This window comes from Ammospiza nelsoni, chromosome 16 (genome assembly GCF_027579445.1).
Source record: "Ammospiza nelsoni isolate bAmmNel1 chromosome 16, bAmmNel1.pri, whole genome shotgun sequence".
NCBI classification, from domain to species: domain Eukaryota; kingdom Metazoa; phylum Chordata; class Aves; order Passeriformes; family Passerellidae; genus Ammospiza; species Ammospiza nelsoni.
The window spans coordinates 10,253,787-10,397,965 of record NC_080648.1 but is presented as its reverse complement, the minus strand read 5'-3'; the positions used below and the strand labels follow the sequence as shown (position 1 = coordinate 10,397,965).

General features: G+C 42.1%; 1 protein-coding gene across 4 annotated transcripts; it reads left to right on the top strand.

The window, feature by feature from the left end:
* The first annotated feature begins 46,817 nt into the window (after positions 1–46,817).
* On the top strand, positions 46,818–89,732 carry LOC132080278 (core histone macro-H2A.1). Of its 4 annotated transcripts, none has more exons than XM_059483352.1 (9): positions 46,818–46,942; positions 54,553–54,753; positions 67,541–67,647; positions 69,059–69,256; positions 71,051–71,158; positions 77,823–77,913; positions 81,655–81,744; positions 84,832–85,006; positions 89,000–89,732. In XM_059483352.1, exons 2-9 carry the CDS (start codon positions 54,582–54,584, stop codon positions 89,163–89,165), a joined length of 1,107 nt encoding a protein of 368 aa, XP_059339335.1. In that variant the 5' UTR covers positions 46,818–46,942; positions 54,553–54,581; the 3' UTR covers positions 89,166–89,732. The 4 variants fall into 4 exon arrangements, with proteins under 4 accessions (XP_059339335.1, XP_059339333.1, XP_059339334.1 ...); XM_059483350.1 differs by lacking the exon at positions 77,823–77,913 and adding an exon at positions 76,259–76,358; XM_059483351.1 differs by having other exon boundaries at positions 71,048–71,158.
* Positions 89,733–144,179: the final 54,447 nt, after the last annotated feature.

Sequence of the window (144,179 nt, the reverse complement as noted above, 5' to 3'; positions counted from 1 at the left end):
TGTTGTTTCTCTGCTGGCTTTGTTCTCAGATACATCCAAAAAAACCACAGCCAACCTGCATGGTCTAGCCCTGAAATGTTTCATCTCCTGCTCCTTACCTGCAGCTTGGGTTTCACTTAAACACTGCCATGTCCTCCTTTCATATTTTTTTTTCTTGCAGAGGTGTTTTACAGAGATCAATTACAAATTTCATACATTACGAAAAAGATTTATTTGCGCCAGTCATATTGCAGGGCCCACATTTGCAGGGCATTGTTACAAACTCATTATACAAGCTCAGGCTTTGGGAAATCTCTACTTTGTCTCACTTCCAGAAGATGGAGCCAGAAAGCTGGGACTGGTGGCTGTGGTGAGGGAAAGGCACCTTTCTCCTCCTGCCCATGCTCAACCCCTGCTCCTCCTCAAAAGCCACCCTGAGGTGATGCAGGTGGCTCTGAGTGGGAGAGGAGATGCCATGAGGTACCAGGGGGTTGCTGGAAGGAGGCTGATTTTCCTCTTTCCCTCTTTTTCACAGCCCTCTGCACCCTATCAGAGGAAGAACATGCAGCTTGTTAGCAGGATGGGATCAAGAGACACGAGTTTTATTTACAGTCCTGTGGCTGATTTTGTCCAAACTAGAACAAGATTCTGAACTAGTCAGTGTCCCTGTGTTTGCTGAGGGGAGCAAGGGATGCTAAACCTGCCTGTGATGAAAGCAGAGGTGCTGCACAGAGCACACTGCTGTCACAAACTATAACTCTGTGCCAGGTTTTGTCACAGACATCTTTTATGAAAAATCCTTTCCTTAGGATTTTTCTCCTGAGAAGCTGTGAGGCCTCAGGAACAAAATGTAAACATTGATTATCTGCTGCTGTGGAATGCAACAGGTGCATCTGTGATTGGTCTCATGTGGTTGTTTCTAATTAATGGCCAATCACAGTCAGCTGACTCAGACTGTCTGGTCAGTGACAAGATTTTGTTATCATTCCATTATTCTTCTTGCTTGCTAGCCTTCTGATGAAATCCTTCCTTCTATTATTTTAGTATAGTTTTAATATAATATATATCATAAAATACTAAATCAGCCTTCTGAAACATGGAGTCAGATCCTCCTCTCTTCTCTCGTCCTGGGACCCCTGTGAACACCACCACAAGGTTTTGTGCTCTTTTTCCAGCTTATGGCATATCCTGGATCAGAGTGGAGTTTCTGGAAAAGTATTCCTCAAGCACAGTAATCTGATGGATATTTTCAAGGCATTTTGGGTTTTGATTCATAGCACAACTTCAGAATTTGGGGCAGGAAGTGAATGATTTGGATGATGTTTTCATAACAGTTATCACCTATTTTTTTCTGTCTGCAGAGCTATCCAGAGACAGTTTGTCATTTTCAGATGTTTCCATTACAAAGATACCATTTTTTAAAAGTAACCTCTTAGTGAAAGACATCTTATTGCTTTCTTTCCTTAGTGTTTACTAGTTTCATTTTGGCAAGAGGACAGGTCAGACCAGACCAGTGCCAGGAGGATCTTGCAGGAAGATTTCAGTGCTGTCACCTTGGAGGTTGATGAGGCTGAAGAAGGGTCCTGCTGGCTGCTCTGTCCCCTTCTCCTGGGTGCCAGGGTCAGAGAGAATCCCACAGCAGGAGGCACACAGGTCTCACCCTGCTCTGTCCCCCAGGATGCTGCTGTGCCCCAGCAGGTCTGCATCCAGGGCTGAGGGATGCTGATTTGGGTGAGCACCAGTTTGGACATCATCCAGCGTAGAAAAGCAGCAGAATGTTCCAGCTTTCCTTCCTCATGCCAGGTAGATGCCTGCAGTGGGCTGCACCCTTTTTTTGGCTACTGTTCCTTCTAGCACATAACTTCTCCAGATAAATATAGCCTGACTGACAATTTGAAGGCTTTTTTTTTTTTTTGGCTGCAGTACTTTCCTCTTCCCAGTAGCAAGAAACAAGTTGTGTTTTGTTTTGTATATTCAGGTAACAACATTGTTCGAGTGCAGCTGATGATTTATGTCCCTTTCAGCAGCAGGACTCTGGAAAACTACTTGGAAGATATGAACACCAAGCATTTTTTCATTTTCTCATCAGATTTCAATTGTTATGATATATGCCCTCAAGAGACTGTGAGGAGGGGAGAGGGGGGGCAGGGGGAAACCTTTTATGGCATATTGTGATCCATATGGAAAAAATATATATTTCCCACACATCTGATTCAACACAGCATGCACATTTGTAAGGCACATGTGAATGAATGCCAAGAGAAGGGAATTTTTATGAAAGCAGACTGATTACATGGCAAAAAATCTATCGGCTGAAGTTGGATTTATTTACAGCACAGTAAATTGCATGCTCAGAGGGGCTGGTACTGCATTGGTGATCAAGATGTCTGGGGAAATGTTGAGTTATGTTTGATAAAAGCCACCAGGGACAGCATTCCCTGAGCCAAAGAATCCATGTCTTGTGTCACAAGGAAACCAAGTGCTGAATGTATTTGTACCAGTCCCCTGCAGATAAAGTTGGAGAAGGGAAGGAAGAATGGTGTGGGATTAAAATGCTCACCAATGCATTAAATGAGGCTCCAGAGATTTGGGGTCCTGGCCAAGCTATTTTCCTGTTTTCACATCAGCTGGAAGTAAAGAAGCAAAGTGCCTCCTCCACTGGGACTGCAAGAACTGCAAGGGAAGGGGAGGAAGAGATCCCCCATTCTGGGTTTGTGTGCAACCACCTTGGCACCATCCTTCCAGGCCAGAGGTGCTGCCACTGCACAGCTGGACCATGGAGGGTGGAGATGGAGCTGGTGGAGGATATTTCTAGGAAAATGGGTTTCCAGAAACAAACAGGAAAAACTCTGTCTCCTCTTAGTGGGCAAACAACCACTCCTGCCAGTCTTCCTCCTCTATGGAAAGAAAAAGCATCTGAAGGAATAGGAATTTTTCCATTTTCTTTCAGCAACTTCAGGCTATGGGTTTTCAGCATTAGAAGGAGTCTTCTGTAATTCATAGTTGTTCTTTGGCTAGTTTTCTCCTGTATTTCTCATTCTTGTTGTCATCTTCATCTGTGTCCCATTTCCAAGGTGTAAAAAGAGATCCATATTTTATCTCCCCAAGATCAGGGATTATTTTAAAACCCAGTCTTTGTAATTAGGGGATCCCCTTCCAACTGGAGGAAAAGGGATAATGACAAACCTGAAGAAAACATGCTGAACTACTGAGCACCACTGGAGATGCTCAGTGAGCACCACTGGAGATGCTCAGTAGATGGTAAAGATCTTGTTCTCTCAAAGCTCTACATTGTCCCACTGGATTTCTTTCCACTGAAATGATGGGGCAGGTGGATTCCATCATCCTTCTTGGAATGAGCTTTGAAATATTTATTTGCATTGCAAAACAGTGAAAGAAGACATCAGAATCTGGATTAAACGCTCTCAAACCTAACCCTAACCCTAGCAGCAGCTTGACATTGGGGCTCAGGTTCCCCACATGATGAAATCTGAAATGTGTGGGGGCAGCAAGGCTGTGGGCACACCAGAGTGTCTGAGCACACACACACACACACACACACACACACACACACTCACACACACACTCACACAGGCTTTTCTTTAAGCAAAAGCAAACCAGATTGCATTACCCCATAAGATTAGTACTTTATTGAACCTCATTATAGGTTCACGTCCTCCCATAGTCATATCCCACTGTGTTATTTCTGGCACATGCAGCCATCATGATTTAGTATCCTGTGTGAGAAAAATGAAGTCTCTTTCTAAAATATGTTGACTATTATTCCAGATGTGGTAGTTGCCTGAGTTTCTTTTCAAGCAGGTTTTTATGGCTGAGGTTGTTTGAATCAAGCATTATTTATTTATATGTTCAAACTAAAGGAGGGGTGGGAGCAGTTTTTAATGAAAGCTAAAGGAAAGGGATAATAAAGTGAGCTTACTGGAGAAAGAAATATTTACACATAACTTTTGTATGTTCCCCAAGAAAAATAAAACAAGGGTATATTGAAAAGCATGTTTATTATTTGGCATTCTCCTGCAACAGCAAAATCACAGGAAAGAACTGAACTTTAAGTAATTAGAATTTACAGCTAATTAACTGGTTATAGCTAACTGTGTTACTGACAGTAGATCCAGGAGAGGCAATGAGTCATTACAGATTTTTTCAAGGTAAGATCAGAAATTTGGAGATATACATGAGGCAGACAGAGAGGGAGAAAAGACCTGAATTCCCAGCTGCCATACAAAGCTTCCATGTCCTCACCTCCAGGTTTGATTTACTGTGGGCCTTCTGTAAACAGAAGAGTTATTTGCACAGCCAGATCAGGGGCATCAATTAAACATTGAACAAACATGCTGGGGGGAAGAAGCGGGAATAAAGAAGATTAATAAATGAATGTATTGGATGAGAAATATTGAGAAATGAAAGTGGGGATGAAATACACCCAGGGGATGAGGATTTTGCCATGATGCCAGTAGGGGCAGACATGACCTTGGTGTGTGGGACAGGACAGGGCCCATCATTGACACAGCAAAGTGCTCATTGTTGCACTTCTGGGCATAATTGAGCTGTAATTATCGCTGGTAGGGAGAACTCTTTCTCTCAGTAAACTCTCTCTAAATGCTGGTGGAGGAGCAGCCCGTGGGTGGCTCTGGGCAGGAGATGGGATGCAGAGCAGCAGCTCCCCTGACTGCAAATTGAGAGCCTCTTCACATAGCAGTGGGCTGGGATTGGGGTTTCAGGTTACAAAGAATCCCTCTCCAAACAGGCCAAAACTAAATTAATGAAAAAAAAAAAAAAAAGATAAAAAAGAAAAAAAAGGCTGCAAATGCTGATGAAAACTCAGCCAGAAGACAAGCTCACATCAAACTGGGAAAGAAGGATTCAAGTCAAAATTTCCACTGAAGCATCCAAGTGAACCAGCCTCAGGTCTGTTGCCACAGTGATTTTGTCATGTACCTTCCCTCCTGTGTGTCTTGAACAGATCTGGAAACAGAACCAGAAAAACACCAGTGAAAACCCATTTCATGGACTTTCCTCAGCTTCTGGGAAGAACAAAGGCCTGGAACCCACAGTGCATTTCTAACCCTTTTTGGCAGATGGAGCCAGAGCTGAGCACAAAGGTGGGTTGGAATTGTCCCCAAATGTGCTTCCTTACTGCTTTTTGGTTTCTTTAGATTCACCATAAGGAACGAGTTTTTGTATCTGATGATTTTAGTTCGAGCACAAATTACTACAGAACAGATTTTCCTGTGTGGACCTGGCACATGAGATTCCCATTGCCTCCAGTTAATCAGGGATATTTAAGCACACACCATCACCTCTACAACAGGAGCAGCATTGAGGGGAGGGTGTGCAGCTGGATGGGGCCCCTTCTCAGCAGCTGGGTGGGGTGAGTGGAGCTGCAGCCCCTCACCTGCCCATCCACAGCAGGACAGGTCCCCAGCAGGAGCCCCTTGCCACAGGGAGATGTTGGGATGCAGCCCAGCAGCCAGCTCTGCTTCATGCTCCTCTGAGTTTCCATTACAGCTCGTGTGCTGGGACATCTCCTCACCACAAATAAAATCAGGAGTGAGTCTCCTGTCAGTTTATCACTCCCCCTTGAGATCACAAACTCTTCAAACAAAAAGAAAAAAAAAAAATTAAATTCCATATCTGTGCTCACGCCCAGGCTCACTCCCAGTCACTCTGGATCTCCATTCAGTGGGGCTGTCTGCTCCACAGCTCCACAGATGAGAGGTGTAAATCCACGTGTTGGCACACACAGGAGCAGCCTGCCCTCACTGCCATCCCTGTTCCACCAGAGCAGCCCAGGAGATGGAGCACACTGCAGAGTCACACCCTGAGCCTGGAGCTCCTGTTCATCCTCGCCTGGCTCCCATTCCCCTCTGAGCCCCACACAGCACTGGGGTCACCCTGGGCCTTGTCCTGCTCAGCCCAGCCAGAACCTCCCTGCAGGAGTGTCACGGACACATTTTATGAAAAATCCTTTCCTTAGGATTTTTCCTCCTGAGAAGCTGAGAGGCCTCAGGAACAAAATGTAAACAATGGTTATCTGCTGCTGTGGAATGCAACAGGTGCATCTGTGATTGGTCTCATGTGGATGTTTGTAATTAATGGCCAATCACAGTCAGCTGGCTTGGACTCTCTGAGCCACAAACCTTTGTTATCATTCCTTCTTTTTCTATTCTTAGCCAGCCTTCTGATGAAATCCTTTCTTCTATTATTTTAGTACAGTTTGAATATAATATATATCATAAAATACTAAATCAGCCTTCTGAAACATGGAGTCAGATCCTCATCTCTGCCCTCATCCTCAGACCCCCGTGAACACTGTCACAAAGGAGGCACCAAGGAGGGGCAAAACCTTGAGGAGCTGGAAGGCCAATGTTAAATGTTGGGGTTTAATATCTCTGGCCTTTCTTCTTGTATTTCAGCTAAACCCCCTAAGGCTGTCCACACAAAGCTGGGGAATTTTGGAGACACTGAACCCTGAATGTCCACATTTCACCTGGGGCTTGTGATTTTAGATTGCTGCTCCATCACTAAGCCTTAGGGCTGCGAGGTTGAAACTGAGCAGAGAAGTGGGCAGCAAAAACATACAAAATCAATACAAATTCATTCATCTGCTGCTAAGAGACTTTTCTACTTTTAATTAATGACATCAGGTTCTAAATTATCCCTGAATTCAGTGGCAAAATCTGGCTTATTATTAAAGCATCTGAGGGCTGGAAATAGATGTAGAATTCTATTAAATGTAGAATTTGTTCTTGTTAATTAATTCCTCACCCACTTAATTGTCTGCATCAATGATGGTTCATGTGAGTTTAGTTCAGTCTGCACTGGAATGGATGAAGAGCACTCAAGCAGTCACCACAGCATCTCAAGACAGTGGGAACAGGGGCTTCTCAAGCTGCTGTTGCTGTTTCATGCTCCATGCTTTTCTCAAATCCAGAGCAAAACAACCCCCAGGAGAAAAAAAAAAAAAAAAAGCGTTTTGCTGCCTGGCCTTCAAACAAAATAAAATTCAGCCCAGGCTCAATGCAATTCTGATTCATTAGCATCTCTGTGCGAAAGCAACAAGAAAAATGGAAGTCTGAGCAGCATAGTGCATCCCACACAGCAAGGAGAGCCTGTGGGCAGTGAGTGGGTGATGCACAAGGATTTGTGAGGCTGCACAGGGATTTGAGGGGCTGTTCCTGCTGCCCACTGTCAGAACCCAGGACATTTCTCTGGCTGCCCTGGATGGCTCCAGACCCTGGTAGGGGGCTCAGAGACCTTGGCACGGGGTCAAAGACACCTGTGCTTTCCATTTTAGCCCATGGGAACAATTACCAACTTTGTGTGAAGATCTACAAGCCACAAGGGTTCCAATAGAATGTTAGTGAATTTATCACAGGGTGAAAAAGTGGAATTTTGGGGTTTTAGAATGGGGGTTCAAGAGGCAAGATGGAGGAATCTGGGCGTGTCCTGTCTTTCTTCTTCTTCTTCTTCTTGTCCTCCACCTTCTGCTGGGATGGTGGCCCTTTTGGATTGGTTTAGAGTAAAGACAGACTGGCTAACATAGGTGATAGGTATTGGAAGATTATTGCAAATAAAGTACACGTAGTTTTCAGTATAAAAAGTTAAGGGCAGACAGTGTGCCACAACCCAACCCACTGGACAGATCTCAGCAGGTCCAAAAAAGAATGTCAGAGATAAGAGAAAATAAACAACTTTGAAAACCGGAGCTGAGGATCCCCAACTTCTTCGAGTGCAGGGCTGGGAAAAAGAGACTTTTTAATACCTCAGGAGCCATTCCAGCAACCCCAAACCCGAGAGCCCACCAGCTCTGTGCCCCTGCCCTGAGCCCCTGTGTGCCTCCAGGTGGTTGTACCCCAGCACCACTGGTGCATAAGGCACACTTGTATGGATAAAAGGGCTGTGATTGCTTTCGAAACAATGCTGAGGAGAAAGCCAATGACAGGCGTGGCCATAAGAGAAGTGGGCTGGATTGCCACAGTTTTATTTCCCCTTCAGCAGCACAAGCAGCATCCCCAGGTTGAGTCTAAAACCACCAGGATGCTGAGGAGTCTCCCAGGTGGCTCTTGGTGACCTCGGGAGCCTGTGCCTGATTTTGTTTTTATTTATGCCAGACTGACACCACCAGCAATCTGCAACTGGCCTGCACAAGTGAGAAGAGAAATTAGGGGTTTTTTTTTTTGGCAAGCTTTTCAAAAGAGCCACCAGCAGCTCCTCACGTTCTGGCTATTGGCAAAAAAATAAAGGGGATAAGTCTAGAAAATTAAATATATATCTGCTGTTCTAAATCCAGTTGCTGATAGCCAGATGTTAGCTTTAATCTGGGTGTTTCTGCTAGGAGGCAAAGAAGGGCCAGCTGCAGAATAGCTCCAGGGAGGTTAGCTTTCATCCTAAATTGTCAGGAAACTGAGGAAAAAAAAGATGTTATGCAATTGATAGTGTGGATAGGAGGAGTAGACCGAGCTGAGGTAAGGGCATGACATGAGGGATGGTTGTCCAAGGAACAGACCCTGACACTGTCACACCCTCCATTTTTGGCAGCTTCTCATTGCCTCTGCACAACACCCAATGAGGTTTTTTGTGCTGAAGACTCTTTTGAGGGTAAAGAAGGGAGAATTTCACACTCTGGCCATTCCACAGGGACACTGAGGTACCAGTATGAGGTTTAACATTTTTCCAACATTACTCAGCACTCAGGAAAAAAAAAAAGTCAGACAATAGATTTACATCCCTGAATTTCAGTGGATGTGAAGGGTCTAAAATCTCCCTCATGTTTCTTTTTATTGATTGCTCCCAAGATGAAACAATTGCAAGTCTGAACGAATTTATAACTAGCTTGTGAAATAAACCTCACATCTAGCAAAGATATTACATTGAACAGGAAACAAGCCCACAGAAATTCATTATGTTCCCAGAATTAAATGAAAACAATATAGTTTATGGACCAGAGAAGGTAGTTACAGTAAAAAATGAAACGAAAATCCCTGGGCTGTGCACAGACAGCACAGAGGGGCTGGATCCTCGGCAGTGAGGATGTTACAGCTGCCAGTTTTGTGTCAGCACTTCAGCACCACTGATATGGGGTGTGCAGCACAGCACAAAGCACAGGCACACAGCAGCACTGGGAGTGTCCTTTATATCCATCCCTGATTGCAGGGATGGCAGGGATGGAGGAGATGGCAGGGATAGAGGGGATGGAGGGGATGGCAGGGATGGAGGGGATGGAGGGGATGGCAGGGATAGAGGGGATGGAGGGGATGGAGGGGATGGAGGGGATGGAGGGGATGGCAGGGATGGCATGCCAGCAGCACAAGCAGCATCACCCTGAACCAGAGGGCTGCATCCCTCAGCTGCCAGCACCTGGGGGGAAAGGATGAGGTGAGCTGGAGCCTTTTAAGCTGGCAATGAAAGGCAAAAAAAAGGTCTTGATAGGCAGCCTTGCTGTGTTTATTTTTAGCAAGAAGCATTCCTCTCCCAGCCCTCCTGTGGCCGGTGTGGGATTGCTGCAGTGGGGAATGCGTGAGCTGAATTTCCAGCAGTGGAAATCTCCCTGCTCCTGGGCAAACACTGAGCAATAAAAATATATGCCTATCTACGCATGTATCTGTATATTTCTTTTAGGAAAGCCAGCTGACAGCAGCCCCAGCACAGATCTCACTGTCCTGCTGGCATTGTCCTGTGGTGGCTGTGGGTGACAGACACGGCCATGCCACACCTGGGGGGAACAGCAGCCTTTGACCTCACATTTTGTCTCTGGGAATAATTAACTTCTCATTACTGGGGTCAGCCTGAGGAGGTGAGACAAAAGCCAGGACAGCAAAGCTGTATGTCCACACCCAGAGAAAGGCACGTGGGTGTCACCAAGGGGACACAGAACAGGGTCCCTGAAGAAGATGCTCATGTCAGCAGATAGTTCATTTGGTTATGAAAACCAGCTGCACCTTGAAAAGAGAACTAGAGTAAAATGCAACCATCTCACCCATTCACACTGCAGTAGCAAGGAAGATTTTTAAAGGCTGAGTCAGATGAGGAATGCAAATGGAATAAAACCCCAGTGTTGGAAAGCTGGAGACACACAGAGACACAGAGTCATCACAGCCCCAGGGGCAGCCTGGACTGGGGGACTTTTTCCTCAAAATAGGCTCAGCTGAAGCCCTGGGGGTTTATGCAGAACCAGAACACTGTGGAAGTGATAAACAACGTTTCTCCTGCTAAAGCAAAGCCTTATTTCTGGCTGATAACCCAGGTCCTGTTAAACCTTGTTCACTAAGTATTGACCCAACATGAGAAACCCCTGCTTGGTGACCCACAGAGAATAACTGACAGACCGCATTTAAAAAGTCAGGGAGCAGCAAGCCCTGGGCACAAGATGAATCAAGAGCCAGCCTTGCCAGCTCCATGTCCCCTCAGAGAGGAGCCCTGTGAATTCCAGCAGGAACATTGTACACTCCTGGCTTGAGAGGTGTTTGCCATCAGCATGCAGGAGACCCTGCTTCCCTTCCCAGGTCAGCCTCTGCCTAGAATAACAAAATCATTAACTTGGAAGAGACCTCTGAGATCACGGAGTCCAGCCTTTAACCAGCCCTCCCAAGCCCACTCCTAAACCACGGCCCCATGGCCACATCTATGGGATTTTTGAACACAGATCTGTTCCCTGCCTCAGCTCCCCACTGAGAACCACAGCAGAGATGTCAACCCTTTTTGGAATCTGAAAGAGCACAAGAATTGGCCTTTAAGGATTGTCACACACCTGAGAGGCACTTGGCATGTACAATAACTCAAACAAAACCAAAAGCAATGGCTGCAGCTCCAGCTTATTGAAACTGGGGAGAAAAAGCTGTTCTGGGAGCCAGAGTGGCTGGGCAGGCCCAGCAAGCTGATGGAAAGTGTGAACAGACCTGATGGGCTCTTGAGGTCTCCTCCCAGTCCCTGTCTCTCATTCCCTCAGCTCTCCAAACACCCAGCTCCAGGAGAAGGGAGTGGCAGGGTGTTATGGTGTTATGGCAGCTGGGATGGAGCCCCAGCAGAACTCACACCTCAGATACCTTTGAAATGCCCCACGGGCAGCACTGCCTGAAACTCAGCTTAGGAAAATGGAAAGCCACAAACTGGCTTCATAGTCCCAGCAGTGAGGCAAGGAGGAGTGAAATTCCAAAAGCAAGAAAGACAGCTGAAAGAAGGGACACTGCTTTGGGAATTACTGCATGGAAAAAGCAGAGTCAGAGGTGAATTGTGATCCCTTCTGCTCCCAGGCCTGGTAAGCAGAGCTGGGTGGGACAGGGCTTCCCTCCAATCCCACATTTCCAACAATACCCTTTCACCTGTTAGGTTTCACATCTACTGAAATAAGAGATGATGTAACAAATAGCATAATGGAAAGGCTGGCCAGGCTGGCTCCCCTTGGAGAGCTCCAGGAGCTCAGCCCTTGCTGTTCCTTGCCCTCACTGGAAGTTTCCAGAAGCAGCAGCCATGGGCATGGAGAGAGCTCTGGGGGCAGGCAGGGGCTCACCAGGAGCTGCATCCCTTGCATGGGGAGTTGCTGTTGCTGCAAAGGTTGCATCCAAAAGCATCAGCTCCCTAGCTTGGCATAGGAAAAGGTTCTGGCATTACACACCAGGAATGTGGCAGGGCTCTAGAGGAAACCAGATTCCCACTGCTAAACACCCTCCTCTCATCCCTGTAGAAAGCTAGAAAGGAGAATATTAACTTCTTCATGAGCTTTAACACAGAAATATAGTTTGTGAACAGCAAAACTAACAAAGCCTGGCTCTCTCCACTTTTTCTCTGGTGATTGATTTGAAAGGTGAAGCAGGAGCTTCAGCCTTTTCTGGGGCTGATCACACATGGGGACTCCAGAGAATCATCTGGCCAAACTGGTGTTGCAATGTTTCTCACACATTACAAACAGACCTCACAAACTTTTAACATTTCAGTACCTCAGAGCTCTCTTATGGTTTGCTCAATTTGTGTAAAGTTGATCAATAGCTTCACAAGTTACAGGAGGGCAAGAGGAGAGGGCAGGAACAGTGAGGAACACAAGCATTAGGAAACTCACTTCCATGAGAAACCAGAAGCTGCTTGGGGCTGCTCTGTCTTAATTTCCAAATGGCAAAAAGGTTCCACAGCATAATATTTTCCAAAATTATGAGGAATATGGTTTCAGTGCTCCTGGCCAGGTTCAGCTCTGAAGTCATTGGGACTCACAGTGAGTTTGAACTGGGCTCATCCTTAAATATTCCTTCCCTAAGCAGGCACAGAACAGCTCCCCTCACATGCCATGACCCAATTGCCACAGGAGACTGCTGGGTTTTCCAGACTGAAACTCCCTTCACACTGAAATCAACAGCAAAATTCCCATCTGCTCCAGGGAGGGAAAAAGATGGGCCAAAGAAAAACACTTGGGAAAAATCCCACTCCAAGTGTTGGGGTTGTGCCATGCAGCAATGAAAATTACAGACATGCAGAGAAGGTGTCAGACATAAGTGGCTTTCTTAGACAAGATATCATTTATCCACTTGCATACCAAAGTTAAATAAATAACCACAGAATTATCTCATTCCTTAACAGCCTCTTTTCCAGGCCACCAAACCCTCAGACACTGCAGCTCCTGAGGGTCAGATGCCTTCACCACCTGAGCTGAATGAGGCCATTGGGATCAAAAATCACGTCTGCTCCCAGCCAGGGACACAGCACAGCCCCAGCCCATCCCAGGCACAGCATGAGACAAGAGTCCACCACCCCAACCAACCTCATGGGTCCAGAAAAACCACAGAAGAAACCCAGACCATTTCTGCTGATGCTGCTGGATTTTTTAAAATAGTGTGGACACAGAAACCCAGCCTGCCAGGCTTCCCTTTTAATATTCAAACACAGATATTTCAAACTTCACTTTTAATATTCAAACACAGATTTTTTAATATAGTGTGGACACTGAAACTCAGCCTGCCAAGCTTCACTTTTAATATTAAAACACAGATATTTCTATCTATCCCAGATAGAAATATTCATCCCAATTTACAGCTGTTTCCTTTTATTGTTTATCCAGCCCATGTAAGTAGCTCAGATGAAGCCAAACTGAATTTTTGCACATCACCAACTGCTGTGACATCTGTACCAGGCCTGCCTCCTTGCCCTGAGCCTGCTGAGGTCCAGCAGGACACTCACTCCATGGCAGAGCTTTCTGTGCACACCCACAGACTGCTTGAACTGCAATTATTCCTGGGGTGACTTATGTGGTTGAGCTGCTGGGGCCAGCACTGGCAGGAAACACATGTTAGAAATTAGTGTGTGTCTGGTAGTGTCTCCCTTCTCTGTTTCTCCAGGTGGCTGAGCAAAAGTAAGAGCAAGAGCATTTTCTGATGCTGACCCTGGTTAATGTGAGCATAAATACAAGGTTAATACCCAAAGGATGGATGATGAAGGAAAAAGTGAAGAAAAGTAACCAGGATGAGGAGAGCAATTCAAACAATTCCTTGAAAAATATGCACCTTTGGCTTGTATTCTGACAACAAAGGGTGAGGATTACCATGAAATAGGCGAGTAGCATGTGTTATGTTACTCACTCCTCAGGAACTAAACCAGCAATGTACAGAAGATGTTAAATCTGTTAGCAAAACTAACTCAGTGCCTATTTTTACTCAGAGTGCCCCAGCTCCAAGCAGAGTGTGCAGGCCCCTCTGTGGCTTTCTGTGTGGATGGATGATGTTTTCTTGCAGTCTTGCTGTCTTACTGCTCAGCTTATCCTCAGGGGTCTCAAACTCAGCACACACAAAGCATTTGTGGAGCCAAGGGCATCCCAGAGCAGCTCCTGCAGGCTGACACCAAGCACACCTCCAGACATGACCCAGAGGACACAGCTATTGAACACACTGGCTTGGAGAAAGCCACCACTGTCCCTAGGCTGTCTCCAGTGGGAGCAGGCAATGAGGAGTGCAGAGCTGCTGTGATTTTACTGTCAGGACATTGATACAGCCAAAGATCAGTCAAAAGGCCAGGCAGCTTCACAGGAACTGTTTGTCATCTCCATCACTGTATTGTCTTTTTTGTTCCCCAATATCATGCTTAAGTTTTTTAAGGCAAACATATTCAAGAAAAGCACAATCTGTCCCAAAGCCTTAATACATTTTTATAGATACTTCAGGCCAGTTTTGGCTCTCAAATCCATCATGGTAAATTTGGAATGAGCAGACTTGGAAGCCTGAAGACCAAGCCAGCTCCAGCTTCCCTGAGAGCAGATCTGCCCCTCTCTCTGCCCGGTGCAATGGAATAAAACAGGTCAGAACAACATCTTTGATGTTCTCTTTGCAGGCTGGATCTCCTCAGCTGCCCCCCAGTTTGCTTCACGAGCTGTGACCTCCTTCAATCAGCCTGTCAGCTCCGTTTCATGTCCCAGACATGGCAGGCCCTGCAGGACATGAGGAACAGGCAGCACAAGCACCAGGCTGGGCTGCAGAGAAGACTCCAGACCCTGCTGAGAGCTGCTCCCCCTGTTGCAGCAGGACGCCAGGAGGGCTGAAGGCCCACCAAGAGCTGCTCCACAGCCTGTTTGTGGCAGGGACACAATTCAGGGTGGTTCAGGAGTGCTGCTCCGTCTGTGAACAGCCCACAGCATCTGCTCCACTCTGCAGGGCTTCCCACCCAGGCACCAAAGCACTTCTATTTCAATGGACTGAGGGATCAAGATAGGAGAAGAAGCTCTTTCCCATAAAAATGAACATTCCAAAGCCCTCATGGCCAATGCAGGAGATGCTGCATGTGTGCTCATCCCAGCTCCTGATTCACAGAGCTGTGGGCGAGCTTTAGCAAGTGCAATTCTTTTTCCAGGACACAGGCTTTCAGCACAAACAATAGGTGAGGATATGAATACTCCTAACACGGCCTATAAATTCTTGCTGAATGTGCCACAGTGATAGTTAAGGATGAGCTTGGTTGGTTATAGAAACATATTTCAAGTCGCTTCAGCCAAAATGCAATGAAAATTAATGCAATAGATGTTTTCAACCTTCTGTAAGGCAATAGTCTCATCAAACAGGCATTCTGCTCCTCTGTTATCTTTGGAGGGAACAGACTACATAGAAAAAAAGTAAACCTCTGGGGTCGCAATTTCTTTGGGTTTAGGTTTCCTCTGTCCCTTTCAGCCCCTCTGATTCAGCACGGCATCACCTTTTCTGCTTTTAGACTGGGTTTACTCTACTTCCTTCTAACCACATTAGCCTGGGAGCATGAAAGGGAGGGAATTTTAGTCAGAAAAAATCCTATTTAAGGCAAAAGTCCAATCCAAGGCAAGTCTTCTGGTGCCTAGCCAAGCCCTGTGCTGCTCTCCTGGCTATTCTCTCCCTCCTTGCTTCTGATGGACCTGTGTTGCAGCTGCAGCAGCAATCTTTGCATGGTTTGTGAAATGAGCCTTATCAGGTCTTACCAAGTCATCCCACCTCCCCACAATGCATTAAAATATATCACATCACTTATCATCTGTAGCTGTGGACAAAGAGCCTGCCTAACCCCACTCTTCACTCAAAGAAAACCAGACGCACTTGCAGGACCTTCAATTACCCCTTATCCACCTCCTCCTCCTCCCTGCTGCACTCATCCCCGCAGGCCCTGGCAAACAGATGGTCCCTGCAGCTTGCCTGGGAGTTTTTTAAACCTGATGGAGCAAATGAGAGGAAGCACATTGCAGAGAGCAGGGCTGTGATCAGGAGCCCTCTCACTGCTCCCCCAGTCCCCAGGGATTCTGGCCTGAGCCCCTCCAATGTCCTCTGCTGCTATGGGTCCCTGCAGGGAGGAGCTCCCTCTTCCCCTCCCTCTCTTTAGTACCCTGGTCATGAAATGGTTAAGGCTTTGCAAGCTCTGCTCCAGACCTGGAATTTCACCCAGAAACCTAATGGCAGCTGTGCTGACTGCAGAGCTCTGCATGAAATCCAGCTTAAGGAGGGGGCAGCTGCAGGCTGGGAGGGTTCCCTGAGCTGCTCATTCCCCAGGAACTGCAGCATGGACACCTTGGAGACAAAGGACCACACTCACATCCCTGTGACCACACTCACATCCCTGGGGGCTGTGTCCAAGCTGTACCTGCTGCATCCCAGATAATTCACACACTCCTGAGAAGGAAGAAGGCTGAATTCCTCTCCTGCAGATGCCCCAACGAAACATGTTCAGTGTCTTTATTTGTCCAATTATTTATATCATTGGACACATTCACAGTCCTATTTCTTCATGGAATAGCAGGATTTTCCTCTGAGGTTTTGCCTCTAGAACTCATCATGATCATTAGGCAGATCTCCTCTAAAATCATCATCTGCATGTTGCTCACACCCACTGCATGCACAAATGTGGGACCACTGACCAGAGCAATGGGGTAACTCAGGAACAAGCATGGGCAGACATCAGCATCTAACTCATCTTTAAAGACTCTTGGATTAAACATATGCCACAAATATGGACATCTTCAGCTCAGAGTAATGACAAAACTTATAATCAGCTCATAAAGTGGACTTTCATCAGCTTTTCATGTGGCTTTGCTGGATGTGAGACTGATGCAACATGACTTGTTTAGGAGCAGTGCCTCAGGTGCAGCAGTGGTGGTGCAGAAGGAAGAAAAAGGATGGATTTTTTAAAATGTAATTTAAATTTTTAAATGTAAATCTCAGTTTGTTTCAGAATATCAAATATCTCTTACAGATTTATCTTCCTAAAGCAGCTCCCAGAAGAAAGTCCATTTTCAACCCAATGGGCACTGATGTTCCTGTGCTGGGTAATGAACCCTTGATTGCTGTTTTACAGGCCAGGGATGTCTGTGCAAGTGCCTCAACTCTGAGGTCACCACATTCTGCACAGGGACATAAAATATCAGGCGAGCTCTATTTCCTTCCTGGTTCTGTGGTAACAGAAGGGAGAAACAGCAGTGATCTCCCAACCCTCTTTGAACAGAGGGCTCAGATACTGTGCTTTAATGAACTGCTACCACCCTGACTGGAGAGCTGAAGTATTTCAAGACATCTCTCAGCAGCTGCATTGCAAAAGTTAATGATCTGTTCCTTGCAAGAGCACATACAGATTCAGGATGAAGGATACAGAGACAGCCTTCTTGCCTTGTATCTTTTAATATTAACCTTTTCCTGGTATTTGACCTCAGAAATGTGACCAAGGAGAGTCACCAGCATAAAGAGAGAGACTGGGATTGCAGTGAGGTGGTGAACTGCACATTTAAGTAGAATGGATGTAGTTATGGATGTTATCACAAAAGAAGAGTCTTTTTGCTTCAAACCTGCCACTGATTTTCCTCAATCCTAGGCTGGTAGATCAATCCAGCTAAAGAAAGGTGACTAATGTAAAAAAACAAAATTTGTATGTGATAATAAAAGCTAGACTAGCAAGACCTGAACTAGCTTTGTTTCCATGAGTGGACAATGCTACAAACAAAAACAATTTAAAAACTCATTAAGTCTGAGGTGGGAATTTATAAGGAAAGAATTGTTTTAAAACACTTAAGTGTTAACAGACAAAACAGGTCTGTGCTCAAATCTCCTAATTTGCCCACAAGAAAACTTGAATTTGCAGTCAGGAAGTTATTAAGAGAAAAGTTTGTTATATCAAAGGACACCATCTGAGTCAAAGGTACTTGGATACACAAAACACAAGATCATCATCATCAAAAGCTGTTTACCTGATGTACAAGTATTTCAGTTTGCTGAAGCAATTTTGAAGTGTTTATGTAAGAAGAAGAATGGCAGTGAGCTGCTTTGAAATCAGCTCTAAGCAATGAGAACTGAGCACTTGAGCATCTGAGTTGGCAAACAAGGAAACTTCAGGAAACAGAAGCTCAGAGTAGCCAAGGACATTTCTCCATAGAGGGAAAATGAAGTAGCTAGGACAAGAAATGGGAAAGGCTCTTGGGCATGTCTACAAAAACAGCCTCTCCACAGATCTGTGCCCTTGATGACAAGTAACTTTCAAGTACTCTTGCAAGGATCTGAGCAGAGGAATACAGAAAAATGAGAATTTGCTATTGAAATGGTTATGACAAACTGGAGAACTCCTTGGCACAAACCCAGCTCTTCTCAGCAAAGTCTGAAGCACTCCTTTGTTGAGTGGATGAGTCTTTGCAGGAGGCGAAGCTCCAAGCCTACCTAGAAAGGGCAGTTGCCATTGGCATCCCAGTAGATGATCTTGCAGACCCTGATCCAAGGCCTGTTACAGCCATGAAGAAATCCTTCAGGAGACAATAAATCTGATGCTTAAATGACTTGCATTTTCACTGATATTCTGTGGAAAGCTTAGGAATAATAAAATTGTTTAAGGGAGACTTTTATTTTATTGCATGGGGTAAAATGAATGCATGGTGCAATATTTTAAAATTCATCTTTTTAAAATGTCACATTTTAGTCCTTGAGAAAGGCTTGCTTTTCCAGAACCTCACACATGTCACGCAATCCGTTGTGAAACACGATTCATTTTTAAATAGAAAACCCTTTCACTGTCAGATTCACATGGGAAGAATATTTTGTTTCCCTGGATGCAGGGATTCCAGACAAGCACCAATAACCAGAATCCAGAGCACTGAGAGAGCTCTTTCGGTTGGGTGCTCTGGTGAACATTCAACTTTCCAAACCATTCACAGTGACCAAAATCCACCATTCAAGAAAATACATACAAAACACATTCTCTTGAGGTTTGTACCTTGCTGATCAGCCTGGCACAATGATAAGGACATGGTTTAATGCAGAACCAAAAATGTGTCACCCTCCCTGCAGTAATCAGCCATCTCTTATCCCCAGGTCCCATATCTAGCATGTCCTCAGCGATATGGAGATTTTGAGTGAGCCACAACTGTCATACAATCATAGACTCATAAAACAGTTTGGGTTTGAAGGGACCTTCAAAGGTCATCTAGTCCAGGCATCCTGCAAAGAACCTTCAACTGCACCAGGTTTCTCAGAGCATCATCCAAACTGACCTTGAATCCTCCCAGGCATGTGGCATCTGTCACCTCCCTGGGCAACCTGTTCCCTTCTGCCTTGCACCGAACACTGCTGTCAGTATTGGAGATGCTGCAAGAGCTCATCTTAGACGTGGAAGAAGAGGAGAAAAAGGAACATTAAATAAGCATTTATGGCTTCAAGCTGAATCTCCTCCCAGGTGCATGCAGCCAGGGGCTGGGGTTTGCACAGTGTCTCTGAGCAAGGCCTGCCAAAAGGATAAGCAGGGGCTTAGTGCACCTGATCCTGCAAAGTGGCCAGAGCTCAGGTCCCAGTTCTGCAAGGCAGTGAAATGAAGACTTAACTGCAAGCACATGAATAGTCTCTCCCACTTAGCTGAAGCTCTTTTCCAGAACACGTTTAAAATGAGATTGGACAGAAAACCAGAAAAAAAGGAAAAAAATAAATAAACCAAGCTCAATTCCCACAGTAAGTGGGAAACAGAGAAAGAAGACTAATAAACATTTATCATTTCTAAAAGCAGCATTTGCAGTGGCGACTGGCTTGGAGAAAGATCTCATCTAGGTCTGAGCTGACAATGTGCTGTGTTCCCATAGAGTCCCCCAGTGCCTGAGGAACTACAGCTGCTTTTTTTCTGGGGCAGGGAGGAAAAGAGGAAAGAAGAGAGGGGTTTTATTGTGGGGCCAGGGCAGTGGTGGTGTAGGCTTTTACAGGTCAGCAAAAAGAAATATTTCCCAAGTATTGCAAGATTTTTCTGCATGTACTTGGTCCCTGCAAGTTCATGTGCTGCTGTCCTTTGAGCCACTTCCCAGTTGGTTTTGCTCTCAGGAGCACCCTGGAGTCCTCCACACATAAACAGAGCCAGGGCTTCTTCCAAAAGGAGCTGCAGAATTTAATTAACTCTACTCCATGTTTGCAGTCCTGTGATTTCTCTTACCTTTAACATGAACTCACATATGGATTAAAGTGAAATAAACCCTACAATTTGAGTTCAATTCAAAGCTGATTGGAAACATGTATTACCTTTCCTTGACCCGGCAGTGGGAAGGGAAGTTATTACAGTTCTTTAGTGAGTTTGTAAACTCTTTACTGCTGTGGCAGTTTTAATCCTGCTGAGAGAAAATTTGATCTCTACCATAAATTGCTCCCATTTTATTCTAATACTTCACAATCACAGGTTTAGATAGCAAACAAGCATCAAGTTCTTTTGGAATCAACAAGTGAGAGTATTACCAGCATTCTCATGGCATTTTTAGGTTAAACAATAAACAGCTGTAATAATAAGAAATGAATGCTTCAGATCATGCAGGTTCTAATTTGCTGATGCAGAAAAATTTGGAAATTTTGATGGCTTTGTTACACCATGACTCAGAAAAAAGGTGCATGTCTAAACTAAAGAAACTGATCCTGCACTCGCAGATAAAACAGCAGGTCTTCACCATTCTTTGGAAGTTTGTAAACATTTCATGGTCACACAGAAAAAAAAATCACAAATGATAGATGCAAAAATACTGGCAATGCTCTCATGAAACTGTGAGTCTGGTCCAAAGGAGTGCAGAGCAAACCCCCAGCACTCTAATGCTCTGACAAGCCCTAATGGCTGTTTGCATGTCAGTGAAAGGAACCAAACCCCACCCTCGGGCTGAGTGATGGGGCTGATTACACATTATCAAAGCAGAATTGGATTTTCTATCTCTTGAGGTCTTCAGATGAAGGCAGGATGTCTTCCTGGAAGACATGCTTTGGCAAAACAGAAGTTATGAGGTTGCAAACAGAAATGAGCTGGGCAACATTTATTGGCCAGTGATAGATGAGTGGTAGTTCATCTAATGTGCTTCCAGCTTCCAGTGCCATGAATCTCCCAAGAAAAATCCATGAGGAGTCTCACCCAGGAAATCTAAATCAAATCTCTAAGGTCTTTGCTCAAGTTAGGCAAATCAAATACTTTGTACAGGGCTGATGTCTCCTAAGTGTTTGCATTTATGCATTTGCATAGTGATGAGGCACAAATCTCCCGTGCAGTGTAAGGCTCCCAACCTTTCCTTTTCATTTAATGGGATGAGCTGGTTCTGTGTGTTCTGACACAGGACAGAGCTCAGGCAGCTCAGCATGTCACTGTCCCCAGGACAGGAGCTGACACTCTTGGCGTAGAAGAACTGGATATATTTTAGCCACAGAGTGAAATGCCACCTGTGAAGCATTTTTACATAATTCCTTAAAAATAATCCAACAACGAAGGTGCAAGAAGGGGGGAAAAAGATATTTTTCCTCTACTCTTAATTTGCTTGCCAAGTTGGATGCTGTGTAAGCCACCTGGGCACTCAGGCTCTAGGAGAGGCACAGTCCACCAGCAGGATTTTCTATTGCACCTGGGCACCAAATACCCACAGCTTTAGATCCATTTGCCACACTATTAAAACTGAAATATTAAACACTCCAGGGTATTCAGCTGAAAAGTGGGTTTTATTATTCTAAATGAGCTTTAGACTTGCCAGGCAAAAAACCCTCAATAATATTCTTTTTTAATTCAAATAAATTATTTGTTCTACACAGAAGAGTCAACATAATATTATTTACAGGAACATAATCATGCCATCCCTTTTGCTATCTGTTTTTTTGCATGGCACAAGGGTAAAAAAGGAAAAATATTGATGCTGAAATCCAATCAGACAGAAGATGATCCAGTGTAAATGGAGCATAAGGGAAGAACTTTTTGGATTTGTTTTCACTGCTGGCATCTGTTGCTTCTGACACATAAAATTGAAGAGAATGATAATCTGTTTTCATGGGTGAACAAAGAGATAACTGCAAATAGAAATAAAATCAAAACTATGAAAGAATGTCAGTAATGGGTCACACAAAGATGAACCAGCTGACAGTGGCTGCTGCTCAGGCTTCTGAAGAAGAAATGAGGAAGAGGATGAAAACAGTGTGATGATTCTCCCTGTCCTTCCATGCTGGCATGTAAGGACTCCCAAACCTGAGGTTCCAGGTTGGAGCAGCATGTTTGCCACCATCCAGCCCAGCTAAGCTCCAGGACTGCTTCCAGGACCTTGTTACCCTTCTGTTTGCTCAGGAGTGTTTGCCCTGTCATTTCCCTGAGCACTCCCTCCTTTTGTCTGAGGACAGAAAGAACAAACCACTCCTGAGTCAATGTGCCCACATACAGTTCTACCAATCCCTGTGCTTCTGTTTAGCCTCTCTTTTTATGGCAGTGATTGCATATTCCCTGTTCTCTGGATCACTCCCAGTCTGAAATGTCTCCTTTAAGAGGGGTTACCAGCCTCTTAGTGCTGCTTAAGCAGGAGGGGTTCAGCAGCCCCTCCTCACCCACTCCCCTCAGTTTCCCATGCAAGAGGTGATGTGTCTTCCTAAATCCTTTTCTACAAACTTCAGATGACTTCCAGACTGAAGGAGAAATCATTTTCCCTATGAATAGAAGATGTGAGGCTGAAGAGGTGAAATACGCATTTTCTCACAAGCATCCCTGATGCTCCCACACCCTGGACCATGCCAGAGGCTCAGTCCTTGTCCCTTGGCTGTTGTCTTCTCTCTCCAATCCTACTGCAGCCCAGCTGCCCTCTGGCATTGCTGCTGCTGAGGCTGGCTCAGAGCATGGAGCTTGCATGCACTTTCTCCAACATCACTGTAAGCAGCTGACTGCCCTCCCCTCAGCCCCAATTTAATTTTATATCATTAAACAACAAGGTACAGTCCAGAATATCTAAAGCCTTTGAGTGGTCAATGTAACCTACAGCAGCCAAAAGCTCCTGATCCCCAGCCAAAGCAAACTCATTATGTACCAGAGAAACAGCCGTGGCAACACTGTTTTTCTTTCAGTGCTGACTGCACTGGGGATATTATATGAGGAATGTTCAAATGGAATATGATTTTTACTTGGCCTGTAATAATTCTGTGAGGTTTACAATCACTGGGGTCTTGCAGGTCAGGAGTTATTAAATGAAGTTATGAATTTTGCATACCTACCAACACAGGAAACGGGCAGTGACCTCCTACACCACTGAGACACGCTCAGGTCTGTGGGGCCTGATGAGATCCACACGAGGGTAACTGAGAACTTCCCACCATTTATCATCAGTGCTGGCTAAGTGGGGAGCAAATGTGACACCCAGCCACAGTGCCTGGCTCCAAGGGTGCTGGGCAGTGTGACAGCAGGGTGGGGTGAGGATGGGGAGGGGATGGGGATGGGGTAGGGATGGTGATGGGGATGGGGATGGGGATGGGGATGGGGATGGGGATGGGGATGGAGATGGAGATGGGGATGGGGATGGGGATGGGATGGGGATGGGGATGGGGATGGGGATGGGGATGGAGATGGGGATGGGGATGGGGATGGGATGGGGATGGGATGGGGATGGGGATGGGATGGGGATTGGGATGGGGATGGGGATGGGATGGGGATGGGATGGGGATGGGGATGGGGATGGGGATGGGGATGGGATGGGGATGGGGATGGGGATGGGGATGGGGATGGGATGGGGATGGGGATGGGAGCACATCTCTCCCTGCACTGCTCCCTCCCTGCTCCTGGCCTCCCCACTTATAACTAAACATTTCAGCCAGGCTTTCAGCCTTGCTTTTGTTCCCTTTCTGCCTCTACAAACCTTCCAGGGAAGGGCTGTGCTAACAGGCTGGCTGGTGCTGTTCTCAGCACAGGGAGGGAGCAGGGGGGAACACACAGACACCAAACCCCAGAGGTCACCGCACCGATGGGAAGCACAGAACAGGCTTTGTGCAGATTTACCCTGCCAGCTCCCTTCATTCTTGACTTGAAACACTTGCTGATAATCCACTCCTTGACCTCTCCTACACAGGATGCAGTGTCACTATATGGAAGCCATATGGAACAAAGGGATCGCTCTCAATGCACGCTGAGCATAAAAAATAAAAGTTCACAATGGCACTGTCACCACAGCAGCTGGGTCGGCTGTTTGCCAGCGTGCCCTCATGTTGGCAGCTGGAAGCTCGTGTGCCTGGTATGACAAAGCACAGGCTATCAGGCTTCAGTGAGAGGAATTTCTGCCAGAGAATGTGTTTGTACCTCTAACCGAGCTAGCTCCTAAATTTATTGTCCAGATTTTTTTTTTCTCCCCCTTTGAGTAATCATTAAACCTGTGAAATGTTTTCTAGAACATGAGAAACAGATATGAGCCTTGATGGTTCTGTTCCTTTGAAGGAGGATACCTGGTTCCCATTAATAACCTCTATATTAGGGGACGGAGCTATGGACAATTTGCTTTCTAGTGATCACAGATTGGAGTACAAAGCTCAGAAATAATCAGAAAATGCAATGAGTTTCTGCTCCAAATTCATTAAATGTGCATACATATCTCATATCTAAAATTTAGATTTGTGGATAGAATTTAATAAACTTTAAACAACTACCACCAAGATAAATTACCTACTTGTGTTTTGAGAAGAAGAAAGGAAAAAATCAACTAAAAAGCTGAATTACTTTGCAAAGAAACAGTAAGACTCTAACTTTGCTGCCTCAATACAGAAACAAGTACAAGGTTTCAAATAAGCCTTAGAGGGATGGAGCTACAGTAAGGCTTTGACCTTCTTGTTCCATATTTCTTCCGAATCTGTCTCTAACAGCAGAAAAGATGTTCTGGCAGATGCAAAAGCCACCTGATGACCAAATTTGAGCCAAAGTTTCCACATCACTTTTATCAATAAGGTGCTCCTCATCCCCTGCCCTGCATCCCCAGTGCTCCTGGAGCAGATGGCTGGAGCCAGACTACAACCAGCATCTTGTCTCTACCTTCCTCTGCCTTTCAGGAAGGTTTTATTGGAAATCTCATCTGCTCCCATTGGTTTGGTCCCATGCCAGCTCTAAATGAGAAATGGCCCATGTCCCACTTCATTTCCCCTTCACAATTCACGGGGAGTGCTTGGCAGTTTTCAAACCAAGCCCTGATCAAAAAAGCCCAGCACAGGCTAAATCCACAACCCAAAGGAACCCAGTTACTGCAGCACTGTCACCATTGCAGGGAAAGCAAGTTCTGCTTGTTTGCAGTTTCTGTTGCAGAAACCCTTCTGCCCTCACCAGAGAGGAACACACATAATGATCATCTGGATGCCTGATAATGAGAAATTTCTCATCATATGGCAGAGCACAAGGAGTGGTTTCTGCAGCATGACAAGCTAAACCCCTCTCCAGTTTTCGGCCAGGAAGGAGGGGGGTTTGTTTGGAATCAATTATTTAATTATTAGGCTTGAGAGTTCAGTATCCCTTTTGAAAATGATAGAGAAAAATGTGATGGGTTTTAAGATAGAGATTAAGTGACCTTCCTTGCATACATATTCCAACTTGCTACTCTACACTTTTGGGTGGCAAAAAAAAGGAGGGGTAAAATGTGTCTTTTCTTGTATGCTAGCAGCTGACCTCAGAGTAGCCTGAGGTCATTTTAAGCCTACCTCTGCCTTTATTATGTGTGTCATATGCCCCTATTCATCCTTTGTAGTTTAAAGCAAAAATGACCTTTTATAGCTATCTAAAGCGTAATTTTGCTTATGTTCTCCACTCTCACCATTTGTTTCGAGTTAAATATCAAACATATGTGCACCCATTTTTAACCAAAAAATGTTTAATATTAGAGAGCATGCCCTCATATAAGACTGGGAAAGCCTTTTGGGGAAATAAGCCTTTCAAATAAAAAGGCATATTAGTAAATTTTAAAGTGATTTTAACTGTATATTTTCAAGCATTAAAGGAAACAGATCCAGCAAGCCATAAAGTGACAAGTGGGAGGTGGGGAAAGATATACGGTACTAGTTTGAAAGAGAAATTAGACCTGGAACAGGGTGGAAAAATCCACCTACCCTGGAGCTATTTGAATTCACAGGTTGGGAGGTAGGGAAGCTGGAGAGAGGGAGGGAGGGCTGAACACTGGACAGGGGCATCAGCTCCATGCCTCACCCCCAGGCAGGTACAGGTTGCTGACTGTCAGAATCACACCATGGAGAAGAAGAACACCCAGGCTCATTTTATATCTCATGACCAAGAGGCAAACAGCAAAGCTCAGGTTTTTCAAAGCCAGCTCCCAGCTGGAATATTGTGCTGTGGCTCCATGAAGGCATCAATCAGCTCAGTACAAGCTTTGCTCTTGTTCCCCTCCTGACTGCAGCACTGATGGTGCAGAGCTGTGTTAAACATTCCACATCTCCTAATACTTCTTGGCACTGCACACTTTCAAAATACAGAACTGAATTACCTGGCTCCCATGATCTGCAACAGCCATCTCCTCTGATGGTTAATGCTGAAATTAAAGTATTTCCATGTGGCTGCTTGAATTTCTTCTGCTGTAGGCAAGGACTTTCTCTGCTGAGACATGCCTGCAAATTACATTTCCATTTGGCACCAAAGATGGTTTGCACAGATTTACTCTATTCTGGGGCTATTCCATTTGCAGTTTGGAGGAGAACTGATACCTCTGGTGTTTTACAAACTCAGGTTGTGTCTGCTGGTGCAGTCCAGGAAGATGTAACTGGTTATCACTCCATTGGGCTGCTGCAGCAATACCTGAAACCCTGAATAATCTGAAGTCATTTTCCTTAATGACTACTGAAGGGAAATGGTTCTGCTTCCATCCATGTGGCTTTGACAAAGCAACCAAGTCCAGGGATCTGCAGGAATTAGAGCTTGGGGGGCTTGGGGAAATAATTTTCTTGCTCCCTCACTCTCTTTTTCAAGGCTGGCTGCCAGCTTGCACATCACAGCAGCTCCCAGAGCTGGCTGCTGGCTTCCCTGCAGTACATGAAATACAGATGCCTCAGCTGTGGGCAAAGGAAAGAACATTTCTGTCTCTTTTAATACCTTTATTTCTCATGATCATTTGAAGTGGGAACGGAGCATTATTAAATTTTGAGAAGTGTAACAAGGCAGTAGAAGATTTATTCCTGGATATTCCACTCTTGCTGAGGGATCTCTTGACCAAGGTCTCATAGTCTGGGGGCTTCTGAGCCCAGGACAGACAGCAAATTTTGTGTTTGGGGAACAGTTGCAAACCCCTGGAATGGGCCACGTCGAGCACAGAGGTCACAACTGTCCAAGACTGGCTAAAGGAACAGCTCCATTGTCGGGAGTTTAGTTCAAGCATGGCTTAAAGAAAAAGGCCATGAAGCCAAACAATTGAGAGAAAAGTAAAAGGTAGTTGCGAAGCAGTTCCAAAAGCAGTTCCCAGCCTGATTACTATAAACAATTAGACTCTCTCAGGCATCATTCTATAAACAATAAGGTTCTCAGACAGTCTTCCCATAACAAGTGTAACACCCTCTCTGGGAAAAGATGGCACCCTGGGAACAGATGTGGAAGTTTTGGGAACCTTTCATATTACGGTGGGAACACTGGTTTACTTTTGTGTAAACAATTGTCGGTATTGTAAAACAAAAGGAGTGGTTAGAGTTTTCTCTTAGCCTATCGTAAACCTGGATTTTGGAATATGCATGAAGTTAATTAACACTGTTATTTAAAGTGACTGATCAATCAATAAATCGGAGTTCAATGCATTAAAGGATGGTCGTCTCCCCCTCACTTCAACACTCCATCACATCCCCACAGCACTGGGCAGGGCATTCCCAAAGCTGGGCAGGGAAGAGAAGTCACTGTGTTATTTCTGTGCCAATCAGCCTGGCCTGCCACTGCATGGTGTGTCCATTGCATCATGAATTTTAAGGTCAGAAAGCACTACTTTCATCAAGGTGTATTTTTTTCTCTATTCACCGACTAAGTTGAATTATGGAGCCTATCACCACCACCACAGTTCAGCAAAGGGTCATCAGTTCCTCAATTAGGACTTGTTTTGATTGTGTTCACTCACAAAAGAGCAGCTCAGCCATTTGGAGACCTTCCAGCCTGACCCATCTTCCAGAGAGTCACTGGAACTGAGGTTGGGTCCTCCCTGATTTCATCTGGAAGGAAAATAACACAAAGACAGGCTGGAGAACAGGAGCAGTAGAGTAGGCCACCTCATTACTAAGACAACTCAAATCATGATCCAAGAGAATTCAATAGTGATTTTTAAATTCAGTGCATTAAACCAGGACAACCTAATAAAACCAGTTTTCCACCCTAAGTATTGAAAAAGAACAGTGGAATTATCGCTGCTTGCTGGACCTGCTGCCCAGCTCAGTAGGATTTCCCATCCTTTGCTGAGAACAAATACAGAGCTGACAGAATGTCAATGTGTGGTACTAGGCAATGAGAATCATTTAGATTCCAAACCATCCCATCCTAATCCTCTCCTCCCCACCAGCCGAGTTATTCATGGGATAACCAGAAACACCTGGGTACAAGGAATTTCCTGCTGCAATTCAGCCTTAATTTCCTCAGATAGTAAAAACCTAAGGCTCACAAAGGTGAAAGAAACCAGCAGTCAATCAAGTAAATCACCACCACCACCACTGCAGCAGTGATAGTACATTCTAAATTAAATTTTAATTCCCACCTGATGGTTCACTGGGAGTTACTTATACACAAACCATTCATCTGACCCACCTTTGTATTTCAGGCAATTTGTTGGAGTCCCATTAGTTATTAACACCCACCTAAGTTCCAGAACACCTTTTTTTTATTTTTCTGTGTTTGTGTTTGGAATGAAAATCAGAAGCAAAGATAGCAATGTCTGCAGGAATTTGCTGGACAGATGCATTAAGGTGCACAGACAATGTTACTGTGGAGAGCAAAGAACAACAAGGCCAAGAAAACTTCCAAGTTCACGCTTAAGTATAAACAAGACAAGTTTGGGATCTTTAATTTTTATTCATTTTGGGATTAGAGAGAGCTTATGGTGCTTACAGGGATCATGAGTAAGTGACAAAGGTCACCTCTCCCTATGGTCAACAGTCAACAGCAAAGATTTCTGAGAGTTTGGCACAAACACACAGAGAAGCTGTGGCTGCCCCATCCCTGGAAATGTTCAGGGCCAGGCTGGATGGGGCTTGAAGCAACCTGGGATAGTGGAAGGTGTCCTTGCCCATGGCAGGGATTGAAAAGAGATGATCTTTAAGGTTCCTTCAACCCAAAGCACTCTGTGATTCTATGATTCCTCAAAGAAGGCCAGACATTAATTAGAAATGGTGATCAGGGCTGAGGAATGTGGCAAGAGGGGCATTTCAAACCAGCACTTTCAGTCTCTCATCACCTGGATTAATTAATAAAAAAAATAAAAGTAATCCAAGTCCTGAAAGCCAGATTTTTAAGAGCAATATTTGTGGAATTTCCATTTTTACAGACTCAGCACAGCATCTGCAGTCATTTCTGCTTGCAATTCTGCCAGATCTGTCAAAGTAATGCACACAATTAAAGTATGTTTTTGGCAAAATGTATTGCAAAAAAAAAAATAGCTTAAAAGGGGAGAAAAAAGTGAATTCAGTATAAGAGTCATCCAAAATTGCTGACATTCCTTTTTCCTTCTCAGGGAATTTAAATATGAATAGTCACAAATGCCTGTGAAAACTGGATTCTGTATCCTAGGAAGATGCTTTGCAAGGCAGCTTCTGACACTCTCAAAGACTGTTAAGACCAGGGAGCTTGCTGTGCTCGCCAGGCAGGGGCTGTGTTAAGAGACAGCTGCCAAAACCAAAGGAGTGAGCCCTTCCCAGAGAAGGTGTGGTTAGGTTTTATTGATGGGACGCGAGTTTCAACAACATCTCCTGCTGCTCCAGCAGCCCCAAGCACCGGGAAATGTCACACTGCACTTCTATGGTTGGAGCCCCTTTACCTTCTGGGAGAGATGAGAAATAAAACCTTCTCCATCAGCTTTACAATTCTTTAGAGCTGAAAAATGCTGCGGTGATCAATGTGAATGCAGTAGCATCTTTTGGAAGGTATTTGCTCTGATATGTTGCAATGTGGGCTTTTAAAGGAAACACTATTTTAAAACAGTGTGTCATTTGTGCCTGAAGAGCAACAGTGTGGCAGCTGGAATGGGGATATTAGGGGCTCGGTTAGAGATTTACACCCCAGTTGCCTCTCACATCAAGATCAGTGCAAGGCAACAGATCTTTCCAAACTCTCAGACAAAGCAGCAAAATAGGTGTCAGTGATTGTCAGTGCCAAAGGCAAAAAGAAGAAAAATAAATAAAAAAAAAAAAACCTTCAACAAAGCTGTATGAAATTCTGTCATTGCAAAATAGGATACAGCAACAACCAAACTGCCAGTGTGAAATTCATGTGGTAAAACAGGAATCCTGCACTCACAAGGAGAAAACAAAGCAGACACTGCATTCAGGTCTTTATCCTTTCTGGTTTCTGCCATGCTAAAAAGCTGACCACAGCCTGCAAAGGCTCCCAGAGTCCCTGCCACCATGACACTCACAGAAACTGCTGGGACCTTCTCAAGGAGGAAGAAGGTCAGCAGATATCTCTGTAGAGCCCAGCTCCTTATGGGTCAATGAGCTCCTTGGGACCCTGCTGAAGTGAAATTAAAAGGGTGCTTTTAAAGCTACCTGGGCAGCATTTCGAATCCACTTGGTCCACATTTCTCAATATGGTCAGAAAAGCTCTGGAAGGGGAGAAATTCTGAAGTAAATAATTTCCACAGACAAATTCCAGCCTCTGATGCACCAATTTCCCAGCAGTGATTCCTTTCCTCCTGTAATGACACACACATGGACAGCCATGTCCAGCAAACAGTCTCTGAGAAGGGAAGGGTGATGGGTGGACTGAACAAGGACTGCACCAGGAATAACAAACACACCCATATGGAAACAATTAGAGCTGTTTCTCAAGGGAGGAGATCTCTCTCTGCTTCTTCAAGCTTTTCTTTATATTCCTCCCTTGCAGCTAGCCTGAGCAATTTTTTAATTCATAAACTATATTATGTAGGTGGGATTTTCCAGCCTCCTGCCTGTTTATAGTAATCAGGATTGCCTCTGTCAGGATATTATGTCTATTTTAAAATGTTTATCACTCACTACTTCAACCAAATTTGAAAGAATATCTGTTGCCCAGCAACAGAAAAAGCTGCTCCTGTTTCCTGTACAGAAAATAGGAGTTTAATCACCTAATGTCATCCTGTTCACTGATAATTAGGCAAAATATGTTCAAGGAAATGCCTTATATTAAAGTTACAGGAATTAATTTTACTTCCACATGTAGGATCACATTGTGGCTTCTCCTCTGTGGTTTTTGGGGGAACTTTAGAACTTACTGCATAATGAAAAGGTTTTCTCCTAAGTCCTATTCACTCAGGACAGTCTCGGAGCTTAATTCCAACCAGGTCATGAGAGAGAGGGAGGAACCACACTCAGATCTCTAGAAATTCATCTCAACACACTGACCACAATGTGAGCCCCTCAGAACTGTGTGCAGATATTTTCTCTGCTTCCCATGACCAGGAGATCTGCCTGACTCCACAGTCCAGCTCAATGGCACACCAGTAATGCTCCTTGAGGTCTGCCCTTCCACGTGGTCCTCTTGGCCTTAATTCAGGTGGATTGTCCCAAAATGTGGCTGGGTGAGACAGTTATTCACTGCCTTGGATGGCACTGACGATCCCAGTGAAGCCTGGCCCCATTGTGCAAAGGATGATCAGAACTCGCTCCTCCAGTGCTGTTCTCAGTGCCTGGGAGAGGAAGCCACAGGCATCCTGAACAGTTTAGAGTCTTCATAAAATGAGAGCAATTAATTTTAATCCCCACTAGATGGTGCAGGAAGTCAATAAATGTCAATCGTCCGCTAACACTGGACTTGTCTTTCAAGTGCTTCCATATTCTCCTGAAATACCTCATCAGATGGTTTCTTTCATGAAGCCCTAAGCAGGGTTTGAACCAGAATCTGAGCAGCACCTGAACTCCCTGCTGTGCACCAGAAAGAGTTTTTAAACACCTTCTGGGCATAGCTCTGTGTTCGTACATTATTATTTTGAAAAATAATAAAAACAATATCTATCATTAATAATAATATCCATATAGGAGTTGCTTGCAAGACTTAGCAGAAATCTATTTAAAATCTAATCTGCTGACATTTAAAAATTCTCCATGGGATTTAATAGGCAACTGCATCCTTATTCTATATTAAGGTGGTTTAATGTATCAAAGGACAAGATCTGTTATTTTATAATTAGATTGTGAATGATTTCAAAATACAGACTGTACAGCTTCTTGTACAAATGCTCTAATTCATGGTTAAAGATCTCCAGGATGCTGGAATAACATAAAAATATACATAAAGATAATAAAATCCTGATGTATTTTATAATTATTTCTGTCTTTCAAGATTATAATAGCTTCATACCTCCAGTTCAGTTTTTGGACTCTCAGGCCATAAACCAGAGGGGTCTTGCAGGATCAATATGCAAGTTATTTAGAGGACTGTTTGATGCACATATGATTTTCTGTAACACTGACACATGGCAGCACGTAGATCTAAACCCAACAACCAAACATGCACACATTGGGGTAAGGATGAAAGAGAGAATGAGCATGGCAGATGTTAGTTGGATCACATAATGCTTGGCTGGAAGGCACTCAGATACTCTCTGGTGATGAAGGTGGAATAACATCCTGTATAGATGAGAAAGCAATTTACCCAAGGAACTTGCAAGCAAATAAAAAAATGCAGTGCCATACTCACAAAATGAGCCCTCTCTCTTCAGTCCTAAATTCTGCCACGAGGCAGTGCTGTGAAACATCTAAATCTATATGGATCAGACGAATTTCCAGCTCTGAACACAAATCAAATCCAAAGAGATAATGAGCCAAACAGAGACATTAATTATTTTTTATGCTGTCATTTATTTTGCAACATTTAATTAATGCCATAAAAATATATACTATACATTTTCAATAAAGAATTTAAAGTACCACAATCAAAGATCACATGACCCTAGTTTCATTATGAAAAGTACCTGGATTCAATAAAAGGAGGACATAGCTTTATCCAAGACATAAATTTGGTTCAGGCAGCAATATTGAGAAAGGTTAAATGGTAAAGAAAACTAATCTCTTAAAGCAATATGAATCATAGAAAAAGAGGTGGTGGTAAGGCGCTAATAAAAGTCAGAGCTGTAATTTTCTTCTCACAGGAGCCATGGCTGCTAGGGAATGTGCAGCCCTGTGGGTGCCTTCCCAGCACTGCAGGAACTGCAGGGCCAGCAGGGAGCAAACACACAGTGTTAGGAGCCACACCTGGGAAAGGATGATGGGGGAGAATTTGGAAACACAGGATGCTTAACAGGGCTGCTTTGCCACCTTCAAAGTGCCACTGGGGTTAAATACCATGGGCATGTTGTCTCCTGGTGTCAAGGGGTGCAGAACTATCATTTGTGTGGAGCTGTGCCAGTTTAACCCAAACAGACAGCTCAGTGCCAAATATTTCCAATTAGTATAATTGCTTATTTATATTTTTGAAGCCAGTTTAATCAAAGACAGTTTAAAACTTCTTCACTCTTCACTGTACACTCTCTTTGCTGTCAGCCTGAAAATGCAAACCCACCAAAGCAAGTTGTTTTCTTTGCCATTTGTCCTAGAGCTTTAGACTTTGATGAGTTCAGAACTTGGAGTCCAGCTGAGAAGATCCACCTCCCAGTCAGTACATCTGGCCAGTCACTAAGACTTGTTAGCATCCATTTAGACACATGCAGACCCTTCATGTTGTTCTGGTTTGCTTCTCACTTGTTTCCAATATTTAATGTAAACTTTGGCATGTTTTGAGTTCAAGTTTTTAAATTGTCTTTTTGGAGGGACAAATTTGGTCTGACTTATTTTGGTTTACTTTAGTCTTCCTGAGCCCAAACTGGAAAAACACACTGATGTGGCAAGGCTGTCAAACAACAGTGATTTAAAAGTCTGTGTCTTGAAACCATTGCTTCCTGAAAGGTGGAACTGCAACGTGTCTCCTCAGATTCACTCTCTCATTAGGAAAATGCAGTCTGGTTTCCCTCCTGCCATCAGAGAAAGGCTGATTCTGAAAGCCAGTGCTCGCGAAAGTATGAGAAGAAGACTTGGATTAATTCTGCTTCTTTAACAAACCAGTATGTCCCTGTATTTTCCTGACACCTATCTGAAAATCTTTGCTGCACATTCATTATCCTGCTACCAGTTGCCTGAAACCCTAACAAGTATCTCTGGCACCAGCTCTGTCTCCTAGCCAAAACTCTTTGATGAAAACTTTAGATGCACAGGCTGGAATTGAGTTGGCTCATGAGGGAAGGCTGATACTTCCCAGAAATAAAAATCCCAGCTCTGTTACTCACCAGCTGGATGTAGATAGAATTTGCTCATACTCCTAATAATTTCATATATGGGCATCAACCAAACTGTGAAATGGCTGAAACTTGAAACCTCCTGCAGTGAAGCCTCTCTGGATTGAAAAAGAAAAAGAGCTGAGTGGGTCTCAAGTATTTAAGCTCTTGATCAAACCAGGGAGCTCCTGGCATGCTGGCTGTGCATGCCACATGACCTTCTGTCATGCCACTCTCCCTCTCATCCACCCTTAAACTTGCAGTAAAATATTGGATATGTTCATAATTTCTCTAACCTTCTTAGTATTTATTGCCAGATCCTGAGGAAACTGTTCCAGCATCCCTTCATTTCCATTTCCCTGACAGCTCTGTAGCTACATTCAGGATTTATTTCTTGAAAGTACAGACTAAGTCCTAGACACAATCACACTACATCACTGCCCTGTGCAGAAGTTGTCTTCACATTCTGCTACATTCCCTGCAATTTTCTCTATTATCTTAACACTGAATTTTTATTTAATTACATTAATTCTTCTTTTATAGCTGAAAGCTGCTCTGATAGCCAAAATAGAGATATTTGAGTTGTACATTTAAATGTTTTAATATAGTTCCATGTCTCCTGTATGCCTTCTTAAGAAATAGATTTAGTGTCTAATAGTGTCTGGATAATGGAGTCCAGAAGCCAGGGAGAATGAGCTCCTTCAGCATGTTTTACACAATCCAGAGCACGGACAAATAGCATTATAAGGCAAAATAATAAATACCTCATGTGATACACTGCAAGTACTGCCTAAAGAGAGATACACATCTTTAGGATGCACATCTGACAGAGGCCTTTATTCGATAAAATCACCAAACTCTTTTCTGATGAACCCTCTTGCAGCCTCAACAGCTCAAATCTGCTTATTCCAGCTGCAGTGTTCTATTCCTTTGCTTCCCATGCTATAATCCCCTCCTCGAAACAGTCAATAGCAATTCCTACACACTGCAAACTGACCATAACCTCCTCATTTTCATTCAGTAATTACCTCAGTCAGAGAGCAAAACCAGGGTGCCCTTTGCCTTCTGAACAACTGCTTTCACAGCCGTGGAGCTGATTTAAAGGAAGGAACGTGCAAAGCAGAGCTGTGTGTGTTTCACAGCAGCCTCCAGCTCAGCCATCTGCAGGGAGCTGCACTGGGGCATGGCACAGCCACAGGGACCACACCATTTGCAGCAGGAGGGGGACATTTCAGCCTGAGCAGAATGCCCTAAAAAAAGCAACAGACCTTGACAAGCTACTATAGGTATCCTGAATGCTTAAAGCTATATGATACGAGAGCAGACTACACAGAAACAATGGTCCTTTACCAAGAAATAATGAGTTTCCTACAAACCAAAGTGATGATCTCCTATAATCCTCTTCCATGACCATTTCTCCACCTTAGATTCCTCCCTCTGTCTGCTAGAAGTCAGCAAAGACCTGATAATAATAAAACCCCCGCTGTCTGCTTTGTTTTCAAACTGAGGTGATGGCAAGGATCTCTGCAGAAAACAAAGCCTTGCTGCTGATGAAGTCATTTTAAAACCATCTGTCGTAATTTACTGACTAATGAAGTGAAGGCTTGCTCTCCCCAGCCTCACTGCAATTTGCCATTTTTTGGCACATATATAAAACAACACTTGCCTCCTCTAGCAGTCTCTGTGACAGTCTTGAGGTGACTGTCCAAATATTCCTCAACCCTGGCAAATGTAAAATCACCAAACATTGTTTGACCCTCACTGAAAGTCATTACAATAGAGTTAGTTTTGCAATACTCTAACTGCAATTTTTCTCCCAGAGGCTGTGTGTTGGCAGTGAAGGACAAGATCACACAGAATACACAGCAAATCCAAGTAAAACTGGAGTTCATTGCAGAATTGATTGACTGAGGTTCAGATGCAACTCAAAAGGTGAAACTATGTGTTACCTCACCATCACCTCTTTTATCTTGTACAGCAATTTACCGTCCTTGACTTTGAATCCTTTCCTCTTCTCTTTTTTTCTTTTCTTTTTTTTTTAATGCTTGTTCATTTCTTTTGATGTCTGAAATAAAATCATTCTGCTGGAAATACTGCAGTTAATATGTGGGAATCCAAGCAGCATATTACTTGTGGAATCCCATCTGATTTCAGGTACATCCCACTGACCTCATACCCCATACACTGGCAGTTAGATTTTGTTTAGAAAATGAAGAAAGAAAAATAATACAGAATCATAGAATGGTTTAGGTTGGAAAACACCACTAAGATCATCAAGTCCAACAGAAATATGAGAAGAGTTTATTCAATTAAAAAGAAATAGCCTGATCTTGGCAGAATTTTCCCCTTCTAGTTCAGGGAGGTTTATAGCTCGCCAGTAGCTCAGTCTTCATCCTTTGCACATTTTTCTTTCCTTATGTCTGTAACTGCCTTCGATCCTGGCAGGTAAAATGATGTTGGGACTGTGAGCACTGAGGTACACAAGTATGCTGACATCAGGCATGAAGCATTGCACCAGGAGGCTGAAAACCGTGTTTATAGTGTATCATTTCAAGAGTGGAATGCCATATATTTTCTTTGCTTTTTGTAGCTTTCTTTAAAAAGTCTTCATGGAGTGAGCTGCTGATTCAGCATTGCCTCCTGGTGAGCCATGAGAGGGTGATGATCTGAAACTGAGACCCGAGATCCAGCGCTGGAACAGATCCTTAGATCAGCAGAGTCAGCCTTTTGCTATGGCAGGAAGCACATCATGCAGGCCTTTGGATGGCTGAGGTTTTCTGAGGTGGCAAGCAGAACGCTGTTGATTTTTGCAGTTGGCGAGACAGCAGGAATAAGGCAGGGCAGGCTGTCTGAGCCCACCCAGGCAGGGCTGACCTGGCCCTGGAACGCTTCCCGCCGTTATTTACGACAGCCCCGTGGCCACGGCCGCCTCCTTCTCCAGCATCGGCTGCCAGCTTTCCCTCTTTTGGCACTTAGTAAGGAGAAAATTCTTTTTTTTTGCCAGGTGAAATGTATTCACTGAACTCAGGGTATTTAGTAGTAAATTCTGGCTCTGGCTTTGTTTAATGCTACTTTGGTCTAGTGCAGTTTGTCCATCTGCTCCCCTGGTGCTGCATCCGTTATGGGTGCTGAGATGCTCATTTTATAGCTCCTGGTACTCCCTTCTCTCTCCTGATGTGTTCTGCTGACTGATTTCAGAATACTAGCATGTTTTCAGATTGCAAGGATCTGAAAATCATTTCAATGCTTCCAAACATTGTCTGGACATTTTCTAGAAGGTTTTTCCAGCCTGTGTCATCTGCTTTGAGCATGATTTTTGTGGTGCTTTGCACCTCTCCTTTGAGTCCTTTGTCACAGGTTTAATGTCACTAGTTCAGGACAGACGTGGTTTAGATAAAAGCAGTAGTTTTTCTGTAGCCTCTACAACTGAAATTTCAGTCTGTATAATTTACTTCAGTGTTTTGCCTGTAATTCACATTGTCTCTGCAGCAATGGAGCTGTGTCATCATGTGCTTTCAAAGGCTGCCAATTCCCTTTCTTCTCCTGCATAGCTCAGAGGAAGTCAAGGTAACCTGGCAGTCCCTGATCTGCCCATCTGGTTTGCTTTCCCTTTCCTCTTTGCATGTTCCTGCCTGATTTGTGTCCAGTAGTACTCTGGATTTTATAGACTCCCTTTTAATGAGGTTCTGCAAACCACTCCTGGCCAAAAGGATGCAACCTTTAAATCACCACAGCACACTGTAACCATTTTTTTCCCTAAAAATTGTGACATAAGGTCTTCCCTGGATGCCAGGACTGCTCACAACTCTATTAACCAAAGCAATGCCTGCATTGTTTTTCTTCACGGTCTTACACACCTCTTCCTGGATAACAGCAAAAGCTGCCTCCAGAACAGAGTAGCTTATCACAGCAGCATTTACTAAGGAGTTCCTGTCTTTAACCTCAAACCAGAACTCACAGTGCAAGATAAAGCGATGCCAGACCGCAGAGTTCATCTCTAAGATTGAGGTATAAGCCTTGGAGCCTGGCTCCATTCCCAGGCAGATGCCAGCCATAGCCATATCCTGCTCAGAAGGGGTGGCCAGCTCCAGTCTCTCTTGCTTGGCTGTTGTTCAGCGTTAGGTTCATAATAAAGCTCAGTGACAGATGCAATAAACCTTGTTCTCATCTACCTCCCATTGCTACCAGTGCAGTGTTATGATTTTTGTCAGATACTTCTTGACTCTTCCATCTCTTTCAGTGCTTAATGCAGCTTCTAGTGAAGCACTGCCATCAAATCCTACACTGAACTTATTCTAATCCTTTTTTTTGCCATTAAGGGAAAAAATAAAAGCAGTTTAAATTGGGAATTCAGTTCATCTGAGTCCTCCTTCTCTCCTCATGTCTGTTCATGTATACATAAAAATGACAGATTAATTTATTTTTTTTAACACACAATGACAATTATTTAGCACTCCTCCACATTACTCCAAATTTGAGGCAAGCAAGTCAATAAACTGCCCATGCCACCTTCACAGCAGCAATGTGGTCTACACTTAAACAGTCTGACAGGCAACAAAACATTCCCAACCCAAAGCTCTTCCAGAAGTGTCCCTAAGAGGCATTTCCAGTAGCACAGTTTCAGATAAACCTTAATCAAAGTCTAAAACTGCTGTTCAAATGCAATTTAAACTCCACCTGCTGGCTGAGCTCCTTAATGGCATCATATCTGCCCATACAGATGGTAAAGGGGCTTAAGGATGCTCCCCTTCCAGTGCTAAGGGGCTTAAGGAAGATCTATGACACATCCCATTAAGAAAAATACCAGGCAAGACTTTCTAAAGTGATTAATGATCTCTGTAGCTCTGTTTAATAGAAACATGTCTAAAAGATCTGATTTGCAAAATCACTAATCACATTTGGCAAAACCAACACTGAAATACTCTGAAACACAAATGGGTCTAAGGAGAAGCAACAAATGTCCTCTCAATTTAAAAAATGGAATGTATTTCATGAAGAAGGCTTGAAATAGGGGTTTGATGACCAGATGTTTTGTTTCCCATATCCAGTTTCCAGAGATACACTTCAAGTAACTAGAACACTAACTGTACATACATACACACAGAGAACACAATGCACACATGTGACAATGAGGGATTTGTGCAGAAAGTTCACTTTTAATTCCATTGGGACTCCTATATGCCTGTGTTTTTACAAAACTATACATTGAAAGAAAATTAGGATATTTTTTTATTTTAGTACCTTAAAATCAACTTCAGTGGGAAAACAATCTGTAGAGCAGTTTAAGAATATGAGGTGCATTCAGGAAAAATGTTGGGCATTAGTAAATTTTCCATGTGTGATAGGGGTAATTTAGCACAGAACTATGCATCTTCTATTTTCTTAAAGCTAGCCAGACTGTAGAAAAATGTTATGGTACTAATGAGAAAGAAATCTCTGAGAATTCAGTGCATGGCATACAGGAAAATCAAAAATTAATTTAAGAGGCATATTTCCTAGCTATGAGGGTTATTGACAACAATCAGTACAATCAGGAAGTCATCAAACACTGACTAGACTCTTTTCAAAACAGTGCATAAAAAGATATTCATTTCGTTTCGTGTTCATATTTCATATTAATTTATTATCCAATAAACAGTTTATGTGACAATATTTATATTGCATGAATTGTTTGGAAAGTATTCACCACAACTATCACCCAGAGAACATTTTACTTTCCATAGCTCAATTTGTGGGGAGGTCAACTGACACTTGAGACTAATTCAGCTTGCCTGGTTAATCCACAAGCTTCAGAATGACCCTCTAAGCACTTCCAAACAAATACCCTGGCTCATTTCTCTCTGATATTCACCCCAGTGCTTTCCATAAGCCATTTTAATGGATAAAAATGTCATCAGATAAATTAGCAAGAAGCAAGTAGACAAGAATAACATATTCTGACATGAATTGTAGGGCTTTATGTAAACACACATACATAACAAGAATATATATGTTACAGGCACCTGCTGATTCTTTCTGTGCTTAGTGACAGAATCTGAACATGACAGAAAGATGGAACTGCTCAGTTGGTAATACCCTGTTATGCTGATGCTGCTTGCCCCTTCAAAAATAGCATGGGAGGACAACCATAGTGCAAAGAAGGGAAGAAAAAAAAGCAAAGCAAAGCAAAACTCAGCAATAATCATAGGGTTTCTCATTAACATGTGTACTCTTTAAAAGCTCAGGTCCTGAGTAGCTGTCAAGAAACCAAGACTTTAGTTAGAAATAATAAGTTTGGTTCATACCCTCAGCATCTGCACCCCATCAGCCCACCCAGCCTGTTGGAATTAGCAGGAGCAGCAGAGGCTTGGCCAGACAGGTAAGGCACTGCAGGGGATTTCAGCTGCCCAGAGCCCGGGGCTGCAGTACAGGTGATTCCCATAGAGGGAGATGTTGCTTTGTTTCTGCCTTACTTCAAAATTTTTCTGTCCATGTCATGGGAAAAACTCCATGTGCTCCAGTCACAGCACAGACACTTCCCAATATGTAGATTTTTAAGATGAGCAAAGCATTCATCAGAACTTGTCAGTCATGTCTATTACTGAATTAAATTTTCATTTTCCTGCCATGTGGCTTTTTTGAGTCAGCATTCCTGAATTTACAATTCCTGATTGTTTTCTTAACCTGCCCAAAGGAGCCCATGAGGATGCTCAGAGGGCTGGAGCATCTCTGCTACAGAGACAGGCTAAAAGAGATGGGGCTGTTGAACCTGGAGAAGAGAAGGCTCCAGGGAGACCCACAGTGGACTCTCAGCACTTAAAGGGAGCTTATTAAAAATGGATAGAAACTTATTTCAAGGGCAGATGTCCTATCCTCAGTGATAGGACAAGGGAGAATGATTTTAAACTAAAAAAAGGGAGATTTAGATTGGATGTTAGGAGGAAATTTTTTCCTTTTAGGGTGATGAGGCCATGGCACAGGTTGCCCAGAGAAGCTGGAATTGCCCCATCCATGGAAGTGTTCATCTGGGCTGGATGGGATTTTGAGCAATCCCTGGTCCTAGTGGCAGGTGAGTTGGAATGAGATGAGCTTTCAGGTTCCTTCCAACCCAAACCATTCTGGGATTCTATGATTCCTAAAGAGGGATGGAGATGGAAACTGTTCTTACAAAGCAATGAAGCAGCTACTGCATTCCCAGCACTCTTTGGATCCTTCAGCAACAGACAGGCTGACCACATCACTTGGCACTTTTGACATGAACATATTTCTGTGTCCATCACAAATAGCTGGCACCATCACTTCCTCATTCTGTACCTCCACACAGAGAACTTCAAAATAAGCAGAAGGAATAATGGGCTGTCTCTGATATAATGAATTATGAAACTCAGGTTAAACTGAGGACATTACCCTCTGGTAAGCGATAGTTTGCTATGACAGCCAATGATTTTTGCATCTGCAAAAGAAGTTTTGTTTAATTCAAGGAGTAGAGTTTGTCTGATGAGATGGATGTGAAGGCACCTGGTTTCGCTGCTGCCTGGTATTATGGTGGACTCTAGTTCTCTTGCCTCCTTCATGAACCATTTTCTATATAATGTCTGCTGTCCAGCACAGGAGCTTTTTTAATTAATATTCCTCAGAGAGGTGATCTGATTTCGCTTTTGCAGGAAGAGAAATGGGTCTGCTTTAAAAATAACCTCTTATATGAAATGATGCATCATAGCAATCACATGCAGAACAGCAGCAAGGAAATTATTCCATAGCAATGGCCACATCTTAATAGAAGATCATCTCCTGGACATCTCCCCCTGCATTTCTGCAATTATCAACTATGTCTCCTACCATCTGCAATTATATAAAATCCCTCTGGCAAATACAGCTATTGCTTACATGGAAAATTAATGTAGTGGAGCAATGGGACCTAATAACTAAATATAAGAAATGTGAGTTATTACTACATTACTATCTGCCAAGCTTTACACCAGCTACCAGGAACCATTGAGATGATCATTATGTGAAGTAATTTTGAATTCTTTGACTTAATAATATAAATCATAGCTCTTAGATTTAATATTTTCTTTGCACCATAATGCAGAACTTTCCCCTGCCACTTGCCATTAAAAATGCAGCAATGCAAGAGGCTGTTTTCAAAATCAGAAAGGCATAAATTGATCTGCTCAAAGGACAAGGTGGAGTCATGTTATGTTGGCAGCAGCTGTGACCACAGGAGCAATGGACAAGTGTTCCTGCTCCCTGGTACTCCAGGGTGCATCAGGCTTGTTTCAATGCACACTTCTTCCATATTGCTCAGAAAGAGGCATTTAAGTTTCCTGATCCCCCTGTGTCCTACTGCTGCTGGGCTATTGGTTTTATAAATCAAAAAGCACTTAGATTCTACTTAGAAGAAGCAGGTTTTGAGGTGTGTCATATTGCAGGTTAATATTATCCCTAATCTACAGCTTAATAATGATTTTACAAACTTCGGCTTTTTCTTTTGTCCCAGCATTCATTAACTCTGTGAATGATTTCCCAATCTTAAAAAGGTGCAGTTATTATAGTAGCTCTCATTTTCATCTTAAAAATGTAAGATATTTGCCTTCTTTTTTAAAAAAGTGACATTTTATTTAAAGTATTTTCAAAGCAATTAAACATTTTCTGACAGTGGGTATAAACATTGATAAAAAATTTCTGTAACTGACATTTTTCTAGAAGAAAGCAATGACAAATGGCATACATGTTTGAAAATTTGCACAAATATCATCTTGGGGAAAACAGTAAGAGATCGCCTGCCTGAAAAGATTTGGAACAAAGTAAATTATTGGTACTAACTTATCTCTGTCTACCAGCCTAGGAAAGAAATCCTAGACATCCACTTTTTGTGCCCTGGAAGTATTAATCTCACCATAACATATCAGCACCAGTCAGCACTTCTGCTACAGAACAACATGCCTGGCAAATTAATAGAGCCACCAGTGCCTTGACAATGTCAAGGCAGGAGGAAATGGTCTGAAGAGGGAGGATATCCCAATTGTCATGACTTGGATGTCAAAACAAAGATCGACTGTTTGAAAATGAAATTAATCCTGTTCACCTGTGGCAGATACAGAAAGGCTGAGTGTAAAACAGCAGCTCAGTTCAACAGTCAGCTCTCAGGTTTTGAACTGTGCTGAAACCAAACTGCAATTCTCTGGTGGTCTAGATAGAGATAAAAAGGGATCACTAAAATCAATGGATGTGACCCTGAACCAAACAGGTATCAAACATACCATGCTTCCAGCACCAGTTTGTGGGCAACCTTAGCTGCAGAACTTCCTGATCTTGATGGGCTAATTTTGAATAACAGGGAAGCTGAATTTCCTCAGAGTGGCTGGAAAATAGAGGGAAGTGAAAGCAAAGGCCTGGCCCACACTCATTCAAGTCCTGTGGTGTATCATTCCTTGGGATGGTAATGACACCAGCAGATTACAGCAATCTGCTGGAGGGCCAGGGGCAGCCCTCTGCAAGTCACAGCTAACACTCCCCAGGGAGCAGGGGAGCTACTCTGCAAGTCACAGCTAATACTGCACAGGCAGTAGGTCTGTGGGTCACATCAGGAGCGTGAGCACTCAGTGGATTCAGTACAAAGTCACTGTGCCCCTCTGATGGTGAAGGCAAGAATGGCACTAGCATGATGCAAAGCACGGGTATATTTATCTGTGTCACTGTAACCTGAAGTTAAGAAGCCTGGATTAGTCACGTGGCCTGCAAAGAGAGAGGAGGCTGAGCAGCTGAAGGAGGTTCAGATAACCCTTTCTGAGAAGCAGGTCGTGTCTGAGCAATCTGTACTTTCTTTTCACCATGTGAAGGTTGAAGGAAAACAGCAGGGATGTGCTGGTTAGGCACATAACATCCTGAAGGGATATTTCAGCAACCTGCAGTAACCTAGGACATGTATTCTCACTAGCCAATAAACATACACAACAAATACCACCGTCACAAAGAGGTGGCACATTTAGAATTCAGATAGCTATCCCAAAGCCAAAATGTTTACCTAAATTTAAGAGGATTACCCCCAGCCACAGCCCTTCCCAGCTGCTCTGCCCCCTCCCAGGTGATATTTCCTTCTCCACCACCTCTGCTGCATAAACAAGTTAAGTGTTTGTATTCTCAATCACTCAGAACTACAAATAGTCCCTTGAGGTTCTTAGAATTGATTATCGAATCAGAGTGTCAAAATAAAATAAGAGTAAATAAATGTAAGAATATGAACTGTTTATATTAGAAATAAAGGCAGTGGAACCCTGGAAAGGTGCTTTTTATCATTTTATAGATAAATAAATATATCACAACTGGCAAAAAACCCCAAAATCTAAGCCAAGGTTTATTTTAGTGAGGTAGTTCATGTAGTGTAGTTTCACAGACTTTTGTAGAAACTTCTAGACAGTCATGATACATTGTGTGCTTTCAAAATGGGCACTCTCTGTAGATCCAGCAGATGTTCCATATTATAAACCTGTGTTTGGATGGGAGGTGAGCCAGTCAATGCTAACATTACACATTATCAACAGCAGTCTTCATGCTAGCATCCTATTCCATGGACAAATTGTTCATGCCCTCTGCAAACTCAGGCAACTCCCACTCCCAAAATTCTCACCAATTGAGAAAGTTTTGAAAGATAAAATTGAAAGTTCTGAAGGCTTTCTTCAAAAGCATAAAATCCATGGACTCCCTTTCAAACCAGACAAAATGAACAATAATAGTAGAACAGCATAGAAAGCAACCTTTGGGTTCTAAGGGACCTTAAAGATCATCTAGTTACAACCCACAAGTCCCTATCCCTTGCAGCCTTCCATCAATCCCATTAGACAATGTTCTTTAATTTTACACAGGCCTTTGCAGCTCATATCAACAGAGATATTCGGGGGAGGGTTGATTTTGTTGTTTGGGTTTGTTTTTTTGGACTTTCCTTTATTTAAATAAAGCTTGTGTGGGTGCCAGGAAAACAAAGTGTGAAGAGCCAAGCACTGGAGGACCAGTTCTGTTGGATCCTCTGCACAGCACAGGGAAAAGGCTACTGTGTGGGCAGCACTACCAACAAGGAAAAAGGGAGTGGGGCAACACGGGGGAGGAAGAGGAGGAGGAGGGGGAGGTGGGAAGGAGATGATGTGTGTGGATAGAACACAGGGAAAGCAGAATGTGTCCTCAGCTTCCTAAGAAGAGCTATGGCAGATGGCCTAGTAAGGACTGTATCCATACCCTTGGGTTAAGGGCAATCAGGGTATTTACCCAGCAGGGAGCCTTTGTTAGGCAAAACTGCCCCACTGCAGGACAGGCAGGGTACAAGCAGCACTCAGGGAGTGCAGTTAGGACTAGGCTGCATTTGACAGTGTGGTGCACTGAGACGGAATGAGAGATGGCTCAGGAGACACTGAGTTTAACTGTGTTAAAAACCAGACTAGGCCTGGCCATTTAGATGGATGAGTGCATCACAGCTTTAATTTTTTGATTTTTGAAAGGATTTTTTCAGACCAACCACACATTTTACATAGGCTGTTGCCACTCCCCTGTTTTTTCTTTTCCTTTTAAACCCCCTTCTTCATTTCTGCTTTCTATTTTGTATGACAAAGGCCCCATGATGATATGCTGATATTCAGCAAAATAAGGAGAACTGGAGCTCAGAGTGGTTGATGAGTAGAGCAGGAGAGAAACTCCTTGTAATCCAGTAGTAATGGCATTATGCCACTTCTCACCTAGTACAGTTCTACCCATGAAAGAACAGCAAGGGACACTGGGGAGGAGGCTAGGAGCTGGCATTCTGCTTTGGGTACTGAAGAAATAGGATGCTCCTTTCAAATGGCAGTGGCAAAAGTCTGGGAGCATTAGCAAGCCAGGAATATTCCAGGACATTGGAAACTCCAGCTGCTTCTAGTCCCACCATTGTAAACACAGAGGCAGTCTGTTGTGACTTGTCTGTCCTGTAGCCAAGATCCGCTGTGGCAGCCGGTGTGCGAGGCAACTGGGGAGGCAGGAGAGGAGAGGTGGAAAAGGGAATGAACGCTGGGTCTGGCACAGGGCGTGGGGGCAAGGGGCAGCAGCCACCCAGTGATACCAATCCGGCAAGGTGAGCTCAAGGACATCCGTGTGGCCCATGCACAAACGCCTCCAAGGGCTCCATCTGGGGCCTTGCTAAAATGGCACTAAGCCATTTTTGTATAGCATGAGGAAGAAGGTGCGTGCCCCTCACGGGTCGATCCAGCTGCTCGTTCTCTTCCCTCTATAAACTTCATTCTTCGGAGAACACAGCGCGAACCCCTCGTTCTGACCTCCCCGTCCTAAAAATGTGGGAGCGAACACGTTCGAACACAATGGCTCGGCCGGCAGCAGCTGCGGAGGCCGCGGTGCCAAAGCCCAGCCCCACGCAGGGACCGGGCTTTACAACAGCCGGGCCGGGCCAGCTGCGCCTGGGGCCGTGCGGGCGGGAGAAGAGCCAGGAGAGCCCCGGCAACCTCCGGGATCGCGGCACCCGTGACCCAGCCGTGAAGGATCGTGAGGGGATCCGTGCGAGGATCGTCAAGGATTGTGAGTGCAGCGTGGGCAGACGATGAGGGGATGGCGAGGGAGCGCGCTGGATCGTGCGGCATCGTGAGGCGGCCCCGCCGCGAGGGGCGGGCGGTGGATGTGACGCGCGGGCGCGCGGGGCATTGTGGGAGCTCCGCCAGCCCGTCCAGCCGATCCCGGTGGCCCCGCGGGCGGAGCGGAGCAGCGGGAGCGGCAGCGGCGACGGCAGCGGGGACGGGAGCGGGGCCGCCGCCGGCCGACCGGAGACATCTTGCCCGCGCCGTAAGTCACCGCCGCGGTGCGCCCGCCGTGCGGGAAGGAGGGGGCGCGGGGGGCTCTGTCGCGGCGCGGTGACACCCGGCGGCGGTGGGGGGGCCGCGAGCCGGCCGGGCGCGCCGTGGGACCGAGGGTGCCGGTCCCCTCCCCCGAGGGAAACCGGGAGTCGGTTCAGCTGCTCTTGCTGTGCCTCGGGTGAAGCCGGGAGATCCACCCGCGCCCCGCGAAATGGTGGCAGCGGGGCTGTGTTTCCCTGGAATCCGCTATGGAATGACGGTGTGGGGCTGCAGGGAGCCCGGCGGGGCTGCAGGAGCGGCCCGGGGTGGGGAGCCGCGGTCCCCCGCGTCCCCGCCGTTCCACGCACGGACGGGCTCCGTCCTTGTTCCCACCGCGGGTCGCCGAGCAGGGGAGGATAATCGAGGGAGACTGCGAAAAGCACAAGGCAAAAAACAGCAGGACTCGTTTTCCGTGTGTTTCACTTCGGGATGAGGAACCCGCGGTGTAAAAGTTACCTGCCTCGTGTGAACGACTTGGTTTAAAAAAAGCCTAATGATGTATTTTAAACCGTAAGCAGAGACTGCGGAGAGTAGCAAAAATAAATGTTTGTCTGGAAACAGGGCTCCTTATTCTTTTAGGACTGTCAGTTCTCGTAGAGGCTGCAATATGTCTGCCTGCGGGATTGGAGCAGCCCGTAGGGACTGGCTGGGTGTGGGTGTTCTCCGGGGGGACTGCGAGTGCTGCAGGTGAATGCAGCTTCCCGGGGCTCCGCGCCGGCCCCAGCACGGCAGCGCTGGGACTCACACTCAGGCTGACGTGTTTGTGCCTGTAGGAGACACTGAGGGCAGCAGACTGATTCTGTGGCTCGCATCTCCCTCTAATCCTTTTGTTTCTTCTGTAATCGTTAAAAAGTAAATTGTAGAAGCCCCGTGAAATTGTGTCTGAAGGCAGCAGTTGGGACTAGCTCCTATGCGAGCAGGGTGGTGTAAAACTGAGGTTGCTTCATTTGTAGTGGTGGAAAGAGACTTGTTTTTGAAATATACTTGGATGAGACTTGTTATTTATCTCTTGACCATGCAAGTGAACAACCATTTTTTCCCCAGGACTGTGTGTGGCTGTCACTTAGCAACAGGTCTGTAGAGAACTTGGCAGATCCACTGCCTCCCCCATTCTGAAGAGTAAAAGAAATAAATTAGCAAAGGAGCAAGAGTGCCATTAATAAAAACAGTACCTGGGTTCTCAGGGACAGCCAGAGTTGAGAGACTTATGTTGGAACAAGACAATTACAGTTGCTTTGAAAATTATGTTTTAATGCAGTGGGGTATGAAAGATTTTGCATCACTAGAAAACTACCCAGCGTATTTGGGAGTTTGGGGCTTTTTTTTTTTTAAGTGTTGTGAAAGAAAGGCATTACATTGTTTACTTAGTAATGGTTCGAGGTTATTTTGCTGCATTATGTTTTGTAACCTTTTGCACTGAAATCTAGGCCTCCTGGGTTTCTGAACAGTAACTTTGTTTTGCTGTGTGTGCTGTATACCCTTCTGATTGCCAGTAAAGCCAAATGTTGACAGTGTAGATTAAGCCATAACTGATATAAAAACTAGCAAGACTAGAAGTTGGCTTAGTGACAGTAAAGTCAGTAAGGTGCTTAAGAACTGCTTATTTTGTAGATCAGCATGAGCAAAAAGAGAAGTCCACCACTGCAAGCTTAGTCTTAAAAGAAACCAGTGTGTTTAAATTTGTTCTTAGGAGTTGCCTAGTTCTGCCAATACAAAGCAATGAGCTTTGATGAAACGTATTCTCTTGATAAGGTAGGTGATATAATCACAGTCTGGAAGAATAATCATGAACCTTTGGTCTCAGAGAAGTACAGACATATTTTTGTGCAACACTGCCAGCTAGGATCAAAGCCTTCTGTGGTAAGCCTACCACAGAAAAGGTAGTCTTACCCCAGCAAGGTTATAAAGCAGGAATAAAGGAGCAGAAATCTGTAACTGATGCCACAAGTGGAGAAAAGAGCCTCCAGATAGATCCTCCATTGGGAGAGGAAATGTTGGCCCTGTGGGTAGTGCTGAGCATTAGGTTTTGTCATCTCAAGAGGTAAAATTGGAGAAGAAAAATGCAGCACTTGTGGAAAGACTGCAAGGTTGGCTTGTTTGCTTGCTTGGGAAGGATGCTGAGAACACACAAAGAAGCCACACTTCCTTACCCAGGCCCATTCTAAAGACAGGATGGTCAGGATTCAGCTCAGGGTCCTTGTTCCAGGAGTGATGCAAGAATCACACCATTCATGACCTCCTTGATGGATCAAGTTCTTGCAATCCATTCTCAGCAGTATATTATCTATTCTAAATTTTGTTCTGCATTTGAATTTTGCCTTGGAAGCATCCACATGAATTCTTTATTATGTTTTTATTTTCCTACAGAAATGTTAAGGGACAAAGTTGTTTTCAAAGTGTTATTTAAAGCAGTTTTTCTGCATTGATTTCACAAATGGTCCAATGACTTAAGGCCCTCTGTAAATTATTATGCTTTCTATCTAGCATACAAAAACCTGTAATGTATAAATGGTTATTTCAGGCCAGTTCTCCCAGCAGTGGTCAGTGAAGACAATTGTATTTATGTTTTCCTGGCTATTGGTGGCAGGATGCCCAGCAGAAACTCTTGTCACACTCCCAGCACTGTCCTTAGTGGAAGTTTGCACATTAAGGGGTATTTGTTTTGGTGTTTCAGACCCACTGTGGGAGGGAGGGACTTCTGCCAGTTGAGTACAATTGTGCAGCAGTATTTTGTTTAGCAGACAGATTTTGTGAAAACGCTATTCCTCTTTGTTCCATCCTTTATGTCACTGCTATAGGAATTTTAATTGTCCTAATCTTCAACAGAAAGTACACCTATTGTGCATCCCTAGATTGGGAGTGTTCTTTTGGTTTTCCACATGAAAATAAATGTATGATGCTACCTTCTCAGATGAGAAGTTCATGGAGTTATGGAACAACTGTTTTACAGCCGTTTTTCACTCTCCTGTGTGTTTCAGACCTCAGAGAGTTACTGCTTTGATAAAGAGTTTGAGCTAAAGTTTGAAATCACATCAGATCAAATATTAACTGAGTGATTGGCTCTTTTTAGTTCTGTTGTACCCTGAAACCACAGTCCCAGGCAGAGACACTGTTGTGCCAGGCAAGTATTATTGGAGACCATTCTATACCATTTTATAACTATGCCAGAGTAGCTTCTGATTAGCTAAGAACGGAGCAAGTTCATTGTCACAGCAAAGTCAGATGCCCATTTTCAGCAAGAGTTCAGTGAGTGGCTATTGTTATGGGACACAAATAGATTTAAGAGAGAATGGCAGCACTTACATTGTTAATCTTTTGAAACAATGGAAAGAAAATAGTATTGCAGTTAATCTCTTGTGATACAAAATGAACTTTCCAGCTTAGTCTTTGTACTGAAAGAAAAATAATTATTATATCTTAGTATTATTCTTATTGTAGTAGTGATCTTCTGGATTCCACTACTTACTGATCTGATGATGTAGACCTAAATTGAATCATCTCTTTGCTAAGTGCAGTTAATACACCAGTGTCAGCCCACAATCAGCACAGTCTTTTTCTGACAGCAGTAAGAGTCATAGTAATTTGTTTAGTCATTAAGAACCAGTACCTGAAAACTGTTAATAACAGACTGGGTTTATTACTGCTGTTTAATCAAGGTGTCAGATCAACTGAACTAATCAAGTGCTGGTATTTGGAATTTGGGTATCACTTTACCAGGATGTTCAGGCTGTACTTTAAAAATTATGTGATGTTAAACCTTTCAGAAAAGCAGATGCCTTTGTGCATTTGAAGAAGTGTAGTTCAGCAGAGTATCTGTCTTCACACAGGAAAATATGGCCAACCAGAGTTACTCCAGCCAATTTCAAAGACAAAAATGTTAATTATGCTGATTTCATCACTACACCTTAAGGTTGTTTCTTAGGAAATGTATTTCTGACTTGCAAAGACATGACAGCAGAGGAGCCTTGCAGCTTGAATCCTTGCTGTGACCAAATTAATACATCATCAAATCTTATTTATGCATTTGGAGATCTTAGAAAGCAGTGTGAATCTTTCCACAGTCTTTAAGGAGTTTCAAAAGGCTGTGAATCAAGTGTTAAATTCTGTATCTGCATCCAAGCATGGCGGAGCCACTGAAGAATATAGTGTTAAATTTGATTTGAAGTCAAAGGTGAACTCAGATACTTGACTCCTCAATGATATCCCCTAATTATCACAGTGATAATTTTGTGAACTCTCACATTGAAACAAAAGCATTTTATTATCAAATATTTGGAGAGACTTTGCAATGTATTTGGTAAAATTCTCAAAAATTCCATGACAAAGGCAGGACAGAAGAAAGAAAGGAAAGTACTGGTCCATTGACTGTGATTTATTTAAAAATATATTTACTTACTTTTATTACACTGCTCCAATCTTGTCTGAACTATGATAAGGCGTGTGATAAGGTTGCCTTCGGTTGCCTCTGATCTGTGGGCTCCCAGTGACTCAGCAAACAGCTCTAGTTCATTAGTGTTGGCAGCATTCCAGAGTTTCTGGTGTTACAAAGATAAACCATTTCAGAACATGGAAGGCATACAGCTTTCTTTGGTTTTTGATCTGTTGCCATGCTCTTTGCATTTCACCTCAATGCATTTTCTTGTGGCTTTTGCAAGTGAAATCTCTTTCTGTTCTCTATTTTGGTGGAGAACTAGAAATAGGGAAGAGGCATTTGAGAGTTGGTTGGGCCATCCTGCAGCTCAAAGGCAGGACAAACAGGTTCTGCAAAGTAATGATCCTGAATGCACAATTAAGCTCTGAAAAAGGTTTCCATGCCAGGCTCTCACTTTCACCTTCCAAATGGTTACATGGTTGGTAACAGTAAAAGTGGTACTTGAAACCTAATTGAAGTTTTCCTCCCTCCACCCCCCAACATCTGAGCAATCTGAACATACAGGTAGGGATGGGATCCTTGAGATGGGAAGGTCTGAAACTCATCTGTATCACATTTCACCTTTAATACTGAAAGTTTCAGAAGTTCTTGTTTTTTTCATTATGCAGCTCTATGCACCAACACCTTTCAGATTCAGGCAAAGTTTCTCCTTAGAAATAAACTTGCAGCTAGAAAGTTCTTTAATTTTCCATATAAGGGGATCAGGTGAATTGGCAAGCTGGTCACATTACTCACACTAATATTTAGGATACCCTGGACCTAAGTGCATAAGATACAGGGAAAAAATAGCTGTAGAACTTGCAGAAGTGATAAAGTAAGCTTATGAAAGAAAAAAAAAAAAAAAAGACACCATTTTATATATGGGTTGGTGTTATTCTGTATTACTACCTACTTTACTAATGCTTTGGTGCAGTTGTTGCAGCAGCTGATAGCTAAAATTACATTCTCCCAAAGAAAGAAAACATTAGGAAGTAAGGATTTCCATATTCTCTTCCAGCTGTTCTGATATCCCATAAACTCACTAAATGATTAATAGAAATTTACTGCTTAAGGCTTGCAGGCTTTCTCTAGAAAAATTATGGTTGTCATCACTGACCTCTCAGTTACAAACCAAATATCTTGCAGGGCAGCACAGATATTTCTTATGCCACTTTCCATGATGTTTGATTCAATGAACCTCTTAACATTTGAGGTTAACCATCCCTAGTCCTGTTGATGACAATGGATTATGAAATATGAAAATAATTGCTGGCAGAAGGTCTATAGACAAGTCAAAGCCCCACCCAGCCTTCCTGCTAACAAAGACAGAGCTAGCTAGATGAGAAAATGCAATTAAATGGATGTTTTTAAAATCATTGGTGAGCCGCATTTGGGTCATTTCTCAAGGCAAGAAAATTGGCTTTTGTCCTCTTCTTCACAGAATAATGGCTGTTACAGAGCTGATGAAAGGAGAAGGAGCCCTTTTGATGGCTTCCCCTTTCCAAAGATTCCTATCTGTTTCTGGACATGAGTTTCCTAAACACAGTGTGATCTGTTCTATGAAGATGGGATTATTTTGTATAGCTTTTAAAAAGAGTAAACTCATAGCGTTTAATTTACTTAATGTGCTGTGCAGGTGTAGATTCTGATGAATGGAATGTGGAAGTGGAAAGGAGAAGAAACCTCTGAGACTCATGTTCCTTTGGCTATTCTAATGGTATTTGTTTGGCACTTATGTAGCCTGAATCTTATTGACTCATTGAGAATTGAAGGGCTGCAGGATGTGTCAGCACACGGCAGAAATTGCAAAACCTAGAAGTGGGGTTGATGAACCTGTTTTGCCTAATTCTGAGATCACTTCATTGTGGATTCAAGCATATGGAAAATACAGTTAGGTTCATGAGGGCAAGGAGAGAATTCAGGATAGAAAAATAGGGGAAGTAGAAAAATGGTGTGATGGGAAAGCAGGACTCAAGGGGGCTTCATTGTGGAGGATATAAACACATCAGTGAATTTGCCATGTGTGTTAGGTAGGATTTGTGCAGCAAGGGAAGAAGTGGGGTGCACAGAGGTGTGTCTGTATCCCCGGTGCATTCTGTTGGTTTCCCTGGAGTTCAGACATGAGGGAGGGGAGAGATGGGGAGATGGGCATTGTCTCCTTTCCTTTGAGGTAATTTCAAAACCCAGTGAGTTGCCTAAACCTTCAAAGACACCTTGAGAGCCTGTGAACCCTTCACCTCTTTGGATTTGTCAGTTTCTATTTACAGTCTGAGCAGAAATCAAAGAGAGGACAGAATATGTTTGACAGCTGTATCAGCAGTAGGTTCCCTCAGCGAGATAAACTGAGATACAGTTGTCAGCTACGTGCTGGGTGTTCAGAACACTGTGCTGTCAGGGAAAGGTGGCAGATAGAAGATTGTCAGGTTCCTGGAGGGAATGTTGAAGCAATATGGTCTTCAGTGTAGAGATGGCTGAGTTTTGGTAGGTTCAAATCTCAAGGGGGTTATTTCGGATCTTTGTAAAAATAGAACATCTACTGTACAGGAGGTGTATTTTGCCATCCATAGGCCTTTGTTCTGTCAATTCTCACACATATGGAAAATCGAGGTTTTTTTAAAGGCAGTGAATACACTTTATGAAAGCTTTCGTGGATATGGTTTCTCCTAGTTTGGAAGGTAATTATGCATGAACCTAACTGCCCTACCAGAGCTGTTCAAATGCCCTACCAAAAGGTTTTCATGGAGATAAGGGGGCTGTGTCAGTCTCTTTGCAGAAAGCATCCTCTGCTTCAATGCAGAAGTTCTGTTTTAAATCCAGTACCTATCACTCTGCTCCATTAGTGGTACTGGGTTTGATCTGCTAGGAATTTCACAAAAGTAGATTCTTAGGAAATAACTTGTTTTATATATTTTCTGTATAAAGTTATGCCAAATTACAATGGGAAGTAACATTCTGGAGGAAATTATTTTAGGTTCTTGTTGTGTATATTTTAAAAAGGCAACTTGTCTGTATGTTTTAGACACTGTAATGCATTGCCTACCTCAAAATGCTGATTTGCCTTGGAATTCAGTGTGTAGTCTTAAAGCATCAGCCCTTACTAATAACCTTTTATCTTTTGTTCCTTTTTTTTTATTTCTTTCTAAATATAGAGTGCTGTTTCAGACCTGATACAGACAAGATGTCCAGCAGGGGTGGAAAGAAGAAGTCAACCAAGACTTCCCGCTCTGCGAAGGCTGGGGTCATATTCCCGGTTGGAAGAATGCTCCGCTACATTAAGAAAGGCCACCCCAAGTACAGAATTGGTGTTGGTGCTCCTGTGTACATGGCTGCTGTACTGGAATATCTAACTGGTAGGTTTTGCTGAGTTATGTGAAATAGTAGCAGTAAAAGTTAAAGACAAACTGAATTTCCACAGAAAAAAACCCAAACAAGTGAAAAAAGTTACAGCTGAAATGTGTGTTTTGCATCACACATCTAAGCCAAAATCAGGGTACCCTCACCCCTGCCTCAGAGCCTTGATGACTTTTGTTTACTCCAGTATAGAATTTGCTTTCACCACTTGTAAACATACTCTTTCCACGTAGTCAGGGTTCCCACTGCCATCAGTGTGTGTGGACTACATTGTTGCAGTTCTCCTCGCTTTGATTTTGTGCCTGATGAGTTTGTTTGGGTTATAATTGTCTGGTAAGCATATACATTAATTTTAAATAGAGAGTTTCTTCATGTTTACACAGGGCTGAGACTGCTTACAGCCTTGTTTAAACATTTTTGTTCAATTTGCAGATTTCTTTTCAGACTGTTTGCAATTGCAATTTGTTTGATTGAGTCTGTGTATACATGCAAACTCTTCATCTGCCCTAGATCTATGTAGCTTATTTGCTTACAGTTGTAGTTCTAGTTCTGTTCCCTTCATCACATCAGAATGAGAATGCCTTAAATAACTATCTCATCTTCTCACAGAACAAAAGTATTATTTTTCCTCCATTTAGAAATAAGCTTCAAAGGAATAAAATGCTTTGCCCAATGACATAAACAACCAGACGTGCAAGTAAAGATCTTTATATAGCTGATTTGTTCTCAGACAAAACTTGAGACATTGCAAGTTTACCCACTCCAAACAACATTGCAAAAGCAGTCTTTTGACAGAAAACCCCAGCTGTAATAGCATCAATATATGGGCTTTTGCAATAATGGTTTGCTTAAAATAAAAATGGATAAGAAGGCTCAGTCACCTTCATGTGGCCAGACTGATGTCTAAGTATATATCTGTGGTGTAGGGATCTAGCAAAAAGCTCAGGTGCCAGATAGATGAGTGTTTGGAGCCAGATTCTATTAGCATGACTAAGGAAAAGTTTAAATTGGATTTTATTTCTCAAAGCAGTGTTTCTTTTTCCAGTGCATCTGCTTGTGTCGGTGTTCTTGCCATAGGTTCAAGTGTTTCAATGGACAGGAGACTTTAAGCTGTATTGGTGTGCTGAGCCTCTAAAAGGTACAGGTTTTTCTTTGACTCAAGCACAAAGTTATAAAGTATTGACTTTTCTGGGAGTATTTAAAACTGAAGCAACCTGACCTTGCCACAACATTAGATATGTTTTATAATGGCTCTTGACGTTGAAGGACAGAAGATTTCTTCCTATAAAGTTTCTTCTTCCCCTAAAGATGAAGACTGGTAATATTACCAAATTATTAATAGAGTGCTTGTTTTCTGTAGGGTATTCATACCATCAAATATATATTTTTTCCACCTTCACTTGTCAACATTCAATATTCTTTATTTGGGCCTTTTCTTTAAAAGAATGCTTTTAAATTTCATAGATGGCCTTAAAAATTAATATTTCCTTTAGCTAGGTTGCTGCTTACAGCAATAACAATTCAAATAAAAGGCTTCTTAGGGTGAAGAGTGCTTTGAATGCTGTCCTTTTAAAGAAACAGAGCAATACAGGTGAGCTTAAGGCTCTGCTAATGAGCAGCACATGTTATGGGTTAAATGATTTAGTGTTGACTGAGGCAGTGATAGTTTAGGCAATTAAGAATAGGCTGGGGAAATAAAGTTGTTTCTTTAACTGCTGTGCATCTTGGGAACTTGTCTGAGGACATTACCAGCAACAAGAGAAAAAAACCCAAGCAAAATAACATATATCATTTTAGGAAAAACAAAAGGCAGGAGGAAAGAATAGCTGAAGGAAAAAGTACTTTCCTTCTTTATCCCTTTAACTATTATTAGGCAGTTTTGCTGTGGTTTTTCTGTCTCCTTGGAAGGCTAGGTAGATGATCCTAGTAACCTGCCAAGTATCTCATGGCTGTCTTTCATTCCTGTACATTAGATGCATCTCAAAAGCGCAGATACACCTTTCTTTCCAGAGCTGGCACTGGTTTTATCGTAGAATTATTTGGGTTGGAAGGAACCTTGAAGTTCATTTTTTTCTAATCCCTTTTCCATGGACAGTGGTACCTCCCACTACACCAGGTTGCTCCAAACCACATCCAGTCTGGTGGCCTTGAACCATCTTGGCCATTTCCAGAGATGGGGCAGCCACAGCTCCTCCAGGCAACTGTGCCAGTACCCCAGCACAGTCACAGGAAAGAATTTCTTCCTAATATCTAATCTAAATCTATCCTGTTTCAGTTTGAAGTGATGCCCCCTTGTAGTCCCATCACTACAAGTCCTTCCCTCTCCAGCTTTCTTGTAGACCCCTTACTGTTTCAGTCTGGTGGGATTTTTTCTCCTTTCTCTAAGTTTTTCACACAATGTATAGTATAATTTTTAAGCCTTTAGTGCTCAGTATGTTTTCTGAACTTCAGGTCATTCATCTTTTTCAGTGTAATTCAGAAACAGCCCCTTGAAATGGAATGCTTGGAGATTTTTGGTTTGTGTTCTTTTTACCTCTTGGCAGTTATTACTTCACAAAACCAGAGAAATCCTGACTTCTCTCCAGGAGAGTTTTTAAAGATCCTTATGTTAGCACATGGTCTGAGACCAAATCAAAGCATTTCAACCATTTCAAAGTAAAACCAGGAACGTGACATAATAGGAAGGAGACCATGTGAACTGGCACGCTAATAAATTGGCTAAATCAAAAAGCAATCCTGTGTATCCAGGAAGGAGAACTATAAAATATCAAAAGGAGTCATAGGAAAGAGAAACTTTAGAAACAAAAATGGGAGTGGAAATGACAGAGACATGACCTAATAGAAAGGAACCTTCAAAGGTTTAAAAACTGGTTCATCAGGGTGCAGAATATGGAACCAACTTTATTTGTTTAGAAGGTGAGGTGCTAAATTTTGCTGGCCTTTTCTGAGGTTTAACCTTGATGTAAATCTGAAATTAGCCCTTAATGTGGTCAGATCTGGGATTTTCTGTTCAATTTGAGATTTGAAATTCTGAAATGCTTCTAGCTGTTCAGACATGAAGGTCTGTTCTGGATTCACCTGAGTTATGACTTACCACTTTGGACTTAGCACTTGAAAAGTAGCTTATTTTTATCATTTATCTACAACTCCTCATCAGAAAGTAGGAGTACACATTCTGTGATTTCACATGTCCTTAGATTTCAATATACTTCACATTTAAACAAGTTGCACAGTCAGTGTCCTCCTTTTCTTACTTATTCACTAAAGGTTCTTGTTAACTTGAAGTAACATTAGAAAATAGTTCTCTCATCAGCACAAGCAGTGTATCTGGTTTGGTTTATTAAGCCAAGTTGCTTATTGCTTCCTTTTTTATTTATGGAAATAATGTGTTATGTCCACTGCAAATAGGATGCAAGTGTGTCTTGCATGGGTAAATGTGCAGAAAGTACCTTTGAGTGTTACCAATATTGAGGGAGGTGGATATGCTTCCTTTCTTTACACTGGAGGAATAGAGTGGATGCCAAAGAACTATAAATGCACAGTTCTTTCTTTTCCTTCTTTGAAGCAGCAGTTCATGCAGTGCTTCCTGCCTTGCAGGGAATAGTCAGAATGGTGGATCAGTTCTGCAACATAAGCAGAAATTAATTTTAACCATTATCAACAGTTTTCAGTTGGTACATTCTGTGTTGGTGATTCCTATTGTCTTCTTTCCTTATTGCACTTATTTTCCAATGGCTCCTTGCCTATTTGTCTTTCCAAACGTGGACTTCAGAAAACTGCAATTCCCCCCATAATTTCTCTGCAAAGTAGTTCATCAGTATCAGTTTATGTCAAAAATGAGCTCTAGGTCAGTCAAGAGAATGGCCACAGACTTCATCTGAGGCATTGCAGCCACTCACATGAATTCTGGTGGTTTGTATTTGTCAGAGCTGGTCCTGCCATACATCTCATCAAGTATGGTCTTTGCAGGTAGGAGAGCTTGCACAAGTTACATTATCCAACCTTTCTTACTAATGGAAAAAGATACTCCTTTGCCCTTGAAAAACAGAAATCTCTTGAGCATATTTAAAGGCAGAAAGAGCCAGGCCTGCAAGTGATTTCTGCTCCCCCCTCCCCCATCATCTGTTCTACACTGTAAATAATTTTCAATTGCCAAAATGTCATAGCAAATGAGGAGAAGGAGAAGTTTATAAAACAGCAGGAGCACAGGAATACAGAAGAAATGAGACTGATTTATATTTGTTACGTACATATGAAGGTAGGAGAAAATGTTAAATACCTGGTTTCTCCATTAGATCTTTTTTCAGCTGTGTTTTTGGGGTTTTTTTGCACAGGGGTACTGTGAATCATATATTTTCTTGAAATGTAAATTAAGCACTTCTTGAACCCCATGGTTAGAATTGCATCTGAGGCATTCCTATGTTTACCCAAGTTTTTGTTTTCAGGCTTTCTGATGTCACCAGAATCAAATAATGGGAGTTCATGTGCTGGAGCTCAATCCATTGCATTTTTATCTTGATGAATTTTCAATGTGGGAGACATTTTTGATCCAGCTGCTGATTGGCTGCAAAGGAAAAGTCCTTCCTGAGAGCAGTAGGTTTAACTGCTCACTTAAGATGCTCATTTTACAATGTCCAAGCTGAGCAAATTGAACTGCTGTTCACCTCTTGTGTTCTGCTCACTGGCCAAAATCTTCACAGGGTCACAGAGGAAAACAATTATTTGCCCTTTTTGTCAAAGCAGATGTTGCACTGAACTCCTGCTTGGAAGCAGAGGGAGCTCAGGGGTCCACAGTAAAAAAGCATTAGGTTAGAAGCAGATTCAAGTTCCAGGCAGTCTGAGACTCCCATAAATAACCATCCTTGGAGAGTAATGAAATTTAAGAAGATAATTAATTGACAATATCTTTTTGATACCGTTGAAAAGTGCATTCACTACCAAGATACATTTCTTCTATTTAAACAGGCAGCTTTAGAAACTACTTCATTTTATGGTGGTGTACCACAAACTCTGTCCCAAAGACACCAGAGGTAAATTAGGGGCTCGTAGGACCTGTGCCTTCCCTGAGCAAGCATGAAAAAATCTTTGTATGTAGGGTGCAGCAGGGTTGTTTATGGCAATAACTTCACAAGCAGAGACCTTTTGACTGTATCAGCATTGGAAAACTCCTTTGTAACATTATTTCTACATAAGACTTGTGCCATGCTCTCAAGTGAAGTGTCATTATCACAAATTAAAATAGCTCTGCTTGTAAGAAGTGCAACTTCAGATATAAAACTTTGCACTGTTATCAGCTGAATGACCAACTTTCTGAAATATAAATGCATGAATCAGTGTCTTTTGAATGTATATAAATTAAGAGTTTTCTTTCACTGATAAGCCAGCCCTATAAGCACTTAGGTACATGTGTCTGTTTTATTGTGTAGTCCCATAAACTTCCATGGATCTCTGAGTTACAAAAGCTCACTCAGTACAAAATTTCTCACCTGATTATGGTCCTGATGTATTCTCCAAGCTGCACAGGTCAGGTTTGATGAAAAACTGTAAGAACCACCAAGTGTGTTTTCTTGTAATAAAAGCTCTAACAGTGCATACTGCTATGTCAGCATAGTTCAAAGGGGTAAATATGCAACATTGTGACATGTGTCACAATTTATTTAAATTTTATTTTTATTGCACCAATGTATAAGATGCTGGATGAGGCTAGTTTAGTTTTTATGACATTGTCAGTGAATATTTCCTCCTTTGAAAATGTTACATTTTTTGCTATATTTCAGTTATATTTTAACTAGCATGAAATATTTCTTATTCTAGTAAGTAATTTCATCTGTTTATTTGGCTAAGTTACAGCAGAGTAATGACTTTGTCTATATATTGCTGCTCAATTTAATACTGGTATCAGCCTTTGGCTGATTTGGTTACACAGTTTTTTCCTACCCATACCTTTGTCTTACATGGAATTCCTTGTTGAGAACAATAAAAGACTCTATAAAGCTGAGGTATTTTCTTCTTTAGCCCTTTATTCTTGGAATGACTGGTGTAGAACAACTGGGTAGAAGCAGGAAGACATTCTGATTCTACAGTGTATTTACCAAGCAGTTTTTTTCCTCAGATGTTCTCATATTTTAGAAGTTCTTGCATCAAGTATTGTAAGCATGATTTTTTTTCACCTTTTTTTCCATGAGGATTATTTAGAATGCCTGAGTTCAGATAATGTTCTGTCTTTGGTCTTCAGTATTTTTCCAAAGTATATTTTTCCCTGAATTACCTTTATAAATGAAATTCCATGTGGTTTCTTTTGTGCCATCAGATTAAATGCTCCATTCTCAGTATAAACTTCACTGGGGAAATATAAATTTAGGGGATATACAGTGAAATACAATATTTCTAAACCTTAGAGGAGGTACTTTTCCCCCAAACTGCAAAAATGTCTGTGGTATAGCAGGCTTTGTTAGTGCATGATGTTATGGTTACTAAAAATGATGCTAAACCTTTCTGAATGGGTTCAGAAAACAATTACACACATCCATAGAAGTGAAATGTATTGGGGAACTAAACAAAAAGATAGCATTTCTAACTTGGGCAACCTCTCAGCTGCACATGGCTGAAATCAGAGGGAATGTTCTGGAAAATTTTCTTGCTCCTTTAGTGCTCCAGCCCATCTGCACTTGGGCACTGGCTGAGGACTGGAGGTCAGGCTGGATGTGGGCTTTGCTCCAAGGAGGTTTCAGCAAGTCCTCTTGATTTCTTTAAAGTTTAGAAATGCAGCATTAAATCTAAGCCAGGACCTGGTCTCAGGATGTGAGTAGTCTCCTGTATTCTTTAACAGCCAGACCAAAGCATACATGGAATCATTTAGATTGGAAAAGCCCTCCCAGATCATCAAGCCCAACTGTTAACCTGGTGCTGCCAAGTCCAGCACTAAACCATGTCCCCAAGTGCCACATGCTGCACTTGATCAGGTAACATCTGGCAGCAGTTACTTTAATCATGTTTGAGTGCATTTCTAAAGCATATGTAAGCTGTTATGAGGAGCAGCAAAGTGAACTGCCAGGTAGAGGAAGCTCCACTGAAAAAGAATAAAGGCTGATTTGAGTTAGATCAGGATTCTTGTGGAGAAGAGCTAGGCTATCTCTTCAAATTAGCACTCAGGGTGTGGCCTTGTTATAAATTACATGTGAGTTGAAATTCAGGTTTCCCTGAAAATTGAACTCTCATATCTTTTACAGATCAATAGTAAACAAGAACTTAAAAACTAAAAAAAAAAAAAAAAAAAAAAAAAAAAAGGAAGTTAAATAACATTGGATCTCTTAATCTCTTACAAAAAAAAAATAATGGATGGTATTAAAATGTAGAAAAAAGCTGAGGAGACGTGTAAGTCAGATCAGAAGACTCTAAGTGGAAGTGGCTTTTGTGGCCTGAATTTGTGTTTTATGTAAACAGCAGTCTGTCATCTGCCTCACAGAAATGCAAAACTTATAATAACTTGGCAAAGTTAACAGTTTTTCCTTTAAGAGGCCTAGTTTTGATCCAGCACAGACACTCAAGACTGAAAGGATTGGGGTTTTTATCACATCCTAAGAGAACGATTGCCCTGCTGAGAGTTAAGGTTTCACCAAGGCTTGTTCAAAGCAGTGAAGTTTCTTGAACTGATTTTCACTGCATCAGATTTCCATGACATTGAACCAAGACTGAGAACTGTTTTATTGGAATGCATAAGAGGCAAAGTGTTGTTAAATGATTCTACCTTCACTCTTGCAACTGCAGATTCCAGGGGGATTGGGTGGAATAGATGGAGAGAAGAATGCAGGAAACTCTTAACAACCTTGGTTGATTGGGGTTGATTGGGTTAAAACCTTCTGGAATCATGTAAAATGAATCTCAAGTCAATAAAATGCTGATGGGAAAGATGATTAGTTTGAAGTACAATAAGCAGACTCTTTGTCATTTGGTTGACTCTGTAGCAAGTACATATTTTTCTCAGTGGAATTGTATCAACATTCATTTTTCTTTGATTTCTGGATATTGTTTTCAATTTTCTTTTGAGGAGTGGCTTCACAATTTTTTTAGAAACCCCTGACTTGTTCCTGTTGGAATTTGTGTGTTCAGAAATTGGCCTTGTATCAGCACATCACCTGTTAGTTGTTAAGAGTTTAATTTTCAAAGATATGATTTCATCTCCCTGAAGACAAGGTGGACAAAGGGATTCGGTGCAACAGCAGTGATTTAGCTTGCAATGTAAACCAAAAAAAAAGAAAAAAAGAGAAAAAAAACATTTTGGGGATGAAGTCAGACCAATTGAATTTACTGTTTATGTTGAGAAAGATTACAGCCTGAAATGCTTGATAAGCTAAAGGCTTTGTTATTTAGGCTTGAGAGGAGTTTTAGTCAATAATGACCAGTAATATTTTGTTTGAAAACTAGTGATAAATGAACTAGAGCACTCTCCAGGAGTGGGAGGAGAGTGCATTTGCTTTTGTAGCATCCAGGTCTGCAGTTTCTACTTTTGTGCTTTTGTTCTGGCCTAATAGTGATTGGTTTCATTTTAACCATGTGTTGTGTTCTGTTCCAGAATTTGCAAGTGTTGCAAAATACCAATGTAACAATACTCAGGGCAGAGAGCAGCCCCCTGTGAAACAGGGAAATGCAAGCAGTGAAATTGGGAAGTTAGTAGCGTGTCCAAAAGATGACCAGGGTCTCTGAAAGTAAAGGATGAGGCAAACTGACATCTGAGTCCTGAATCCTGAAAACTTCATCCAGGATGAGGTTTCTGTGGAGACTTCTGACACTTTTTGGTTGTGTTTGAGTAGGAAATGTCTTGAGAACAGCTTTTCCTGTGGTCTTATCTCAAGCTTAAATATGAAGATACACAACCGGTTTGCTTTTCTCCTTTAAAAATATTTAACTGAACTTTTAAAAACCTCAGCTGAAGAAAAGCAGTTTTGGTCCAAGTGCTGAGAACAGGCTTAGACCAGTTTTCACTACCCATATCCCAGTTCTAACTATTACCAAGAAGTTTTTCAAGTGTTCTAAATGAAAACTGCCTTGGTGATAAATTTTAAAGAAAATTTCTTAACTTTTAGGGTTTCCCACTCAACACTTTTACTTTAATAATGACTGAATAGAAGAAAAATATTAATCATGAACTATGTCTTTTAAATCAAATTGAAATGCTCACAGTATAGTCAGATTTCTGAGGCATCTTTTTATGCTATTAAACAGCTGCCCATACATGAATGCATCACATGCTGGCATTGCATTCCTAATTAGTTTTCTTTTCCTAATTATACAGCTCTCACACCTTTTCTGGTTTGTTTTATATCTGTACTTGAAGCGGTAAATGTTGGTTTGCATTTCTGTTTGAAATTATTCAAAAGTCATTTGTGCAGATGGAGTTTCTCTTCATATTAAGCTGATTTCAGTATGTAGTAGTTGAAGGATACTTTCCAAACCATATAATATTGAAAAACTTGGGATTTTTCTTCATTTTTAAAAAATAGAGCTTTTCATGTTCTGTAGCTCTGTAAAGTGAGTCTTGCAGTTGCCTGCTGCCTGAGTGGTAGTGATGTAATTATTCTCTAGGGGGGAAATGCCTTGAGTAAATATATGAAACGAATGGAATAGACATTATGCAACTTCCATCCTTTTTGTGAGGCCTCATTTTTGTAAAACATTTTTGTTTTGGTCTTCTGGCTGAATAAATACAAGCTGAGTGAAACCTGATGTCATGGAAGCTCTTAACACTTTCATTTACCTCAACAATTCTAAGCAGAGCTTTCTCTCTTGACCCTGCTTGGTTGCTAGAGTTGATTTTTAAATGTCTGTTTTCTCCTACTGTGGGAAGATGGCTTTTAATGAAACAGAACTCCTCAATGACTCAAACCTTTGAACCTGGTAGAATGACACTTCCAAAGTGATGGGTTGACCTAAGAGTTCAAGTCCAGTCTCAATTTTAAATACTTTTTCCCACCTACTCAATTTTCCAGGTAAATCCACAGTTACTCTTCTGAAAATCAGAGAGATCTAGATTTTCCTGTAAGTTAAAATTGATTTTTAAAATGGGCAAAATACCATTTAAATCTCCAGAATTAAAGCAGCATTAAACAGATATGAAAGTAGTACTGTCTGCAAGAAAAATCCAGGCAAGTAGTCTGAATCCTGTCTGCATCCAGAAAGTCTTCATTTCCAGCATTTCTAAGTGCTCTGATCTGTTGGATTTGGATTAGGTTTGTCTCATGTCAGTTCTAAATCAAAAAGCTGTTGCCTATGTTGGCTTCAGTTTGAATACCCCCTAATCTCTGTTTTTAGATGGGAGAGTCCCCCTCTGACCAGGCTTGTGTACATAGCTGAGTTTGGCAGTTCTCAGTGCTGTGGGTCTCTCTGCATGTACAAGCAATACTTGATTGTTGTTGGAGCACTCAGGAGAAGGCCAGAAGAGAAATTCCACCCTCCATGGCCTCCTCCTCTCTCCCTCTCCCCAGGCTCCTCTTTTGTGGTCCTCAACAGCAGCGCAAAGCGTTCCCTTCCTGAAGAGGAAGTGGGGTACCTCAACTTCCCTAAAGGACCATTAGAAAACTGTAATTTCAAAATGAGTTTCCTGTCCAAGGAAGAGGGCTTAGCACTTACAAGAACAGTTCTCCACTGTACGAGGCAGACATTTTAGTTTTATGAGGAACAAATAAAACATTCCTGTGTGCTTTACAGGCATAACACTTTCTTAGAGTCTTTAGTTGCAGAATGGCCTGTCTGCATAGCTGTGCTGATCAGTCACAGGGAGTAACACGGCCTGACTGTTCAGCAGGGCTGGAAAGCAGCAGAGGTGGGGGAGCAGAGGCAAACCAAAAAACAGCAAAGCCTTCCCTTGCTTTTCAGCTGGGATTAGGTCTGAGGTACAAACAGCTGCATTCCTGGTGGGAAGAGGTGGAGGTGGTGGCATTACTCAGTGACAGAGCCTTGCTGAGGTCGGAGGGGATTTCTGGGGTGCACCCAGGGTTTCACTGTGTCCACTGTGAGGTGATGCAGGGCTTTGCCATCACAGGCTGCAGGCAGCAAAACCTCACATGTCTGAGCTGGGCTTGCCAGAAGTATGTGAAAGGGATTATGCCAACTTAATTCAGTGCTTTGGAGGTGTGGAAAGCATGAGCAGGTTGACCTTACCCTACTAATCCAGCTTTAAAAATAAATTAAAGCTATTGTTGTCAGCATGAAATGTTGAGTTACTTTGGGGTTTAGATTTAGTATTCTGCCTCATGCTATAATGAAGTTAATTGTGTACTTTGAAGAACACAAAAATGGTGAAAACACACCAAAATCCTCAATGAAGTTTAGCTGTAGAATATCCAGAAGCAGCTGAAAGTTTTCCAGTAAGCATCATAGCTTACTTGTTATGGGACTTAGGATGAAAAATAATCAATGAATCATGTTAAATTCAGTCTAATGAGAGGCTGTAGTCTGAGCTGTATATTATTACTGAAGATTTACTGTGTCCTATGGTAAAGGCATGTGGTCACATGAACTTTGATTTTAGTCTTTTTTGTTTCCAGGTTAATGCCTTAATTCAGTTCTCTTTGCCTCTAAATCAGGCTTACAGGAGAGCTCTCATGGTGTAGTCAGTTCTTAAATGTGAAATCAAGCTCATATATTACTCTAATGTTACTGTTTAATATAAGTGTGTATTAGATGCAAAAAAAGACATTTCCCTTTTTTTTCTCCTCTTTTGCTCCACATGTTTGCATATCTGCTCCACCAGATATGCAAAAGGAAATCTACCAAGTGCAATAGTGAGACACAGATTGTAGAGAGGGAGATGAAAGGTTAGGTGTAATGGAGACAGCAGTAGCACATAATTGCTGAGTCTGATAAACATGTTATGTCATTTTTTTTAATTGTTCCCTAGACTTTCTTGTAATTAATTGCATCCTTGCCCAAGGTTTGTTGAGCTGCAGATAAATCAGTTAGCAGGTAATGCTCTAGTCTTTCTCTTCAAAGATCCTTGCATGGGGAGCAAGTTCATCTTTCCTAATTCAATAAAAGCCATTAAATGCCTGGCTGTTAAACATTATTTTGTCAGAACTGGAAACGTCTTCTAAGGAATAATTTATGAGGAGCAAACAAACATGATTCATCAATTACTTTTTCTGGTTAAAAACTTCTTCTCAGATAGAGAAAAAAATCTTTTAATGAGTGTAGCAGCAGAATTTGTATTTTTAGTGTCCTAACTTGGATGTGTGCTTACATGGTTCCCTAATGCTAAAAATGAGTCACTGAGAATAGTGTCTTTTCCAGTAATAAAAAAGTAGAAGTGATACAAGCCAGAACTCACATTTGACAGATCTGAGAAAAAGACCTATAGAATTTGTGTTTCTGCTATACTCTGTCCTCTGATAGGAGAGAGATCCTAAGAGATGAGCACACAGAAGCCTTGAGAAGAACACTGAAAAGTGAGGAATCTGGGGAAACTGCTTCAGAATAAAGAAAAGAATAAAGAATAAAGAAAGAAGAAAAAGAAATAAAGAAAAAAGAATAAAGAAAACAATTCTAGTTTACAGCACAGGACTTAAGTGTACATTTGTTCTTCAGTGATTAGACATATAAAAACAAAATTATAATTTTAGAGATAGATGTCTATTGCAGGTATCTGCAGCAGTTAGGAGTGACATGATGTAATTCCCATACCTTAGAAGTAACATGATGTAATTCCCATACCTTTTTGCATGGATGCTAAATAACACAGTGACTTTTCTTAATGACCACGCTGTAATTAAAAGGAGCTTGCTTTTACCCCAGCGGAAATTCTGGAATTGGCTGGAAATGCTGCAAGGGACAACAAGAAGGGTCGAGTCACTCCTAGACACATCCTGTTGGCTGTAGCAAATGATGAAGAATTAAATCAGGTAAGAAAAACCTCTGCCATGTGAAGGCCAGGATTTCCTTTTAGGGCTTCTTAAATTGACTTTTCATATAGCTGACTTGTAACTCAAGACCTGTAACTTATTGAGCAGCACACCAGGAAACACTCACTGGTATGCTGGCTGTGTAACTAACTGCAGCACTCAGCTTAATTATGTATTTCAGCATTCCTAAAATGTGTAAAAATGCAATGGAGACATAAAATGGTATTGGCTAACACTATTACAACCACTTCTGTTGGACTGGGGAATTGTCATAAATTCTTCAAGGATGCAGAGAAAATCCTGCAGATGCTGGTTTTTTGTTTGTTTTTAGTTTCCCCCTTAACTGAGGACTCAGTGGGACCTATCCTGTTCTCACTGAAATATGTTATTGTGACCACAGAAGAGCTCTAAAGTCTTGCAAGTCTGTGTCCTTTTCAGACTTAAAGATGCCTTTAACCTGGCCATAAAATATTGGGCATCATTATTACAGTGCTGTGGTGTCAGCCAGAGGCAGTGACTGGGATCAATGTATCTTTGTGTGAGGTGCTGTAAGAACCCCTCTGAAAAGATACTTTTTCCAAATCTGTGTATCATGATGGAGCAGGAAAAATAATATTCCCCCAACCACCCTCCTTCTGGGTTTGTCTGAAATTTGGTAATACTTTCCATTCATTATCCCTTTGTAAGCTTGGAGCCTCTCTGGGTTGAGATTGGGGAGCAGTAAATACAAATCAGAAGGTGGGAGTGCCTGGGGGACTTTGATGTCACTGTCTGTATCCTCCTGAATAGTGAATTAGTCCCAGTTAGATGTATAAAAATTAGTTAAAGTGGTTTTAAATACAGAACATTATATATTTCACCTCTGCTTTTAAAGGCTTGAATAAACTGCAACTTTTGAATATTGATCTTCAACTGCTTATCTTTTGAAGAAAGACAGGTACAGAGATTTGTATAAATGTTGCCCTCTATTTTGAAGTTTCTTTTTCTAAGAAAAAAAAAAATCCTTTAATAAAACAATTGCAGGAAAATGCAGCACTTGGGACATATACTGGACTCTTCACAGTGTGGCACCTGCTGTAGTCTCACACCCTGGACTTTGGGGTCCCATTTTTCTCTCACAGACTGCCCTGCTGGGCCCTCAGGTGTGTGCCTGGGGCTGTCTTGTATTTCCTCATTGGGTAACATGCTGACAGTGACAAGCATGTGTGCAAGAAGAACACATGCTCCCTTTACAGTTGAAATCAAGTGTGTGGTCAGCTCCATTTCATGCATTTCTCATCTCTTCCTCAAGGATACTGGTGGAGAAACTCAAGGTAGTATACAAAATTTGCAGTAAATCCTATTTTCTATTTATCAGATAGTAAATACTGGAATTTGTCATGTACAAATTTTTTTATTTATTTTTGATTAGCTATTGAAAGGGGTCACCATAGCCAGTGGTGGAGTGTTACCCAATATTCACCCAGAGCTGCTGGCAAAGAAGCGGGGATCAAAAGGAAAACTGGAAGCCATCATCACTCCACCCCCAGCAAAGAAGGCAAAGTCTCCATCACAGAAAAAAACTGTATCAAAGAAAACAGGTGGAAAGAAAGGAGCAAGGAAATCCAAGGTAGAGTAATGTGTTTATTTTAAACCCAAAGCTTGCCAGCAGTAGCTGTAGGGTTCTTCACACTGAGTCAGCTCTCCATTGCCTGTGTTGTTACCAATGGTGATTTCAACCACAGTGTGAGCAGGGAAGGACAAGCTCTGCTCTTCCCGTGGTGCATCTGGAGCCTGAACACCCTCAGGAATGGCCCAGGTGTGCAGCACAGACAGATGGGCCATAAATACTCTGTTCTTTGTAAGAAACAGTCAGAGGTGGGCAGAGGGTGTGCCAGGAGACAAGAGGAAAGTGTCTGGGGGCTGTGCTGGTCATGCCTTACAGGTTCAGTTTGTAAGAGTAGAAGATCTTTCTAATGTGTACATGTGTAGCCAAGGATGTTCTTTCTTTTGCAAAGCAGCTACAGTTAAGCAATAAGTTTGGCAAGTAGGGAGAAAAGTACAGGAATTTCACATGGAATGGACAAGGAATGTGAAAGTTCCCTCTGGGTCAAGCAAAGCTTCTTTATTTATCTGTTTCTGTTTACTTGGTCTCTCTTCCAATTATTTTACTCTTTTGGTTGAATTTAGTTTGCTCCCTCAGAACACCTATTAGTGCACATTTCAATGCAGTGCTTCCAATAACCATGCACTAATAATTTCCCTAAATCTGGAATTTTTTTGCCCTGCTTGATTACAAAAGCAGGAAGTCTGTTGTGGGGTTCTGTTTTTCTTCCACACAATAAACTGTATTGTCTGCTTACTATATTGGTATTTGGCTAACAGTAAACTCCTAGGGAATTGAAATAAGACCCATGAAAATCTAATTTTCAAAACACTTGTGTAAAGTAAAGCGTGGTTACAGCTTCTAAAAGCACAATGTACCCTTGCATCAAAGTCATTTTAGTTGTTCAGCCTCAGACTTAGTTTATATACTTTGGAAAGGGGCAATAGGAGAACAGTGGCTTGCTCAGTGTTCCAGGTGTCCTTTTTTTGCTTCAACATAAATATTTGGTGCCTCAGCAATATCTATATGAAATCATAAGCAATAATTTTATTGAAAATGCAATTGGTACCAATTGAGTTTATAACCACAGTCTTTGTGAATTGATTTTCCTTTTCAAAATGTTTGAATCCTCCTTTTTGTTCAGTAAACCAATTAATTCCTGAAACCTGTTATTTCACAGCAGTAATAAAGTTGAAAAAAAGAAATGGTGGTTGAGGGGAACTCCTCTCTCCTCCAGCAGTTTCACTGGGAATGAAAGTAGGTGATGATGGAAAATTGTTCAGCCCATTTCCTGCAAGCAGGCAGATAGAAACTAGCTGTATTCTCTTGACACTGCTTCTAAGGACAGCCACATTACAAAGGAGAATTTCTAAAAATAAGTCTGTAAAATCTGGGAGCACCTCCCTTCACAGATAAAATTTATTCTCTGACAAGTCAGTTTCTAGTTTACAATGTGTGTCTTCCCACACACAGAAATCTGTAATCTTTGTCCACACAAGCCATTAGAAAGCTGTTAAAAGTTTGGGGCTGTTTATATGTTTTCCTGCAACATTTAGGACAACTGCCATCTCAAGTGTGTGCTGTTGTGGGCGAGAGGAGGTGCCTGTAGATCTGCAGATGTTGAGGTCATTTTTCCTATTGATCCCTTCAGCTGTTATCAGGCACTTTGCTTGGACTACAGGATAAAATCCAGCACCACTGTTTGTACAGGCATTTTATTGCCTGCTAAGCATTTAGTGCATGTCATATATCTTAGTGTCATTAAACTGTTTTTCTCAGAGCCTTGAGTTAACTAATTAACTGTATTTCTGGAAGAAGAAGCAGGGAGAAGTGAGCAAATCAGCCAGTGCTGACAGTACAACAGAGGGAACTCCTGCAGATGGTTTCACAGTCCTGTCCACCAAAAGCCTGTTTCTTGGCCAGAAGGTATGATCCTGCATTTTTATAAATTAATACCTATTTTTCTGTGCTGCTCAGGGAACAGCCCCCTCCTACTCCCCCCTTTTCCACAAAACATCTAGGTACAATGGACATTTCCCCACTGAGCAATCAAGGAGATGTGTGATATCAGTTTTTCTCATCAAAGAAATTCTCTGAAACAACTTCTAGAGCATTTTAAACAGTACATAAATAAGTCTTCATGTGACTACATAATTAAATACTTAATTAGAAGGAAAGCCTGCGTGCTTGTAATCTATCTCTTTCATAAACAACATAATTGTTACAGATAAGCATCTGCCAAAGAGATTATTCTAAGCATAAAATGTATTTTTTCCAACAGTCAGCCCACTTCATTGCTGATGTAAATGATTTACAGGTTTTTATCAAAACCTATTTTAGACATTTGTTCATAATAATGTTCTTATGCTGTGTTCTGCTTTGTGATTTACAGAAGTTAATGTTGTGTAATAATGAATGATGCTTTTATGAAAAGCTAGAAATCAACAATTCTTTTTTTCCCTGTGAATATGATTTGGGATGTGGGTTGGTTTAATACAAATACATATCTGCTTAAAGAGGATCCATTTAAAGAGATGAGTCATTAAATTAATTTGGTCTTTTATCCTGAAACCTGCCTTTAATATGTGATGCAAAATTTTCTTAAGTAAAACTGCATCTTTCTGCTATCATTCAATAATCAGATCATTGTGTTGTAAGCCATAAAAGATGAGCCATTGTCCATTGTTTAATGTAACTCCTCTGACTCATTTTTATTTCATAATGAGGTTGTTCTCCATTTATCCTCCCGTTTGTTTGCCAAGTAACATGCATGACAGTAACATTTTTTTCAATATTTCTAATTTTCCACATTGAATTTTACAGCTGCAGCTAGGTGGCTGGTTTGGTAGGGTTGGTTTTTATTTTACTCCTATTAAGGGGGTAGTTTTTCAAAAACATTTTGATGACTAAATTAGAAACCAAAATTTATAGTCTACATTACTGTTTCAAGAAAGCAAGTAATGTCAGACCTCTGGAGCTGATTTTGAGCTCATTTTAGTTACCAAACCTGTAATAAGACCTAGCGTTGTGTTCCAGCAAGACTGACCCAGCAAATCAGTGGGGCTTTGCTGTTGGGCTCTGTGGAAAAAAATCATGAACTCCAGGACTGCTTTAAGCTGTGGTGGGCAAAGCCAGTGTCTGTGGTACAGCTTCCCAGCGAGTCCCAGTACTGGGGAATGGACTTTCTGGCTTTCTCATTCACTTGAGTCCAGCCCCCTGAGGAAATTGCTGGTGTGACACATCCGTCCCTGCACTGGGTCCTTGTCAGTTAGCCTGCACATGAGAGGGACCAGGTGTCAGCATTTTGTTGTAACACATAATGAAAAGAGAAAATAAAAGAAAATGCAAACTTGTTTGTCTCCTGTGAGGGAACACTCCAAATCAAACAGATCATGTTCTGAGTGTTAGAGAAGGCATTTGAAGAATTGCTGCTGAGATCAATCAATCAGGATCTTTCAAACCTTCTGTGACATTCTTGAACACCTTTCCAGCACATCTGTTTGGTTTGCAAAACCATTATCTGCCAGATCAGAAAATCCTTTCCTAAGTGCAGAGATGGAAGAAAACAATCTTGGTTTTGATATCACACCATTCATAAGTGTTTAATGGAAAAAATGTTTTTCTTAGCTCCATGTTTATAGAAGGGAAGGAACTTATTTGCAAGAGTAGCTCTTCATCCTTCTAATAACCCTAAATTTAATTCAATGCAAAACCCACAAATGAGAATGTTGCAAACCTGGGTATTGTTCAGTTTTTAAATTACAATTATTGCATAAAATGTTTAGGTAACTGCTGCCATTCAGCTGGAAATTCTTAGAGGTCGTGAAATGGCAAAGAATCCTTCAGTTATACCTGTAGAAGTTTATTAGTGCCACATTAATTATTAAAATCTAGGTAATAAATATGTAAATGATTGCACATCCACAAGTGTCGTCCCAGTGGAGATGTGGCATTGTGCACATTAAGTAGTTTGTTTTTCCTGAGAGTATTACAAAGTAGAGGCAGAGTTGTAGGAACTCAGACCTAGGCTTTAAGGTCTGGAACTTCCAAGAGACCTCAGCTTTTGGTCTGCACTAAGCATCTTCAGTTTTCAGTATGAGACTCATACCAGAAAAAGCTTCAAGACTTTGAAGGTAATATTGTCTGAAATTAGAAATGCCAGGCTTAGCTTAGAAAATATTCATGGATGTGCTAAGTGCCATCTGCATTTTATCTAACTAATATTTAATTGAAATGTTACCTCAAGTTATGTCCATTCTTTGTTGCACATGTATATGCAAGTTGTATCTATTTATTTTTTTAAAGTGGCCCTTTAGGGGATCACTTCTGCCTAATACATGCTTCATACTGTTAGGTAGTGAAATTGAGCAATTACTCATTGGTGGATTTAATTCCACAGGAAAAATTCTGATTAATTTTTTATTTGTTTTTGGCAATTGGATAGCTAACAGTGCATTGAGCAGTAAATGCAGAATTTAGTAAAATAATACTTAGCTGCCAACACATGCTATCAGTCATGGGCAGCTTCTTAAGCATTTTCTTGTTGTTGCTAAATTGAAACTTTAATTACCAGCTGGCTGTTATGTAAATCCCATATATGAGTAGGCTCAGGGATAGATTTAAGGTCCAAAACAAAAACAGTCTGCAGCTGATAGATCTGAGGTAAAAACTTGTAGAGCACAGAATTAGGAATAAAAAAAATCACTTACAGAATGAGCAAAATATGTTTAGGAACATACTATAATTCCACAAAACAGTCGTGTTGTGTGCATGTGTTTTGCTGTTGTTTTTTTAATTTAAAAATTCATTAAGTTTTTTTAACATTTTGGTTTGATTTGATTTGACTGGTTTTTTAAACAGCAGTTGCTTGTAGTCAAACTCAAGACTCAAACTCCAGTATGAATAACTCAGCACGTCTGAAGTTGTAAAGGATTCCAAGCTATTTGGGAAGGAAGCTTTCTTAGATTTTATTACAAATTCCCAAACAGACACATACTTAAAACAGGGCTGAATTACACTCATTTTTAGACAGTCACCCTAGTTTGAGGTAACTCATAGTTTACTCAAGCAACATATGCAAATTATATGAAATTGCAGGCTTTTGAAAAGAGAAAGAAGGTCAATTCATAGAATCAAATTAATGAAATGGAAATATTTTTTTTCAGAAAATTTAAATATAGGGATGGTGGCCTCCTTAAATGCCCCATTCACTTGCATGGGTTTCATGGACTGGCTCATATTCCCTGGTAATAAATTAACATATACAAAGAAATTATTTGAAGAGTTAACTTTAAGACTGTGGGCTACAGCAAAAAAGAAATAAAATTCTGATATGGATGATATAAAGTGCCATGCCTGAAGATGAATGTTATGCTTTGTAGGCTGAGGGCTTTGGATTAAAAGGAAAGCCTGGCCTAACTGCAGCTGGTTGCAGGAATTGCATAAATAAATGAGAGCTTTCTCCTTCATGATTGTTCTCCGTATCACCCAAACAGCTACAGGAAAAATAATTTAAAATACATATTGTAAACTCAGGCATTGGTTATGCTGTAGCTAATGTATTTCCCCAAATGAAAAAGTCTGGAAAATCTTTTGCACTTTTAAAGTATTTAAAGTTTGTCAGTAGTAAACAGGGTTCCTGTGAAATCAGACTTCCAACAGAAGCTATGAAGCAGTGTCAAACATGCTCAAACCCTGGTTAGAAACTTTCCAGCAGTTTTGACCTTTGCCAAGTTTAGCATTCCAATTAGGTCACATCAAATTTTAGAGCTAGTTTTGTGTTGTGGATCACATCCTATGAGGAGACCCCCAAACGGTCTCTTAAGAGCACACAGTGCAGATGTGAGGCCAGTCTCTAGAGCTCTGTGCTGCCTTCTGCAGTTCCCTGTGTGCCTCAGGAGAGGAGAAATCTTCCTGTGATTGCAGGAGAAATCCTCCTGATTTAGAACAAGAAAGAAATTCAAGACATGCTTGAAATATATGGGGATACTTAGAGGAGTAAATGAGCATTAATGGTTAGGTTTAAAAATCTCCTTTCATAAGGGACAAAAGGAAGTAAAGCAAACAAAATAAAAACTAGAAGCGATAAGCACGTAATATCATGTGCCTGCTTATGATACCTCACCAGATATTGCCAAAGGCTGCAAAACTGTAATGAGGACTGAAGTGCTGTAATACAGAACATGGTGACTACTGATAAGGAAAGAAAAAAAACCACATCACCTTGTTGGGATGGAGGAATTGCTGGAGACAAGTGGCTGCTTTCTCAGAGATAGGCCCATGTTTGCTGGCTTAAAGAAGGAGCAGCAGCAGCTTTGATCCTGTTTCAGTGCAGAATAGTCCCAGCACATCCCTGCAACTGATGCTTAAGGGATGCTTAGGGTGTCCTTCATCTCTATACTTGGGGAAAAAACAAATACTCTCATTTGATAGCAAAATTGGAATCACAGAATAGTTTGGAAGGGACCTTAAAGCTCATCCCAGTCCAGCCCCCTGCCATGGGCAGGGACACCTTCCACCAGACCAGGTTGCTCCAAGCCCCATCCAACCTGGCCTTGAACACTTCCAGGGATGGGGCAGCCACAGCTTCTCTGGGCAACCTGTGCCAGGGCCTCAGCACCTCACAAGGAAGAATTTCTTCCTAATATCTAATCTTAACCTCCCCTCCTTCAGTTTTAGGCCATTCCCTTTGTCCTGTCACTCAATGCCCTCATGAAAAGTCCCTATCCAGACTTCTTATAAGCCCTCTTTAGATCCTGGATAATAATAAGAATCCCAAATAGTGATCAGTGTAAAACCAAAATAGAGCTTACTAGCTGGTACATTCATATTCTCCCAGTATGAGCAATGTTTGAGTCTTGTGTTTGAATTTTTTTGGGCTAATATCCCTTGATGACCTGCCTTTTATTTTGCATATTTGTTTGCAGTGATGCTATCTCCATCTGTGTTGCAAAGCTCACTTTTCTGCAGCTTCTCTGTGATTTCCCAGCTGTCCTGTTATTTCCCACCTCATGCTTTTCTTTTCAGCTGAACCTTATTCACAGTGAAATCAGTAATTTAGCCGGCTTCGAGGTGGAGGCCATTATCAATCCTACCAATGCTGACATTGACCTTAAAGATGACCTAGGTAAATGGGGCATGGGTTGACACAACTAACGGTCACATGGAAATTATGGAACCCAGAATTTACTCCCTAGGGCTTCATACCTTTAATCAGAGCAGAAATTCAAATCTTGCAGGTCCTGCTTTGTTGAAGAACTATATTCAAAACACTTTTTGACCAATTCTGAACACTTGCAGCTATTGCTAGTCTTCAAGCTGATTTCAGTTCAAAAAATTTAAATTCTTTTCCATAATGATCATATGTGACTGTTAGCTATTTTGGGGGGTTTCTTATTTGAATACTTCGAGGACTAAAATACTTTTTTGTCAGGTTTTTCTCAAAATAAGCAGTTTCTCCATTCTACCTGCAATCTTAAGGGTTTTATTTCAATACTTAGAGTAGGCATAAAATTTTTGGAAAGGGTTTATTACTTTATTAGCTGTCTCGAAATCTTCCATATCTTGATTTGATGTTTAATTCAGTCAAGAATTTGTTTCCATTATGTTTCAGTTCTTCCCTGTCACTTTTACATTCAGCTGGAAACAAATACTGACATTATACCAAGAGTGAACTATCATGGGTGGAGAATCACTTTTGAAGCTTTTCTTTTCAGATTGATAAGAAATCAAAAAATCCTTCTTTAACAGAAGTTTATTCTTCAACAAAACAAAAATTGCCTTTATTGCATTATGTACTGCTTTCCCTTCTTATTTGAGTAGACCTGCTGCTTTTTTTGAAACTTCCTTAATGGAATACAACCCATAATTCTAATACTGCTGCATTTCCTATGGGAATGTAGAGAAGTAACTTCACAAGAAAAAAGGTCTAAGAAGGCTAATTTTTATATCAGCATTTCTTAGAAATAGATATCTTTCTGCAAATGTCTTAGCCATTTCAGCATATAATTAAAAGATATGCCTTACTTTTAAGCTATACAAACAATTTGTATTTTCTAAAGCAAATTCTGTACAACCCTGGCTGCAAATACATAGTTTCCTACATGTGAAGGAAACTGGTATTTTTAGAAACAAAATTATTAAAGACTTTACATATGAAAATCAGTGGCTGTCAGCTTATTAGTGCTGACAAAATGGAGAAACTAATTATTTTGTTTGTCTTGATGATCCTGAATTTCTCTTTTTTAAACAGATTCCATATTTTAATGTCATGCTCTGTGGGGAACTGGTTGTTCTAGGTTTCTGCAAAGTGAAATGGGGCATTTAGCTGATTTTAAAACTTTGGAAATGATCTCATGTGATTGCTCTGACTTGTCATTTTAACATTTATTTGATCATGTCATACTCCTTCTCCTGCTCCCTACACCCCTTTCTCTACACACACCTGCACACACAACTCAGCATACTCCTTTGGTGCAAGGTTTGGAGATGTAAAGGTAGGAAAATATGGACGTTGGTACATGTGTAAATGTAGAGCCTGTGCTGGGTCTCTGTCCAACGTGGTTGATATACATCTGTTTACCTGTTGTAGTTGCAAGTTGTACAGGCTGACATTGCCACGATCGACAGTGATGCTGTCGTTCACCCGACAAACTCTGACTTCTACACCGGTGGTGAAGTAGGTAATGGCAAGTTCAGTGCTGCAGTTCGTATGTGTGTGCATGGTCAGCAGCCACCAGCTTGTTGTAGCTATGCAGATCTGCATTCATTTCTCACTTCCAGCAGTCCCCACTGATCCTAACAAGAAACGAACAATTACAAACCTAGTGGGCATTTTTGGTTTTTGTTGCCAAATCAGCCTTTCAGAAGTAACTGTGGAGTGCACCACCAAAATTTAAATGCGGGCACTTGACCAAGGAAAATGAATTACGACATTGTTGGTTTGACAAGTGCCTGGTTTCAATGTGGTTTGAGTCTTGATCTTTAGATTTTAACCAGTTCCAGTGCACCCTCTCCATGCCAAGGTTCAGATGTTCATATCTGGATTCACGGGCTGGATCTAACCTGTTTGTATTTTCCAAACTCTTAAGATTATCCTTATGGACCGATGACCTTCCTAGCCCTGCTCCACGGTCCTCACACCCACAAGCCCAGCTAGTGCTGCACACACATCAGTCACCTGAGCTACAAGACTGAGAGAAGGCATGACAGGAAACAGGACAGACCTCTTAATTCAGCCATCTGAACTGTCCCTTGAGTAACTCTTCACCTAGCCCTTCTCTTACCCCTCTCATACACAGAATTTTGAAGGATTTTATAAAAGGATAGGAGCACTTCGATTGAACTGCCTTGGTAATTTGAGAAGGCAAATCAGAACTTGGGCCAAATGTAGAAGTTGCTGGCAGTGCTTAAGAACAAGTCAGCTGATCCCAGCCTCTGTTCTGCATCTCATCTTGATCTCACCATCGCTGTGAGAATGGGCGCCCCCATGCCTGAGGCCTTGTTTTCAGAACTGCCTTGGAGGGACACACATCCTGCACCACCTGTTTTTTCTGAAAGGGCTGTATTCTGAGTAACAAGCAGAGAAATACAGCTCTGGTTGACCTGCTGGGGCAGAAGCACTGTGACTTTGCTGGCTAAATAATATGCAGAGTGTCATAGTAGCCTGTACCTGAAGAATATGCTTCCAAAGTCTGTCAGACCCATTTAGCCAATGTGCCTATCTCCTACCCTGTGACAAAGAAATGCTTTTCTACTCTGCAAAGAAAATTGTGTCTTGAAGTTGGACTGCTCATTCCTTAGTGTAGGTTCCTGTTGCCTCTGACTGCTGTAAGAAAGAATAGAAGTGCACAAATGCTTAGCTTCCAATGATTAACTTTTACCCATCTAAATTTTTTTTTAATTTTTTGTTGGTTTTTTTCCCTAACAATTTAAGTGTATTGGGGGCTTATCCTGAGAATTTTAGAGCCTAAATTTCTGCTAACGCTGTTTTCAACACTGATACCAATGCCTGCTTGGAAAGCATGAGATAATGATCTTATTCTCATGGGAGTGACACATATTTATGCTTGTGAGCAAATAAGCTACTAACCTTGAAGCTGTGAAGCAAGACTTCCCTCAAGAAACTTGCTAGTGTAGTGGAAAATAGTTAAATAGTCTGTCCTTTGCCAGATTAAGCTAATTTACAACATAGATGTCAAGTATGATTTCAATATAAACCCTCACTGTTAATCAGAAGAAAAGCATAATTGAGGAGTAAATGCAGAATATTTCACTCATTCATACCAAATATCACTTTTTCTCTTCTTTGTACCAGATCTGCTAGAAGAGAGCTGAGTGGAATAAACCGACATGGTTGTTCATTGCTTTTAATTATAAATTAATTCCCACTAGAATGGAAAAAGCTGATCCTTCTGGATTGAATTAAACCAAACTAGGCTAAAATCCATTAAATGTACAACAGCTCTGCAATGGCAAAGAAATTACCTACTTAATAGAACTTTGCTGTTCCTAGGTTCTGCACAAGGCTTAATTATGTTTCCCCTTGAAACAAGAGAAATTAAGGATTATGAATGTCATGGATTTTAGGACTGATCAGAGTCCATGGACTCATGAGGAATATAACTGGCATATATATAAATATAAATAGGAATGATATGGAAATATGTACAACAAAAATATAACTGGAATGGAAGGCTGTTTCATTCCCTCCCCATCCCTCTCAGTCAGAGTGGTTTTATGAGACCCTGGAGTCATCCATATCTGCTGGATGGGCTCAGCAAAGGGCACAGAGTGTTGTGCTTTACTCAGTGCCTTTGAAGGGCAGAGTGCTTCCAAGCACCTGAGTGCTGCTCTGGATCTCCTTTCCCAGCACTTAAGACACCTTGCTGCTACCAATAAAGCCATTACTGTCTTTTCTAAGAGATTTGTAAGGTGATCCTCCCACTCAGTTGCACTGGCAAGGGCAACTTTAAGTTCAGGAAGACCTTAGGAGTTTGGCTGAAGTATTTATATTTAAAAGCTTAAATGAGCACAAACAGCAAATTACACTCTGACCTACACAGTCTGACCTTGCAATCCAGTTTTTGGCAAACCCTGTTGTGAACTGGTTATGAAAAAGCCAAAGAAAAGGCACAGCTTTTTTAATTGTCCTCAGCTTTTGTACCCCAAAAGCAATAAACTCCCACAAAAAAAATAGACTCAGGGTCACAGAGTCAGTTTTTGAATGGAAAACAAATGCATTGTTTTCAGCTTTTCAGTTTGGAAGAAATTTAGCAAAACCAAACAAAAGCATCTTGCAGTCTTCTTTGTTCCTAGAGCCATATAACCTGATTTAGTAACTGGAATCTTGGAGGAGGGAATCTGCTTCTTGGAGCATATAGTATGTGCACTTCCATCAGAAATTGCATTTTTTTCTTTCTTCATCAGTGGAAGTAAGGGGTGTCACCAAATAAATGTCTAGATCTTTAGAGATCCTAGTTCTGAATTTTTGGAAATCACTTTTCAAAGCAATATCTCAAATCAGAGCCTTTATGATATCACTGCTTTTTATTTATCTACCTTTATAATTAATATGCACAGTGCAAAATTATGTGGGATGCTTATGTAGTTAGGAAAATGCTTTCTTGGGCTGTTTTTTCTTTCATTAATATTTAAAACTAGAGCTGCAAAATAAGATCTAAACCATTTAGTGATGGACTGCCTTTGTAAACAGCATACCTTTTGGTTGCCCTGACACACTGCACAGCTCTTCTCCTCCCAGAATAACTTTGTCCAGCTCCTTAGTTGTAGTTAGAGAAGTTCATTGGAGGAATGTGTTCCTTAGAGATTCTCCTTATTTCTGAGGCTCTTCCTCTTGGTTAAAGGTGGCTCAACAAGCTGGGCAGTTACCAAGTAAAGCAGCCCGCTGCACTCACGAGACTGTTTCATTCCTGGGGCCACCTGTTGGGGTCAGGGACCAAGATCAGGTGAGTTTCAAATTCTTATTGTGGCAAATGGCTCTTTAAAACAATTTGTAAGAGAAGAGGGGAAATGAATCCTAGGGGAAGGAATGACAAACCTTCAACCACTGTTGAGCTAGCACATTCTTCTGGAACATTTCACACTAAGAGATGCTCATGAGAAGGAAGGAGGTAGGGATGTCATGTCAGACGTTTCATGACAGTAAATTCAAGTCTGAGAATGTTAGCAAGGGATACCAGTGTGAGGTTTTTGGGTTGTTAGGGTTGTCTTTTTGTTCTTTCTGTTGTTGTTGTTGTTGTTTTTAATGACTAGCTAATTCTCAAGTCCCAAAAGGTTTAGATCTTACTTTGCAGTCCCCAAAAAATGTTTGGGCAGAAAACTCTAGAATGATGTAACAAAAGCAAATGATGAGTCACATATCTGCTGAGATCAGAGGAGTAAACTAACAATTCTCTGTTCAGGGAGCACTTTGGAAAAGAAAGGTGGCAAGGAGTTTGTGGAAGCCGTCATTGAGCTCCGCAAAAAGAACGGGCCGTTGGACATAGCCGGAGGTGAGGCTGCGCTTCGGGACCCCCGCCCTGTGGCACTGGGGCTTGGCTCAGCCAGCCCAGCTCCCCCTGCAGCACTGCTGGGGCTCTGCTGTCTGCAGGCAGCTCCCAAGGGCTGTGTGTTTGTATTCTCCACAGTTAAACTGCACACACTGCATCTTAAGTAACCTTTACCTAAGCACCTGGGAAAAGGGCAGTGCTGTAGTGTTACAGTAGAGCCAGGCTGTTCACAGGTACGTGCATGCACACTCAGTGTTGATCATTAAGGGCACAGTTCAGAAAAGCAATTAATGAGATGCTTATTTTTTGAGTCCAACTCTGTTAAACATCTGCTTTGCTGAAATGCTGCTGACTTTCACTGAACTTAAGCATGTGCCTAAAGTTCAGCATCTGCTTGGGTACTTAGTTTAATCAGTGCCAAAATCATCACTATAAAAGCTTATGACTTTTTGATGCCTAGTTATCAAAATTTATGTAATCTCAGAGAAAAATCTACTATGTGAGTAATAAAGTTTGATAATGGCAATATATAATTTTACACCATCTGTGAAATTGCTGATCCGTGTTGTTCATATAGAAGGCTGATTCTGCCATCTGTGTTTATGCTATAAAAATAAATACAGTGTGCACAGTTTTGTAAACGAATACTAACTACAGCCGAAGGGGAGATGTAAGAATTCAGCTCTGACAGGAAAAATTACAACTGTTTACTTCTGGAGCTTAATACTTTGGGGGTTTCTCCCTTGCTTTTTAAAAATTTTAATAAGTTTTTCTTGGAATTTTTGTTCTGCGAAAATATGCAGAATCAATTACGCACTTTTTTCTTTTTACTAACTTCAGTACAAGATTGCTTACCAGCCCAGACCAAACTGCTCCAAATAGGTGGCAAGTTAAAAAGAAAAGTTTCTTTTTCTCAGCTATTAGTGCATCCCTCAGATCTGGGCGTTGCTCCAATCTTACTCCAGGGCAGCTCTGCGCTGCACTGGGATAAACTGGCTGTTAGGGACTTGTTAGAGGACTCTGGAACAGAACTAATACATCAGTTTTTCAATCCTAAATGTACCCAGGGTTCAGATTTCTCAATTCTATGGGCATCCCTTTAATCTACCCATAACCAGAATGCTTACCTGGAATGTGATTAGCACAGAATAAGTCCATAGTTGGCTTTATCATTCTTACTTCCCATTTCAGTGCATTTGCATTTGAAGTAAAGGACAGCTGCTCTTGATAATGAACAGTTGTCCTCATCAGAATTCTAATGTGTTAATTAATGACTACCCTGAAAAACACTCCCTGAGAAATATTAAAGTTGGTCATGTGTATCAATACAGTACTTTATTCTCTCAGGGTGAGGATGATATCCACATTTCACATCTGACTAGAGATATGTCAGCTGCTTTTAATAGATTTTTCTTGGATTTATGATGTATTCTGAATCTGCCAACATTTTAGTTGCACATTATGACAAATTAACATTGCCTAACACTGAGGCTATTCAACATGTTGGGACTCTGCAAAGCCATAAGAACATAAATGCTTGTGCTTCCATTGTCCTTCAAAATGTTCTGGTTAACCCCAGCTCAGGATCCATATGACAAAGTCTATTTTTCTCTTTCCTGCAGCAGCCACAAGATAGTATCCATATGTGATAATCATGTGCCAAGAGTTACCTCTGCTATACTTAAATAGCAAAATGCCTCATAAACATTCCAGAATAGAATAGAGGATTTCTATAAGAATCTCTGTAAACCTGGTTTTTTAATGTTTTAAAAAACTTGTTGGTGTTTTTATTATGGTTTTGTGAAGACATAAGTTACCATTTTATACCCATGCTTTTGTTGGGTATTTTAGGGGCTGACTCTCTGTAAAGGCTCACTGTATGTTCTTGTGAGATTTCAGATAGATGTTTTTCTTCCCTCAGCTTGTGATTAGGGTGGCTTTTTCCCCCCAACCTTTTTTTTTTTTTTTTTTTTTTTTAAACAAACCAAAGTTACAACTTTTTATTTGCAACCACAGCCCAGTGAGTTCAGAAATGACAGAGATCCTCCTCCCCTAGCTCCTGGCAGGCAGAGCACAGTCTGTTGTTGCTCTGTGATGGGAAGTGGTGAACCCAGAATGTGTTCTCCTGCAGAGAAGTAGGCCTCTCATCTGGAGAATCCCTGCCTGTCAGCAGTTTGTAGGCAGGGTCTGCTGCATCTTCTTAGTCCCCACATGTCCATGGTAATATTGTGGTGATAAGATATGATTAGTATAGTAAAATTCTTTTTCATTTCTTTGTACATACAAGGCCTGGCCTGTTGTTACACAAACAATGTGAATCAAACACTGCAAATCTGTAAATGCATCCTCTACACCCCTCTGTCAAGAATGTGATGAAAGAGGGAAACTAAGCCCAGCATTGTTCAAGTGATCTTGTATGACCCATCCAGAGAAAAGCTAAAATAAGGCCAGGCCCAAAGTCTTGAAATCAGACAAAGTGTCTTCATTATAGTTGTTCAGAGACAAAGCTGGAAATAAAGCCAGAAGCTTAATTCACCTCTTTTCCCTCCTTCCTTTGGGGTTTGCAGAGCACTAGTAGGTCTGAACTGCTCCAGTTTGGGCTGGGGTATGATCAGAAGCCTGCTGAACACTCTGTACATTTAGCAGGAGTAGCTGAAGGTCACCAGAGTGTAAGTCCTTGTGTCTGTCCAGCATCCTGGTATTTAGTGTATCTCTGCAGTAAACCCAACCAAAGCAAGATCATCCCTTGTCTGGGTTTGGGTTCCAACAGATACTGCCCTTCTCCTTACCCAATCCTAAGTATGAATGTGCTTCCTTTGATGTCAGCCACGAATTCTTGCTCTCTCTCAAATAAGCTCAATCTTAGCTATGATTTATAAATTATCACAGCAAAATGCAGCTGGAAATGGAAAACACAAAGTCTCTGTAATCATGTTATATTTTAAGGCTGTGTGATTTGTGATTTATAATCTAAAACATTCTCAGGGGCTAAGGGAATGAATGTTGATTGTTTGCTATTTTAATCACATGTACACTCCTTCAATCCTAAAGAGAGGAAGGTAATTATGTTTCATTTTCAATTCTTCCTAGCTGTTGTCAGTGCTGGCCATGGACTGCCTGCAAAATTTGTGATCCACTGTAATAGCCCAGGCTGGGGCTCAGACAAATGTGAGGAGCTGCTGGAGAAGACAGTGAAGAACTGCCTGGCTCTGGCTGATGAAAAGAAGCTGAAATCAATTGCATTTCCTTCCATTGGCAGTGGCAGGTAAGGTTGTCAGGCAAACCTGATGCCAAATAGGTCACATTCTCTGGGTGCCATCTGGTGTTCCAGTCCCTTCCCATGTACAAAACACATTGCTACAATGCTGGCTCTTTTCTTCCTTGTTTGAATCAGTTCCCTAAAAGAAGAGTTTCTTCTAGGTTTGTTCAGGCAGTGCTTGGAGCCTGCAGTGTTTTCCTGAGTGCTAGTTTAGTGTTGGCAGATCTCATAGTGATCCCTGCTAATCTTAAAGCATGCAAATGGGATAAAGAGCATAATAAACTTTCAAGAGAATGTTAAAAGAATTCTTTCAGACCATCAATTCATTCATATAAATTGGAGATGTGGAAAAGAACATGAAGAAAAGAGGTCTCTTTTGCCTGATTTTAGTGCATCATGAAACTTACCTGTCTTACAATGGCCAGAGGACATGGCTTAGTGTTTGTTTAAGCAGCAAACCTAAAGTGCCTTGATTCTCAGGATTTGCAGAGTCACTTCAAGCTTTCATCCAAAATCCATAAGCTGAATTCCATAGAGTTTACATCATGGGACTATTTCATTAAAAAAAAAAAAAAAAAAAGACCTTAAAACCCCTTGCCAAGGTCTTTGAAAGCCTCAGTCGAAAGTTCAGGTCCTCTGGCTCTGTACAGTGTGCTCAGTGCCTTTGAAAGTTGGATCATGTTCTTAAGAGTCTCAGTGCAGACTGACTGCACCTTTAGTCTGAGGCTCCTGGGTTTGGGGTGCAGTGGGAGGTTGGGAACACCTGGCCCTCACTGATGGCTCAGTAGGAAGACCAAGGGCCAAATCTAGGCTGAATTACACAGTTGTGTGTATTAACCCTGACAACTGACCATCTTGAGTTTGCCACAAAAGAAGCTGGCTGGTGTACAACAAGAATATTCTTCCCATTGTGCCGTGTTGCAACAATAAATTAATTCTTACATATTCTGTGGGCTAAGACAGAAAACAGTGTTTGAGGTTTTGGGTGAATGACAAGAAATAAAAGTTTCATGAAGATGCTAAATTTAAGCAACTTGCATCATAGAAATCTCCAGCTAAGGTTAATTTGCATAGGTGTAATTTTTAGGAGATAACTTGAGCAAACTTTGCAGAACAGTAGAGAAATACAGCAGGCAATTCATAGTAACTTATTGGATTAACTGTCAGGGTCATAGGCTGGTCAGTACAAAGAGAAGCTCTGAATCACTGTCTGGGAGAAACTCTATTCCTCCACGGAATAATGTGGAGAGTGCAGTGTCTGTGGAATTGGTTATGTAAAAATGGGACCATGTAAAGTATCTTCCACACAGCCCTGTCTTTTCTGGATAGCTCCCAGCAAAGAACCATTCCCAGCCCTTGTGAAGTAGGTGATTGGTACTGGAAGATGATGAAGCCTTGAACAATCCTCAGGATTCATATTCTGTTCTGAAATTTGGTTACTGACAAGCAGGATCTGGGGCAAGTCCTCCCCTTGGTATATACATATTCTTACTTGAGCCAGTTAAAGTGGTGCTTTTAAAAGATGGAGAGAAGTCAAAAGGCCTTGAGTAATATATGAGGTTATGTATTTTTCCTTTTTTTCCCCCTTAATTAGAGATACTCAAGCGTAAGTTAATTTTGGAGAGAACATAATATATTCTGACAATACTCTCTACTTGTTTTTATGAAGTCAAAAGCATTAAAAAAAGAAAAAAGTAAAGCTTTAAAGATAACAAATGCCAAAGACACCACATGTATGCAGCTGTTCTAGTACAGGCATCTGTCAAGCAGACATCACCCAATAAACCCACATAAACAGTTTCATTCTCTTTTATAGTTGAGGAATGGGATTACATGAGGGCAGTTCAAATAAATCACGAGGGGAAATAAAATAGCATACTTGTAGCCTTCATTGGGCCAGATGCTCAGCTACAGCCAACTTATGGAAAGCACAGCTTGGGTTCTGTTCAGAGGTAGCCTGGAGTTCAGACTGGTAGGGCCAGCAGGAGAAAAGGGAAAGGAGAGTTAGGGATTGAACATGAACTCATCCTCTGAGAAGGGATTTCATTCTGATGCTCTGACTTTGATCTGAATTGACACTGGTTTGGCTGAAGTCCCAAACTGCCTTTTCACAAGAATTTAACTCAGACCCACAGATCAATGCATCAGGCTTCTGTTTCTTGCAGCCCACACATGGCCATCAGGCCAGCACCTTCCTGCTGATTTTTCTGCTCTCTCTTGTTTCTTTTGGGAGAGGTGTCCTGAGCAGTGGATTGTTATCAGCTTGCCAAGTGGCCTTCCTTTCACCTGGCCACTCTTCTTTAATGTGCCCTGGTGTGACCACCCTGCCAGAACACTTGGAAGCTGTGTGACTTCAGAGGCCCCTGAGAACAGCTCAGAAACAGTGTGTGTCCCTGGTTTGATGCTGTCTTGCATGACAGTTCAGAAGCAAAGTTCCTGGAAGATCTCTGCACTGTATGCCAGGATGCAGCACTCAAAAATAACCTGCAAGTGCCCAGGTGTGGAAGCTGCTCACTCCTATGCAGCTCCTGTGTCAAAACTGCTCTCATTTGATTAACTTCTCACACAGCTGATTATCCCTGACCAGCTCATTTGGCTTTGGAATAGTACAAGCTTTGCTCACAATTCTTTTTCCTTTTTTTTTTTTCTTCTTCAATAGAAGAAAAAAATCAGGCATTTTCAAAAAAGAAAAAACAGTGTAAGTTATTTCATGCCATAATTTTTGAAATACCACAAACATTATCTTCAAGATAGCACATATAATATCACATTACAAGCAGGAATGACATGGAATTGCTCTCTGAGAATGCTTTTTGATAACGCAATGTGCAGCAAGTGGGCCATGACACATGCAGTTGCCCTTCACATTTGGTGTGTTGCAGCAGAAAATAAGAGGGAGATTACAACAGCATTTTACTACCAGTGTGGTGCTTCAGTGAGCAAGTGCTGAGAAAAGTTCACCTGTTAGTGCCAGAGGTGGATTTAGCCCAGCTTCCTTGAACTGCTCAGGAAATGCTGAGAAACTCATTTTTCTGTGTAATCTGTAAATTATTTGTAGTATTAATAGTACACACTTTATAATGGGGAATATTAACTACCAGGTATCTGTAAGTGCACACCAAGGAACCAGGTGATGTTCAACAGGCTCTTCCAGGTTCTCTTTGGGTGCTACCCCTAAGAGAGTGGTCATGTCCCATCACCTTCAGACTGACTGTGGAGTGCACATCACTGAGGCTGGGGGAGGGCTCAGAATTTGGCAGGTAGACCCTGGTCTGGGTGAGTAGCAGTACTTCAGGAGTAACACAGCAACAAAGTTCAGGTCAGGTTCCAAGCAGTTACCAGGTGTAATTCCAGGAGTTTGCCATGATCTATAAAATTCAGATCAAAAAGTTCAGGTCATAGCTTTGTTCATATCATTCTACTTGTGCTTGTCTTGTTTTAAGAATAGATGAATCTTTTGGGCAAGGTTCCTAGATAAAAATGTGAAGAAGTTTTATGAAAGGTTGTCAGGTTAGGTCCTTTAAAATCCTGTGCTTAGTTACTGTTAGTAGTGGTAAGACCATATTGTACTTTGGGGTTTTTTATGTTTCATACTCTATATCAAGTTCTCTGTCCCTTTTTATTTTTAACAGTTGCCTTGCTTTCAGGACAGGTTTGATTTTGCAGCTCCAACACATACACTGCTTTCCAGAACACAGCAGGCTCTTGGTTTACTTACCTGTTAAATGAGAATAATTGACCCATCAGGTATCACGAGGTTCAACCCAACAGTGTCTGTAGACTCTGTATTCATATTTTAGGAATGCTTTTCTTCTGTTTGAGCATTTTAAGTCTTGCCTAAATCAACAACTTCTAATTCACACTGTAAACCCTGGCTTTGCAGCTTTATTTGCTGTAAGGTGTTGGGAGAAAAGCTGGAGCCTTCCCTGGGAGGTTAAACCATCAAAAGTTGGTTCAGCAAGTCTTGATTGTCTTTCTTTTTTTTCTTTCTCCTTCTAGAAATGGCTTCCCAAAGCAAACAGCTGCTCAGCTGATCCTGAAAGCCATCTCCAGCTATTTTGTGTCTACAATGTCCTCTTCAATCAAGACGGTGTACTTCGTGCTCTTCGACAGCGAGAGTATAGGGATATACGTGCAGGAAATGGCCAAGCTAGATGCCAACTAAGCCTAGAAAAAAGCTACAGTACCAGCCCCCTCTTCCACCCATCAGCATCCCCAAATCCTTAAATCATTGTGAGGCAGAGCATCCCTTATTTTAAATTTTGCTCATCTAGAAAAAATAAAGGTGGGGGTTTTGTTGTTTTGTTTTGGATTTTTTTGTTTGTTTTGTTTTTCCTCTCTAAACTGTTTTATGTTGGCACTGATAGTTGGCATTACTGCTGTTAATGCACTGTTATACCAGGCATTGTCTGAAGTTAGTGTAATCTAGAAGATTTTATAGTTTTATTTTAATGAAGTATGGATTGAAGCAGGAAGCTGTTAGGAGTATGTAGTCTTTTACTTGTGAGAGAAACAGGCCAACCCTATTTTGTAACTGTGTTGTGGTGCTTTATCAATACATCAAGTGGCGTTCCTTTCATTTTTTAAAAGAACAGATGCTATAAACCTAATTTGTGTTTGTTTATTGTCTTAATGATTCTGGAAGAAAAAAAATACAGAAACCCTGTTGTCCTTAATTATATTTACAATTTTGAAACTGTGTGAATTGATTTAGTAAAATGTTTGAACTGTTGCTCTTGGTGTACTTGGATTGATTTTTCCTTTAAGCCTTTATTTTTTAAGTTCTGAAAAGTTAGCTCTGAGAGGGATGAGAGCAGACCAGAATCAGTGACCTGGAAGCTTGTTTGGGTATGCTGGGCATCTTCCCTGTGCTGGCTGCACGTGAGTGGGCTCAGTGCCACTCACAGCAGGGATTTCTCCAGAGTGTTCACCCTTCCCAGTTACTTCAGATCCTGTTCAGAATCTGCCCTAATTGCCTCTTCAGTTTGGGAGGTTGAAGCCTTTTAGATCAAGCAAGGCCTAAGATTTTTTGAACTCTTTCCAGTCATCTAATACTGGCCTGTTTGAAGCTACTTTGTATTTTTTTCCAAACATTTATGAGCCCTGTTTGTAGTGGTGGCCCTGTCCTTTGCACAGCTGAAATCCATACCAACATAGACTTTATGGAAGCCACTTGGGTTTGTACTTTGAGAAAAAGAAGTTACACTGTTAAAAGCTATTGCATGTGGATGCTGCTCTGAGGGAGGCAGCTCTTCCTTTGAAGTTTTTAGCTGATTTCTAGGTAGGAGGCATACGTTTTCCATCTCTGTTGAAAACTTCATTTGCTGATGAAAGAGTATTTCACATCCAGTCTGGATTGGCCCAGAGCAACAAGCAGACCAAATCTGACTTTTCAATAAGTTCAGGAGCACCAAATATTGAAAATGTGTAGCTTGAACTCCTGCAAAAGTTTGGGGTGTTTTTTGTAGAAGTTAAAATACTTGGAGTCTTCAAGTGTAGAGAAGCAATGGCAGCAATAACAGAAGGCAAAATTTAAAATATAAAATAAAAGTTATTTTAAATATATACCCAAAGTTAAAAGGAGCAAAGAGTACATTTTTTTTGTGCTTCAGATGCATAAAGTGTTTGACCAAAATATGAGCTCAAACTTTAAAATTTTTTATGGCCAAAATGGACTTTGTGCATTTCTTAGACAGCAGCTTAAGGGACAGTAAATGAAATAAAGTGCAATACTTTGGGCATTTAATTGTGAAGCATCTGCTACTGCAGTTGGATCGATCCTTGGAGTTCAACTGAACTTGCACTTTCCCCAAGATTCACTAGATGTCACTAAAAGAATTGAAAAATACCAAAAAACTCTCATGAGCAGCTACCTTGGAGTGAAATGGGCCTTGATTTTTTCAGTACAGGATGGGATTTTTAACACAGGAGAGCCCACATCACACTGACCATTCAGACAACAAAAATCCTGACCTGGTAGCAGTGTAGAGTTTACTATACTGCAATAAATCTCACTATTTTAAATTATGAAGGTTTTAAAGTCAACTAAGGTGTTTATCCAATTTACTTTCTAGGTGGTTGAAAGTACAATCTCCATTTTAACATTTAAGAGATCTCCCTCACACTGCACCAGGCTGGGAGGGACAACTTTTGACTTTCAGTTAGAAAATCCTAAAGCAAACTGAATTGTAATTCAAATCACATGAACTTGCTTCTTCTGGCCTCACATCTCAGCTTCTTATTTAGGTGTGGGCTCCATAAGAAGCTTGGCTGATTTCATTGGGCTCACCTGTGATGTGCCATCTTATTTGCTGGGATTTTGGTGCCTTTGTAAGGAAAAAGCAAAACCAGAATCATTTGCAGTGTTGAAGCTGGTCTCATACAAGGCATTGCCACATTCTCTCTCCATACAAATATCAGAGCATCCTCTTCTTCCTCCTCCAAGAGCCCAGACCCATCTGTGTTCACCCACCTCTCCCACAGCCCAAGGAGTGCTGCTCCAATGTCCCAAAATCCAGCAGGCTCTGTCAGGAGAGCCAGAGATCCCAGAACAGTCCTGACCTCAGGCAGCCCGAGCAGATTATGGCACCTATTCAAGAACCTAAAAAGTAACATATCAGGTTACATTCATAACAAGGAAAACAAGAGGAGAAATTCCTGCTAACATGTGCACTGGGGCCAGGATGTTACTTTGGGAATCTCTGTGGCATTTTGCTTGTTGGAGCTAAACATGCAAGCTTCACTTGCCAAATAAAACCAAAAAAAACCCCAAAATAAAAATCACACTTTGGGAAGACCACACATGGAAAAATGTCAGTGAGGTGCCTTTACAGCTCCTTCTCTTACTGGTTAGTTCATTCTGTTTTTCACCTGAGCACATCAGTTAAAATAGACATTCTCTAACTTTTCAGTACTTTCAAGGTTAAAAAGTAAGAGTTTAAAGCCTTTTGTAGCCAATAGCATTTTCAAGTCATGTCAGTAGTAGTCAGGTGGCTGAGCAAGGATGCCTGACAGGAGGTACAGACACCTGGCAGAGATTTTGCCTGTCCTGATCCCTGTTGCATCCTGGAGATCCCACTGCTCCCTATTTTCAGGCAACCAGGCCAAAAATAGGTGGGACTGCATTGCTTCCATGTGCTTGACTCAGAAATTACAGGTCTGACACTACATTTTATCATCAGCATTTAAACTTACAGCATAGCTGCGAACAAATTGTTCTAATTGTTTAATGAATGATGATGGATTAAAAAAAATATTTAGATTAATAACTCAAGCCCTCATAACCATAATATTGGAGAAGCAGTGGGCAGCAGGGTAAACAACACACCAATAGGACAACATCAGGACATCTCCAGAGATTTGTTACCAAAATTGCTTCCGTGTACAAGATTTTATCACAAATGGGAAATGCAATTCAAGGGTCCATAGGGAGCAGTATCAACATAATCATAAGGATAATATGGAAATACGAAAAGATAGGTGTTAATAGCTAGATAGGATTGGGTAATCCTTCAGCCACCAAGTATACTAAGGAAGAGTCACTGGAGTGACTGTAATTCTGTGAAAATGTGAGGAAGACTGGAACTGGAGTCATTAGGTGTGAGCAAGGCACTTTTAGAAATGCTTTTTTTCAGTAAAAAGGTGAATCAGGAACCTTCCTGTTTGTATAAATGCTAAAAAACAGAGTAGAATCAGTCCTAGGATGGTTTGGGTCAGAGGGACCTTAAAGATCATCTCTTTCCAACTCCCTGCCTTGGGCAGGGACACTGCATCAGAACAGGTTGCTGAGCCCAGCCTGGCCTTAAACATCTCCAGAGAATTCAGAAAAAGAACTCCAAAAGGGAAAACAATTACACACAGACAAAGCATCAGAACCATACTCAGACTGAAACAACCAGAGAGGCAGAAGTTTACAGAAGAATAAGGCTCCAGGTTTCCAGCATTCATTAGCACCAAGTTTTTGTGAGCTCCCTTCCCCTTGATCCTAGCTAAAATTGGGGTTTCTAGCCTGAGAAACAGCACTGGCAGGAGCTGCAGGTGCTGGTACTCAAAGATGAGGTCTGCAGCCTGTGCTAACCAGTCACACACTGCTCTGGGCTGTTTTACAGAGGACAGTAATACCTCAAGTTGTAACTGCAACTCAGAAGGAGCAGCATAATTGATAGGCCTGAAGAGTGCAGGTAAGTAGGAGGATTGTATTTATATCCCTGGCATGAAACCCAAAGGGAGCCAGGCTATTGCACACTGGCTAAAGCGCTTGAAAATTGCCACCGATCCCTTTTTGTGTCGAGTTCTTCAGAGATTTAGTTTGCTCCTCCATAGAATCCCACTTAATGCCTCCACAATTCATGTTTAACCATTATCACTAGCAACCTGCTCATAAATGCCTCTTCCTTGTTAGATTCCACAAGCAGGAATCAAGGGGAGATGATGCTGCTGTTTCCTAATACAAAGGAAGCAGCGACGACGTTTCACAGCACAGCCCATAAAATCCCAACTCTTCCCCACTTTTTCACCAGCCTGGTTAACAGAAGAAATTTGATATTTTTGTACCTTGAAATGACTAACCTTCTTAGGCTTAGGAGAATAAATTAAATTTGAGTCAAAGTATGCCTCAGCTGCAGCAATGGGCAGATTGATTTGCTTTCCATCTGGGAGATTAAATTCCACTGCCAAAAAAATGGCACCAGCATAATTAGCTGTCAGTCAAGTTGCAAAGAGACAGACTATGTGGGATAATTGAAAGCCCTGCAGCTTCTCATTACATACTACAGTAGCCCTATTTGCAAATTTCCACCTTGAGGAGGTTCTCCCAATGTGGTCAGGATTGTACTCCTTCCTCCTGGCACATTCTTGTGAAGTGAAACAGGAGTGTTGTGCGGGGATGGATTAATTTTAAGTAACTCGCTTAACCTAAGTTGGTTATAATATATTTGTCAACAGCCCCTGACAGCTCCACAAGACTTTAATTGCAAACAAATCCAAACAGCTAGAAGGAAATGGTTTATCTTCCACTCTGGGTACGCCCAGGAGACACCTTTACAGGCATAAAAATCACCCCCCTCCCTTTGCCTTTTTTCAGTTGTGCACTGTCCCTCCCGCAGGAATCCTCCTATTCAGCAAATTGTAATTCATAATGCACCCATCAGTATGCAATATTACAAACATGTACCTTTCATAAAATAATGAACTCTCTCTTTCCTCCCCTGTTTCCCGAGGCTCAAGCATGCTTCAGCAATTGCTGAGTGCACAGGAAAGTTTAGAATCATAGAGGAGAGCCACAGAATGGTTTGTGTTGGAAGGGACCTGCAAGATCACCTGGCTCCAACCCCCTGCCATGGGCAGGGACACCTTTCACTACACCAGATTATTCAGAGCCCCATCCAGCCTGGCCTTGAAACAAGTAGCTCTGATGATCAGTCCAAGCCTTACTGAAGGGTCTATAGTAATACTGATGATGAGGCAGAAGGCAAAAAGAGTAAAATATGTTACAGCTGTCATCCTAAAACTATAGGGAATATGTAATCCAGATTTTTCTTCTGTCTATAATGGGAGTCAGAACTGCCTGCACTCTCCTTTTAGGGTGAGATGTAATTTCTGTCCCTCTTCCCCAATAAACTAAGGAGAATTGGGTCCATCACCCTCACCAAGCTGCCAGTTTCAACAAGGCACAGCTCCCAGCAGCTCCCTGGCCATCCTTCCCTCGCCAGGGGAGGAGGCAGCCGTGCTCCTCCTCACAGCTGGGCATTGCCTGATCACATCTGCAATAATGTGATTTATAGCAATGTCCCGAGGTGGGAGGGATGGGGGTGGGGAGGTTTGGGGGCTTCATTTGCTGGTGGCAGCTCCGAAGTTGTCCAACCCAGAAGAGTTTGTGGTTCCCACAGAAGAGGGAGCCAGTGTCACACCTCCCGCATGGCTCTCAGCCCTCCGAGCTAATAAAGCCCCGACTAATACACTAATAACTCTTCTTAAACCAGAGCTTTCATTATAAATGTAATTTATGCTCACCTTTAAGAGCACCACAAACCTGAGCGCTCTCACGGGCACGGATTTGCCTCTTGCCTCCCTGCAGCACTTCCTCAGCTCTGGGAGGAACGAGCCTTCCTCACTGGTGTGAACTGGGAGCCGAACTGGGAGCAGAGCAGGTGGTTCCTAAATGAGCAAAGCCAAAGTAATGAGTTTGCTGCTGTGATGTGGGAGCAGACTGGGTTGGCACGGCAGAACAAGACAGAAACTGCAGAAAACAGTGAAACTATTCCTGATTATTCAGGCTCCATCAGCAATATAAACACGCCAATCTACTCCTGTGTCTAGAGGGAGAAAGTCAGGATTTAGCTCACAGACAGGTCTCACACTGGCTTATCCTCATGTATGCTAGGAATGGGAAAATTGCCCCTCTTGTCTGTGCACAATGCCCCTTTATGATTTATTAGACAGTCCTCTTTTTTTGCCTCAATTACTCACTTCAAAAGGGGGTGGAAATGGGACATTCCTAGCCCTAATACTAAATGCATGTAGTCAATAAAAAAGAAAAAACACTGAAAAATGTTTAAAGGGAGGGTGCTTAAGTTATTGCAGCCCTTGGGAGCATTAATGTATGTGCCAACAAGTTACTGTATGTGGCTTTAACATGCTTATTTATTCTGCTGTGCAATAAAACTCTCTCTTAAATAGTGCCAAAACCTGTTTGCCATGGCAACCCCTCATCACACATGTGCTCCAGTAGTACTTACAAGCACCTTCTTAAAGAGAAATACACAGCAGGATGAATGTCTCATGACCTTCAGGGCATTTTACAAAGTTTTAAGCACCCAAGTAAATATTGCTTTGGACTGAAATATTTATTCCAGGTATTTTTTTTTTCTTTTTGAGCAACATTAAGCTGTGAAGAAAAGCTTGTTCCTTGCTCACTTCTCTCCAAGTGGAGCTCTAATGAGTTGGACAAAGCACAGAGCCTGGTTTTTACCTGGCAGGGCTCAGGTGTTGCCAGTTGGCAGGGGAAGCTTGGTAGGGATCAGCTGATCTTCTGCAGTTTCAAGTGCACTGCAGCTGTTCCTGGTGTAATTAGTCATCCTTTGTACTGCCACAAAAAAATAGATGTTTTCCCTGCTCCCACCCACACAAATGTTTGCTCAGTGCAGCCACTGGCCTGGAATCCAAGCATGCACATGTCTATAACAAAGCCACTGACACTGGTGTTACACTTCCAGCCCTGCAAGCACCCAGAAGGGTCAACCCTGGTTCCTTTTACCACTGTTTAATTTACTGCTGTGCCTTAGCATCAATGCAATGAGCAAGCCCAGTCATTTCCACATTTCCTGGGTGATACATCCATGGAGCAGGTCTGGGTTACCCTGCTGAGCCATCCTCCCATGGCAGGACATTTCTGTTCCCTGTCTAGCCAGCACCCTCAGCTGAGGCAGCACTGAACAGAGGAGGCTCCTCAGCCCTTCCAGACACCAATTCCCAGCGACTCAACAAGCAAAACCTGATTGATAGTGGCCTTTTCTTATCATCACTGGCTGTTTGTCCCGTTGTGCACCAGCAGGAAGGAGCAAGCCAGGCAGGTTCTGCCCAGAGAGTGGGGCTGCCCCAGGAAGGCTTCATTGCCAGCAGTTACCCTGTCTGCCCCTCCCTCCCTCCTCACCCGCTTCTCTTTGAGGGGTTCCCACTCATTTCCTTCCCTTTTCATTGCAAAGAACATTATTTAAAGTTCCCAAACCCATCCCAGGACTGTGCAGGATGATGAAGCACCTTTACTCCCCAGGTGTGGAGAGGGCAGGGCTGGCTCACTGAGCATCACAAACGGCTGGTGGGGCCTCCTGAGGAGTCTCTCCCCACCAGCTGCAAGGACCCTGCACAACAGCACATCCTGGAGAGCCCCCACAGCCCCCAGGAAGGATTCCCAGTGCCCTCCATCCTGAAGGTGGAACTGCCCAGGTGTGAGTTAATGCTTGGGGCATCCCTCAGGACATTTTCACTTCACTGAATTCTGCTAGTAAGATTGCTAGGGTGGAAAAGAAAAGATATTTTAGTCCTCTGGCATCATATCTGATCACAGAATATTATAAGTTTGAAAAAAAAAGTAAGATCATCAAGTCCAAGCATTAACATAACACTGCCAAGCCCACCACTTAATATCATGAATTTTTGCACAATAAAATTCAGTTTAATCTTTACAGAAATAAATCCATGAATATTATCAACCTCTCATGGGCCATGCACTTTCCTCAGAGCTGACAAACCTTGCCCACTCCACTGCCCACCCAAATTCCTGTGCCAGGCCCTGCTGCAGACTGAGGAGGGAAGGGGCTGGTCCCAGTAAGGCACAGGAACATCACCAGATATGGCTGCACAGACATTCCTTCTTGCAGCCAGCCCCAGGGAAATGCTCCCTCCAGCACCCAGGAAAGAAATCCTAGAAAGCACCAGAAAACAGTTGTTTTAAAAATAAATAGATGTATATAAAGCAAGAAAAGAAAACAGTGTATTCCTAATGCTCCATTATTAACGGTGCTCAGGAAGGGATTTTCTGCTTTACTGGAGCATGTAACAGGCTTAAATAAGAATCCCTACCAGAATATAATTTTGTAATTATGCAGATAAAATTTTGTTCTTGTAATGACAACGTGAACACTCACAAGTTGCATTACTCACACATTTCTGTCCATAGCAGGGATGTCTCTCAGGTTGCACTTCCATGAAGACCACAAGCGTGTCACCCTGACAAACCACAAATCATTTAAGACTCCAGGCATTTAATAGTGTTGTCCTGTTGGTTTTAGTGAGGCTTTCAGCTACTGGCTCCTGGCAGGATTCCTGCAGCAGTTGTGCCAGGCAGAAAGCTGATTTCTCAGCCCTGTGCTATTAATTAACCATTTCAGCACCAACTCAGGTGCTTTAATGCTCAGTGAAGCCTGCAGAGAGCCAACCATCCTGAGGGCTGTTTGGAAATGCCTCAGTTTTATCCTTTATCTCCCAAAATAACACCACCACACCTAGAAAGAAATAAAACATAGAATGATTTGGGTTGGAAAGGACCTTAAAGACATCCCATTCCACAGCTTGCCATGGCAGGGACCCCTTCCACTGTCCCAGGCTGCTCCCAGCCCTGTCCAGCCTGGCCTTGGACACTTCCAGGGATCCAGGGGCAGCCACAGCTGCTCTGGGCACCCTGTGCCAGGGCCTCAGCACCCTCATGCTGAAGAAATACTCTCTTTTATTCTTCTTTATTTTCTCAGTGACTAACACAGAATATAAACACAGCACTTGCACGCCCTCAGCTGTGACAGGACATAACTCAAAAATTCCAAATGTACAGAAAGAAAGTGTAACAGCCCTGTACAGTAAGTGATTCCTTCTGGTAAACTGTGACCCACTTCTGTGCTATCACAGCAAATCTGTGTTTTACTGCTCTGGCACTGGGATCGATCCCTTCCTCAGTAAGTGTTTAAACAGACACAAGCTTTGCTGGAGAACTGGTTTTGGATCAACTCCATGAGAATTCAAATTTGTGCTGAAATGTCTAATTATGAACACTTCTGTCGTGTCTTACAGCTTCCTAAATCCCAACTGGAAAATATCTTTATTTTATACTGGTGTCATCAGTTTAGACAAACATATAAAGTTCCATTTATTGAGCTGCAATTTTGCAGTGCATTTGCAAAATGCAGAAAATATGTTAATGTGTGATTCCTCCAAAAGGCAGGCACAGAAAACACACACTGATCTACTTGTGCATGTGTTTATAATTATTTTTGTACATTACTGTGTCCAAATAGCTGTTAGAAAAAATTCCAGGCTAGTGTGGATATGTTTAGTTTTACCCCAGTGTCCATAAATGCATAAGAAATCTCTGCTGCCTAGAGACTTCTGAAAGCCTCCTTCTAGCTGGAATCAAATATCAGGAATGATACCTATGACTGCATCCCCCTTGCCTGTCCCATTATAACTTGGAGGCACTGCAATATTTTGTGTCATTACATAGTGCTGGAGGCATGAAAATTCTCCAGGCTGATTAGCATCCTAGAGTTTCTCACACAAGCACCTAATCCATTGGAAAGGACTGCTGGGTCTCAGCTGATCACTCATTTGTCTCATTGAAACACTATGAGTCCGTTTTTAAGAGCTTTTTTATAGACTCGTATAAAGGAGAAAGTGAACTTTTTAACATGTTTGCACTTCACTAAGTCAATACACATAAAAAGAAGTACAACTGGGGTTCCTACATGGATATGCAGCCCAGAAGTGCTAAGCTGGTAAAGAGATACAGCTACTAGCTAGGCAAGAGATTAACTTTATTTATTTCCTTTCCTTCTTCCTAGAGATGCAAGGGACATCCAGGAATGTGACAGCAGGATGAGTCAGATCCCAGACTCCCCAGACAGATGTTTTATCCAGAACATTTATATGTGAATTTTTTTTTTCCCTTAAATAATTTTCCTGGAGTAGTCTGTGTTACTCTCTGAGTTGTTTTGCTGTTGCTTTTCTGTCCTTTGAATGCCAAATCCTAAAGCAGAGCTGGATTCCCAGAGCACTGTCATTCCTGTCTCTGCAGAACCTCACTGACAGCCCAACACATGCAATCTCTGTCCCCACAAGCTTTCCTGGGAGCTCTTTGCCCATTACCTGACAGGAGGGTCAGGGAGCAGCAGGGAGGGTTAAGGGTCTGTTTCTCCTACACGAAAAACTGCTGCACTTGCCCATCCTGCTGCCTAAACAAGAGTTTATGAAGCGTGGTGGGATGTTTGACCATCCCAATTCACTGAGAGCATCTCCTCCCCAGCATCCCTGCTTGCTGTCCAGATTGTCCCCACACCAATACAAAGGTCTGAGTCACACAAGAGAGAAGAAAACCAAGCTCTCTGCATTGGTAGCGTTGGAGTCACTTTCCCCCTCTCTGATGCCTGTGAGATGCCAAGGGAAAGACTTAGAGGAAGTAAGACTAAGAATCTCAGCAGCTGCAAGATGCAGCAAACAAAAGAGATGTTTATTTAAATGGAAACCATCAGTACCAATGCAGTTGTCTACTGTGCTTTGCCCAAGTGAATTTTTATTAAGCTCTGTAAAAGCTTCCAAATCTGAAACTTTAAAAACATTTTTTTCCTGCTTAAAATGAAATTTAAAGTGGCAAGGTTTATTAAAAACTAATGTTAAAGCAAGAGCGTAGCCAAGAGAATCGCTGAGATGAATAATGTTATCAATTATCATTTAAACATCTCCATCTTCAACAGTGATACAAAACCTGTCAAAGGAAGACAATCAGGGTCTCCCAGCCAGATGGCTGAAGCAGCACCAGCCAGCCTTTCCATGGATAAATGCCTCCTCCGCTAACTTCCAAAACATTCACATCTCTGACAAAGTTTAAAGAAAAATGCTTGATCTAAAATTAATGACATTGGTGTAGCACCATTGATTGCTCAGTTTGCAAGAACCTGAGTGGTGTTCAGGAAAGTACCAGAAGAAAGTATGAAAAAAGAAAAGAAACCAAGCAAACAGAGATTCAGAAAGTCCAGTTATATTCAGAAAAGAAGAACCCTGACATCAGCAACACAATCAAACACAATCAAAGTGAAAGTTGCAAGCTGTCTTGGATGGTGTTTTAGTTAAAGCTTTTCCAGGTTGGGGGTGGGGTTTTTTGTTTTCTTGAAAAGTACACACATTACCCCAAGCCCTCTGAAGGGTGGTAAAAGCCACAAAACTTCCAGCCATTGCCCAGCATTATCTTTTCCTAAAAATATTGTTCTAGGCTGTTATTTGACCAAAAAGTTGAGAATATTTAAACCAGAGTGAACCACAGGCTAGAGACAATGCTTATTAGAAACAGCCTCAAATTATATATATGTATTTGTATACTGTGATCTTGAAGTTATATAACAATAATTCTTCTTGGAAGATAATTTTCATGGAAACAAGGGCAGAAATTTTTGCTGCCCTCTCCTTTCTAACACTACATTGAGAAATGTCCTGGCAATTCATGGTTTATTGCCATGAAATGAAATTTTAAGGGATGAGATCTATTAGGGCAAGCAGACCTGTAGCTGATAAATACAAATAAATACAGAGGAAAAATAAATACAGAGGAAAAAGTGTTCACAGCTGAGTCTAAAACCTGAGGGACCCCAACTCTTTGCCCAGCTCCACAGGTTTAGTACAAGTAACTTATTGTGATAGCCATAAGTGCATCAAGGGCATAACTGCTGCTTAAAATAACCCAGAGAATCAGGCATTCATACTGGGATAATCTGGATCTTCATGATGCATTTCCATTTATACAATGGGGATGTAACCCAGCAATGGGGACCCACCAAAGGCACGGCTGGGCCCTGCCAGCAGCAGAGGAGGGTTCCTGTCCCAGGCTGGTTTGCTGTCAGGATTAGGGATGAGCAGGGCTGGGCCCCAGGAGCTGCATGGCAAACATAGTGAGAGCAACCCTGACCCAGCCCCCAGTGCCCCCAGAGCATGTTCAAACACACCAGCATCAGCTGTCAGAGGGAAAAGGGGGCTGAGAGCACTGGCATGCAGAGCATTTTCTCCAAGTCTACACCAAGCTACAGTCTTGAAGGGAAATCTTGATTTATGTCTCTATATAGTCCATAATCGACCTCATGACCCAGGAATTAAGGGAATCCTGAAATAATTGCAAGCTTCTTATACAACTAGAGAATCAGTTTTTCATTCCTGCCTTCCAACAAAAAAGAATTTTTGACTCTTCTGCTTCTACATGATCTCACACCCTTCCCAACAACAGGCTCATTGACTTTTGATCCCAAAAGGATGTGGAGAACAAAAGGACATCAAGGTCTTTGGGTGCATGAATGCAGGACAGCAAGCCATATGCAAGCAGTGTTTGAGTTTTCCACTGTTCCCCTGATTCCCAAAATTCTCTGAAAGACCTGGTGGAGCTCATGTTATGATGGGCAATTTGACAACAATCTGAAATATGTCCCATCCAAAATACAGTCTGTGACACAAGTGGTCTAGGCAGCAAGTACAATGTTTGCCCATATGCTATGATTCTGTGAACATGTGCAGTAGTATAAAATGAGATTTTGAAATGCTTTGGAGTTTAACTTCATTACCTCACTCAGTGCCTCGTTAACTACGTCTAATTTTAATCAGCCAACAGTCCTAATTGAGCAGAGCTGTCTTCCAAGGGATAGTGGGAACAACATCACTGCCCCATCCCATTTATTCAAGGCACAGCATTCCTGGAGTGCCTGTCATTCCACAGGCTTTGTTCCAGAAACCAGGGCAGTGTGATTTTAGCCAGCTCTGGTGAGTGTGGAGGTTCATTTCATCATAATTCCCACAGCAGGACTGTGGGAGATCCCAGTTTCTAAGCAAGATCACCATGACTGCTCCCATCTCACAAGAAGGTGGGAAAAGAAAGACATCCCAGAGATTTTGGGCAAAATACTCAGGCCTTTCAGTATTGTGACTGTTGATTGAAAAGTCTCTAATTTTTATTAGCTTTAAGAGGTAATTTTTTCAAGTAGCTCCTTAGTTTTTTTACTCCTTTATTAAGACAAATTTTCCTTTTAATTAAGAAGCCAGTGGTCTTCTGAGATAAACAAAAGGGAGGGAGACCCCCAGCCAAGTGAACAGGATCCACTCTCTGATATGCAGTTTGTGCATGGTTAATGGAGGTTGGGCATTAATATTTCTTACCCTTTTGTCTGTGTTCTCTGTAATAGAAACCCCTGTCTAGACTGAGTGGCTACTACAAGTAATCCCAGTAATATCCAATAAAATCACTCTGAAATGTGATAGCTATAGTTATCAAGGAGCACCAGGATTAACTTGATTGATTGAACAATGGACTTCTGGTTTTTAACATGATCTATATGTGTCCCAAAAAAAATTCAAAAATATACATAAGGTTGTAAAACCTTCAATGCTGGGCAACTTATCATAGCCTGTAAGTGTACTGACACACCCTGAAAGGAGAGGGATTAGTGCTGCTCCAAAATTAAAGGGAAAATGGCAATGGTCATAAAAAAATACTTTCACTTAACTTCTGCTAGGACAGGACACATCACCCTCTCACTGACAGCCAGCAAACAAACACATAAATACTCAATCTTTGCTTGAAAATACTGCAAAAGTCTTCATTTGTGATTCAAGTCCAACCATGAGAACCACCTGCTTTTCCTAGAGTGGTCATTGAAGTGTCTCAATAAATACATTTTTCATTTAACAAGGAGAATTAGGTTTTTCCAAGAGATATGAGAGCACATGGGATGCATTTGCTGAATTTACATAAGTAGCAAAATATCTAAGCCCAGGTGTGGAGCATCATCCAGTTCCATGAGCCCACAATGGATTTCCTGCTGGCCAGGTCTGCAACTGTGCATTAAATACCTTTGTTTTGAGCTTGGTTAGTTTATGGTGGGTATGGCTGATCTCTCTGGAAACTGAATCACATCAGTGGATAATTAATTAGTCAGAGGTACCTTGAACCAAACTCCTGCACTCATTTCCAGTTCTGTTCAAAGTCCTCTTTTTGAATTTGTTCAAAACCTTGACTTCTTTGCATGGGCTGGTATGAGCCTGGAAATTAAAAAAAAAGTTCCTGCCTAGTGTAAAAGAGAGAACATTCAATAACTAAATGCATGCTTAAGTTGGAAATTAATAATTTCTCAGACTATAAAAAGACCAACCTCTTGGAAAGTAACTCAATAAACCAATTTAATCTAAGGAATCCCCATCCAAAGAAGTGCATTTTATTTCCTGAGTTCATAATCAGTTCCCAGGAAATTGAAAGGAAACTACCCTGAGTCTGCAGCAGTATTGACACCAGGAATTTTGGTGAGGAACTCTTAGAAATGGGTTTGAATGGCCTGGCAGCAAGAGGGGGTTTTTGCTCATCTGTGGTATACCAAAAAACAACATGTCTGCAAAGGAATAGAAAGCTACTGACCTTAACAAATTCTTCTGATGTTCAGGTTATTTCTGCACCAGATGTGCAAGGACACAAAGCACTCAGGCACTGTCTCACACTGCAGCAAAAGGCAAACTTCCTTCCCCAGGTCCTCTGCCTTCCCTTTTATAATGCACCTGTGGATCACATTTCCCTTGCTTCCTGCATTAAAATGGCAGAACAGGGGGGTCAGGTTTGTTTGAAAAAACAATTAAAGGAGCTCTCCCTATACTGGCAGTTGTTGAGTAGCTCAGCCTTGCTCACCTGGGACTGGTCTGCTGCAGCAGGGCTGCTTGTTCCCTTTGTTCCTGCCCGTAATCCAACTGGAGCAGGCAAGGAAAGGGAATTCCAACCAAAGTAATTCACTCACTAATAACTTTTGTTTTTCTGGTGGAAACTCTTGCTGCTGCAAGCTGGGGCTGTACCCACTGCCCAACTTTGCTCAAATTCCAACAAAATCCAACATTTAAAATCAGCAAGAGGTGCTTCTTTTGTGTGAAAGAGTGCCTCTTTCAGTTACTTCCCATCCACCAGCCCCTATGGACCTCTGACAGTTTCCTAGAGAAGGATATGGTCCATGTCTAGCAAAACATGGTTAAAGAGCTCCCTTTGCTGACCTGACATTGAACCTTCCCCTGAGCTGTTCCCAGTGCAGGAAAATATTTATTTTATTACAGCCCTGCAGAACTCATCCCAGTCCAGGCACTCAGATTAAGACCAAATGTGTTGAGCTTGCATTAGGTGAAGTTATGATATCTGTATTTGGGATTTTATCTTTTTCGGAGGTGCTGGTGGTGCTGAAAGGGCACAAAATAAAAGAATTGCAATAATAACAGTGCTCATGGCAGCATGCGGGTTCTGTTTGGGACTTCATAAAGGGGATAGCCCTATCCTATGTCAAATCTTGTTTTCAAAGTCTTATGTAACACAGGTCTCCCTGAATCCTGAGAAATTCCTTTTACAAGGAAGTTCATGAGGGTCTCCTGGCTGGCTGAGCAGCATCAACCCTTCCAGGCAGCCAAAAGGGAAAGGTGCCAAGGTGAGGAGAGGTCACAATGTGGCATTCGCATTCTCTGAAAAATCCCCTTGCCCAGGATTCTCCTCCTGGGAAGCTGAGAAGCCTCAGAGAAAAATGAAAACAAAAATTATCTTATTCGCTTCTCCTCTGTTTTGCTCATGTGGAATGTGTTTGGGGATTGTTTACCCACAGGTGATTGTTTCATTGGATTCTGCTGTGAGTTGTTTTCACTCTTTGGCCAATCAGGGCCAAGCTGTGTTGGGACTCTGGAAAGAATGAAAGTTTTCATTATTATCTTTTTAGCATTCTGTTATTATCTTTATAATAATAAATATAATAATAATTATCTTTATAATAATAAGTTATTATAATTTTAGCATTCTATAAGTATCCTTTCTGTATTCTTTAGTTAGGATAGTATTCTTCAATATAATATAGTATCTTAAAATATTAAATTAGCCTTTTGAGAACATGGAGTCAGACTCATCATTCCTTCCTTCATCAGGGTACCCCACAAATACAATATCCCAGGGCACACGAGTCTCCAGGCATAACCCCAATCTGATCCTGGCAATCCTGCAGCCTGAGAGACCATCTGACCTGCACTGAGACCCAGCTCAGGGGTGTACATGCAGGCACCAATGAACCATGCTCATTTATTTCTGATTTTCCCTGCATTAACAGCTATTGCAAATAGCAGTGAGAGAACTGAAATCTCGTGGGGCTAAACATTGATGAAACCATTAAGGAGTTTTCTCACCAAAATTTCTGAGTAATCCATGTTCTCATAGTAACAGCAAAATCCCTGTTTAAAATATAGTTGCAAATATCCTGTTTCTTTTTATTGCTGAGTTGATATGTCAGACCTGGGATATGAGATATATGATATTTCCATTACAACCATAATGTCTCCTTGGGACCTATATGGTGTCACTCTGTATTACCAGACTTCAAGAGTGATCCTGAATACAAGGATTTTATTTACTAAAATATCACATATACCAGTTCCTGATCCTTCTATTGTAATATGAAGAAAATGAAAACTAATGAGAAATAAATGTTAATTCCAATATTTTAAAACCCAAGTGTAAATTTCCACCCTTAGAAAACATGGGGGGGGAAAAAGTGTGAAATCATAAGTTCTTTTATCTGATCACAAGAGAAATGCCAAATTAATAGCATGAGGGTTTATTAGTGTCTCTGGTCTTGTTTCTGTGTGAAAGGAGCATTGATAAAGGAGGCTTTATTTGAAGACACCCCCCAGTTCTCACCCAATTTTCCAAAAGTGTAACAATAGATCACTAGTACAGAAACAGAGATCTGCCTCAGTTTCTCATTATCTGTCCATCTATCTGAAAGCAGCTTGAGAGGCAAGGGAGGGTGCTGAGGTGCAGATGTTATCAATTAGCCAAAGTTAACAAAACAACTTCAAACCACAGCAGTTGTTCCAGCTGAGGTTTGAAGTGGGTATTGAGCTGTGGCTGTGTGCTCACTGCTTTTGTATGTGCTGATAGGAAACCAGTCAGAGCACAGCTGTGAAATCCAGGCTTTGGGAACCAGATCCTCACTTTCAAATCCGAGGGGCAGCAGACAAGGCTTGTATTGCAAAGGATGCACTGTCCTAAGGTAAAAATCACAGCAGGCCTTGTAAAGTGTTTATTGATGAACAAAATGAGAGAGAGACAAAAGTAAACCCATTTCTGTCATAGCAAAAGCATCAGTGACATGAAGGTTATGTAAAATAAATGCTATTAAAAAAAATTTCTTCAAATCATGACACATAGGCAAATGCGTGGATAAGGGTGACCAAGTCTAGAAATAAAGAGAAAATGTGCTTGTTCTACGCCTTGAAATGCCACAGGGTGAGGTGCAGTTACACAAAGTACCCAGATATTTCCAAACACTGCTTCATCTTGGGGCCAGGCTGAACCCTCAGCACCATCTACCTGCTAGAGCATCCAAACCCTGGCAGAAGGAAAATCAGGGATTTGTATTTCCTACTGACAAAAAATAACAGATATCCAGAGCACAGGAGAGCCAAAGAATCTTCCTTCCCTAGGGCAGAACTCCCAGCCTGTGTCTCTCTGTGGGTTATTTAGTGCAGCCTGTGGCCATCAGCTCCAAGCAAAGGTGGTGCTGAATCCAGCCTGAGGATGCTCCCAGATGCATTGAAATGACTGCACTGGCAGCAGCCAAAGGCACTGCAGGTTCCAGAGCAGCCTGAGGACACTGCAGGATAGAAGGGTGCCACATTCACATTCTCTGAAAAATCCCTTCACCCAGGATTTTCCTCCTGGGAAGTTGAGAAGCCTCAGAGAAAAGGAAAACTATTCTTATCTCATTTGCTTCTCTTGTGCTGTGCTCACATATGGAAAGTTTTTGGAGATTGTTTACCCACAGATAATGATTGTTTCATTGGATTCTGGTGTGAGTTGTTTTCACTCTTTGGCCAATCAGGGCCAAGCTGTGTCAGGATTGGAGTGAGTCACGAGTTTTCATTATTATCTTTTTAGCATTCTCTACGTATCCTTTTTGTATTCTTTGGTATAGTTTAGTATAGTATTCTTTAATATAATATATTATCTTAAAATAATAAATTAACCTTCTGAGAACATGGAGTCAGATTCATCATTCCTGCCTTATTGGGGCATTTCCCAGCAAATGCAATAGAAGGGCAGTGTTTGAAGCCTGTTGTCGCAGGCAGTGGTGCTTTCTGTGGAGCCTCCATGGCTTGAGCAGAAGCTGCTCATCACCCCTGCAAGTTTCATCCAGACCGTGTTTACGTCCTTCTTCTGCAAAAGTCAAAACAGAGCCTAACAAACAAGTAAGCTCAAGATAAATACAGCTTGCCTCCAAAGTCATGATGTCTTGATTGTGACAAGCCTCCTGGGGCTGTCCTTGGCCCAAAATCTTGGGTGGGAGACAAACACATGGTGGTGCTGAGCCAACAAGGCTCTGTGGTGACAAGACCACAGTACAGAGCTAACCAGGGAGAGAGAACCAGGGTTACGTGGGTGGAAGCAATAGGAGGCCAGAGCAACCAAGGGCAGCTGAGTAATTGATCTTACAACAGTTAATTAAAAAATCAGTGTGATTCAGAAGAGTGCAGCCAGAGGTTTATAAGGCAGTGTGCTGTGGAGGGTGTGTGTTGGCATGGTTTAAAAGAAAAAGCAGCAAGCACAACATTCTCCAAGCCTGAAGTGACAAGAGAGAAACAATAAAAAGTTGCTGTACCTGCAGTTTGTCAGCGAGCTCTACAAAGGCTTTGTTTCAGTGCCTTGGAGCCCAGAGCCATCCCTTTGTTTCCATGCGTCCTGCAGGACGTGGCCACCAGCCCAGAGCTGCAGCCAGCCCTGGGACATGGCTGGGGCTGCATCTGCCCTGTCAGAGCCAAACACTGCCTCCCCTGCCTTCACTGGCAAGCGCTTGCACAGCAGACAGCAACCTGAGCGAGGTCTGAGTCACACAGCCGTGGCATCTGGTGCACAAGCCCTTGCAGAAAAAGGGGCTGGGAGAGGCCTCCTGGGCCGCCCAGCCTTGTCTGCTGCTATCACAGGCACCATGTTGGATAATCCCCTCCATAAACAGCAGCAGCTGTGGGAGAAAGGCCTGGAATGGCTGAGGATGCTGAGAGTGAGGTGTTACAGGGTCCTGAGTCAGGGGGATTGGGAGTATGTGAGGAATGCAGCTCAGAAGAGCAACATAATATTTTATTAATGAAGCTGGAAAGTCATACATCCAGGGAAACACCCAGACCTTAATTATGCCAGAAAGGCATCAGGGTAATGCAGTACTTACTTTCTACTTCTGGCCTTGAGTTCGGAGAATTGTTTTCTTCTGTTTCAACATTTGGTTGAACAACATGCCAGCAAGAGAGAAAAAAACCCCAAAACTGGTTTCCATTCCTGTGTCTGGTTTAAATCATGAGAGAAGGAGACTTCTAATGAGGCTGATTCATATAATGATGTATTTTACAAGCTATTCTTAGCAGATTCACTGCAATATGTCATTCTTTATGTACCATGAGAGATATATGAGCACACGAGCTTACAAAGGGTGGGGAAGTCTCTGAATAACTGGCCAGTTTTGCACCTCATGTGCTGGAGAAGGGGAAGTTCACACAGACTATTGCTTCCAAACCCTCCAGACCTCAGGTCAGCTGTGAACTCCACTCCAATAAACCCCAACATTACAAGACTCGTGTCTTAAAACTTATTTCCAAGGAAGTGTCTCATTTTATTGCAACACGAATAGGAGACTCTAAGGTAATATTTACTTTGGTTTACATTTCATAAAAAGAGAAGACTGTAATTTCATGGAGGCTCTAACAGAAATTCCTCTTTCCATCCAAGCGGAAGAAATCATGTTCAGGTCCTTTCCCCAAGGGCTCAAGGAAAGCACATTAACACGGCAACTCCCACTTTGCTTTATTTGTGAGTTACCCTTGCAGGAGGACGAGGCTGGAATTGAGACAAGCTATAAGTGGGCTAACAGGCCAAAGCCTGTGACATTGAGGGGTAGGTAAAGATGCTGAGAGGATAATCCCAAAGATGCAGCTCTCCAGCTGATGAAAATGAGAAGAACCCATGGTCACTGAGAGATTCTCACCTGGACAGAAGGTAATTGTCAGCACAAGGGTGCAGTGGCTACTCCAGTTCTGCCTGCCACTGCTGACCTTCCCAGCACTGTGTTCTAAGATGCTAGAGGAGGGGCTGAGACCCTTTTGATGAACTGAAAGGATGAGCAGGAGGCCTGTCCAGACCAGCAGTGGGAAGAGAAAAGAAACATGCAACGAGCCCTGAGCATGGGGGAGGCAGAGCTGCTGCAGAGCCAGGAGCTCCTGGAGGAACTCTCCACACTGAGCCTGAAGGAGCTCTGGCCAGCTGGGACAGTGACACATCCACAGCCACGCCAGTGCCCAGCCCTGGGAGCCAGGGATGCTCAGACAGGTGAGTGGCTCTGGCTGGGGGCCCCTGCCAGCCCTGTGTGCTGCTCCAGGGGCCCTGCTCCAGCCTTCCCCAGCACTGATGGAGCAACCTGAGTTCTGGCACGGGGAGCTGGCTCTGTCCCCTGGCTGGGCTGCCAATGGACCTCCTCCTTCTGGCCCGAGGGGCCTCCAGAGAGTGATGCAGGCTGCTGCCAGCTCCGTCTGCTGGGGAGCAGGGGAGCCAGGGCTGCTCTCTGCCTGCACACCAGCCCTCCTGGATTCCCTAAGGGCACCCTGCCCTCACTTACTAATTTTCCTAATTTTTTGTGGCCTCATCGATGACTTAGCCATAACAGCAGAGTCAGCCACAGCTGCTGCCTATTCCCACGGTGTAACCTGCCCCTCCACTGTCTTCCCTTAAATGTAATACGTGGTACATTTGTGTCTGGTACTTTCTCTTGTTTCTGCAATTGAAATTTTATCCGTTCATGGAGTGCCCGAAATTCTGCAGAGACACTTGGCCTGAATACTCATTTCATTGCTGAAAGCCAATACTGCTTTAACAGATGCAGTAAAATTGTGAGAATCTAAAGTTCACTTTTCTTCTTTAACAGCCCCAGATGAAAGAAGTCCACTCCACACAGCTGAATGCCTCTCTTGTGTGCTGGCACATGAGCTTTAAAGGTGTTCTGGTAGTTTTCAGTCCTCTGTGCTGCTGGAGTGCTTTTGTCCAGATCCTCAGCTGGAGGAGATGGATGCAGCTCTGCTGCAGCCAGCAGAGCTGTGCTGATTTATACCCCCAGGCATACTTTTTAATGTGTAGATACCCTTAGAAAGTAATCACCAGGCTCCCTCAAGCTGATTCCTCATGACTTGCAACTGCATTTTCAAAGCAGTGCTGTTCCTGAAGCCTGGGTAGGAATCTGTCCAAGGCAGGAGGGAATCTGGAGCCACAGCAGTGGCAAATTCACAGCCTCTACACAAAGTGTCCTTCATCCTTAGACATGCTTGACTGTATAATTATTGTATTGCCTTGCACAATTTCAAACAATGTTTCACAACACAAAAACCTCCAGACCAAGCTGTCAAATTATTTGCATTGCAATAATTTAAAAAATACAAATTCTGTCATTTCTCCACCTCAGGGAAATGAAACCAGAATGAGCCAAAGCTTTAGCACTGCACACCGTGTCTGTACCCCACATCTTTAGATTCTCTTTCAATATCATTTCTACTATGTGAGTTAGACCAGTGCAGACCAGTTCCCTTCTGCATTTGCAGCAGTCAAACAGCCTGTTGAGATGTTAGGCTCTGTTTAGTGTACAGAGCTCACAGCCCTGAGTTTCAGGGCTATCTCCATCCAGCAGCACAGCCCCTCTGCTCCCTGCTGACCTTGCAGGTTTGGCACCATTTGAAAACAATTATTTTCCCCTGACTTGGCATTTTTGGCTCCTACCCAACTCCTTGCAGGCACTTTGGGATTTATAGTTAGAGCTCCTCAAAGGAACAGTTATCTTGAAAGCTGAAATCATATCCAAAAGGCTAAAACATATCTTTCAGCTGAGTGTGGTTTTCCCTGCCAGAATCACTTCACATGGATCAGGCCAATTCATTTTCCTGCAATGTAGGGGTTGCAGGAATACCTGAGGGAAGATTGGGCTGAATGTCTCTTACCACCAGGGACTTGACAATAGCAGTGCAATTTACTTCCCTTCTGAGATGATTTACATAGCAGACAAACAGGAATCGGATCTTCTGACTGGATAATTTTGTATGATGAAAAAAATGTAAAATAAAGTCATTTAGCTGGTAGATTATGGTAATAAATGTTTTTAATGCTCACAAGAGAAGGAGAGAGGAAGATCCAAGAATTATGACAGATCCAGGTACCACTGGAGCCTTTAGCTCCCAAAAAGGGAGACGCTGAAACACAAAGATCCCAACCCTGGCAGCCTGTCTGCCACCATGCACCATGAGGCTGCTTTGCCAATGGGAACACAGGGAATGGGAGCTCAGCACAAAATTAACTCAGCTGTACCTGTCCTCCAGACTGAAACCAGGATCTTGACATTCTTGCATGCTGTATGGTGTTAAAAATGATTGTCTGTACTCCAGTGGACATCTGTATCCAACTTTCCTGGTGAGTGTTTAGCTAGAAAGCTGCTAATTTTGAATAGGGGGAACTGTTTGTGCAGCAAAAGTGAGATTCCAGCCGTGAGGTTGGTGCCATTTCCCTAGCCAAAACTTTCCATGCCTTGGTTTCAAAGGTGACTATTTGATAGATAAAAATAGAAATAAAATTATGTCAGTGTTTATCTTGCAGTCACCTCTTACTCAGAGCGGTCAAGACATCTTTGAATCATTCCTCACAAACACACTAGAAACAAAAACAATAACAAAAACTGCCAAAAAAAAAAAAAACCATGTTTCTGGTGTACAGAACTTCTTTCCTGGGGTAAGGCCTCTAGCACCTCATGCTGTTCTTGATTTTTATAGCTGTGGAAGGAATGTTAAGCTTAAGGTTTGGAATTTGTGCTTTGATCACAAGTTATGTCATACAGCAGGACGTGCCAAGTGGAACTTTCTACAGTGTTCTTAGAAACACCCTAGCACAGATCCCAGAAAGAGCTGGACCTCAGCCTGGCACATCTCAGACTTGCTGGTTTCTGAAGTTAAAAAATAAAAAGAAGCAATGCTGCTAGCAGCACTTTTGGATGTTTTTTGATCCCCAGCCTTGTTCACGCACAGTCAGCTGGATGGGCTTGCTCAGGACTCCCAGGGAGGCTCCTCCTCACATTTCTGCCCCCTCATTATGACCCACTCATTTAACAGGAGACAGATATTTCAGTCATCCCCCACGTCTGGTGTCTGCAGTTGCAGTATCTTCCTGAAGTGTTGGCTTTCACCTGCCTGTTAATAAAACATGCAGGTGACCATGGCAAAGGAAGTGAACCCACACACCTTTTCCCTGCCAGTGAAATGTCAGCTATTTTTGGTAATGACTTAGCACAAAACAGATGAACTGAATGTTTAGTGTGATTTGGGTCGGTGTGACAGGGAAGGTCATGCATGATATGGAATGGAAATGGCAGTTGACCAAAGAGGGTAACAGGAAATAAAATAAATAAATTAGTATCCACACTGGGTTTAAAAAGGATTTCAAGGTTCTGACCTTGGATGAGTTTATTAATTTGCAATTAAATGAGCCTTTTCTCTCTCCATTAACAAAAATATAACATCCTTGCAGCTGATACAGAAAAAAAACTCCCATATATCAAACTCACCTTTAAATAGGTATTTATTCCATTATAACAGTCTATATTCCATTATAACAGGTGGCCACAAGGAGGAAAGCTGTGATTACTGAACTATAACCTTCATGCTGCTCCACAGCTGTCAGGGGAACATGAGCTGGGAAAATACTCACTTAGGAAAATTGATCAGAGAAAAGGGCTGATATGAGTCAACACCTCTGCCTTCTACAGGGCACTCAGACCTACCCAAGCAGGTACATCAGATGGAGCTGAGCCTGCCTGTTTTACCAAAAAAATCATCCTACTCATATCTAGCCATACTTCATCCTGGGGAATAATTCCTATCATTCCTTCTTTTGGAATTCCAAAGAAGGAATGATAATTTATTGTTGATAATTTATTGTTAATAATTTCTATAACAATTTGTTATAATTTATTGGTTCTTTCTCCACACACCAGTGCCCAAATGATCTCCCTGGAAAGCATTCCTCACAGGGAGTGCCATCCTGCAGGACCCTGTTTCGAGCTGTGCCAGTGCTACCTGCATGAACTGATCCTGTGGAAGTGTCTGCAGTTCCCTGGGAATCCTTTCCCATCTGAGAGACTGTCGTGAAAAACTGTTAGTAAATTCTGTTTATAAGTGGTTAAATCTGTTTCCTTAAAGAAAAGTGAAACCACAAGCAGGATAAGAGGGCCAGAGGAAAATTCCTAACCTCGGAATCCAATGCACTTTAGAGTAAAATACAATAAATTTGCTCGGTGAGTGACAGCAGCACTTGGTAGGAATGCAGTTGTAGCCCATCATTTATCAGAGCCTCACATCTTCATCAGACAGATTTCTTTGCAGAGCTTGGCTACATCATCATTTGAAAAGTTCCCATAAAAATGTAAAGTTTGTTCTTACCTGACTCTGCCCTCCATGCAGTCCCTTGGTTTTCCCTGCATTCCTGACACTCCTGCCCCTTGCAGACCAGAGCTCCATTAGCACAAGTTTGTGGTGATGCTCAGATTGCTTTCAACACCCAGAGTGCCTAATTCTTCAGGCTGTCTGGAATATATTGGCATCAGTGGTGAATAATCCCTCCCAAGTCATCACATCAGGCCTGTTTTAGTAAATCTTTCCACTTATTAAGAGCAAATTTAAACCATCTAAATATGCTTATGTAAGGAGTCCTTTAAAAATAGTTCATAAATTTAGGAGCCAGCATACACTGAAAAAATACAATAAAACAGAAAAAAAGTCAGTGACATACTTTAGCCCAGTTTAAATTCAGCTGAATCCTCCCCTCTTTTGCAAAACAAACAGGAGGTTTTGCATAAAAGCAGCCAGCAAAGTCCTGCTGGTGTTGAGGCATTCTTTCTGAAATGCAAGGCAACACTTCATCTGCTTTATGAGCCAGGGCCGAGCTGGTATCTACATTCCTGAGCAGGCAGCCAGGATTTAGGGAGGTGCATGTGCAGACCAGTGGCTCCCCAGCTCTGCAGGAGTGGAGAGGGTGTCCCCTGGAGCCAGCTGAGCACTCAACCTTCTGGCATGAGTGCTTGGGATAAAGAAGTCAGGGGAGCAGTTGCTTGGCATGACCTGCAGGCTGTTCATGGCAGGGAGCAGCTCTGTCTGTGCCAAGCTCTTGGCCAAGCACTGGGGCCAGGATGCTGTAATGCTGGCCAGGAGAAATCAGCAACACCCAGGAGAGTCACTGTCAGATCTTGGTTGGAGCTGTATTCCACTGAAAGCCAGATTTCCTGCAGAGCATCCCCCTCTGCACCCTGCAAACACAGCAGCCACTGCCTGGCCAGGGGACCTTGCCCTGCAATCACAGAATGGTCTGTGCAGGAACAGACCTCAATGCTCATCTCATCCCAACCCCTGCCATGGCTAGGGGCACTTCCACTGTCCCAGGCTGCTCCAAGCCACATCCAACCTGGCCTTGAACCCTTCCAGGGGCGAGGCAGCCACAGCTTCTCTGGAAAACCTTCTCCTTGCCTCCATCCTGACACAGGCACTTCCCTTTGCTGCTGAGACCTGCCCTCATTTGCTGGTGTGCAAGAGCAGGTGCAGGTCCAGCCCCAGGTGTTATCATTCCTTACCCTGAGTGTGTGCATGAGAATGGCAGTGGTTTGGTCAGTGTGCTCTTAAATCAATGATCCTATTAAAAAAGCAGACTGCGAGTGGATGGAGAATTCATTGGTATTGCAGGACTGTCTTTTAAAGATGCTCCCCAGGGCTGACTTGAAGCTTCTGCTTGACAGGTGTATGTAATGTACCAGGATCCAGGGAGAAATCCTGTCTTGACAATTCAGCTGAAATGAGGCAAGGAAGAGAAAGGACAGAGTCGGCCTGTTCACGTGTGGGTTAATTTACAGCATCTCTCAGTGTCTGCCAGCTCAGTACTTGGAAATCCTGTCACATTCTGGGAGATTGTATGAATTATAAATTCCCACTAATGGCCTCACACATATGGATGTTTCAATAGTAGTTCCTTATTTTTCATTTTCTATGTAGCAAAAAAGACAAAAGGACTTGCAGCACATTCCAGAGTGTTGCATTGCCTGATTGTGACAGTATTTCCCTATGACAGTAAGAGTTGTATTTATCATTCAGGAAGGTAATCTTCTACACTTCCAATATAAGTAAATATAAAGCATTTTGCTCTGATTTTTATTCAGATAGATTTATGCCTTAGATGAACCCCACTTCCAAATGTACAACCAATATTTAGGCAAGTCTAAACAAAATCTTATTTTAATAAATATGTAGTTTGAGGTCTGAAAAGATTTTCTCTTTGTGCACCAAAATGTTTAAACAGCTTTTATTTGCCTCACAACATTTCCACTGAAAGCAAGCATGATTACACTGAGGTGCAATCAAAGCAGAAAGATGTGTTTGTACAGCACAGAAAATGTACTGGGACATCCAGGGAAGATTATGTTATCTTGCTGCCACACTGGCCCTTTGGTTTAAAAATAGCAGTTCTTTGCTCTAGTTTGCAGAGCACTGAGATTCTATCTCTGACTTTCACCTGATGGAAAGAGAATCAGAACAGATATCTCCCTTAAGGGACAGTGGGGAATGGCTTTAAACTGACAGAGGGCAGATTAGATTGGATATTAGGAAGATATTCTTCTTTGTGAGGTGGTGAGACAGTGGCACAGGTTGCCCAGAGAAGCTGTGGATGCCCAAATGTTCAAGGCCAGGTTGGATGGGACTTGGAGCAATTTCAAGGACCTGTGTATTTGAGGCAAGGGAGATTAGTATTTTAATCAAATAGTTTCCTTGTAGTCCACAACTCTTTGACTACGTGTTAAATTATTCCCCAACTTTTCTATATTCACACAGTCCTAGATTCTCTGCATTAATTACATTTGAGAAGTTGTGCCCTCACAAGCTCCTGGTGCCATGGCTGGTCTGAACCCAGCCACAACCCCAGCAATACTCATAAAGCTCAACACGTTAATTAATTGTTGCTGCATGTCATCTTGCGGTGCTGCAGGGCAGGGGATGGATGTGGCACACTAAAACCAGGTTCTGTTCCATTTCTGGTTCTGTTCCATTTCTGGAGCTATGTCCCTCTGCTTGGTTCCTCCTGCCTAACCCAGGGTTGGGGGTTATGGTTAGGGTTGAGTTATTGTGCTTTTCCCCTGTGAATAATCTCTCTGTGCCAGCAGTTTTGTCAAGTGCACTGTGCCCATCTCTCCCAAAGCCTTTTTTCCTCTGGCTGGGGCTGTGGACAGCTCTGGGGTGAGGCAGCAAGGTCTGGCTGGCCCTGCCTGCCCTTCCACAGCTCCATCCCATGCATGGATCCCATAACTGGCTCTGCCAGGCACTCACCTCTCCCAGTCCCATGAAAAATCCCATGGCTTTGGGGACACTCAGCTCTTTGCTTGGTCTGTCCAACTTCCTGGACTTCTCTGGAGTATACAAAACCTTTGTACCCAACAGAGGGTAAATGAAAATTAGTATTTTTTTTGCCTCCTAAAGGCACCTTCCTGAATGTTCCATTGGCTGTTTTCTTCACATGAACATTTTTCTACTTTTCATCTGCTAGACAAGGTCATGACATTGCATTTTGCCCTGTGGAAATTTTAAACTAAAATAAAGCTATTTTTATTTGGATTTCCAGCTTCTCTGAATATCAAGGGAAAGTGCATGAGCCCCATTTCTTTCAAAATGACTTTTTAATAAAAACATTCATGTTTTTCCTAATACTGAAAACATGGCTTTCTCTTCCCTTGAACATTCTTTGTCTTTCTTTTAAGTAGTTCTGATGAAAATTACTTTGGTTTTCTTTCACTAGAAAGCTTGCATGAAACAAGGCAGAACATTGCCTTGAAATGAAGAAAACATATCTCTTATTTTAATCTTTTTATTAAAAGCCTGACTTTTCTCCCCATCTCATTGCTCATATTTTAAAAAATTATTATCAAATAGAGAGCAGAAAATCTTGAGTATTATTCTTTGGCCCTGCGTTCAAATTGAAGGTTTTTAAAATTCTTCTTGGCTGTTCACAAGCCCAGAGGATTTCTTTTGATTTTTTAAGCCTCTCTAGAAAGTGCAGCCTTTTCTCTGGGGACAAGTTCTAAAAGAAACAAATCAGAGACGAGGAATTTTAGTAGTCAGTTCACTCTCTGGCTCATTCCTTTGTCTCTCTCCTGTCAAGCCACTTTGATTCTGCATCCCCCACATATCTCAGCCTTTCGAGGCATTTATAAATTATAGAAATATTTATTATTGTGGGGAAAATATGATCATTCACTGAACTCATGGTGAACTTTGCACACATGCTCACTCCTTTGGTCCTGAGATTGTTTTTCATAGCAAGCAGCTCCCTTTGGTTTAGGTCTGCAGGCTGAGAGCTTGGCAGGTGAGCTGAGCTCATTCTGCAGAACCCAGAGTTAGAGCAAAATGCAAAAATGCCCACTGTATCCTTGTCTTTTCTAAAATAAACCTGAAACTTTCCCTCATGTTTGTCCAGTTTGCCATATAAATATAGCAAGCACCATGCTGGTGTGTGAATCTCTGGGAAAAATTTACCCACAGTCCCACAGAGCTTTATGGTGAGAATTTCAGTTCCTTTGTTGCTAAAATATAAATGTGTGTGAGGATGGGATGTGAAAAACTTGTGAATGAAATTAAGCTGTATTTTTCACTTCTTTGGGTAGTATTGAAAGAATAAGTTGGTGTGTATTGAACAGGGATCTTGTCACTCCTCCACTCTGCCAACACCATTAAACAGGACACTTCAATGGCAAAGGATTTGGGATATTTGGGTTCACACATTTGGGATATTTGGGTTCACACCTGAATACCCCACCTGGGAGATTGATAATTTTTAATCAGTGAGATCTGTTCCACTGCTGGCTGTGCAGACACATAACCATGTCACATTTCCTTTCATCCCCTCCCTTGATGCTGAAAAGAACAAAGTTCTCAGAGTGTGCTGTTCCAAAGACACTGCTCAGCACAGACACTCTGAATTTGAGCTCAAGCCCCCAGAGAAGGCCACTTAATCCCCAAAAACACCTTCAGTAGCCCCCTCAAAGACTCCTCACTTTCTGTGTCTTCTGTGATATCTCCCATTAACACTACCAGGGACCCAAACCCTGCCTGATCACTGAGTGATCTGTTCTCCACCAGGCCAGAAAATGAATGCATTTAATAAGGATTAACCCCAGCTGGCACTGGGGAGCAATAAATATCATAGCACCAGCATTTGTAACGCTGCAGTTATCATTGTGTCAGCATTTCTGTTATAAACCAGGGGTTGCACTGGATTAGAACTCAGCCATAAAATTTTCTCCAGGCTGAAACTTGGCATAAAAAAGAAATATCAGTCTATGATATTTTTTCTTAACCTTTAAAAAAAAAAATCTTTCCAGTCTATTTAAAGTTGTAAAAAAAGAAAGAATATGAGACTCTTCCCAAATTCTTTAAATCATCATCCAGGCCTCTGGGGAATGAAGAAAGACTCTGGCTGTGGCTGCTTTTATGGGTGAGTTTTCAATGGGGTATCAGAAGTTCATGGATTAAAGATGTTTTTTGGTATTTCTTGAAAGTCAAAGCTTTGTCACATTATATTAAAGAGCTCAATTCTTTAGCAATGGAGCTTTACAAATATTTCTTGCTCCCCTTTTTGTTCAGAGAAGTGGATAATGCGAAACCACCAGGACCTCCAAAGCACACTGAGTACCCAGGCCAAGCCCCAGGTTAGGGGTCCCACTGGGATCCCTCCTGTGCCAGGCTGGGGTGGCTCAGGGGACAGACTGGGGGGCTGAAATCATGCTTGTTCAGATGTTATTCTGAGCTGAAACTCGATGTTTTTATCATAGTTCCCTCTCAGAAAGCAGCTGCACACTGGGGTGATGCCATGGGAGGAGGAGCAGGGACAGAGCTGTGCCGTGGATGCTCCTGGTGCTCTGAGCCCCTTCCCAGAGCAGACACCAGCCCTGCAGGAGGAGCAGGCACAGAGGAGGAGGAGCAGGCACAGAGCTGTGCCCTGGGTACCTTCTGGTGCTCTGAGCCCCTTCCCAGAGCAGACACCAGCCCTGCTCTCCCTGCCCACCACAGCCCAGGGTTGCTCCTCTGCCTGCAGAAAAGCAGAGTTTACCATGCGCTGTACAAGCACACACTGCCAGAAAGGTCACCACTGTTTTGTGTAGACCTCAAGAGAAGAACATGAATTAATTTGTTCCCCTCAAATAATATTTTATTTTAGAAACAGGAGAGCTGGTTGTTGTTTTTTTTTCTTTTTTCCTTGTGCACTCTGAGGTATAATATTGAGTTCCAGTTTCCCTTAAGAGCTGAACTTCATCCTCCTACTAGGATGGTTTTATTTTAGTTACCAAATATTTGAGGTTAAAGTGAATAGTTCATCTTTAATGGGATTATCTCTTTCAATGTTTGCTTTCATTACAGTTTGAATTGCTCTGAGCATGAGAATCTAACCTCACCAAAAGCATATTTTTGTAATTTGATACAAACTAAATTTAACCTTTGACTCTCATCTATAAAGACGTTACTTTTTTCCACTGAAAAGCAGAATGTTAGATTAAAGATCTGCCAGTTTCAATTTCCAGGTTGCTAACCTTCCTGTGATTGGGTCCTGCCCTGTGGAAAGCTGTGTATTCAGTAAAGGTATTTAACATTAGCTGTAATGGTTGGGATGGTCTCAGAACTGCTACTTTTAATGGCTAGCTGGAAGTTCTCTACTGATTTTTTACATGGACAAGAATTTCCTAGACCTACACTGTACAATACAGGAGAATTCTTTGGACAGAGATATTTAAAATAAAATCTTCCCTTTGAGTCACTTCACTATGTCATCATAGTTCTTTTGTTAAACAAATAAATTTTATCCAAATGCTTTGGAATATTAAGGGTGTGCTTAGGAAAACTAGATACACGTTCTCTCTCCTGAGGGCTTGTTTTAAATGGGATATAGAAAGGGAAATAGTCTCTGTATTTTTCTATATATTTCCTCCAGTAAATCACCAGTAAAAGTGGAGAGGACGGGCTTTGTTTTAGGAAAAAACTGAATCCTTGTTCTCTGCTGGGAGAAACCTTCTAAATACGTGGAGTTTTTCCCTTCTGCTTTGATAAGATGAAGTGCTGAAACTTTCACTGACAAAGCTTTTCAGATATTTGTCAGCAATTATGGGTGGGTTCTTTAGGAAGAGCAATTAAGTGTGAGTGAAAAATCGCGATGTCTCCAGTCCTGGAGGACAGATCCAAAGTGGATCAGCTGTCAGATTCCTGGGGAGAGAATGGTGCTCCCCTGCCTGTCTGCAGAAATTATGTTAAGGGGAAATGGCTCAGAGCATACATCAGGACACAGAGAGGAATGGGGGTGCATCTATTTATTTATTTAATCAGGAAAATTCACATAGAATTCTACAAAATCCTTTCACTTGTAGGTTTTTATGTCTCTGTTTTTTACACTTCAAAGAAAAGTCTTTGTGTTCATAAACCACTCAAGTTGCATGGGGAAGATTGATCGGGATACAAAATTTACACTGTTAAATCTGTCCATTCTGTAGAGGGAAAACAAAACAAAACAAAACAAAACAAAACAAAACAAAAAAGAAACCCACCTTTATTTCAGCTCTGCAGTCATCAGAGAAGAATACTGCAGCTAAAATTGAAATTTCAGATTGAACACTGCACTATTCTGCACTAATAAATGGTCAGCTTAGAAGCATTTCCTGTTTATACACTGTGTTAATAAGCATCCATCACCCATGTCACATATACGGGATACCAAATTCAAATGTCAAACAAAATGTAAGAGGTCACACATTTTCCTTTGCTAACTAAAAGTGTAATTCATAAATATTATTGCTACCAAACTCTCCATCTACAGCACTTGTTTAGAAATATGCACATGTAATATAAATTGTGATTAAGTTAAATGGGTATATTATTTCCTGTTTTAAGGGCGAGCAGCAGCATGAATTATGTTTTACTCAATAGGATTTCAATAAAAACCTACAGCCTAACAAGCTGCTATCATACACTTCAGCTGCACAGACTAACATGACAAGAGGCTTATGATCCACCACTGGTATTTCAGCTGTTTCTCTGTCTGTTATTTCTGCTGATGCAGAAATACACAAATGAGAAAACACATTTTCTCAGCTCAAAACCTCTTCTTATTTTTTGCTATTAAAATTAATCTTATTTGGTTTCTACATGCAGAATAAATAAGGTAAATATAATCAGCTAATGGCAGTTTTTTCATTTTTACTGACTTAAGAAATGTAGGGCTGGAGGAATTTACTCTGTGAAAATAATCAGCAACTCCCATGTTTAGAAATTACTTGTTTTCATTTGTACAAATCAAACACTCAAGGGACAAAATAATGGAGAGGTTTTATAAATTACCTAAACAGATTTTTGAAAATGGAAAATGTGCTTTCAATGTCACGTAGTCACTAGATTTTCTAGAATTTTCGGCTAGCCTGCGGTGTCTCTCTTTTTTGATATTGAATTTGCAGTTAATTTGAAGCATTTTAGGACCAGATTCAGAATTCTCTGGGGTCATTTTAAAGACTGTAAGTAGAATAGACTCAAATGAATTTGAAGAAAAAACCTGAAACTCTGATATTATGGGTGATATTGTTATTGCGACAAAACATTCTCCCTTCAGGTCCAATGAAAGATCTCACTCACAAAGACACCAAATAAAGATATTAAAAATGAGTTTAAAATATACCATCCTTCCCACTCCATTTACATAAAAACTGCTAGAATTCCTTTGCTTTCTGTGTGCAATTAAAGAATAGGAGCAAAGGTACATTTTGCTTGGGTTTTATTTTAGGAGAGCCATTCCCACCAAGGAGCTGCAGAGCCCCAGATAAGCAGACCCAGTTACTGCTTGTCTTGAAGCACTGCATACAAAATGTGGTTGCAAATACTGTCAAATCAAAGGCTTTCAAGGCAAATAAGAATGCCACACATTCCCAAGTTATCTACTCCTTTTTTGTCAAGCTTTGGGTAAAAAAAGGAGGTTTACCAAGTCACTGGAGTCTGGTGTTCTTTTAAAAGCTTGTAAAATGGGAGCCTGAATATTTTCTTTTATTAGGAGGACCATAGTGCACAGCAAACACAAAGAAGATTACTAAAAAGGAAGGGGTGCTAAGACCTTTAAGATACTCAGAAATGAAAATAAGTTCCATATTCTGAAAATCCTAGGAAAACAGCCATATAGGAGCACTGAATTATATTTCAGAGTTTTTTACAGTAGTGTAAAATCTTTGATGTGTCCCTGTTTATGAAGTGAAGGAGACACCAAGGCAGATACTACCAAAAAGGAAAAATGCCATTCCATTTAAGTATTCTAGTAATGGAAAGAGAGAATGGAATTTTTATTCATTAAAATTTCAGCACTAATAAATAACTAATTGTATCAATCTTACCGTCCATGTTTGGGCCGCTGCATATCAGTAGTTAAAAACATAATAGAGTGAAGTTATTAATATATATTGTTGAGTGATTTCCTTGAAAACAGCCAACAAACAGGGAAGAATTCCAAAATCAGTTTATAAACCCCTGTGTTGAGTTTGTTTTGCTGCGGGGTTTTATCCTTTAGCTTCTTTGTACTCCTGAAAACTTCCCAGAAGGGATTCCCAGGAGATGTGTCCATTTTTGCACCACGCCACATGTGGGGCTGTGCTGTCCCTCCATCCTGGAGTGGGAAGGGAGAGCCCCAGGTGCCCCAGGGAGCAGCAGCAGCCCTGGAGCTGGGGAGGATCTGGAGGAAAAGGGTCTGTCCAGGCTTCCTCCAGAGTTCCGGGGTCCCAGGGGATCCCTGGGGCTTGTGACCTTCAGCTCAGCCTCCAGGGCATGCACAGGGACAGGGTCCCTGGATGCTGTATAGCAAAATCCCCATGGAAAAGGGTTTGGCAGGGCAGGAGTGGGGGAGCAGCCCCGGCCCACGTGAGGAACCCCTGCGTGCTCAAAGGAAAGGTTTTATGAGTAGAGACAATGTCCTTCCCTGGGAGAAGATCAAACCCTTCCTAATCTTCTGTTGCAACAGACAAATGAGCTAATAACTGTCTGCATATTCTCCACATAAGCTTTTTAAACATAACTGAAAGGGTTTGTAGAATTGGTGTCCCTAACTGCTGAAAAACAGGGACTGAAGTAAGAACAGATTTTCTTTTTTTCTCCAAGAGGCCAAAACATTGCAGTTTTTTTCACTTCTTCACACAAGTAGTACCATATTCCTGGGAGATACAAATTTTCGTTAAGGCAGAGGCAATGCATCAGCATGTCCTTCTGGTCCAAAAGTGCCCTGTGAATGTTCCAGCTGATCCCAGGTGGCTGCTAGATCTTCTACAAAATTTGTCCTTTTGTTCCACGCTTATTGCTAAAATCCCTGTTCATTCTTAGATGAGGTTTTTGTACAATTCATTAAATCTGTTCATCTTGTAGATACTTTAGGAATATACAGTGAGAAGAAGGAGAAGGAGAAGGAGAAGAAGAAGAAGAAGAAGAAGAAGAAGAAGAAGAAGAAGAAGAAGAAGAAGAAGAAGAAGAAGAAATTAACCAGTGTTGCCACCACAGATATTACCAGTACAGTGGTGTTTTAATGATGCTCCTTTCCCATCCTCCACAAGATCTGTGTTAATTAAAATTAAATGTCATTAATGTTTTGTGCACTGAAGACTCCACATGTGCTGAAAGGTTCAGGGCCCAGGGACTAGGGGTATGCAATGGACAAAGACTGTCTGGAAAGGGCTGTCCTCTTTGAATCCCTACTACTCTTAATTTGAGTGGAAATATTTTAAAGGCCCACAAATGTATAGTTCTTCCTCCAGAGCCTAATACACACCAAAATGTAAATAATGAAGGGCTCTGTTTATCACAGTCATTGACTGCTTAAAAAAAATGTGTTTGAAAAAAAACCTTCAAAGAGACAGAGCAGATCGAAGCAGTCATGGTAACCCTATGGCTCCACAGGAAAAAGTCATTTTGATGTTCTATACTGAAAAAAATGTCACTTGGTCAATGCATCTTCTTATATTTACAGGTTGCTTGACTTTGTAATTTTCCTTTTGTGTGCACCATGAAGAGCAGAATATGGGGAATCTGTTTGAATCCACAATTAGTGGCCCCTTTTAGGACCCAAAGCAAAGGAAGAGAAGGTGTTGAGCACAGCAAGGCTCCAGCAAAAAGTAGATAGAATGGGAAAAATTATTTATTTGCCCTCTGCGAATGAGTGTTTGGTTTTATTTCTCACCAGGGCCCCAGTACTGCCCTGTACACTGCTCAGACAAACTTCTCCAAAGTCTTTTAGGTCCATAAATTTTTTTTTAGCCCAAGGTTTTCTATGGAGCATGTGCCACCTTTGCCTGCAGGCAGCAGTGAAGAAGGGAATGCCATGTGTGACAAATGACAGTCTGTGGGATCAAAGGTGCTTCACAGGTTCCTGCTGGGTACATTTGGGGGAAAGCTGATCAGTCAGCTGGAAATTTGACTTCTGTAGTTACAACTGGAGTTCAGTCTCCTGCTGTCTCAGGGCACAAAGGCTGAGCTGGAGCAAAGCTGGAGAGAGGCCACGTCCAAAAAGGAGCAACTTCTCTCCTTTTCCCAGAAATGCTGTGGTTCCTCCTCTCTGTCAGAGACAAATGATGAATTCTGATGGGAGGAAGGCTGTGGGACACAAATTTTACATTAAAAGCCAAATTATATTTCTTCCTGTTTATAACTGCAGAACTCTGGCTCAGCAGAGCACCAACTCCTCCCAGCCACTGAACATGTGCACAGCAGAGACCTAAAGCTGCACTAAGCCCTTCGATGGCAAGTGAAACACAATGGGAAGGTAATGAGAGAAATTTTAGCCATCTATGGTCAATTAAGCTAATTTAATACACCAGCAACTCAGTGTGTAACATTTAGCCCTTTCCATTGCTTGTTTTGTTCCACTGACATTCAATCACTTATTTATCTCTGTTGCTAAAGGGCCACACCTGAGCTCTGATTTATGGAGCAGAGTTGCAAGGGAAGACCAGCCAGTTTCACTGCTGATTATTACATTTCTGCTTAGTGAGTAACAGGCTCAACCCGCACAGGTAACTTGGAGGGAAATTAGCACAGAACCTTCTGTTCTTCCACCTGTCCAGCTGTATCCCCTGCTTTTGTTCAAAGTGACAAGCTTTTCTTGTCACCTGTGTGGACTTTCCATGCATTGCTGGGTCACCTGGCAATATTTCTTTCCAGAAACCAATTGAGGTTTTCACTTTTTTGGCATGTTTAATGAGCCTGACATTTCTGGGAAGCCTCAGTCCTGGTGTGCATGCATTGGCACAGCAAGCCCACCATGTCTTGAACACATCATGTTTATCACTGGTGCAGCTCCTGAACCAAAGGTCTGACCATCCCCAAATCACATTTGGGTTTGCTTTGATCTGCTCACAGACAATGGACAGAGCTGAAGTTTCAGGGTGGTCAGCAGCCTAACTGGCACAATAAACCAGATGGATTACTAAACATCTGGATATCCCCTCCTAAATTTAAAAATAAAAATCACCAAGTTGAACTCGGGCAAAATTTCCAAGAGAAGAGGGAAAATGTGTCCAGAGAAACCCAGATGTTGAACATCGAGGTTGGATGTGGTTTAGATTGGTGGTGCAGAGGTGAGGGCAATTATTAATTTATTAATAGGAAAACAAGATTGTGAATCAATCAGAACCAGCAGTGGGCCTCATCAATAAATGTAGTTTTCTGTTTTCCAGCCCTGTTTGCAGAGGTTCTGAGCACTTATAATTCATATTTAAGGCAAAAAGGACTTTGGATGTTCAGCAATGTTTAAGTCATTGAAGCCCATTGTGTCCCTTGAACCGTAAGACACAGCAGTCTTTTAACTGCAACTTCCCGTGGCTCATTTCCAGTAAAGAAACATAAACATGTGAGGTCTGCTCCATTTAGACTCTGGGAACTTGATAAATGCAAAACATTTGCTTACCTTATGAAGAGGAAGTCATGCTCTCTATTGCAAAATTTTGATGGCAGAATGAGGGACTCGTTGCTGTAAAGCAAGAAAAGTAATGCGAGAAAACTGTGTTTTCAGACAGATTGTGTGGATTATTTTTTATGATTTCTGACTGTTTTTTGACTTGGCAAAGCAGGAGTCTAACAAAACAAGTGATGAAGGCTCCTGGCATGTGACTTCTCAAATATTTAGCAAGTATTTGTACATTTTATTAAGTCAAGATGACTCATCCATCTTGACTTGCTTACATGTATGTTTCGTGTTCTATGCTATGTAGACCAATAGAAAGTGTTAGTCATTTGTTTTATTACTACAGGGTTGTATTTCAGCAAAACCATCTAGTTTTGATGCTGTTTATTTTCAGAACAGCTCGGGGTGAATTTTGTAGGTCTGCAAAACAACTGGACTTTCTATCTTTTTTGTAGGCAGAGGAGACGTAGAACTGTGAAGCAGAATCTCAGTTTTCAGTTTAAAATTAAAAGAATAAGTGGCTCTCCCTTTTATTCAGGGGTTGTGTTCTTGGAGATATAAGACTGGTAAAGACAGAGGAATTATTTTTGCCAAAATTCTTCCACTGCTTTTTGCTCAAGGCCAGGTCTTCTGCAGCCAGGAAAAAGGAACCCATAACCAAAGGTGTTTTGGGAAAACTTCCATGGGAGGTAAAGTTTAGAGGAGAGAGTGACAATGCACAGGTATTTACTACAGGGGATGTGGACATTTTAATCCTTTTTTTTTTGAACTTCAATTTGTCCAACATAAATGCATTTAGTCTCTTCAGATCTGTAACAGCCCCTGGCTGCCCAAAAAACCCCAAAAACTGCTGGGTTTGCACGAGTCACCCTGAGGTATGGACTTGGACAAATCTCTTCCAGGATGCAAATATTGGTTTTTTCAGCTAAAATCCTATAATAGATGTGCCATGTTATGGGGCTGTGTCCTTCCCCACAAATTTAGTGCTTCCATAATCAGTTATTGAGTTCTCCTCTTATCACAAATGTGGTGAGCAGTTTTTTACCAGAAAAAAGGGTCAGTCCATTCTGAAGATGGCAGCATGATCTAATGAGCTGCTTATCAGTCTGGAAAGGGGGTCAGATAATGCTGGTGAAACATTATGAAGTCATACAGGCCACAAGGCAAAGATTTGGAACATGAGTGTTTAACATATGACCTAAATCTAACTCAGATTTGTTCATCTAGACAGATATTCATTTAAGCCAGTTCTGAAATTTCTGACTGAAGCCAGGAAACCACACAGCTAGACCTCATTAAAAACAAAATAAAATAAAAACTGGGGAGGGGGGGTGGGTTTCTGTGGAAAATTGTTATTCCAACTAAAAGAAATACATGGACAGTGCTTTTCTTCTGCTAAAAACATCACATTTTCTCTGGAAAAGGGAAAACCTGGGCACAAAAGTAAATCTCCTGAAAAGTGCAAATTTTATGTATTAGTTCCTGCCAACAAATTGCTCCTAATGAAAATTCTGTTTCCATCACTGTTTTTTCACAAAAATCTTGCCTAAGCTTTTATCAGCTCCACACATCACTGTTTTCTATTTGCAAAGTCTGTGCTACCTTCGTGTCTTGTTGTGTAAACATTTATATTATGTTTTCATTTTCAGACCAACAGCACATCTTCAGGAAAGAGAATAAGGGAAAAATAACTTAGCACTAAACATGTCTTTTCCATCAGTAAAAGAGAACAGACGGAATGACATGTGAGAGGCTCTTGAACTGAAAAATATGTGGTAGATACATAATAATACATGTCTTTAAACTCATATAGAGGAGAACACGGTCACATGTGCATGCACAGATGACACACCAACATCATGTACACTCTGCAAGGTAAATAAATGCAGATGGCATCAGATTTATGTTCCATAGCCAAACACATTTAGCAGCATCCAAAAGAACCCTGAGAAGGACACTGTAGATGTATATTTTATCTGCAATAGCAATCTACCTAATCTATTCTGAGTTTTGGCTGGTGTCTCAGGGTTCTCTGGTGTTGCCAATTGTGCAGTAAATCTGCTGGGTCACATTACCAGACATATCAATACCATTCACGGTACAAATGAGCCATCAGCAAGCTGCAAACACCAATGCAGATCATTAAAAAAAGAAAAAAAAAAAAAAAAAGACAATAATAAGTAGGACTGCCCTATCCCCTTACAGCCCTAGGAGTGAAAAATGAGTTATAATGCAGAACACCTGTGCCACATAATGAAAGTCCTGGAAAGCAGTTGTGGCTCAGAAAAGCTGCTCAGGAGTGTCACATATCCCTACAGAAAGGCCAACAACCAAACCCAAACCAGCCCAGACCATGCACTGCCTTTGCCCGGGAGTTTTTCTGATGACAAAGAAGCAGGAACACAATTCAGTGCTTGGGAGTGGCTGGGGCAAACCCTGACACAAAGCCTTTCCCAGCTCAGTCTGGCACAGGGGAGGAGTTGCTGTTTGGAAGGTCCTGGAGATCACACAAATAACAGGGGCTTCCCTTCCCTCACTCAAATCAATTGCTCCTGCACCAGGGTCTGCAGCACGCGACAGAGCTCCTTCATGGATTTTTCCAAATAAAAGATGTGGAGAGGCAGAGTCTGTGAGAAGAACTGCTTATTCATTCATCCAAACACTCTTGGGAAACAGAGGAGAAGCTTCAGGGCACAAAAGCCCTTGTAGAAGCCGCCAATGTCAAAACCAACACAGGCTTAGAAAACCATCTCTGTGGTGTGTAATTATGTTAGTCATGCTGTTAGGCTGGGCAGAAAGGGTGCCTGGAGCTGAGGAGATGAGGAAGGTGGTCAAGTTTAACCCTGTGGGACAGAGAACTGGAGTTCTGGAGGGTTGGCTGGAGAAAAGGGTCTTGTGATGAAAATCCTAATGGACAACAACACAGAGATCAAGTGATGGAGACTCTATCATGTCCCTTGAGAAACTGTTTTATTAATAACTTACACTGTGTGTAAAACTTCACCTCTTATTTCCAGGTTTGATTTTTCCTTCTTTGACTTGAAGCCAGAGGACTTTGTCTGCAACCCTAAAGAGATTTTTATTTGTGATATTTAAGGATTGGTAGAGTAACCCAGAATTTAATTTCTACTTATGGATATTTCTTTCAATTTAAGGGTCCTTCCACTCCTTTTTTTTAACCTAGTGCTTTGCTTTGTATCAGAAGGACTCCCTAACTTCACTCTTCAGGGATCACACATAATACAGCACAGATTGTGAAGGAAGGTACTTAGAAAATGCATATGGAAGGTCTAGAGATCCTGTGAAAGCTATAAAGCTCTGCAATGAACACAAACCAGAACAGTTCCTGGAAGCTTCTAAAATAAAACTGCTGCTTTATTAAAAATTAACATTTTAAACCTGAATCTCACTTTGAGTGGCAAATACAGAATAAACCCAGCAGAACAGAAATAAATTGGTTTCCAGGAGAGCTAGTCCTGCATGGCCAACACACTGCTGAAGTAACTGGGGGTTTTTAACAGAATTGTCCCACTTATCAGGAGATTTCACTATTTTGTGCTTTGCACTCCTGTTGTTCTTTGGAAGGTTTTTATGCAACATTACTGGTTGTCCTGCAAAAATTGGGATTAACTTGGAAGACATATATTGCAGATTGGATTAGACTTCAAAGAGGTGTTGTCAAAGAGAACTTTTAAAAGGCTTTAAAAAATGAATCGCACCGATACAGGCTCTTTTCCTTTGAACATGGGGGATAAAAAAGCTGAGTTTAATATTACTTAAATGCATCCAGCAATTAAGTTGCTTGGTACTCAGGCAAACCACATGGGGAGGTTTTCAAAGGAAAGAGGAGATTTTAGTGACTTTTCAATGATTCCCTTTCTCCACATTTCTCCTGTGCCCCTGAGACAGCTGACACCCATCTCAGTGCCTGTGTCTCAATCTGCCCTCCCTACACAGCCACCAAAGGGAAAATGGCTTCACACTGACAGAGGCTGGGCTAGATTGGGGTTTGGGAAGGAATTCTTCCCTGTGAAGATGGCAGGGCCCTTGCACAGGCTGCCCAGAGAAGATGGGGACAGCTCATTCCTGTCATGTTGGGGCTTGGAGCCACCTGCTCTGGTGGTGGAAGGTGTCCCTGCCCAAGGCTGGGGGTGATAACAGGAACATCTTTAGGGTCCCTTCCAACCAAACCATTCTGTGACTGGCCCAGGATTCCCCTTTCCTGTTTGGGTATAAAATGGCCCCCTTGTTTTTTGTACTTTCCCCTCAGGCTCTGTGAAATGCACAGGGGCAGGATGCACACCCCTGCCTGTACCAGCCCCTGTGTCTCTGGAGCACCAGTAGGGTTTAAACTGGGGATATTTTTTAAATGATGGGCTAATTTCTGGACAGGCTCTGCCCCAAACCTCTGTGAGTACCTTGGCTCAAAGGAGCTGAAGCAAAGAGAGAGGAGGGATTGCTTCACACTGCCCCATGTCCCCCAGCCTTGGTGGTGCTTTCCCTTGACCCTCCCCATGCCACTGCTGGAGCTCAGCACCTTTCATCCAGGCAGCATTGCACAAGGGATGCCACTGGAGTTTCCAAATGAGCATTTATCAGATGTTGTTGAGCATTTATCAGTGTTTTTGGCCAGCCCTGCCCTGGTATAATGGTCAGCTTGGAAGCAGCAGGCATAAGGAGGACATGCCCAGGCTCCAGCAGCTGCTGGGCACCCAGCAGTCCTGCCCTACCTGTGTGCTCCCAGTGCCCTGGGGGATGGCCCAAAATGTGGCTGCAGCAGCTCCTGGGGCACACATCACATCTTTGAATGGTTTTGTACTCTTCTCCATCTATTTTTAATTTCTTCAGGGGAAGAGGATTTATCCGTCAGTAAGACTTTGGGGTAGTTTGTTTGACTGCAGGGAAGGTGAAGCCCTGGCTGGTGGATGAAGTCAAGTGCTTTTCTGAGTGGGTTTGGGTGTTTGTAAGGGCCTGTGGAATGCAGGGTGGAAGAACTGCTGTGATAGGGACCTTGGCTGACTGCAGATTTTCTATTGGAAGAGTAAATACAGAGGGTAAAATGTCACTGTTTTTGTAGAACATAGTAGATCTCTTTCTCTTTCTCCCAAGAAGCCTGGGAACTCCAAACAAATGTGGGGGCAGTTTTATTAAATGAAAATATTCGTGCATTGAGCTAATTTATATCTTTCCAGCCCAGCCCAACAAAAAAAAAAAATCAGTTGAACAAACCACTCTCTCAGGAGCTGGGGAGGAGTTATGAGCACACAGCAATCCTCCTAATTTGCACTCTACCTCAGTCTTCCATTTTGTTAATCAGTGGCCAACAAATCCTGGCTTTCAGATCATTATCAACCTGTTCCCTGCTCTTACCCTGCCCTCACCCTTGGGATACACACTCTGCACAACCTCTGCCTTAGGCACTCTCCAGGTTTCCTTTGCATCTTTCTGGTGCACAATCATAACCAACTTTTGAACCTAAGTCCACTATAAATAACTGGGGTGCTGCTGCACATATGGATTGGTGCCAATGGAGCAGCAGAACAGAATGAGCACTGGTGGCCAGCTTTGCTCCTGCTGGGAGCTTTAAAACCCAGCCTGGGTTCCAGAAGATCTCTGCCAGTGGAAACTGCCCAGGCCCAACACTTCATCACTGTATCTCCTGGCTGGATCCACCCCACCCAACATAAATGTTTGACAAAATTTTACAGCTGGAGGCTCAGGTCAATTTCTCACAATCTGCAAATTAAAAATTTAAAAAAAAAAAAAAAAAAGAAAAGAAAAGAAAAAAAAAGAAAAAAGAAAAAGGAAAAAAAGCAGTTTGAATTTTCTCCAAACTTTACATGACTCTTCCCTCTTCCCTTCGGAGTAGATTTGGCAATTTCCAGGCCTAATGAATTTTCCAAGTTCCAGTAAAAAGGAAAACTGCCTGCAATCCTGCCTGCAAACTTTCAAGCCTTGCAGCTCCTCAAAGCTCAGCAGAGCTTTCCTCTGTGCTGCCTCTTTGTGGTATGTGCAGTAAAGATCTACGATTCCCCCAGACTTCATTCTCTCCCCTTTTTTTTGTTACAGTCTGTCTCAAATACATTAAAAAAAGAGGATTAGAAGTGGGGTTTGGATGAAGAACAGTGACATCTGTTCTAGTGCCAGGTGACTTCCATTTTTTCAGAGTTTTGTGACAAGAACATTACTTAAGAATATGACTAGATGAGAACCATGTCCCACCTCCATCCTGCACCCATATGTTTGAGTTTGTCCTCCAATGGCCATGAAATATCAATCTTTGCTGCTCTTTTGGTGTCTGGGCATTAGAGCATATGCAAGAGTTACCCTAGAATGAGGTCAAAACACCATGATGGCAAAATTCAGGGGGATTTTCTGCCCCCTGATCTGCATGGGCTTGTGGCACAGCTGCATTGTCATCCTCAAGAGAATGGAGATAGTTCAATTCTTACACTGAGATCTGGGGCATTGTAAGTGACCCGTGTTGTCTGGCTTCATGTTGGCTTTGCTGGGCAGCACAACTTGGGCCCTGCAGAGTTAGACAAGTGGGGAGAACCTGCTCCAGCTCATCCTTGGAATGAAAGTGATGGGAATTCCCCAGGAGCTGAGCATCTAAGAATTCACACAGATTCATTGACAAGAGGAAAATACAAAGCAGTATTTAGAAGCAGATGTCTCTCCACCACTGCTAAGCAGCCACAGACACTGCACAGTCATATGGATCCTCTGCTGCAATCCAGATTTATCTACGTGGAATCTCATAACAACATAATGCACAGATCTCCTCACGAAACCTGGCTCTGGTTCCTCCCAGAGACTCTTCAGCCCAGGCTTTCTCCACCTACAAATCTTCCCCTGCTTCCTGCCCATAGAGAGTGAAATAATTACCCACCTGCAAGAGGATTCACTGAGCATCTCCCAGAAGAACCTGTAATTTTACATGCTGCATATTTGGGAACACTCCTGCAGATCTAAACACACCAGTGTTCCCATTCTATATGTGACAGAAAGGCCAGATTGCCATTTGTTCAAAAGCAAAGCAAATTCTCCACCTTGCCCACAGAAAGACAGACCTCACTCATCCCACTTTTCCTCCATTTTGATTCAGATTTTTACCATTTTCTCAAATTCAGGTAGAAATCCGAACGGGCTGTACTAAAGCATCTGTTTACCTCCTTCTGTAAGTAAAACACTTCCCCAAATCTTCCCTTTGCCCATCTGCTGTTGAGGAGTGGCCTCTATCAGAAAACTGCCTGTGTCTGTCACTTCTCTCAGGAGGCTGGTGCCATGGAGGCCGTGTCACTTGTCGCCTCATTTCCCCACCAACATCTGTTGCAGCACCAGCCCTGAGCCCCCACCGTATCACATGAACGGCAGACTCTGCTCCAGAGGAATTACGTGGAGCTTGAGGCAGCCCTGATTTATGTTGCAATACAAATTGCACTGTAAGTTATGCTGCCCTCAAAGGCAAGGGATTCTGACAGAGCACCTGTTGTCCAGATTCCTCCCCTCTCCCCAGATCAGTCTCCTGCAAGGTCGAGTCATGGCCAGCATGGCTGAGGATCCAGGGCTCTGAAAGCTGAAGGCACCAAAAGGGTTGTTTACCCATATTTTCCATCAGGTAGTTCAAAGATGTCTCAGTTAAAGAAATAGGGGGATGATAAAAATAGTAATGGCTAAAAGTACCCTGGCTAGTATAAACGTCCTTGAAAGATCAGAAATTATAATAACAAATACTCCGCAAGCAAATTATGAGACAGATTACCTGTGTACATTAACGACTTATTGTTGTTTTTCTTAGTTGCCAGCACATGCTGATATACACAGCACAGTTGGCACAGTGGACTTAGCAAAGATTTTTCCAAGTTTGTGTAGTTTACTCTCACGGTTAAATTTTCTGCCTGTTAAGCTTTTTGTGCCAATACTGGTGACCAGTTCGGATCAAGAAATCAGAGATGAGCAATGGTCAACTACAACAGGAGAGATAAATATTCTGTTCTAAAGAGTCCTCTCCCCTTTTCTCCATCAACTTATGAGAGTCTTTAGTTCTCATCAGACTGTTAAAAAGGACAGTTTCTCTTTCATTTGGCTGGCTTACATCTCACCTACATCACCTGAAAATGAAAGAGATTACTTGCTGCAATGTTCCAGTCCTCACATGGCCCTGAAAACCAAGATCTCCCACTCAGGCCAGATCAGCAAAGGAAGGGGCACATATTTTTTCCATATTATGTCCTCTTTTGCCCCTATGAACTTTCTGCTCAGGCAGAATCTGAGAATCTTTTCTCTTTTGAATTTCTCCGACATATACAGTTGATTGAAGTGACCTGCTCCCATAATGAACTGTTGTGGTTATTAATGTGCCCCAAGCAGATATTTGAGTTGTTCAGTGCAGCTGGTCCTGCCTGTCCTGAATGCACTGAGCTTTGCTGTGCACACACCTTCTTTTTTATCTGGTCCATGGCACCCAGAAGGACATACAGCACAGCAGAGGTGAGACACAGCACTAACAACTGCACTGAGACAGGATGAATCCCAGACTTTGATCCACACCACTGTCCTTTGGACTCCTCTGTTCATGACATGCCTTTGCAATGCACAAAGACTCATACCTTGGAGGGGAACCATAGGAAAAGGTGTGCTGTATTTGTTCAAAAATTAATTATTGATGTCAGTCAAACTCCTTGGCCTTGAAGGTGTGAAGGGGAAACATTAAACCCGTGCAAAGGTCATCTTTACCAGGACCTGCCTGTTCAACAAAAGGAACTAAGGCAGAATGATAAATTGCCAATGAGTTCCTGTGTGTTCAGGCAAATGACAAACTATTAACCTGTAAAACTGAGCGTTGCAATACAGGAATTCAGCTTTGGGATGGAGTCATCACTGAAGTAGGTAAGCAGAAGGGTTTGTGAGTTGTAGATGAATAACTGAGCATCAAATACGGAGAAAAAAGATCATGCAAAAGCACAGGGCACTTTTGCAGACTTACTTTGCTTTTGGTTAACATAAATATCTAAATACCTGTAGATGAACAAGATATTGCAAAGAAGTAAATGTATCTTCTATTGCTCAGTACTGGAGTCCATCAATAATGGAACCTTGCTGAACCAGGGTAGTAAAGTACTCCTTTGTTTATTATCCTCTTGTTTCAAGAACAGGCCACTTGTAAAACACGAAATCTCCTGAGGTCAAGTCTTTCACTGAGTTATGCTTATAGATTAAAAGTGCAACTAAGCCCAGCTAGCGACACAACCACATATTGGTGTGGATGGAAGAGCAAATTAATAATAAAAGATGGAAGTTTTGACAATTATGTACTTCAAAGCCCTGAAGCTATCACTCTTCCCAGTCTCCCCTAGTTATTAGGATAAGATTCTTTCATGAATCTGCTTTTTCTGCTACAAAGTTGGAGCATTTGTTGAAAGAAGACTCAGAGGCTGAATTAATCCACATTTCCATGGGATCAACAGTCCCAGCTCATGGAGAGTTTTCAGAGCAATGCCTTTGCAGCCCCAAGGCTGCCACACATCTTTGGCTACGAACAGACACTCACCCACTTGGCAAGTTAGGAACCTAAAACAGACCAAACATTTTTTTGTTTAAGTCCTTAAAAGTTGTTCCCTCTATTTGCTTTCTTTAGTAATCCATGAGTGTTGAACATCTGGGACTCATCATCTGTTTTGTGATGACTGTGAGGTATCTCATACTTCGAGCAAGCCCAGTAAACCTTGGTAGGTTTATGCCAGAAAAAGTCAGTGGACACTCCTGTGAGCCTCTGGTCATTCATCCAGCTTCATATGGGCAAGGTCTACCTGCTTTGGATGGGAAGTCACATCTGTTCCAATCCCTGTATGGTTTTGGTATGCAACTGCTGACACTAACTTGATCTAGGACATGAGTGTACACCAACAGACTCACGAAAAGCCAAGAAACATTCCATTTCCACGATAAAAATAAATTTTCAAGATGCCTCTTGGAAATATGCATACATTTTAAAAATAAACCACACCAAAGAAAGCAAACAAAGCAAAAGGCTCCTCTACTTTATGATACCAATTTCAGTTCAAAGTGAATTCAGACCCATGACTTGGGCTATGTCTGCTCTAAAGCTCAAGGTCTGTCAGCAGGCCAGTGTTAGGCAAAATTTCCTGTGTGTCCCGAGAGAGAATTGGCAGGCACAGCTTGTGCAGGTTCTGGAGTAATTCTATGTATTCCCCAGAGAATGAGAGCTCTCAGTGCTCTGGCACTGTCTGGGCAGGGTGCAGCTGTGGGTGCATCCCCCTTACCCAGCACCCTCACTGACCAGAGCCTCTGAAGCAGAGTCTGATGCAATGCCAGGCCTGCAGGATTTGAAAGGGAGATGTGGGTACTCACCACCTTGCTAAACATGGTCCAAAACCATAAAAATCAACAAAAAAATTTCATATTCTCATTAGGGTCTGCAGGCTTGGCCTGTCTGAGAACCAAAATATCTTACTGCATTGTGGCTAGAATTGGGTTGCACACAGAGGGGAATACTTGGACCCATCCTTGTATTTCTCATCTTTTGCAGGTACTACTGAAGATTATGAAGATCAGCTTAGTTTGGCTGTAGTAGTAAACAGCAGATGCAATCTAACAGATACAAACACCCCTGGGTAATGCCACTTCAACGTGCAGATCAGCACAGACAAGTCACCTGAGTCAAATATACTCACATGTGTTTTTAAGGAGCAGTTCTCAGCTGAAGGCTGGGGACTGAAGTGCTGACACCCTTAGTGGAATGACAATTCAGCTGGCTACAAACAGCAGTGACTGTATTTGCATCTGTCATCACAAATATATTTCAGTTTTAGGTTGGGGAAGAAGAGAAAACAAACGCAACATTTTCTGGTTAAACAGAAACAGAGTATGGAATCACTGAGACCTTCTGAAGGAGAGTTTATTTAATTTATTCTCCTGTACACATAGCTAGTTTGCTAGGATATTATAGCTCAACTCATTTCTCTTGTGACCCATGGCAACCTCTGGATCAAAAGGATTACTTGTGACTCATAACTTACCTTGGCTAAATATAAATATAGGGCTTTAGGTTAAGTAATCTAGGCCTTAATCAATAAAACATTTAAAGTGACAGTACAAGGAGGGATTTCAAAAGTCGTGCTATTGTAATGTTAACTCCTAATACCTGAGTTTCTGGGGCTCTCCTTTTCTGGTTTAACACAGATGCCCCACATCAAGGATTTTCCATGCATTTTGTGCATACAAGTACAGCTGCATACCATTTGAATGTTCTCCTGTTCCACAGCAAACTCATGCTCATTTTTCCCCACAGGAAATCCAAGCAATTGCCCCTGTGTGCAATACCACAATTAGGTGACCATAATTGCACACTTAATAATCTTGTATATGTTATAGTGCCAGTTTCTCAGATGTGGCCCCCTAAATGGATATCTGAATCTCACTTTTGGTGGTGGGGTTGAGGGAAAAAATGTATGAAAGTCTTATTTCATATACCTAAATTGGACCCAATTTAGATCCCCAATTCTTGTTTAAGTGCCTGAATTTCAATATCAGATCTTACGTGCAAATCAGCCACCCTGTGGGCTAGTGTTGGCAACCTTGAGATGGGAAAATACAAGTTGAGTAAAATATGACTCCTTTAAAAGAAGTCTGGAAGCTTTCCAAAGAACTGCAGGAATGTAAAGATTTCAAAATTATTTTTCCCCAGCCTGAGGAATCTGCAGGGTCATTCTGGTTATAGCCATGGTGGCCACTTGAGGGAAGTGGTTGCCAATCCATGGTACCAATCCAAATCCTGTGCATCCAGTGAGCAGAGAGTGGATGTGGGGCAGGACTCCTCACTCCCAGGTAAGACAGCTTCTACACCCCAGAGATGGAGGGGACAAGGGGCAGCTCCTATCAAACCATCCAATAGTGATTTTCAGGTGTACAGGCACCCATAGATTAGACTTGATATGAAAAGTTAGCAGGTAAGAAGTTAAGAAATTGGAAAGAATCTGTGTTTATCTGTAATTATTTTAGTATTATTGACAAGCTGAGACTTCAGAAACAATATTAATTATGCTGTCTGCTGTCCATAGTTCCACTGATGTCAGTGCAGTGGAGAGAGTTTGGACTAACACACCTTCCTCAGAGTTTGTACAGTCCAATTTATGAACATAGAGAAACTACTAGTTTCAGGTATTAAATAACTACATTTTTCCTTTCTGAAGAAAAGAGCCAAAATTGTATCTGGCTTTTATTCTTGCCCAGGGTAATGGAAAAGAGGAGATGAATTGCAGCCTTAAAAACCTTTCCATGAGTTCTTCAGTAAGAATTATTTTATATAATTCACAGAGAAGGTGACATGATTTACATCAATATATACAGTTAAATTATTCTGTATTGTAAACCATTAGCAAAGAGGGATGAAGGGCTTATGAAGAGGAGTGGAGAGACTACACTGTTATGACAGAATGAAAAATTTCTGGGCATGCAAGAAAGACATCACACTGTTTCCATTGGAAGATGCTTGTGTATGTTTCCTACAGCAAATATAAGATCTTTGGCCTGTGCACTGGAGACTGTTCCTTGTTTATTTTTGTTATATACCAGAAAGGTTTGGACAGAAGAGAAAGGAGGTTGCGCCTCAACTCCCATAGAACAAGATGGGGTTGGTTGTGGAGGTGTCTGTCAGAGGGATGTCACTCACAGCTGATTGGTTTTATCCAGCCTAATTGTTCATGAAGGGGTGTCAGGGGAGGTTTAGGTTGGGTTCTTCCCCCAGAGGGTGGCTGGGCACTGAGCAGGCTCCCCCTGGCAGTGGTCACAGTCCCAAACCTGCCAGAGCTCAGGGGGTGTTTGGATGACACTCCAAGACACGTGGTGGGATTCTGGGGGCTGTCCTGTGCAGGGCCAGGAGCTGGACTCAATGATCCATGTCAGTCTCTCCCAATTCAGGGGATTCTGTGATTCTGTGGCCCAAGTCCTCATCAATGCAAGAAGGGTTTGTTTTACAGCACAGGCTGGTGCTTGCCACGTTTTGAAGCACAGTTGCCCTGTGTGTCTTCATTCTCAAATGAAGGAGATACATCAGCAAGTTGGTCCTCAAAGCCAGCACTGCTGGGATATGAATCCCCTGAGTTCAGGGATTAAGAGAGAGCAAATCCCTCTTCCTCCTTTTGCACAAGATCTTACGAGCAGGATGCTGCATGCTGCAGGCCAAACAAACCAGACACTGACCTGGAATCCCAGGGGGGTTTTGCTGTAGGAGGTTCCCACAGGAGGTTGTGGCTTGGGGAAAAAGGTGCAACAAACCCTCCCAATGGGTTGTTTTGAGAAACAGAACTCACCCTGGAGAAACAGGATGGGAATACTGTGGCTGTAGGAAAGGAACTGCAGGGGGACTCTCTTGCTGCCACAACTTTGTCCTTGTCATCATCTAGATTTGTCATCTGCGACAACTCTAGGGAAAGGAGCACTTGCCAATGCAATGCAGGGTCTGATATGCTTCATCTTGGAAGTAGCTTCAGCCTTGCTTATTAGTTGTTGTTTTCTGTTTGCTGCTAAAGAGTCCAAGGAAAAATAGTCAGTCTATCTCTTAACCATTCTTGCACCTGTTTTGAGAAAAATTCTTGTTTTCTAAAAAGTGTTATATTTCCCCCACTATGGACCCATTTAACTTTCCTTTGTAATCTCCTAACTATTTGGAATGAGGTCTTTAGTAGTTCTGCTTGTTGTGAAACAGCTTTGGGAGATAAGTCCTAGCCCATGTTAACTACACTTCAAATAATCTTTGTGTAACTGTGATGCAAACCCATAATCCCCCAAGGCCCGTTTATAACCATTTTAATGACTGAGACTTAAGGATGTTATTGCAGGATGGGCAGGGAGAGAGGGGTGAAGAACTGACCAAGGAAGCACAGTTCAGTTTGTCTTCCAAACAGCTCAGTGTCATTCACAGCTTTACAAGGATGAAGTGACTGGTGAACAAACAAGGAGGCCTAATCTCAGATAAAGAAATGGGGTCCCATTCTGACCAGCAGCCTTCTTCTGGAAGGTCATATGAGCCCATTCTTGTTTCTTTGCAGAGAGACAGAGGCTTGAGTTTCACAGGACTGGACACCTTCCACATAAATGAAACATCCTCCAGGATAATGAGCAGACCAAGCTCTGATGTCTGAATGCACACACAGAGAAGTTGTGTGCTGTCCTTGGGGACATTGGTGGTGAGGAAAAAGACTGCTAGGAACTGTATTGAACACTGGAAAATATACCCCATTAAACTGTTCTTTAGACAAAGTCATTCTCTCAGTACCCTCTTTTGGGCTGCTTTTTGGTAAAAGAAAATCTGCACATACCAAGAAAACAGATTGGGATTTAGAAATGGTTTCCACACCCCTTCAAAGAAGTCTCCCAAAAATACAACAAAACACACAGTAACCTACAGGGGCAGAACTCCTTTTAGAGAAAGATAAAAGCCTCCAAATATAATTTCTGACTACTTTTTGTTTGCTCAATTGCTTTTAATTAAGCCACTCTTGGTTTGGGGAGCCAGCCAAAGATGGAGAACAAAAAGGAAAGCAAGAAATCCAACCCCTCTAACCTTTGCTCAGTGGCTGAATTTTCCTGGCTTTAAGGCACAGTCTTTCTCCATGGAGGCTCAATGCTTCTCTCTAAACCTGCTTGGGAGAATTTATTATCCCTGTGCACAAGTCTTTGAAACCATGATTTTAACGGTAATAATTTCTAAGCAGTGAAATTTGTGAGAGGCTGTAATGTAATGCCAAGTCTATCCTATTATGGTTTTAATTGGAATATACATTTTATGTGTTATTAGAGAAATGTTACTGTCCTTCTTATGCCTAATACTATATGAATAGCTAAAGCCCTTTAATGACCATGTAATTTATTGTCCCTATAGTTATGGCATTAAGCTACAAGGCACCTAATACTTGCAAACATTGTAAACTCCAATTGCAGCTACACCAGTGATCCTTCTGTCAACTGAGCTAAAAATGACTGGATGATAAGGTTAAGCACTGAGCAGTTATCTGGGGCTCAGCACCTGTACTACAGAGAAATGTCCAATAAACGGTGCTCAAACAGCTTCACGTTGTTATCAGATATAACTACAGCAAATACATCCAGCTTCCAGAATGCTGCTGATTGCTCTGATTCCACCAATCTTTTATGTATTTGTCAACTTTAGCCTAATTTACTGTTAGCAGTAAATCAGTGATTCTCAAGAACTTGAGAGGTTTCAGAGGCACCAGAGTGGATTCTGCCCAACCCCTCAGAAATCTTGGAATTTCATGAAAAGCTGCCAGCAGTTTCTGTGCAAGGTGGTGTCTTTTTTTCAAACATCCACAGCTGCTTGATAAAGCACCAAACTCACTGACAACAGAATTCAGAGAATTTGGAAACGGGTTAGACTGCTTTTGCCTTTTGAGTGACAGGAACTAGATACCTCCTGAGGGGAATCTTTACCTCAGAAAAAGCTGGCCTTCAACAGTGGTGGTAAATTACCAGTCAAAAGCAGACCTCTCACATTAATGCCTTTGTCTGGCAAAGGAGTCAGAAGTCAGTGCAAAAAGATTCTGTAAAGATCAACCAGAAAAAGCTCTCCAAAATTAATGACCTCAAATATGATAACTGGAGATATGTCAGATGACATGTATAATATTGATTCTTTGTTGGCTTTTTCTAAACAGGAAGGACATAAATCTAATGCATACACCATAAGAACAGCAAGATTCATGCATGGTCTAAATTACCTCCATGCAAAATTTGTTATCAGCACAAATGGCTCTTCAAATTTATTAATAATTCTGGTTTTATTTGCTCATTAAAAAAAAAGCTGGGTGGAAATACAAGGAGCTACCTAGACTGATCCCCTCTCTGACCCCATCTGTGCCCCATAATTTTTAAGAGGTTTCCAGAATCCTAATCCTAATTTTAGCTATTTTTTCACACTTCTGTATTTCAAAAGGAAAGTTGACATTCATCTCCAGAAGTGACCTAGGAGTCCAGTTGGTGTCCCAAAAAGAGAAAGCAACTTTAAAAATTCTCTGCATTCAAATAGAACTGTATTCCCAGGTTCCACACCTGGGTCAGTCACTGTCATTCCTGGTGAGGCTGTAAATGAAACAGGAATAAACACTCTACCCTGAGTTCATTCTGTTTCTATGTAGAAAAGCCTTTCCTAAACAGTCTATTTTAAATATTGCTGAGATGTTCCGCAAGGCTCAGGGGACTCTCCCCACACTATTGAGTTTTATTTCCTTTTTAAAAGGTGGTGATATGTGGGAATTATCACCTATACCACTGACAATGTCATGCTTACCTGCAGAGTCACTCCTGCTGCCCAATTTGCTACTTAGCACATGCTTTACAATGGCATGGTGCACAAAAAGTTCTGTAAAACCCCATTTTATATCCTATAAAAATACATATATGTGTGTACACATATTCCCACAAAGTGTAATTTGTATTTGTTTTGGAGGGCTTTACACCACACAAGAGGTGATAGTTAAATAGAATCCTGGCACCAGCTCCATTAAGGATATTAAAGCATTTGCAGAAATTCTCTCCTGGATGATCTGTGATGTCTGTGTAATTCCTCTGGCTAAGCATTCCCCTCAAAAGTGTTCATGCAGCAAATCAAGTGCACCAAAAGGATAAATCACCTTTCCTCACCTGTGATTTGTGATTGCTCGCTTAAGCCACCTAACATTTCTGCAGCCCAAAGAGGAGGACTAAAACCTGCTAAAAGAGGAAAACTGCAAATCACACATTTCAACAACTTTTCAAACTACATTTTGGAAAGGAACGAGCACTCAAGCTGCATTTTGTGACACATTTGAGATTTGTGTCGCTTCGTACATTTCCCATGACCATCCAAATATTCATGAAGAATTAATAACATGGTCCTGCTTTTAGCAAGTTCCATCCATTCTTATTTGTATCTGGCTATAATCAGCACTGAGACCCCAAATAGTGGATGACTGCATTTGATTCTTGAGTCCTTTTTCTTTTTGTTTATGTCAAAGCAAATTAGCTGGAAGGAGACTGATGAGGAAATCGAGCAAACTGTAGAAGGTCAAGAGGGCATTTCACTGAAATGTAATATAATAAGTACAATTTAAACAATGACAAATCCCATTCACCTCTTTTGTTTCCTTGAAATGTTTAGAATTATTTTTAACCATCTTTTTTAATAAACAAAAGTGTTCTATTAGTTTGTTGTACATTTGGATTTCATTTATTTTAGAATATTTTCCAAACATCTAAAATTACCCAGATGTCATTGGGCTCATTTAGACCTCAAATAACCCTTGCAAAAAAACCAATTATTCAAGGGTCAGTTGGAAGTTGGAATTTTATAATAAAGGCAAGTTTAAAAGTTAAAAAATGAAATGAAGAAGAAGAGAAAGAAGAAGGAACAATGCCAATTTCACGTCAATTCAATTGTTAGCACAATAACTGAAGATGTGTTTTATTGTTGGGGAGAAGGGTGGAGCCAAAGAGGGAAAGTTCAGGAAAGCTGGTTTATTCCCAAAATGCCCTGATTGTTCCCTTTCCTGTGAAAATTAGTCACAAAATATCTCTCCC

What these genes read in the sequence shown, in the direction of transcription:
- LOC132080278 (XM_059483348.1), top strand. Translation starts at nt 54,582, where the DNA reads ATGTCCAGCAGGGGTGGAAAGAAGAAGTCAACCAAGACTTCCCGCTCT. An exon ending in GCCTGTTTCTTGGCCAGAAG is followed by an intron (nt 71,159 to 76,258) that starts GTATGATCCTGC and finishes TTTTCTTTTCAG; the next exon opens with CTGAACCTTATTCACAGTGA. An exon ending in GCCGTTGGACATAGCCGGAG is followed by an intron (nt 81,745 to 84,831) that starts GTGAGGCTGCGC and finishes AATTCTTCCTAG; the next exon opens with CTGTTGTCAGTGCTGGCCAT.